Source organism: Schistocerca americana, chromosome 1 (assembly GCF_021461395.2).
Source record: "Schistocerca americana isolate TAMUIC-IGC-003095 chromosome 1, iqSchAmer2.1, whole genome shotgun sequence".
Classification (NCBI taxonomy): domain Eukaryota; kingdom Metazoa; phylum Arthropoda; class Insecta; order Orthoptera; family Acrididae; genus Schistocerca; species Schistocerca americana.
In genome coordinates, this window is record NC_060119.1 from 930643351 (window position 1) to 930787529 (window position 144179).

General features: G+C 42.8%; 2 protein-coding genes across 2 annotated transcripts in view; one reads left to right on the plus strand and one right to left on the minus strand.

The window, feature by feature from the left end:
* Positions 1-1247: 1247 nt before the first annotated feature.
* Positions 1248-67056, minus strand: LOC124615395 (3-hydroxyisobutyrate dehydrogenase, mitochondrial). The gene is made up of 7 exons (XM_047143230.1): positions 66883-67056; positions 57247-57329; positions 51185-51363; positions 37840-37961; positions 34741-34951; positions 5788-5914; positions 1248-1453 (listed from the first exon to the last, which is right to left on the minus strand). The coding sequence occupies exons 1-7, from the start codon at positions 66890-66892 to the stop codon at positions 1271-1273; spliced, it is 915 nt and encodes a 304-aa protein (XP_046999186.1). The 5' UTR covers positions 66893-67056; the 3' UTR covers positions 1248-1270.
* Positions 67057-87956: 20900 nt separating this feature from the next.
* Positions 87957-144179, plus strand: part of LOC124615388 — a 226368-nt gene continuing 170145 nt past the window's right edge. The window contains exon 1 of the mRNA XM_047143218.1: positions 87957-88080. Within this exon, the coding sequence (XP_046999174.1) occupies positions 88052-88080 (29 nt within the window). The 5' untranslated portion in view covers positions 87957-88051. The remainder of the gene's footprint in view (positions 88081-144179) is intronic.

A 144179-nucleotide genomic window follows, 5' to 3' on the forward strand; every position in this document is an offset into this window, starting at 1 on the left:
CCACCCTGATTGATATATTCTGACACGAGATATAGTAGTATATGAAATTACTGTTTTTATGATTGGATGTTGGACATCCACCTGGTACCTATTCACCACATTGCTGTAACGACTCTCAAGGTGGATAGCTGAAGGCATTCCTGACCACTAGCAGCCCAGTTCCACCACCCACCACAGACGCCATTCAACCCTGACCTCTACAATCAAATACTAAATCCATATTGCATAGTGAGGCGAACGACATTTTATTTCATGTAGTTAATCTACATCTAGATGAACGCCCTCCAAACAACTATGAAATGCATGGAAGGAAATAATTACAACTGCACCTGTATTAGGGCTCTTCCTGTGCCATTCACATGTGGATTACATTATTACCAATTACTGGTTAACAGATGGCAATGTAGCAGTACGCAGGCTTTTGTGGGAGAGCTGGCATCTTTCTTCAAGTGTCAGTTCATTCAGATTTTTCACAATTTTGCAACACTCATCCATTGGTCAGACAAATTATGTGACCATATGTGCTGCCCTTTCCTGTATACAATCGATATCAAATCAATTCCATGTAGGAATATCTACAACACGAGGAAAAGATAGATTGCTACTTACTGTAAAGATGACACATTAAGTTGCAGACAGGCACAATTAAAAGTTACTTTCACATTAGCTTTCGGCCGCAGCCTTTGTCAAAAAAAGAAACATACACACATTCATTCACACAAGCAAGAACAACTAATGCACACATGACCATCACCTCCAACAGCTCGGACCAGAATGACCGAGCTGCCGGAGATGATGGTCATGTGTGCGTAACGTGTGCTTGCTTGTGTGAGTTGCATTCAGTGTCCTTTATTAGTTTTAAATGTGTCTGATGTAAGACAGATAGGAGGTGAAGCCTCAGGATAGTATATGATCAGGTAGGCTGTTGGCTAGTTAATAGATGGGGACAGAAAGTATTGTATTTCAGAAAATGTTGAAAAAGGAACTGAAGCCTTAGTACACATTACAACTGCATGGGAGAAAGGTGCTAATTGCAGACATAATTCCAGGATACAAATTGTAAAACACATGGTCTCAAATAATATTTAAGGAAGTAGTCCTGGTGTATACAAAAGCGCTTTGCTACTAAAAACTGTGCTGATAACTGTGCTAACATAAATCACATACCTCCATCTTCAATACAAAGTCGATTTTGACATTTCTTAATGTAATACATTTATACAGCCATTTGCATAGGAAGCTATGAATGACATATCACACAATTGCAGATTTATTTCGCTTCACTCAGAAACTTATATATAACAGAAAAATCTTTCTTTCCATATCCTTGTGCAACTAAAATGCGATAAATCTGGTGTGCTAATGAACCTAAGGGAGTAGGAACTTGATTTTTTGTTGATGCTTCTTGTGCAATACCAAGATCCTTTGCCATAAGATGTGTGCCAAAACCACCCTGCAACAACAGGGAAAAAGTATAATTTAACACAATAATATCACAGCTTTAGTTACTACCACAAGCCTTATTACTCTATTTTTACAGTAATTGTGCATATGTTGCACGATGATAAATTGCACAGTGAACTAAAAGTTTACACAAAAGGAAGGAGAGAAGATTAGGGTTTAATAATGTTGATAATGAAGCTATTATTTTATATTTGAGAAACCTGTTTTTGTCTTTGCTATATTTTGTTGAACTAAAGCTGTCACTTTACTTCTTCCTGCTGCCTCTATAGTTACAGAACTGTGACTTACTCATTTCCTTGAATATGTTACTCACACATCTTTATGATTGGCTCTGTTTTTAATGTCTAATTATGAGAATTACAACCACAGCCAACATAGCACACATTTTAATTAAATTGTTACTTTGTATGCTCATAAGTTTACTTTTCACAACTGCAAGCATCAGCCCTGAAATCATTCCCTTATTTTTGCTCTCAACTGTATGATCCACTACAAATAGCATCTTATCCTTAGCATTCCCCCACCATCCCTACTCTAATCACTATATCAACACCACCTTCTTAGCCCAAATATCGTTTCTCTGTTCTCATATCTTTTTCCTTAAGGGATCATACATAAGAAAGTCATCAGGTGTGCAAGAATTATGACAACTGTATTTGGTGTGGGTCCCCACCCCTTGTCAGAGGCAAATACAGTATTTTTTTTTTTTTTTTTTTTTTTTTTGTGCGTGTGACAGTGAGGGAGGCACAAGCATTAGAAGCATGAACATGTCCTTATAGGCTTTCTGTATCTAATTTTAAAAATAAAGACACACACACACACACACACACACACACACACACACATTATATACACATATAAATGAAATTATATCTAAAAACAAAGATGATGTGACTTACCGAACGAAAGCGCTGGCAGGTCGATAGACACACAAACAAACACAAACATACACACAAAATTCTAGCTTTCGCAACAAACGGTTGCTTCGTCAGGAAAGAGGGAAGGAGAGGGAAAGACGAAAGGAAGTGGATTTTAAGGGAGAGGGTAAGGAGTCATTCCAATCCCGGGAGTGGAAAGACTTACCTTAGGGGGGGGAAAAAGGACGAGTATACACTCGCACACACACACATATCCATCCACACATATACAGACACAAGCAGACATCTTTAAATATGTCTGCTTGTGTCTGTATATGTGTGGATGGATATGCGTGTGTGTGCGCGAAAGGGAAGGGAGTGAGACAGGGTTGTAGCCTATCCCTGATGTTATTCAATCTGTATATTGAGCAAGCAGTAAAGGAAACAAAAGAAAAATTCGGAGTAGGCATTAAAGTCCATGGAAAAGAAATAAAAACATTGAGGTTCGCCGATGACATTGTAATTCTGTCAGAGACAGCAAAGGACTTGGAAGAGCAGTTGAATGGAATGGACAGTGTCTTGAAAGGTGGATATAAGTTGAACATCAACAAAAGCAAAACGAGGATAATGGAATGTAGTCAAATTAAGTCAGGTGATGGTGAGGGAATTAGAGACACTGAAAGTAGTAAAGGAGTTTCGCTATTTGGGGAGCAAAATAACTGATGATGGTTGAAGTAGAGAGGATATAAAATGTAGACTGGCAATGGCAAGGAAAGCGTTTCTGAAGAAGAAAAATTTGTTAACATTGAGTATAGATTTTAATGTCAGGAAGTTGTTTCTGAAAGTATTTGCACGGAGTGTAGCCATGTATGGAAGTGAAACGTGGATGATAAATAGTTTGGACAAGAAGAGAATAGAAGCTTTCGAAATGTGGTGCTACAGAAGAATGCTGAAGATTAGATGGGTAGATCACATAACTAATGAGGAGGTATTGAATAGAACTGTGGAGAAGAGGAGTTTGTGGCACAACTTGACAAGAAGAAGGGACCGGTTGGTAGGGGATGTTCTGAGGCATCAAGGGATCAAAAATTTAGCATTGGAAGGCAGCTTGGAGCGTAAAAATCATAGAGGGAGACCAAGAGATGAATACATTAAGCAGATTCAGAAGGATGTAGGTTGCAGTAAGTACTGGGAGATGATGAAGCTTGCACAGGATAGAGTAGCATGGAGAGCTGCATCAAACCAGTCTCAGGACTGAAGACCACAACAACAACAAGTCTTTGTATGCTATAGCATCACAGCACCAACTCCAATGCCTCAATTTCAATGCAGATTTTGAATTTATTTGAAGGTTAGTTCAATCAGAATTGTCATGACATATGTGAGATGAAATTTTGTTTAGCCATTTAAAGATAACCTGCTACATAAAGTAAAGTGTTTGGTAGCAGCAACACGCTGCCCATTCAATACGTGGTACATAATTTGATGTCGTACTATAATATAGAAGTCAGAAACCTCTACAGAAAATTTTGCAAGAATCCATGTCAGCTTTTACAGTTCACGCACAATCACCACTTTTCTGATGTCTGTTAGATTTGCTGCACCAAGTGCAATAAAAAGACAAAAATCATTATGAGTGAACCCTAAAAGCTAAGCATATGTTCTCATGGACTTTTGTGTACATCCTTTAAGATCTACAGTTTTGTATTTCCAAATTTGACATAACTCTTATTGCCTGAGCAACATATTGTAAAAGAGTGCACTGCCGACAAATATTTCGCTGCTTGATTCACTATTATTGACTTTTAGCACCTTTGCCTATTGATTTAACTTTTTTTTGTAAATAGCCTATGTTCTTTCTCAGGATTCAAGCTATCTCCATATCAAATTTCATAACATTTGATTCAGTGGTTCTCCTGTGAAAAGACGACATAAAGACAGACAGAGTTAGTTTCACATTTATAATATTAGTAACTATGTCAAACAGGACAGAAGATATTATTTGCCAACAGGAGAACTTTGGCGAAATGTCAAGGCACATAGAACAACAAATGTGCTGACTGTAGGAGCCTTGTCAGTTGATTGTTATCTGAAAAGAGTATTTCCGTCTCTCTCATTACGACGACTTATTCATATTGAGACCAAAGTAAGTATAATGATGACTGATGGAAAGCTGAAACTTGGTGGTACTATTTCTTACTAACCAATAAAATAATGCAAAGAGTTCAAATATTTACTAAAAAGTATCTGAACGTTTGAGCTTGAATGAAGCCATAGAAATTTACAAATTTTTCACAGAGTATGAGATTTAAATTTACTTGTATAGTGAGTAAAATCTACACAATAGCTCATTTATCTGCTACGCAATTGTGAAATGATAAATGACATAATGTTTTATTACACTTTTCTTGTAAATTCTGACAAAAAATAAATAAAAATAAATAAATAAATAAATAAAATAAAAATAGCACAAGTCACAGTTATTCATAGAGGTTCTGTCTATGCAACTAAATGAAAGGCAGTTTGTTTATTGCCAAATATGTTTTGCTTCTTTTGTTTGTGAAGCATCTTCAGTGGCCTGTAATAAATGTTTCTTTTTATATATGTAATAAATGTGTTATAATATGTTACTATGTTACATTTTGTCATTTTTTTCTCTTGTTTTTCAGATTCAAATCAACTTTAGTAGCAAAAATTTCTTGGGGTGAAATTACTGTTCGGTGTTACTTATGATTTCCAGTGCTGTTAGCACACTTATATCCCATTAAGTCCAAGCTTTCTGCATTTTTTAAACTCACAATTACTATAGTGGTGGACACACAAAACTGCCTACAGTAAGTCACCCACAAGCTATTACTTAGCACACTTTGTGATATTCAATCCACATCTGTGCATTAGAATGATCTGAGGCTTCTCTTAACTCACCTAAAGTCTCATGCAATTGCCCTGTCTGAAACATGGTCAACACTACATATACCCTCTGAATGACCTGCTGAGTTGCAGACAGGCACTACAGAAAGACTGTTACACATTATACCTTTTATTATCCCCAACAGACCATGACACTGACTTCCTTCCAGCCAGCATTGTACTTACTTTGGTCTCAATATGAATAAGTCATTGCAATGAGAGAGAGAGAGAGAGAGTTGGAAATACTCTTTTCAGATAACAATCAACAGACAATAAATCTCAGGTTATAAGTTCATTTGAATACAAATATTTGTCCACTACAACCTGCATTCATATGGTGTACAGTCACACCAACATAAATGTAATCTTGTAATTGCAACAAAAAAGGTTAACAAAGTAAAAATTATTACACACTGGCTTGTTGCCCTCTTAGTTAATCACATAATATTTGTGGTCTACCCTGTGAAATTACACTATATAACTTATCAGAACACTGAATATATGAATTTTACAATTCCAATAGCAGACTATCTTGAAATCACTTGACTATAAATACCTCATAGTTATTGGCACTTGGTACATTGCTGATTGTTCCTGGGACAGGATTATATTGTTCTGATGACCAGCAACGTCCAGAGCTTGTGTTGAAGATTTCCATAAGGACATTTGGTTTCAGGCCCAGCCTGCAAAAGAAATAAAGAAAAAGTGTATATGCTAAGATATATAAGTTAAAAACTAAATTTAGAAACACATTGTTGTTGTTGTGGTCTTCAGTCCAGAGACTGGTTTGATGCAGCTCTCCATGCTACTCTATCCTGTGCAAGCTTCTTCATCTCCCAGTACCTACTGCAACCTACTTCCTTCTGAATCTGCTTAGTGTATTCATCTCTTGGTCTCCCTCTATGATTTTTAACCTCCATGCTGCCCTCCAATACTAAGTTAGTGGTCCCTTGATGCCTCAGAACATGTCCTACCAACATATCCCTTCTTCTAGTCAAGGTGTGGCACAAATTTCTCTTCTCCCTAATTCTATTCAATACCTCCTTGATCTACCCATCTAATCTTCAGCATTCTTCTGTAGCACCACATTTCGAAAGCTTCTATTCTCTTCTTGTCCAAACTATTTATCATCCATGTTTCACTTCCATACATGGCCACACTCCATAAAAATACTTTCAGAAACAAATTCTTGACACTTAAATCTATACTCGATGTTAACAAATTTCTCTTCTCCAGAAACGCTTTCCTTGCCATTGCCAGTCTACATTTTATATCCTCTCTACTTCAACTGTCATCAGTTATTTTGCTCCCCAAATAGCAAAACTCATTTACTACTTTAAGCATCTCATTTCCGAATCTAATTCCCTCGGCATCACCCGATTTAATTCGACTACATTCCATTATCCCCATTTTGCTTGTGTTGATGTTCATATAACACTCCTTTCATGACACTGTCCATTCCGTTCAGCTGCTCTTCCAGGTCCTTTGCTGTCTCTGCAAAAATTACAATGTCATCGGCGAACCTCAAAGTTTTAATTTCTTCTCCATGGATTTTAATTCCTACTCCAAATTTTTCTTTTGTTTCCTTTACTGGTTGCTCAATATACAGATTGAATAACATTGGGGATAGGCTACAACCCCGTCTCACTCCCTTCCCAACCAGTGCTTCCCTTTCATGCCCCTTGACTCTTATGACTGCCATCTAGTTGCTGTACAAATTGTAAATAGCCTTTCGCACCCTGTATTATACCCCTGCCACCTTCAGAATTTGAAAGAGAGTATTCCAGTCAACATTGTCAAAAGCTTTCTCTAAGTCTACAAATGCTAGAAATGTAGGTTTGTCTTTCCTTAATCTATTTCCTAAGAGAAGTTGTAGGGTCAGTATTGCCTCATGTGTTCCAACATTTCTACAGAATCCAAACTGATCTTCCCCAAGGTCGGCTTCTACCAGTTTTTCCATTCGTCTGTAAAGAATTCGCGTTAATATTTTGCAACTGTGCCTTATTAAACTGATAGTTTGGTAATTTTCACATCTGTCAACACCTGGTTTCTTTGGTATTGGAATTATTATATTGTTCTTGAAGTCTGAGGGTATTTCCCCTGTTTCATACATCTTGCTCACGAGATGGTAAGTTTTGTCAGGACTGGCTCTCCCAAGGCTGTCAGTAGTTCTAATGGAATGTTGTCTACTCCCGGGGCCTTGTTTTGACTCAGGTTTTTCAGTGCTCTGTCACTCTCTTCACACAGTATCATATCTATTATTTTATCTTCATCTACATCCTCTTCCATTTCCATAATATTGTCCTCAAGTACATCACCATTGTACAGACCCTCTATATACTCCTTCCACCTTTCTGCTTTCCCTTCTTTGCTTAGAACTGGGTTTCCATCTGAGCTCTTTATATTCATACAAGTGGCTCTCTTTTCTCCAAAGGTCTCTTTAATTTTTCTGTAGGCAGTATCTATCATGTCCCTAGTGAGATACGCCTCTACATCCTTACATTTGTCCTCTAGCCACCCCTGCTTAGCCATTTTGCACTTCCTGTTGATCTCATTTTTGAGACATTTGTATTCCTTTTTGTCTGCTTCATTTACTGCATTTTTATATTTTCTCCTTTCATCAATTAATTTCAATATATCTTCCATTACCCCAGGATTTCTACTGGCCCTCGTCTTTTTACCTACTTGATCCTCTGCTGTCTGCACTACTTCATCCCTCACAGCTACCCATTCTTCTTCTACTGCATTTCTTTCCCCCGTTCCTGTCAATCATTCCCTAATATTCTGTACAACCTCTGGTTCTGTCAGTTTATCCAGATCCCATCTCCCTAAATTCCCACCCTTTTGCAGTTTCTTTAGTTTCAATCTACAGTTCATAATCAATAGATTGTGGTCAGAGTCCACATCTGCCCCTGGAAATGTCTTACAGTTTAAAACCTGGTTCCTAAATCTCTGTCTTACCATTGTATAGTCTATGTGAAACCTTCGAGCATCTCCAGGCCTCTTCCATGTATACGACCTCCTTTTATGATTCTTGAACCAAGTGTTAGCTATGATTAAGTTATGCTTGGTGAAAATTCTACCAGGCAGCTTCCTCTTTCATTTCTTACCCCCATTCCTTATTCACCTTCTATGTTTCCTTCTCTTCCTTTTCCTGCTATTGAATTCCAGTCACCCATGACTATTAAATTTTCGTCCCCCTTCACTACCTGAATAATTTCTTTTATCTCATCATACATTTCATCACTCTCATCATCATTTGTGGAGCTAGTTGGCATATAAACTTGTACTACTGTGGTAGGCATGGGCTTTGTGTCTATCTTGGCCACAATAATGCATTCACTATGGTGTTTGTAGTAGCTTACCAGCACTCCTATTTTTTATTCCTTATTACACCTACTCCTGCATTACAGCTATTTGATTTTGTGTTTATAACCCTGTATTCACCTGACCAGAAGTTGTGTTCCTCCTGCCACTGAACTTCACTAATTCCCACTATATCTAATTTTAACCTATCCATTTCCCTTTTTAAATTTTCTAACCTACCTGCCCGATTAAGGGATCTGACATTCCACGCTTCGATCCTTAGAACGCCAGTTTTCTTTCTCCTGATAATGATGTCCTCCTGAGTAGCCCCCACCCAGAGATCTGAATGGGGCACTGTTTTACGTCCGGAATATTTTACCCAAGGGACGCCATCGTTATTTAACCATAGAGTAAAGCTCCGTGCCCTCGGGAAAAAATATGGCTGTAGTTTCCCCTTGCTTTCAGCCGTTCACAGTACCAGCAGAGAAAGGCCGTTTTGGTTAGCGTTACAAGGCCAGATCAGTCAATCATCCAGACTGTTGCCCATACAACTACTGGAAAGTCTGCTGGCCCTCTTCAGGAACCACACATTTGTCCGGCCTCTCAACAGATACCCCACTGTTGTGGTTGCACCTACGGTACGGCTATCTGTATCACTGAGACACGCAAGCCTCCCCACCAATGGTAAGGTCCACGGTTCATGGGGGTGGGGGTTAGAAACACATATCTAATAGAATATGTCCAAGCGCCAGCATGCCGACCCCCCCCCCCCCCCCCCCCTCTCTCTCTCTCTCTCTCTCTCTCTCTCTCTCTCTCTCTCTCTCTCTCTCTCTCTCTCTCTCTCTCTCTCTCACACACACACACACACACACACACACACACACACACACATTCTGAAAATAAATGTTAACAGTTGCAAATTAACACACTGGATGAAATAGTCTACATCTACATCTACATTGATACTCCGCAAGCCACCCAACGGTGTGTGGCGGAGGGCACTTTACGTGCCACTGTCATTACCTCCCTTTCCTGTTCCAGTCGCGTATGGTTCGCGGGAAGAACGACTGTCTGAAAGCCTCCGTGCGCGCTCTAATCTCTCTAATTTTACATTCGTGGTCTCCTCGGGAAGTATAAGTAGGGGGAAGCAATATATTCGATACCTCATCCAGAAACGCACCCTCTCGAAACCTGGCGAGCAAGCTACACCGCGATGCAGAGCGCCTCTCTTGCAGAGTCTGCCACTTGAGTTTATTAAACATCTCCGTAACACTATCACGGTTACCAAATAACCCAGTGACGAAACGCGCCGCTCTTCTTTGGATCTTCTCTATCTCCTCCGTCAACCCGACCTGGTACGGATCCCACACTGATGAGCAATACTCAAGTATAGGTCGAACGAGTGTTTTGTAAGCCACCTCCTTTGTTGATGGACTACATTTTCTAAGCACTCTCCCAATGAATCTCAACCTGGTACCCGCCTTACCAACAATTAGTTTTATACGATCATTCCACTTCAAATCGTTCCATACGCATACTCCCAGATATTTTACAGAAGTAACTGCTACCAGTGTTTGTTCCGCTATCATATAATCATACAATAAAGGATCCTTCTTTCTATGTATTCGCAATACATTACATTTGTTGGCAGGTTGATGACTGGGGATATGTGATGGGTGCAGCTGTGGTGGTGGTGCTGGCAACGGTCAAGTCTCCAAGATGTACATGAAACTCAAATTCCTGATAGTAGAAGGGACAACCCCAAAAATTTTATAACATTTTCGTATTAAATTTAGTGCTACTGAAAACAGAAGACAGATCATTAGGAGATTCTAACATTGCTGCCATGTAATAGTAAAAAAGACTTCTTTTATTTGCTATTATATCTCTGATTAGCAACCTAGAAACAAAAATAAACCATGCAACTGCTATCTCAATCATAAATTAAGAGAAAAAATACATTAATTACGTAATAAAATACATTCCAACAATAAAAATTGATTATTTTGCTAGAGCTTCAAATTAATAACATTCTAAACAAAAACTATAATTTGACCCAGTTATGAGCTTGCAGTATGTTCATTTTACCAAAGCATTTTCTCATGCTCTGGTTCTACGTGACACTCACTGTTGGTTTCCAGACTGCCACCAAGTCATTATAAACCATATATCGTCTTTTCTATGTATAATTAGTTGTGGTGTGATACACATCACAATGGTTGCGTTGCATATTATTGGGACTAACACATCTTGGTATCACCTCACATGTTGTGTCGGCCATGAGGCGCCCTCAGAAGGCTCTCTGTTTCCCGTGACCCTTGCAGATTGCTTCCAGAAAGTGATATCACTCTCAGGTTTCCACTTATATCCAAATTCCTTTGAAACAGTGGCCTGCAATGGCTTCTCCATTTATCTGCATTCATATGTGCTGCAAATATCTTGCCACCTGCTGCACTTTATTATTTACAATTTATATACTACTTTGCGTTAATTACCAATATTTTTACATACTATGTGCTTCTTATTACCTATGGTTTATATTGTATAGCTGATTAAAACTGAGAAATTATATAGACAGTAACAAAAACTATGGCCTTCTGTGGAAAATACCCAGTACAAAGTAAGATCCGTTTGAAAAATAAAACTCTGGAAAGGGTGAACACATTCACACATTTAGCTATAAACTATTCTGTCTTGAAGGAACAGACCTAGATGAAGAATGTGTCAGTTATACAAAAACAATGGGAATTACTAATAATGTAATGATGCCTTCCCTGGTCCAGGGGAATACCAAGAGTATGCTTTATTAACACCTTACCAAGACCTGTGATGTGCTATGGCAGCAGAATCTGGATAATAAAGGCAACATATGCAAAAAGACTAACAGCCTACAGAAGCAAATTGTTGAGATGAACAGCTGGTCACACCAAACAGGATCACAAAGCAATGAAGATTTGTTGAAGGAACTTAAAATGGAGCCTGTCACACATTATATACAGAACAACTGGAGAAAACATACATGATATATGATGAATAAGTTCAAAGAGCATCCGAAAATCCATATTTCATTACCAACCCAACAGTGTAAGATCACTAGATTGACTGAAGAAAAGATAGCAAGAGGGCTTTTCAATGAGGCTATAAAATACCAACAGACCTAACACTTGGAAGGGAGACCACGAGGAAGAAGACAAATAGCATGTTTAAGCTTATAGCAACATCTGAAACTTTAGCCATTTAATCGTTGCAGCCCCTCTTGAGTGGTATCTAGGTCATTCCCAAGTATCACTGATGTTCTATTTCCTACCTTAGGGGTATCTTTATGCTATTTCACTTGTGCTAGCTGTGCTGCCTGGTATCTTCTTGTAGTTGGATCCTGTCTTGCCAGACACAATTCCAGTCCATGCGGTAACGTCTTTTCATATACTTTGTTTAATACCTCATATACTCCTCAGTCCCGAAGTATATTATAAACACAATTATTTCTCAATAGGTCTCTCTATCCATCTGTGATATTTGCATGTAGATTATACTCAATGACAATATGCTCAGGAGCTCTCATCAGCTGACAAATGCAGACGTCACTTTCCCTTCTTTTCAGGTAGATGGGGTATGTACCATGTCCAATATTGAAGAGAACCAAATCTCTTGATGGGTAAATATATTCCATTAACAACCTTTCCTCAACATTAGGAAATATTTTGTACACTCATCTAGCAGTATTAATGCTTTCTCAGGTTCCTTGCCACTCCGTTAATAGCTTATTCATGTGTCCCTGTTTTATGTTTGTATATTCTCTTGAAATGGCTTCAACTTTCCCTCATCCTTTTTTTATTAGCCAATACACTGCACTTCTGTAGTGTGTGATGTAATCCAGTGGCCAGAGCCCAAGAATAGTAAAATGAGCATCTGCTGCTGTTGTTCAATATGCTTCTTCTCTGTGCCCTTTGTATTACCTGGGCCAACATTGTCCTCAACCTGTGAGCCCATATACTTGCTCCATGTGGTATGATGCCTGATAAGATATATTCATGGCGTATCCATATTAATTACTAAGCCATTATAAATTTATTTTATTCTATACTAACAATCCTTTGCATAACTGCAGCTGCTGTAGTACTGGTTTGTTTTGCATGAGCTGGAAAATTTTGTCTTCTATCACGTTCAAATTCCAGACCCTACCAGAAACTTCACTATATAGTGGTTCATTATTTATTTTTATTCTAGGATTTCTTTTGAATGATAACATCCTTTTAACAACGTATTAACTATTTTCACATAGGCACTTTTAGTTTATATACTTGAAGCTGACACTATTCATACAAAATCTGCATTGTGTTTGTTCCTCTTCCTTCAATTGTGTTCTAGTTGCCCCACACATAATTAGTAGGAGTCTTCTGCATTTGCTACACTGTTCTCAACTTCTGCTGCAGTACACATTTTCTCCACTAGGGTTCTGACCTCATCCTAGAATATGGGCCCACAGGCTGAACTCTGACGACAATACTTCCTTATGCTTTCTGTTGGCCATGTACACTTTTTGCATACAGATTTCTATAAATAACCCCTTGGGCTCATAAAAAGGGGGTAGGATACTCCGTTTTATGCATCTGTGAGATAAGGTCAGCCACTTCAGGCTGTCAAAGGCACCTGTGATATTTAATATTATTCCCACAGCACAGACTTCAGACCTCATTTGAGTTCTGAACAAAGGTAATTGCCTGGTTTATGACATCTTTGATTGAATGTCCCTTTCTGAACATATTTATTTGGCAGGTTATGATGCACATCTATGGAGTAAGTCCAAGTACATATTTGCTTTGTCAGTTCTGCAATAAAATACATTACTTTTACCGACTCTAACTATAGTTTTGCTAAGATAACTAATAAATTTTAGCCACAACATTTCTGAAAATTAACATCATAGTTACAAAATTTTAGATACTGTAAACTGAACAGATTTTATGAGGATACATAATCTATTTACCTAAATTACAGAACACTTAATTGCAATAATTCCATGCTATGGGTCCATCATTTTACAAATATGGTATAATACAGTCACATAGCACATACATATTCTAGATCTTGTTTTGTTTACATTTACAAAAAAAATTTAACAGCAATAATACTGTAGAAAAACAATCTTTAGAAAAAACAATGCTGTTAAGAAGTTAACACATTTTACTTTTTCTTTTTCTCTATACCTTTCTACATTTTTCTTTTAGTGTACTGAGCCTGTTTGCTTCAGTTACTTTCGTTTGAAAGAAATTCTCTGATTGAATATGAAGGGGTTTCTAACTGTCTAATAGCAGTTGTTTGATTGACTGTTTAAACTTATCCTTCGATTTGGCATTAGTGATGTGTGGTGGAAAAGTGTTGTACAACTTTACTGCCATGTAAGCACTGCTTCTCTCATATTGAGGTGGGTTATGCTGCGGAATTCTTAATTTCTTTGTGTTTCTAGTGTGGTGTTGGTGTACATCTTCATTTTTGTTGAATTTATATTTATGATCCCAAGCAAGGAGCAGTATATATATATATATATATATATATATATATATATATATATATAATGTAACTTACCAAACAAAAGCATTGGTATGTTGATAGACACACAAATAAACACAAACACACACACACAAAATACAAGCTTTCGCTACCCACGGTTGCTTCATCAGGAAAGAGGGAAGGAGAAGGAAAGACGAAAGGATGTGGGTTTTAAGGGAGAGGGTAAGGAGTCATTCCAATCCCAGGAGCGGAAAGCCTTACCTTAGGGGGAAAAAAGGACAAGTATACACTCGCACACACGCACATATCCATCCGCACACAAACAGACACAAGCAGACATTTGTAAAGGCAAAGAGTTTGGGCAGAGATGTCAGTCGAGGCGGAAGTACAGAGGCAAAGATGTTGTTGAATGACAGGTGAGGTATGAGCGGCGGCAACTTGAAATAAGCAGAGGTTGAGGCCTGGTGGGTAATGGGAAGAGAGGATATACTGAAGGGCAAGTTCCCATCTCCGGAGTTCTGATAGGTTGGTGTTAGTGGGAAGTATTCAGATAACCCAGACGGTGTAACACTGTGCCAAGATGTGCTGGCCGTGCACCAAGGCATGTTTAGCTACAGGGTGATCCTCATTACCAACAAACACTGTCTGCCTGTGTCCATTCATGCAAATGGACAGTTTGTTGCTGGTCATGCCCACATAAAAAGCTTCACAGCGTAGGCAGGTCAGTTGGTAAATCACATGGGTGCTTTCACATGTGGCTCTGCCTTTGATCGTGTACACCTTCTGGGTTACAAGACTGGAGTAGGTGGTGGTGGGAGAGTGCATGGGACAGGTTTTACACCGGGGGCAGTTACAAGGATAGGAGCCAGGTGGCTTGGGGATTTCATAGGGATGAACCAAGAGGTTACAAAGGTTAGGTGGACGGCGGAAAGACACTGTTGGTGGAGTGGGAAGGATTTCATGAAGGATGGATCTCATTTCAGGGCAGGATTTGAGGAAGTCGTATCCCTGCTGGAGAGCCACATTCAGAGTCTGATCCAGTCCCGGAAAGTATCCTGTCACAAATGGGGCACTTCTGGGGTTCTTCTGTGGGAGGTTGTGGGTTTGAGGGGATGAGGAAGTGGCTCTGGTTATTTGCTTCTGTACCAGGTCAGGAGGGTAGTTGCGGGATGTGAAAGCTGTTTTCAGGTTGTTGGTGTAATGGTTCAGGGATTCTGGACTGGAGCAGATTTGTTTGCCACGAAGACCTAGGCTGTAGGGAAGGGGCCGTTTGATATGGAATGGAGGTACTGTTGCTTGTTGGTGGGTTTGATGTGGACAGATGTGTGAAGCTGGCCATTGGACAGATGGAGGTCAACGTCAAGGAAAGTGGCATGGGATCTGGAGTAGGACCAGGTGAATCTGATGGAACCAAAGGAGTTGAGGTTGGAGAGGAAGTTCTGGAGTTCTTCTTCACTGTGAGTCCAGATCATGAAGATTTCATCAATAAATCTGTACCAAACTTTGGGTTGGCAGGCCTGGGTAACTAGGAAGGCTTCCTCTAGGCGACCCATAAATAGGTTGGCGTACGAGGGGGCCATCAAGGTACCCATGGCTGTTCCCTTTAATTGTTGGTATGTCTGGCCTTCAAAAGTGAAGAAGTTGTGAGTCACGATGAAGCTGGCTAAGGTAACGAGGAAAGAGGTTTAGGTAGGGTGGCAGGTGATCAGTGTGAAAGGAAGTGCTCCATCGAAGCGAGGCCCTGGACGTGCAGAATATTTGTGTATAAGGAAGTGGCATCAATGGTTACAAGGATGGTTTCCAGGGGTAAGAGATTGGGTAAGGATTCCAGGCATTCGAGAAAGTGGTTGGTGTCTTTGATGAAGGATGGGAGAGTGCATGTAATGGGTTGAAGGTGTTGATCTACGTAGGCAGAGATACGTTCTGTGGGGGCTTGGTAACCAGCTACAATGGGGCGGCCGGGATGATTGAGTTTGTGAATTTTAGTAAGTAGGTAGAAGGTAGGGGTGCAGGGTGTCGGTGGGGACAGGAGGTTGATGGAGTCCGGTGAAAGGTTTTGTAGGGGGCGTAAGGTTCTCAGGATTCCTTGAAGCTCCGCCTGGACATCAGGAATGGGATTACCTTGGCAAACTTTGTATGTAGTGTTGTCTGAAAGCTGACGCAGTCCCTTAGCCACATACTCCTGACGATCAAGTACCACGGTCGTGGAACCCTTGTCCGCTGGAAGAATGACGATGGATCGGTCAGCCTTCAGATCATGAATAGCCTGGGCTTCAGCAGTGGTGATGTTGGGAGTAGGATTAAGGATTGAGAGGCAAGGCTGGAAGTGAGAAATTCCTGGAAGGTTTGGAGAGGATGATTTTGAGGAGAGGAGGTGGGATCGAGAGGCAAGGCTGGAAGTGAGAAATTCCTGGAAGGTTTGGAGAGGATGATTTTGAAGAAGAGGAGGTGGGTCCCGCTGTGACAGAGGACAGAACTGTTCCAGGCAGGGTTCAATTTGGATAGTGTCTTGGGGAGTTGGATCATTAGGAGTAGGATTAGGATAATTTTTCTTCGTGGCAAAGTGATATTTCCAGCAGAGAGTACGAGCGTAGGACAGTAAATCTTTGACGAGGGCTGTTTGGTTGAATCTGGGAGTGGGGGTGAAGGTGAGGCCTTTGGATAGGACAGAGGTTTCGGATTGGGAGAGAGGTTTGGAGGAAAGGTTAACTGCTGAATTAGGGTGTTGTGGTTCCAGATTGCGTTGATTGGAATTTTGAGGTTTTGGGGGGAGTGGAGCTGGAAGTGGGAGATTGAGTAGATGGGAGAGACTGGGTCTGTGTGCAACGAGAGGAGGTTGAGGTTTGCTGGAAAGGTTGTGAAGGGTGAGTGAGTTGCCTTTCCGGAGGTGGGAAACCAGGAGATTGGATAGTTTTTAAGGTGGAGGGTGGCATGCTGTTCTAATTTGCGGTTGGCCTGTAGGAGAATGCTCTGAACAGCCAGTGTGGATGTGGGAGAGGAAAGATTGAGGACTTTTATTAAGGATAGGAGTTGAAGGGTGTGTTCATTGGCTGAATTGATGTGTAGGTGAAGGATTAGGTGGGTGAGGGCAATGGATTGTTCAGTTTGGAACTGGTATAGGGACTGATGGAAAGAAGGGTTGCAGCCAGAGATGGAAACTTTAAGTGTGAGGCCTTTGGGGGTAATGCCAAATGTCAGACAAGCCTGAGAAAATAAAATGTGTGAGTGTAATCTGGCTAGGGCGAAGGCATGTTTGCGGAGGGAATGTAAATAAAACTTAATGAGGTCGTTGTGGGGGTGTTGTGAGGGTGACATGGTATTAGAAGGTGGAAAGTGTAACATGAAGCTGAAATGAAAATGAAAAAAAAATATATGGGGAGAGATATAGGTGAACTAGAAAGCAACTGGAGATCTGGTGTGAAAAAAAGGCGAAAAAGTGTTGGTTAGAGCTGGGCTATGTTGATCCTGTGGTAAACTTGTGTAGGTAGACAACGATGTGCATAAAGATTAGGTGGTTGTGCTGCCGCCAAAACACGTTAAAGGGTGGAGAAATTCGGGAAAATTTTGAAAAAACTACGTGTAAATGTATTAAAAGGAGTGGTTTTGTGGTGGCAGATTATGAAAATGAGGCTAACAATTGTCTGACGAAGAAATAATGACGTTAAAACCTGTGGGAAGCGGGTAAAAATGATCAGTGATGTGAGAAAAACGGAAGTGCAAATAAAGCAAAAGTTATTAGAACTAGCCGAAACGGTTGTTTAATAGGTGAAAGGAACTGTTTGTGAACTAGAAACGGTGGATTTTATAGCAGCGGTAGTGTTGAAAGCAGAAAAAAAAATTTTTTTTTGTTTGTTATGGTTTGGAAGTGGGTTACGTATTATTACGTATTATTGAGTATATATCGGCGGGATAAATCAAATTAATGATATGAATATAATAGAGGGAAACATTTCACGTGGGAAAAATATATCTAAAAACAAAGATGATGAGACTTACCAAACAAAAGCACTGGCAGGTCGATAGACACAAAAACAAACACAAACATACACACAAAATTCAAGCTTTCGCAACAAACGGTTGCTTCATCAGGAAAGAGGGAAGGAGAGGGAAAGACGAAAGGATGTGGGTTTTAAGGGAGGGGGTAAGGAGTCATTCCAATCCCGGGAGTGGAAAGACTTACCTTAGGGGGAAAAAAGGACAGATTTACACTCGCTGCGATGGAGCACTTCCTTTCACGCCGATCACCTGCCACCCTACCTAAAACCTCTTTCCTCATTACCTTAGCCAGCTTCATCCTGACCCACAACTTCTTCACTTTTGAAGGCCAGACATACCAACAATTAAAGGGAACAGCCATGGGTACCAGGATGGCCCCCTCGTACGCCAACCTATTCATGGGTCACTTAGAGGAAGCCTTCTTGGTTACCCAGGCCTGCAAACCCAAAGTTTGGTACAGATTTATTGATGACATCTTCATGATCTGGACTCACAATGAAGAAGAACTCCAGAATTTCCTCTCCAACTTAAACTCCTTTGGTTCCATCAGATTCACCTGGTCCTACTCCAAATCCCATGCCACTTTCCTTGACGTTAACCTCCATCTGTCCAATGGCCAGCTTCACACGTCCGTCCACATCAAACCCACCAACAAGCAACAGTACCTCCATTATGACAGCTGCCACCCATTCCATATCAAACGGTCCGTTCCCTACAGCCTAGGTCTTCGTGGCAAACGAATCTGCTCCAGTCCAGAATCCCTGAACCATTACACCAACAACCTGAAAACAGCTTTCACATCCCGCAACTACCCTCCTGACCTGGTACAGAAGCAAATAACCAGAGCCACTTCCTGATCCCCTCAAACCCACAACCTCCCACAGAAGAACCCCAAAAGTGCCCCACTTGTGACAGGATACTTTCCGGGACTGGATCAGACTCTGAATGTGGCCCTCCAGCAGGGATACGACTTCCTCAAATCCTGCCCTGAAATGAGATCCATCCTTCATGAAATCCTCCCCACTCCACCAACAGTGTCTTTCCGCCGTCCACCTAACCTTTGTAACCTCTTAGTTCATCTCCATGAAATCCCCAAACCACCTTCCCTACCCTCTGGCTCCTACCCTTGTAACTGCCCCTGGTGTAAAACCTGTCCCATGCACCCTCCCACCACCACCTACTCCAGTCCTGTAACCCGTAAGGTGTACACGATCAAAGGCAGAGCCACGTGTGAAAGCACCCATGTGATTTACCAACTGACCTGCCTATGCTGTGAAGCTTTCTATGTGGGAATGACCAGCAACAAACTGTCCAATCGCATGAATGGACACAGGCAGACAGTGTTTGTTGGTAATGAGGATCACCCTGTGGCTAAACATGCCTTGGTGCATGGCCAGCACATCTTGGCACAGTGTTACACCGTCCGGGTTATCTGGATACTTCCCACTAACACCAACCTGTCAGAACTCCGGAGATGGGAACTTGCCCTTCAGTACATCCTCTCTTCTCGTTATCCACCAGGCCTCAACCTCCGCTAATTTCAAGTTGCCGCCACTCATACCTCACCTGTCTTTCAACAACATCTTTGCCTATTTACTTCCGCCTCGACTGACATCTGTGCCCAAAATCTTTGCGTTTACAAATGTCTGCTTGTATCTGTGTATGTGCGGATGGATATGTGTGTGTGTGTGTGCGCGCGAGTGTATACCTGTCCTTTTTTCCCCCTAAGGTAGCCTTACTGCTCCTGGGGTTGGAATGACTCCTTACCCTCTCCCTTAAACCCCACATCCTTTCGTCTTTCCCTCTCCTTCCTTCTTTCCTGATGAAGCAACCGTTTGTTGTGAAAGCTAGAATTTTGTGTGTATGTTTGTGTGTCTATCGACCTGCCAGCACTTTTGTTTGGTAAGTCTCATAATCTTTGTTTTTAGATATATTTTTCCCACGAGTAATGTTTCCCTATATATATAAAATAGAAAAAATTGTCTATCTACCAGCGCTTTCCCGTTTGGTACGTCATGGAATCTTTATATAACAAAGATTCTGTAACTTACCAAATGAAAGCGTTGGTATGTTGATAGAGACAATAACAAACACACACACACAAATGTTTCAGACACACACACACACACACACACACACACACACACACACACACACACACACACAAGCTGTAGATGGTTAGAATCTTATATTTTTTCAAAAGAGGCTTGCAACTATCTCTTGTTCTTTTGTTTCCTATTATTCTAATTTTTTTTGTTTGTGTAATTTGAATATTTTAATTGCCTCAGTCGAGTGGCGTCAGATTTCTATACCATACCTCATTATAGAATTGAAGAATGAAAAATACACCATGCGCACATCATCATCAGTTATTAGTGGCTTAATTTGTCTCAGAGCAAAAACAGCACTGCTAAGCTTATTGCTTATATTGGAAATATGATTTTTCCATCGTAAACAACTGTCCACGGTGACCCCTAAAAATTTAGCACTTTCAACTATTATTACATCTAGCTCTTGCAAATTTGTTAGTTCACTTGTTTTTCTTTTGTTGTTCCTAAATAGGATTGCATTAGTTTTCTCATAATTGAGAATTAACCTATTCACTTCAATCCAGTGGGTGATCATTTCAACTGTTTGATTGCTTTCACTTATGGCCTCCTGTAAGCTCGGTCTCACAGTTATGATTGTTGTGTCATCTGCAAAGAGTATCAGTTCACTGTCTACATTACAAGTAAATCATTTATGTATATAAGGAAAAGGAGGGGTCCTAGAATATTACCCTGTGGCACCCCATGTTTTGTATCTTGTAGTTCTGATAGCTGTTTCCCTTGATTGTGTGACACTCCCACTGCTTGTTTTCTGTTCTGCAGAAATTACTTTATGATACCAAGAGCAGTTCCTCTAATTCCATAGTGGTGTAGCTTCATTATTAATATGTGATGATTCACAAGATCAAAAGCTTTAGATAAGTCACAAAAGACACCATCCGGGATTTGGCCTTGATCTAGGCCTGCAGAGATTATATTAATAAGTTCAAATGCAGCTGACACTGTAGATTCTTCCTTCTGGAAACCAAACTGTCTACCATTTATGATACAGTTTTTATCAAAAAATGCCATTAACCCAACAAATATTATTCGTTCTAGGATCTGTGACAAAATGAAAAGGGGGCTAACTGGTCTGTAATTATCTGGGCTCATGTGATCACCTTTTTTGAATAGTGGTAGTACTCTGGCAACCTTCATTCTATCTGGGATGATTCCTTTTTCGAGACATGAGTTAACGAAGTGACAGAGGTTTTTTTTACAATTTCCCTGGTAGTTAGCTTCAAAATTTTATTTGACAGGCCATTTATGTCTGTGGATGCTTTATTTTTTAGTTTCTCTGTTATTTTTCTTCTCTCTTGTTTAGCCACCACTACCTGTTGTACGCGGTGACTCTGCCCCGCAGTGCCCCTGTGGCCATCCATCGATGGTGTGCCATGTTTTATTGTCCTGTCCCCATTTTATTCACTCTCGTGTTGTCCTGTGTCTGCCGTCTACCTTACAGGAACTTTTAGCTGATGACGCTCGAGCAGCTGCTCGTGTCCTTCGTTTTATTACACTGACAGACTTGTCCAAAAAGATCTAACTCTTTTAGTTTGTTTCTCTGCGTCTTTGTAAGTACTTTCTGATGTTGCCCCCTTGCGTTTTTCTACGCTATTAGTGCACTAACGTTTGTGACTGGACACTAGTGACCTTAGTAGTTGAGTGCCATACAAAAAAAATTTTTCAGTTGCCAGATACAGGTTACTGGGTGACATTTGTTTATTCTCAACTAGTTTTTGGGCTTGCAGAGAATCACCATTGTTACCCTGTGTAAGTTGTTGGCAGATGCTGGTAAAATATTGGTTGAAAGTGTTGCTAATGATTATTGGATCTTCTGTTACAACATTATTGATTTTTAGGCTTAACCTTTTATTGTTATTTCCTGATGACTTTTCTGTTTCTCTGTTTATCATCTTCCAAGTGCTTCTGACTTTGTTGGGAGCTTGTGTAATAACATTTTCATTGTACAGTTTTTTTTGCAATTATTAAAGTTTTATTGTAAATCTTTTTATAGGCTCTATAATATTCAACAAAATGAATAGGCCTATCTGGAGCTTTCCAAATTGCATGAAGAAGTTTCAACTTTTTACAGGATACTATTAGACCCTTTGTTAGCCATAGTAGATTACCTCACTTTTTCTTTATTGGTTTAGTTTTGGTTGGCAAACACTCTTCAATGATTTTTAAATAGATATCTATATCTATATATCTATATCTATATCTATATATCTATATCTATATATAGAAAGATTAAGGAAAGGCAAACCTACGTTTCTAGCATTTGTAGACTTAGAGAAAGCTTTTGACAATGTTGACTGGAATACTCTCTTTCAAATTCTAAAGGTGGCAGGGGTAAAATACAGGGAGCGAAAGGCTATTTACAATTTGTACAGAAACCAGATGGCAGTTATAAGAGTCGAGGGACATGAAAGGGAAGCAGTGGTTGGGAAGGGAGTAAGACAGGGTTGTAGCCTCTCCCCGATGTTGTTCAATCTGTATATTGAGCAAGCAGTAAAGGAAACAAAAGAAAGATTTGGAGTAGGTATTAAAATTCATGGAGAAGAAATAAAAACTTTGAGGTTCGCCGATGACATTGTAATTCTGTCAGAGACAGCAAAGGACTTGGAAGAGCAGTTGAATGGAATGGACAGTGTCTTGAAAGGAGGATATAAGATGAACATCAACAAAAGCAAAACAAGGATAATGGAATGTAGTCTAATTAAGTCGGGTGATGCTGAGGGAATTAGATTAGGAAATGAGGCACTTAAAGTAGTAAAGGAGTTTTGCTATTTGGGGAGCAAAATAACTGATGATGGTCGAAGTAGAGAGGATATAAAATGTAGGCTGGCAATGGCAAGGAAAGCGTTTCTGAAGAAGAGAAATTTGTTAACATCGAGTATTGATTTAAGTGTCAGGAAGTCATTTCTGAAAGTATTCGTATGGAGTGTAGCCATGTATGGAAGTGAAACATGGACGATAAATAGTTTGGACAAGAAGAGAATAGAAGCTTTCGAAATGTGGTGCTACAGAAGAATGCTGAAGATTAGATGGGTAGATCACATAACTAATGAGGAAGTATTGAATAGGATTGGGGAGAAGAGAAGTTTGTGGCACAACTTGACCAGAAGAAGGGATCGGTTGGTAGGACATGTTCTGAGGCATCAAGGGATCACCAATTTAGTATTGGAGGGCAGCGTGGAGGGTAAAAATCGTAGAGGGAGACCAAGAGATGAATACACTAAGCAGATTCAGAAGGATGTAGGTTGCAGTAGGTACTGGGAGATGAAAAAGCTTGCACAGGATAGAGTAGCATGGAGAGCTGCATCAAACCAGTCTCAGGACTGAAGACAACAACAACAACATCTAGGAAACTGTTATATTTATAATTAACAGTATTAGATAAGTACATCTCTGGCAATTTTTCATTTTGTAGTTTTATCTTTAGGTCTGTTATGTTAGAACTTGTCATATCTCTGTAAGAGATAAAGCTGAATGAATCTAATTTCCCTACTTCTTTTATTATTACTTTCTGTGAGTTGTGATCTGATAAATTCATGTCTGCTATAAGGCAATTATCTCTGCCAGACTGAATATTTGTAATTACGTAATCAATGGCAGTTTGAGTGTTCATACCTATTCTTGTATAGTTTTGAATTGTGTTATGTAAACCATACATTATAAGTAAGCTCTCTAGTTCCGTTTTATATTTTGAACAATATTGATTACAGTCCAGACCCTTTTAAAATTACCCTGGTTCCATGTATCTTTGCCAAATTATTTGTATGGCAAATTGGCTGATATGACTGGGAAATTAGGATCTTTGTCTCCCCCCTTTTTTCAAAGATAACAACTTCAGCTATTTTCCATGACATTAGGATTCTTTCCTTCTGCATGATTTAGACTTGGCAAAAATAGTGTTATGTTAACTTCTTACCCCTCAGAGCACCTCAACGAATGTACTGTCAGGTCTCAGAGACTTTTCTTTTTTTCTCTAACTGTCTGATGGTTTCTTCCTGCAGTATGATTATCATCCAGGTTTGTACAAAGTTGTTTTTGATTCCATCTTCATTCTGTGCCGTATCATTTGGTAATAATATTTCCATCATCAGGTCAGCAGACTTTTGCCAGGCTTTGGCCATTTCTCCATTCACTCTTTTCGGAGTTAACAGCAATGTAGGTGGTCTTATTTGAGACTACTTCATTGATAATGTAGTTTTTCCTCCAATTATTTCTAATTTTAATAATTTTCTCACTATACTACTGCCTTTTTTTGCCAACAGGTCTCAAAATGACATTTCCTTCCTCCCTGCCCCAAAGCCATTGATACAAATGTCAACATGTTCAAAACTCCTTCTACATCTACATCCATACTCCGCAAGCCACCCGATGGTGTGTGGCGGAGGGTACCTTGAGTACCTCTATCGGTTCTCCCTTCTATTCCAGTCTCGTATTGTTCGTGGAAAGAAAGATTGTCGGTACGCCTATGTGCAGGTTCTAATCTCTCTGATTTTACCCTCATGGTCTCTTCACAAGATATACGTAGGAGGAAGCAATATACTGCTTGACTCCTCGGTGAAGGTATGCTCTCGAAACTTCAACAAAAGCCCGTACTAAGCTACTGAACGTCTCTCTTGCACAGTCTTCCACTGGAGTTTATCTGTCATCTCCGTAACACTTTTGCGATTACTAAATGATCCTGTAACGAAGCGCACTGCTCTCCGTTGGATCTTCTCTATCTCTTGTATCAACCCTATCTGGTACGGATCCCACAATGGTGAGCAGTATTCAAGCAGTGGGCGAACAAGTGCACTGTAGCCTACTTCCTTTGTTTTTGGATTGCATTTCCTCAGGATTCTTCCAACGAATCTCAGTCTGGCATCTGCTTTACCGACGATCAACTTTATATGATCATTCCATTTTAAATCACTCCTAATGCCTACTCCCAGATAATGTATGGAATTAACTGCTTCCAGTTGCTGACCTACTATATTGTAGCTAAATGATAAGGGATCTTTCTTTCTATGTATTCGCAGCACATTACACTTGTCTACATTGAGATGCAACTGCCATTCCCTGCACCATGTGTCAATTTGCTGCAGATCCTCCTGCATTTCAGTACAATTTTCCATTGTTACAACCTCTCGATATACCACAGCATCATCTGCAAAAAGCCTCAGTGAACTTCCAATGTTATCCACAAGGTCATTTATGTACATTGTGAATAGCAACAGTCCTACGACATTCCCCTGCAGCACACCTGAAATCACTCTTACTTCCGAAGACTTCTCTCCATTGAGAATGACATGCTGCGTTCTATTATCTAGGAACTCTTCAATCCAATCACACAATTGGTCTGATAGTCCATATGCTCTTACTTTGTTCATGAAACTGTGACGAACTGTATCGAACGCCTTGCGGAAGTCAAGAAACACGGCATCTACCTGGGAACCTGTGTCTATGGACCTCTGAGTCTTGTGGACGAATAGCGCGAGATGTGTTTCACACAACCATCTTTTTTGAAACCCATGCTGATTCCTACAGAGTAGATTTCTAGTCTCCAGAAAAGTCATTATACTCAAACATAAAACATGTTCTGCACATCTGTCCAACATCCCTTCTTGAAAACGGGGATGACCTGTGCCCTTTTCCAATCCTTTGGAATGCTACGCTCTTCTAGAGACCTACGGTACACCGCTGCAAGAAGGGGGGCAAGTTCCTTCGCGTACTCTGTGTAAAATCGAACTGGTATCCCATCAGGTCCAGCGGCCTGTCCTATTTTGAGCAATTTTAATTGTTTCTCTATCCCTCTGTCGTCTATTTCGATATCTACCATTTTGTCATCTGTGCGACAATCTAGAGATGGAACTACAGTGCAGTCTTCCTCTGTGAAACAGCTTTGGAAAAAGACATTTAGTACTTCGGCCTTTAGTCTGTCATCCTTTGTTTCAGTACCATTTTGGTCACAGAGTGTCTGGACATTTTGTTTTGATCCACCTACCGCTTTGACACAAGACCAAAATTTCTTAGGATTTTCTGCCAAGTCAGTACATAGAACTTTACTTTCGAATTCATTGAATGCCTCTCGAATAGCCCTCCTCACACTACATTTCGCTTCGCGTAAATTTTGTTTGTCTGCAAGGCTTTGGCTATATTTATGTTTGCTGTGAAGTTCCCTTTGCTTTGCAGCAGTTTTCTAACACGGTTGTTGTACCACGGTGGTTCTTTTCCATCTCTTACGATCTTGCTTGGCACATACTCATCTAATGCATATTGTACGAAGGTTTTTAACTTTGTCCACTAATCCTCAACACTATCTGTACTTGACACAAAAATTTTGTGTTGAGCCATCAAGTACTTTGAAATCTGCTTTTTGTCACTTTTGCTAAACAGAAAAATCTTTCTACCTTTTTTAATATTTCTATTTACGGCTGAAATCATTGATGCAATAACCGCTTTATGATCCTTTCTTAGTGTAATGCTATGTCTAATAATGTAGATGAAAATTAACTCAAAATTTTAGTCCAAAAATTAATTATTTGCAATGTCCACATCAAAATATCATGGTTCTTGCAAAATGACAAGAAAAAAAATTGTAAAAAGTTATCAAGCAGAAAATTTTATGTAAATAATACTAACCTATCTTGTGGAGTCAGAGGTGACAATGATTGTCGGTCATATTTACATACCATTCTTGTTCACTGTAGATAACCTTAGGTGATTTTTTGGATTATTCCATACACAAACTGAATTGACCCTCTACTAACACTGAACTGTGACTGACTGCCTGACTGACTTAACTGACAGACTGACTGACCCCTGTGGTAGCAGCCGCATTCATTTTTATAACTTCTTGACAGTCACTTACTCTAGCATCTAACTCATGTATATCTTATATGGGAAAATGAGGAGATGTTACATATATTAAGACAGAACACAGTCTCAAAAACACCGAGACAAATAGATTTTGTAGTGATCAGTACATAGAAATGTTTGCTTGTGAATTAATACTGAAAAATAGTCCACTTTTAACTGGAACTTTATGCAGATCCCCAATCGGAAATTTTGAACTGCTTATGAGGAATTCTGACACCTTACTATGTTATCTGTTACAGAGCAGAAAGCAGTTAATAGTCTGGGTGATTTCAATGTAGATTCTCTTAATGATTCTGATAGAAAGTATGATTTGGAAACTGTATTGAGATCCTAAAAATTAATCTCAATAATAAATTTTCCAACGTGGATGGATAAAGCCTGTAATTGATACTGTTTTCCTTGATTAAGCTTAAAGCAAGAAAATAACTGTTCATCCAGTAGCAAATGCTTTCTCTTATCATGATAAACAGTTGGTTAAGATAAGTAAGATAGTGCCTTCCAGTACTGGTACTCATTAGTATAAATTAGTTAGAATAATTAATGACTCCAGAACAAATGTTTTTGACAATAGCTTACAAGAGATGACCTGGGACAAAATTCACAATGAACCAAATGCTGGCATAAAATTTAATCTATCCCATGATAAATTCACATCATTATTTGAAAATAGCTTTCCATGTACGCTAATCAGAAAGGACATTAAAGAGCCTTGTAAAAAAGAAAAGTATCTTGTGAAAGGAAACAGGAAATGTCTCTGTTAGCGAGAACAAGTAAAGATCTCGTAGTAGTTGCACATTACACAAACTACTCACAATTACTAAGATAGCTTATTGAAAAAATCAAGGAACATGCACATTACATCAAAAATCAGTAATTCTGACAATAGATTTAAGAATACCTAGAATATAGTGAAACAAGACTGGTCAAAGAACAGAATAACATCACTACTGAATTGAATGGAAGGTCTATAAATTATGAGTCACAAGTAATAACCATTTCTTAAACATAGTAGAAAATATGGCAACAAACTGTTCAAGAGAAAAACCACAGACATATGTTGAAAAAGTAACTCTCATAAAACTCAGTCATATGAATGTATGAAATTAAGACAATTGCATATTCTCTCAAAAATAAAAACTCATCTACATTTGGTGGTGTTTCTAACAGAGTACTTAAGATTTGTTCCCATACAATAAGCCCAGTTTTATCTGAAATATGTAATGCAATGCATCACTTACTGGAGGCATTTTCCCAGAGAGACAAATGTGTCATTGCTAAACCCCTCTATAAGAAGGGTGAGATGAGAGATGTCAATAACTACTAACATGTTTCACTACTGACATCATTTACCAAAATTTTTGAGAAGTCCTGTATTCTAGATCAGTATCCCACCTGATCAACAACAATATCCTCAGTAAATCACAGTTTTGATTTCAAAAGAGTTTCTCAACTGAGAATGTCATTTACAAATTCATTCAGTAAAATTTCCAAGCATTTAATAAGAAAATAGCACTGGTTAATATATTCTGCGACCTGTTTAAGGCATTTCACTCTGTGAATTACACTATTCTCCTACTGCAGTTTTATGGTAATGATGGTGTAACCAACCAATGGATAATGCCATATCTAACCAAAAGAATGCAGAAAGTTGTACATAGTAATTCAACCAATGTAATCAGGAGCAATTCTTCTGGAAATCACATATGGGTTTGCTCAATGTTCAATCTTAGATCCATTATAGTTCCTCATGTAAGAGGCAGTCAAATGAAAATGAGACACATGGAAAAAAGTAAGTAAACTGTTTAGTATTTCAAAAGAAATCACTATAACTGTTAATATATTTGTCCAACTGTAAAACAATACTGTCAATGGCTTCACAGAAAAATGTTTGTGGTTGCTTTCAGAACCATGATTGTATCCAGATGTGTATCTCTGCAACTGAAGCAAATTGACAGCTATGGCTGTCTTACTTCAGGGCTCCAAAAATAGGAATAGCATAGGCAGCAATTGGCACTACTGCTGTGTGTTAATTGTGATGCCATGTTCCAGAAAATCGGTGAGCAGTGGATTGATGAACAGCATCATTCTGTTGCAGGATAATGACTGCTGACATGCTGCCAAGACTGTTTCAACTACGCTGCAGAAATTTCACTGGAGAGCCCTTATACGTCTTCCATACAGTCCCGACATCCCCTCATGCAATTTCCATAATTTTGGAGTCCTGAAGAAAGACATTCATGGCCTTTGATTTGCTTTGACTGAAGAGTTGCACACTTGGGTACAAACATGGGTTTGTGAGCAACCACAAACATTTTTCCATGAAGCACTAACCGTCTTGTCTCACAGTGGGATAAATGTATCAACAATTATGGTAACAATTTTTGAAATAATAAGCGGTTTTCAATTGTGTTAGTTTCCACCTTTCTTACCACTATGCATTATAATTAGATGTTTATCACTGTTAATGGATATTATTTTACTTGTTAGAAGTTAAATGAAAACAGGGTGACCCAGAAGTCCGTTAACATTAGAAAATTCAATGTTTCACACAGTAATGTAGGTAGTGAGACACAAGTTGAAACAAAACATGTTTGGAATGAAATAGGGTGTTATTAAAACAAAAAAGTGCACAAAATAACTAACAGATGGTGCTTTATATGACACAAAAGCAATCATTATTAGACTGGAGCATAACTTTGTAGCATTTTTTGTTTTGCATAATGTTATTCCAGTTGCTATGAGTTAATTTATTGATTATCATTTTTTATTCATAGTTCACTGTACTTATTTGAGTCTACATTTTGTCATTTGGAAATAGTGAGTGGAGATGCGGACACTAGAACATGGAGTGCTAAGTGTAGAAATTGGACCATTTGCAACACATATTCTTTTGTTTCAGTTCAATAGAGGAGTGACAGCAGTGGGAGCAGCCAAAACACTTGTGTCGTTAATGGGCCACTGGACAGAGCATGGCAAAAAAAATGTTTTGACATTAGTGACTCTGCAAGTTGTGGAAGACATTTAGGGTTTGATTAGGATTGTTTAAATGCATTAATCCACAATGATCCATGTCAGTGTACCTGAAAACTGGCAACTGTGATGAATTGTGATAATTCCACCACCATTTGACATTTGCATGCAATGGAGAAGGTTCAAAAATCAGGTGTATATATACTGCATACTCCAAGCCAAAATCATAAAAATCAGCAGATGGTTATATGTGCATCTCTGCTTGCTCACTGTCAACTGGCTCATGAACAACACTGACCATTTCTATCCTGTATTGTTACTGGTGAAGAAAAATGGTAACTTACAGAAAAGAAAGAAATGACTAAGCCCAAACAAAGAAGCAATTCCCCATACAAAGACAAGTGCACATCCACAAAAGATATGTTACGCATCTGGTGGAACAGCAACAGTGTGGTGCTCTATTAATTGCTTCCCTGAGGTGTAACCTCCATTGCTGAGATGTTTTGCAGACGAAATCCAAGAACAACAACCAGGAACATTGCATGAAGTGATACTATTCCATGATAATGCCCATTCCATGATAATGCCCACCCACATTCTGGTAGACAGCAAAAAATACAATAAAGGAGTTGAGTTGGGAAGTCATTCCACATCCAACTTATTCACCTGCTCTTGTGCCCTCCGCTTATCATCTTTTCCACTCTCTATTTAATAACCTTGAAGGGACTTCCTTTTTGGATGAAAATGTGTTCTGATCATGGCTTGACAAGTTCAACTTAAAACACCGTTATTTCTACAGTCACAGAATTGAAAAGTTACCCCAGCACTGGCAGACTGTCAGAAATAGTGAAGGAGAATATATTATTGATGACTAAAGTCTCTGTTATGTGTATCTGTTGTGTTTATTAAACTTATGGGAAAACACTATCCACCAACCCAATATCATAACAACAGATTTTTTAGCAAAGATGATGTTCTTTACAACAAATGCTCAAAATGCTGGTAGTCATTCATCAACAATACCTGTTTTATTTATTTATTTATTTTTTGTTCCGTAGATCCAGTTAGTGAGTCAATCACAAGGATATGGAACGTGTCAAATTGTACAGGTTTCAATTTAAACTTACAATAAATACAAGGGCAATTCAATGGCAAATTGTACATAGTTTAAGTAAGACATACTATAAATACAGTAACAAATACAATCTCAGCTAGATAACATAACAACCATTTGACAGAAAAAGGAGTTTCAAATAAAGGTTAAAGATAAGAGCACAAAGTTAAATCAGATATTAGGCCTACAAGAGTAAATACATGTACAGCCAATCTGTTGTTACAAAAAGTGTGCTAATGCCCAAATGCACAATAAAATCAATTGAACTACTTCTAGACACAATAAGTTTAGTGATGGTATACATTTTCTTTCAGGTATTCATCCACAGTATAATAAGATTTCTCTGTCAGGTAATCTTTGAGAACTCGTTTAAATTTTGGCAGTTCTGTATGAACACATTTGATATGTAGTGGTAGAGCATTGAACAGCTTAATGCTGGAGTAGTAAACTCCTTTTTGTACCAGAGTGAGACGTTTCATTTCTAAATGTAGATTGTTTTTGTTTCTGGTGTTATAACCATGGAATTTACTGTTGTCTTGGTAGATGGAATAATTTTTGCACACAAAGATCAGCAAGGAAAAAATATACTGTGAGGCAGTTGTTAGGATACCTATCTTCCAAAACAAGTGCCTGCAAGAGTGTCTTTGATGGACCCCACACATTATTCTGATTGCTTTTTTTTGGATGGTGAAAACTTTTTTTGCAAGTGGCTGGTTCCCCCAGAATGTTATAGCATATGACATCAATGAGTGGAAGTAGCCAAAGTAGGCAACCTTAATAGTGTCAAATTCAGCCACTGAAGAAATTACTCGTAGTGCAAATGTTGCCGAGCTAAGTTTTTTACATAGATGAAGAATGTGAACTGACCAATTACATTTACTGTCTATGTAAGCACCCAGGAATTTTGTGTCTTCAACTTTCTGTATTGGTTGATCTCTACATTTTATGTCAATTTCATCGGGATTACTTTGTGATGTATGGAACCTCATATAATGAGTTTTATCTGCATTGAGTGAGAGACCATTCGAGGAGAACCAATTTAAGATGTCATTAAAAACAGTATTTGTAGTTTTTTCAAGATCATGATCAATCAAATCGTCAATTAGAATTGTGGTATCATCGGCAAACAGGGTAAATTTGCTGTTTGTCTCAGAACAAAGAGGAAGATCATTAATAAAGATGAGGAAAAGCAGTGGGCCCAAAACGGAGCCTTGAGGCACACCACACGTTATCGTGCCCCAGTCAGACGAGGCAGGTTCTCCAGAAGAGCCATTTAGCGTTACAGTCTGCTTCTGATCCTGTAGATATGATTGTAGCCACAAGCCAACAGTACCACCTAAACCATAGTATTCTGCCTTTTTCCAAAGAATTTGCTGGTTTACACAGTCAAAGGCTTTCGTAAGATCACAAAAAATACCCACTGGAGACTTTTTTTTGTTAATGGCTTCCAAAACTTGGTTGCTGAAAGAGAATATTGCTTGTTCAGTACAAAGACCGGAACGAAAACCAAACTGATTTTTGCTTAAGATACTGTGGAAGTTGAGATGGTCTACAATCCTCCTGTGCATGAGTTTTTCTAGAATTTTCGAGAAGGTAGTTAATAGGGATATTGGGCGATAGTTTGTAACAATGCTTTTATCCCCTTTTTTAAAGAGAGGAATCACTACAGCCAACTTAAGTCTGTCAGGGGCAATCCCATCTTGTAGGGATGCATTGTATATGTTGCATAAGACGGGACTAACAAATTTATAACAGTGTTTCAGTATTTTACTAGAAATATTGTCCACACCAGCAGAATTCTTATTTTTTAATGATCTAATTACTCTTATGACCTCGCTTACAGTAACTGGAGATAAGGATAACTGTGGGATTCTGTTGCTAATAGCTTTCTGTAGGAGGGACAATGATTCTTCCATGGAACCATTACAGCCTGTCTTCTCTCCTGCTCTCAAAAAGGGGTTATTAAATATTTCTGCAACCAACTCAGGTTTCTTTATGATACTGTCCCCTGTTTTAATCTCTACCTGAGACATGTTCCCTGTTGTCCTGCCAGTTTCCCTCTTTATTACATTCCATATAGTTTTAATTTTATTTTCTGAGCTTTCAATTTCTGATTTTATGCACATACTTTTAGATTTATTTATAACCTTCTTGAGAATGCTACAGTAAAGTTTGTAGTGTTGTCGTTTCTTTGGATTATTACAAGTCCTGAGAAAACTGTATAACATCCTCTTTGTTCTACAAGATGTTATTATCCCTGTAGTGATCCAAGACTTCTTGGCATTGCCTATATGACTATTTCTAACTACTTTTTTGGGAAAGATGGACTCAAATACAGACATGAATTCATTTAAAAATGAATTGTACTTTTTGTTTACATCTGTTTCCCTATAAACTCGGCTCCAGTCTATCTCTTTTAGGCAAGGGACAATGATGTTACCAGCATGTTACAGCATATCAGTAGGTATGGTGAGAAATTGCTGTCAGATGATGTTTTCCAGCATTCTTAATGAGGTTGGACAATTGTGGTACACTTAAGACATCAGATAAACCCCAGAACCATTAATCACATGGATTGAGGTCCAAAGGCCTGGGAGACCAAGCATGACAGAAGTGGCATCTAAGTGCATGATCCTCACCAAGCGATGTGCACAACAGATCTTTCTCACGTGTAGCAATATGGGATGGAGCACCATCCTGCATAAAAGTCGTACCTTCCAGCAAGTGTTGATCAGACAGGCTGTGGATGGTGTGATTCTGTAGCATATTGGTTATCTCACACCTGTCACTCTGACAGTTTGAAAAGCAGCTTCCTGCCATCCAGTGTCATCTGTTGGCGAGTTTTTGCAGCCTTTTTGGTTTCAATATACACCATGTCATTTCAGTTGCAAGTGTCAAGTTTTATCTCTCTACCAACATTATTCAGTGAATTAGTTCATTTTGAAAGGTTAACGGACTTTTGGGTCATCCTATACAGTCTTTCTTGCTGAAGCCATTTGGAAATCAGATTTGAAAAATATTAGTTTATCAGATAATTTTTTTCTTTCATTTCACTTCCTTTATCTCACACAATATTCATATATTGAAAATATAATGTAACTGGATGGATAAAAGATATACTCACCAAACAGCAGAAGGAGAAAGCGTATATAAAAGGTAAGTAGATGTGCAAGCTTTCAGAGCTGGTGGCCCCTCCTTCTGGCAGAAGCACTGAAGGGAAAGGAAGAGAGATGATGGAAAAGGACTGGCGAGGTTTAGGAAATGGGAGAGAGTTTGGAAAAGTCATCCAGAATCCCAGGTCAGGGGATACTTTAATAAATAAATAATTTGCAACATAATTTGTTTACTTTTTATACTCTGTTTTCCTCATGTTTCTCAATGTGTGACAGTCAAAAGTACTTTCTTACTTATGAAGGTGACATGTTTCATATGTAATTCACTCAGAAGATACACAATGCTTATGCTTTTAAGTCTTTCTCCAACAACAATGCAGAATAAGTCCAGTTGGAAATGGAGATACATCGAGTTCGTAAAACAGAATAAAATCTATTTTTTATTTAACTGATAATCTGAGATTAGATGATGATTAATAGTGCTGCAGTAGATTACAGTTAAGAAAACAAAGTTTAAAGAAAATAGTGAAACCACTGACCTTATGCCAAGTTTCATTGCTTCTGCAGTGCCAATCATACTTATTGCCAGCAACATATTATTACACATTTTAACTGTTTGTCCTGAACCTGCAGGACCACAATGGACAGCACGTGAACCCATGTGCAACAGAAGATCTTTAACAGTTTCAAAATATTTGTCTGGGCCACCAACCATGAAAGTTAACTTTCCTTCTTTTGCTGCAACCACACCTATAATGAAGGATGTTTGATACTGTATGAAATAAATTGGATGATTTCACTAACAGGTAAGTTATATCTTACACACACATTAGGCACTGAAGGTAGTAGCAATTTCTTACAGTTACAGCCTGTAGATGAATAAAAACAGAGGAATCAGAATTAACACTGATGAAATATGCTTGCTTGAGAAACCCTTGAGTATTAGCAACAAGTTGATTTGTAGTGAATTGCAGACAAAGTGTGGTACAAAGTAATTTAGGAAAAATAATTGCAGAAAAATATTTCCTACAGAATCAAGGGACAAGAGGAGATTTGGCGTGTCACAAATACAACAGTAGAAAACACAGCCATGAATGTTGGAGAAAAGAGTCACAGATCCATGTTTGCTGATAGATTTCAGAGTAGTTTGTCAGCCACTCCTCATAAAGTCATCAAAAAAAGAGAAAAAGACACAACAAAGATACATATTTAAAAAAGACCACTTCAATTAGCAATTATGATAGCTCAAATATTAAATATGTATGAACCAGTAGTTTTCAAATACAGAGGTTCTGTACACTGAAAAAGATAACACAAGTTTAGATAAAATGAGGCTATTGAGAAATGAAATAGCAAAGCCCTACTGAACCCAGGGTCAAAGAAGAGATGCAGGTAATGAAGAAATGCACAATTTTAGCCGAACTGTCCTAGTTGATTACATGCATGCATTTATTCACAACTGCTTATGCAGCCAACATGTCTACTTCCATCTTCATACTACACCATGGTTGTAACAGTTTGAGCTATCTTACAAACTTGCTTTCATTAATTCACGCATTACATTTCGTATATCCTAACAGGAAGAGAATACACATGGATGAGGAATGAGATAATATTATAATAAGAAACTATTATTATACTTGTGTACTTCTTGTATTAATGGTCTTCAGCCCAAAGACTTTTTTGACATTGCTCTGCAGAAGTCTGTGCAAGTCTTTCATCTCTGCATAACTACTGCAACCAACAATCATTTGAATCTGCTTGTAGTCTTCAAGCCATGATCTCTGTCTGACAGATGTGAATATGACAATTTCATTAATTTAATAACTCACTGTTGCAAAATACTGACAAAATTTTTTATGTATGAATGAAAAAACTTGTAGAAATTGAACTTGGGTGAGATTAGTTGAAGATAGGTTACAGAAAGGTATATCTCTGTTTATAGCATTTGTAGTACAGAGAAAGCTTTTGACAATGTCAATTGGACTGCACTCTTTGAAATTTTTATGGTAGCAGGGGTAAAGTACATGGAGCGAAATATTATTTACATCTACTAAGGGAAACAGACTGCAGTTATGAGTATAATTACATGAAAAGGAAGCAGTAGTTAAAAAAAAGGAATAAGGCAGGGTTGTAGCCTATCCTCAGGCTTATTTAATCTTCACGCTGAGCAAGCGGTAAAGAAAATCAAGGAGAAATTTGGAAAGGAAATTGAAGTTCACAGAGAATAAATAAACACTTTGCATTTTGCTGATGACACTGTAATTCTAGTAGAGACAGAAAAGAAAAGTTGAATAGAATGGACAGTGTCTTGAAAAGAGATTATAAGATGAACATCAATAAATGTAAAATGAGGGTAATAGAATATAGTTGAATTAATCAGATGATGCTGAGGGAAATAGATAGGAAATGAGACACTAATGGTAGTAGAGACTTTTGCTATTTGGAGATCAAAATAACTTATGATGGCTAATGTAGAGAGGATATAAAATGCACATTGGCAGTGGTATGAAAAACATTTATGAAAAATAAAACTCTCTTAACATGGAATATAAAATTGAGTATCAGGAAATCTTTCCTGAAGATATTTGCCTGGAATGTAATCCTGTAAAGAAAAGAAATGTGGACCATATATAATTTGGAGAAGAAAAGCATATAAGCTTTCCAAATGTTATGCAACAGAATAATGCTAAAGACTAGGTGGGTATATCAAAAAACTAATGAGGAGGTAGAGAAAAGAAATTTATAAGGCAATTTGACTAAAGAAGGATTTGGTTGACAGGTAACATCCTGAGGCATTAAGGAATTGTCAATTTGGTGAGGGATGGAAGAGTGTATGTACTATCTCTCTCTCCCCCTCTGTGTGTGTATGTGTGTGTGTGTGTGTGTGTGTGTGTGTGAAAGGGGGGCAGCAAAAGGGGAGGGGGGGGGGGGGGGTTAAAACTGCAAATGAAGACCAAGGCTTGAATATAGTTAGAAGGCTCAAATTGATATAGGTTATAATAGTTTTGCAGAGATGAAATGATTTGCACAAGAGAGATCAGTATTGACTGTTACATCAAAATGGTCTTTGGACTGAAGGTAGCAATAACAACAGATACATATCAGACCTTAGAAGATACAGTAAACAGGGGCGTAAATTAAAAAGATGTTTCTGGATAGTAGAACATTGGTTGTGTTAAACATATCTCTGAGTGAAAATTGTTTCTATTGCATATTTGGTTAAAATATTTAATGGACTCTTCAGTGTAATTCAGGCAAGAATTCACTTCCATGGATGCTCAAAGCACTTTATTAAGAACAGATATACGAGGTGAATCTTGTACAAACAGGATCAAGGACAAAACATAGACAAGTCAATAACGGGGGTACTTCTGCTGTTAGTTTAGTGTGTCTCTTGCTCTGCATGTTGAGCATATCCATAATACATTCACACACGCACTGTAGCAAATATCCACTAATTTAGGAGAGTTACAAAAGTAATTAATAGGATTTGATCTCTTTGTGTGTGTTCTGCACTGCCACTGTTATCTATTAAACAACTATAGCTTTACAAGTATCAAATTACGTGTCAAATTTGTAAAACAGGAAGAAACAGAGAAATGTGAAGTTTGTACATGACACACAAAGCTGCTTACCTCCAGATACTGGGGCATCAAACTGCAAACAGCCTCTTTTTGTAGCTTCCTCAGACAGCTCTACAGATAAATCTCTGTCAATGGTGCTGCAGTCTATCAGAAATGTGTCTCTGCTGACAGATCTGAATAAGATGTTAAAAAATACAAGCATTAGTAAGAAGTTAATTATCATCATGAACTGAAGAAAATGTGTCTTCCATTGCTAGCCTATGCTTTTGTAGTCCTTTGTTCAATCCTACATGATGGCTGTTTCCCTTCATCCTATTGCCAGTAGGTTATTTTATTCATGCCCATGAATCAATGAGACTAAGTTATAGAACAAGACAATACAGATACAGGCTACAGAATGTTGATTAGGAGATAAAAGCAACTGATTTGCAATACTGTATACATATGATTGCTACAGTATAGTGAAAGGCTCTAAATTATTGTGAAGAACTCTCATGCAGAATAAAACAACTGTGCTACAAGGAAGTCTTTCAATTAGTATTTACAAATCTGAACCTTATAAATTTTTAATTTTGATGATAACCTATTGGAACAAAATTTACAGAATACTGTGATAGTTTTTGTAGACTAATTAGAAAAATTTTATCCATATGCCAATGTTTTGTTCATCTGATTTTTCATCAAGCAACAGCTGCAATTCCTTTTGAAATCTATATTAACAACCAAAGATCTCATGAGGGAATGTATAACAAACTGAAATGGCACAATTACAATCCGATGACACTTTAACAGCAATTTCCAGAATGTGCACAAACTGATGCAACAGATTGTTCTGATATTTCTTATGTGTGCTATAAATATCTTTTTTTATGCAGGAGTTGTCCCAGTGTATGATACAATAGACCAAAAATATACAAAAGAAACGAGCTTTCATACTTGACTGTTAGTAACAACCCTCCATCTACCTTCAGTTCTATAAATTTGGAATATTTAAATTAACTTATTATTTTACAATCTTCATATACTTAAGTTGTTAAGGTCTTTCACCTCAACATCATAATTTCTGTTGTGCAGTGCCATCTTGTGAGTTGTTCCTTCACCATAACTTTACAAACATACTTCAATAGTGCCCCAAATGCAAAAAAGCATTAATGGTATTACAGCTCTGCAGCGGCTCAGGACCATATTTACAAAAGCCTAGTGACAAAATCTGAAACAAACTTGTAAACTAACATGTTGTAGTGGAACAACTCTCTACCCAAATACACCATAACAGTTTAGTGATCACTGTTGTGTAATGGGCTCCGAGGCAGGCTGATCTGAGAAAGTCATAGCCTTTCCTTTCTCAAGTTGAATCTTAAAATGAGAGCTTTTCTCTCTGATATCTCCTCCACACCACCCATTGTCATCTTCTGACATCCTCTTAATCTCCATAGCTTCCTTTCAAAACATATGGCATTCCCATACCATTATCTCTATCCCGAGGTCCCCTGCTGTAAAATTCACCCTTTGTACTCACCATCCATCACTTGTTCCACCTACATCACTGATAAGCCTTACAATATCATCAGTAGATCAGCTTACAAAACCTTGCACACTGTTTACATTTGACCCATGTCCACTGCCCACTGCCAATTCTGTAGCATCCAAGTAATTTTTTTTTTTTAATTTTATAATTTTATTTAAAAACCAAAGCAGAAATTTTGTTAACTTGTTTTTTGATGTGGTGACATTTTAAAACAATCTTATTATAATCAAAAATGTTTTCATAAATCGATTGTGTTAACGATAAATATTTACTGTTTTTAATATAACTGATCTGTAACATCTCTGTTCGTCAATCCATATCTGACAAATGCACAGTTTTGTACAGTGTTGTGTTTTGTATCTAGAAGTCAGTTGGAAGACAGAATTGTGAAATGATTTTGATGGAGTTTAGTTGCAAGTATTGTTGAAAATTTTAATGAAGACTAAGCTTGTTATCTGAGTCTGGAATATCCGACTAACATGATATATGAAAAGGATAGATTGCTATTCACCATAATGATGACTCATTGAGTTGCAGACAGGTATAATGAAAATACTGTTACAAACTGAGCTTTCGGCCAAAGCCTTCTTCAGAAATGAAAGGAGAACACATACATATTCACACAAGCAGGCACACACCACACTGACCCTCCCACAACCTGTACCCTGTTATTCCTCCCCCTTCCCTGCCCCACTCAGGATCGGTGCTTTTATTCAGTGCAATAGTTGCAGTCTGGCCCGAGCAGCTGGAGATAGCAGTCATGTGTGCACGAGGTGTGCCTGCTTGTGCAAATGTGGTCTGTTTTCCTTTCTTTTCCGAAGAACAGGTTCACCAGAAACTCAGTGTGTAACATGGCCAAAAGCTCAGCGTGTAACAGTCTTTTCATTGTGCCTGTCTGCAACTCAACATGCTGTCTTTACAGTGACTGGCAACCTATCCTTCTCATAATTGTTGATATTCCAACCTGAACTTTCCATTGTTTAATATGATAAATGAAAATATAACACTGAACTCAAAAAACGTGAAGAAGCTGTTTAGCAATAGGCTATAAAAATTGAATGACTGCAACAACATTAATCAGATAAGTATTAAAAAAGATTATAATGTGCTGAACATTTGCATTATTGGAATATAACACACTTCAAACTGTTAATATTTCATACTTATGAAAGAATTAATAAGCTACACTTTCTAACATATTCTTGCATTATCAAACCCTCCTGGATATAACCCCCATTAACATACAATGCCCCCCCCCCCCCCCTCCCAACTCTCTTTCTTTGTTTGTTCCCCATCCCCTACTCCATCCCTACCAAAAAAAAAAGCCCTTTCTCCTTCTAATTCTACATCCATCATTACTTATTCTGTCATCACATCTGTACTGAAATGCACTACTCTCTCTCTCTCACTCTCTCTCTCTCTCTCTCTCTCTCTCTCTCTCTCTCTCTCTCTCTCTCTCTCTCTCTGACACCTTTTAATCATACGCATCCTATCCCTCTTTCCTCCCCAATGTATAGTTCTAAAAGCTAGGACAGTTTCTTAAGGTTTCATATCTGTCTATCAGCAGTACTGACTTTTGCCTCCTGAAGGTTAAGTACAGGCATGCTAGTCTGTTACATAATTTAATACTATTTTTACTTTCCTAAAGAAATGCCATTAGTCTCTATTGAAGTGAGATTTCAATTAAAAATGTTAAGGAAATGAGCACTGATTACCACTGTTCCATGATTAGACTGAAACACTTGCCTGTGAAGTCTCACATCAAAGAAAAACAGAAAAATTATTGTTAAAGTTGTTATTTAATAAGCTTTCATGCATTATTTCATTTATTATCAGCATGACATTAAATTTTGTGATTAGGTCTAAATAGCTCTTCTATTATTATTATTATTATTATTATTATTATTAAGGAGAATGATATGAAGACACAAATAGTACATTCAAAGCTGAGAATTAAAGGTTTAGCATTGTATGAATAGTTTCTCAAGGTACACATGCATGCATCTCACATCTGCAAACTATGTGGAATGGAGAACAGACTGTAAGAGGAGTCAAACATTTCTAGCTGTACACAACTGTTACTGTATGGACTGGTTAGAGCAGCTTAAGATAGATTCGACAAATCTGAGAACATAATTTCAATAAAATTAGCAGAAATATCTACACTAGTTCAAGCTTTTTTTTTTGCTACAGCTGCAAGTTACAATTTCAAGCAAAAGCAAAGGCTGTTTAAAGATCCTTACCACTGAAAATGCTTCTGAAATATATTTCTGTCGAGCAATCTGAAATAAGCACACAAAAATTTGTAGTTATTGGAGCACAACTTCAAGATCAAAATTATCATGTTTCTCTCTTTAGAAAACAAGGTTTCAGAGCTTCTTTTTTTTTTTTTTTTTTTTTTTTTTTTTTTTTTTTTTTTTTTTTTTTTTTTTTTTTTTTTTACACAAATTTGGTTTGAGTGTACATGTCTTGACCCATTGCATTTGAGATTATTCCCCTTGCATGCCATATTCTTTGGTTGGTTCAGGTCAGGTAACAAGGAAATTCTCTTGAAGATGTAAGTCAATTACAGTGTTTAGTTGGTACTGGAGAAAAAGTGTCTTTAGATAATGATTTAATAGTGTCTTTGTTGCATCTACCAGCACATTCAGTGCACTTTTGGGCAACCATCTCTGAGTCGTTACTCTGAATCCTCAAATCAGGAAATTTGCAATTTATACATACTGTATTACCTAAAACATCACCAGAAGGCTGAATTTTCAGAAATCTGCCAAGAGATGCTTACTTGCTGTTATTTTCTAAGCTAAAAATCAGTATATGCCAGTTTAATTGAGGACAAGACGGGACTGTAACATCATGAGTACAAGATAAATAAATATTCTATGGATATCTGCCTGGTGCAAACCCTTGTGATTTTATACTTCTTCAATGGTTTGTATATCAATTTTGCTGCCTATTTAATCAAATAACTTCTCAATTGGCTTCATGGGACTGAGTGGAACTGTTACAGATCTTTACATATAAAGAAATCCAAGGTGGTAACTAGGAATAAGACTGGGACCTCTGTCTCTGTAGTGAGACTCACTAAATCATGGAGGTGATTCTCACAGATCAAACATCACTCACGTATGTGAATATTCCACAGTGAAAGTTACTGAACAGAACTGGAGAAAGTAAGAAATGCAGGCAAAAGAACAAAGTAAGACCAACACCACAGAATAGCAAGTCACTATATGTCATCTTAAACTTCTCAAAAGAATCCCACAGCAGTGGTCAAAGGTTGGCACCTATGAGATCTGCCTCACCACAACAGTGTGCCTGTTCATCCAATGATCAAATCAGACTTGCAAAACAAGTTACAACAATCTTCACCATCAGCTGAAACCTACCATAATATCCCTTTTATCCCACTCAGAAATTAAAGAAGACTCACAGATGAACATAGTTTTAATTTCTTCAAAGAGTCTATGTCAATTACGAAATGTTGTTGACCAACCTTCGCATTACACTGAGGTGACAAAAGTCACTGGATACCTCATAATATCGTGTCGTACTTCCTTTTGCCAAGCATAGTACAAAAACTCAATGTGGATGGACTCAGCAAGTCATTGAAAATGCAGGCCTTACCAACTAAAAGTGGGACTCATCTGACAGGTCAAAAATTACCAGTCATCTAGGGTCCAACTGATATGATATTGAGCCGAGGGAGGCACTGCAGGTTATGTCATGCTTTTATCAAAGGCACTCATGTCAGCCATCAGCTGCCATAGCCCATTAATGCCAAATTTCACCACACTGCCCTAATGGATGCATTCGTCACATGTCCCACATTGATTTCTATGGTTATTTCACACAGGGTTGCTTATCTGTTAGCACTGACAACTCTACACAAACACCACTGCTCTCAGTCATTAAGTGCAGGCTGTTGGACGCTGTGTTGTCTGTGGTGAGAGACAATGCCTGAAGTGCAGTATTCTCCTTGGCACACTGTGGATCTCAGAATATTGAAATCCCTAATGATTTCCAAAATGGAATGTCTCATGTGTTAGTTCCAACTACCATTCTGTATTCAAATCTGTCAATTCCCTTTATGTGACCATAACAATGTCAGAAATCTTTTCACATGAATCACCTGATTACAAACGACAGCTCCACCAATGCAGTGCCCTTTTATACCTTGTACATGTAATACTACTAACATCTGTACATGTGGATATTACTATCCACAAACTTTTGTCAGTGTAAGTCTTCATTTAGAATGTTTTGCAAACTCAACTGTGCATCAAACTTTCAAGATGTGTAGTACTCTAATAACATATAACAGTAAGTTTTTGTAATAAAGGAAATTCGTTTACATTTTCTCAAAACTTTCAGCATGGACCTGAAGAATTTAAGTCAGTAAGAGGCTCTTAATGAAATTTATTAGCAGTAATTTCTTAGAAACAGAGAACTGTTTAAACTGAAATATTGTCCACAACTTTTTATTAATATTTAAGTTATTATTATGCCATTAGTTCTTATCATGTGACTGAGGGTAGAACATGGGTAACGGCCAGAAGTAATGTTAGATATGGTGCTTCACACTTTCTTTTGGAAGATGAAAGTTACCTTTCCTACAGTTATCCCCAGGTATATTTCCTCATAGTTTAACCAACAAATGTAGACTCTAAATCAGCTGGTAACAATTATAGCAACATATTTCCAAAATCCTGAAATAGCTTGCTTCAAGCCAACTAGAGGATCCCAAATAGACTAGTGTCACCAAGGTAAAGGCATCATAAATAAAAATGTCTTGTAAGTGCGTACCACCTCCCTTTGCAGATGCATTAAACTTTCCCAAAATTCTCCCAGTTAAAGAACTATTTGACTCACCCAGACTAGATCTGGTTTCATATGTTCATTCCACTTAATGATATTATTCCTTTATGTTCAATGCATGTGATTTATGACCAAACAGACAATTTACATCTTTCTAAGAATATTACTGAAACATTCAATTGCTCCCCCCCCCCCCTCCCCCCCCCCCCCCCCCCGCCCAACATTAAGATTTATGATAAAATTGCAATGAGGATTATACAGACAGTTGAGATACAACACACAGAAAATATTTTTGAAGTATTATATTTCCACTTTTTTAATAAACAATCGCATCTGATGTCCATACATTGCATGTGTATGGATGCATCTATATGGTTTTTTGTTTCAGTAATATAGGCATGTTTGTCTAACTGTTGTTGGAGCCAATTGTTATCTGCAAATGTCTTTACAGACATGTGATGCTTCAGTTTAAGAAAAAACTAAAAGCCACGTGGATACAGAGCTTCTCTTTACAGTGGATGCATCAGAATAGTTTATCTTCGGTGATCTATTCACAGTCTGTGGAAAAGTATGTACTACAATACATAAAATATCCATAACAGCTGAGCCATGCCGGACTGGCGCCAGCATGGGGTATGCTCATTAGATCGTTGCGATTGATTTTGGAGGGAATATGAGATCTTTGCATATTGTACGGCTTTCTTCTGGGTTGGCAGGCTTCAAGAGTCGGTCGTTAGCTTTCAAAAAGGAAAACATAGAGAGATGTGGGATGTCTCCAGACAAAGGAGTGTCAACTGCAACCGGGTGTGCCCTATCAGCATGATATACCGCACAATTGTATTGGTCAGCAAGTCTGTGTTTTGGGGCAGCTCGGAGATCCAAGTTTTGTGATTTATATAAAGGGAAAGGTCCATGAAGGAATTTGGTTAAGCTGTTTGAGCCGCTGAGTTGTGTTGTGTGCAAACACCAAGTAAGTTGGCTGTTAGTGTATGTGGCTGTGCGACGTGATGAGAGGAGTTTCACTCCCTAGATGATTGTGGAACTTACACAGCTGTTAATTGAAAAGTATGTGGATGAGCTCTATGTGAGCTGGTTAAATGTTGGCTTTGCAGTGAAGTCTTAGTTACAACTGTATTAAGTGACTGAAAACTGCACCTAAGTGATATTATTATTATTATTATTATTGGTGAACCATCCTTGGGTGGTTTCAATTTAAAGGGTAGTGGTTTCTGTGGACAGAACATTTTGTACACTGATGCACATATGTCTGATGCAAGGATTCTGCCCTGTATTTTGTGTGTGTTTCAGAGAGTTGCAATTGTCCTGTGTTTGTCAAAAGCTGCTGTAAGCACCAACGCGGGGAGTGAGGTGTGACCTGCAGCCTAGGTCCTGCTGTGTTTACATAACCCTGCCACGGCCAGGTTGCTTTTGGTGAAGACCCCATACAAAAGGATTAGTATATCTTTTCCTTCCGCCAAGGCAGGTAAAATGTGTTTTGTAATTTGTGATTTTCTGATGTTTAAACAAATAGACCTGCAACTAAGTGTAATTTTGGTTTGTTTTATGGAAATCTTTCTTGCTTCTGTTACATATCTCTGTTCTAGTGAATTGTGGTTAGCCACATTGAGATTTAAGTGTTGTTTGGGATGTGTAGTATTTAAATGCAATTAAGTGGCTGGCCCACTCTGATAGGAGCTGTACTGTTAGTTGCATGCTTCTGTTAAGTGTGGCAAAGCCACGGCAATACTATGTTTGCTAGTTGTTTCTGAACTGTTTTACATGCATTTTATGGTTCGTCAGCTCATCTTGGAAAGAAGGGTGTTGGCATGTATGCATGTTGAGTTGGAACGAGAATATTACTGGAGAGTGCAGGCTCATAACGAAACCCTAGATCACTATTTCAAGAGGGTTCCTATGGCGGTACTGGCATTAGATATGCAGGTGTCAGATTGCTGGAGGGCATGCGTGCTCAGGATCACTCTAGGTCAACTTTTGTAACACGTCCTCAGTCCTTGGAGCAGCTTCAGGGCTTAATTGATTCCATTAAATTGATGTCATGGGGCAATGAACAGTGGGCCACCATGCAAGACAGAGATATCCCTAGCGTGCAAGCATGTGGTAGACCTAATGATAGCAGTCCTAATACTATTAAAGGGGCCACATACCAACAGCATTTCTTGCTCATTATTTGTAACACCCTTTTCAAGTTTAACAAGATCTCACAGTAGATAAACCAGTGACACTTTGTTCATTACATGGGCTTCTCCTATATGAAAAATAACTAACATGGAGCCAAAAAGTTGTACATTTTTATAGTTTTTGAGTGCATTTGCACATATATATGTTACATAGATCATGTCATTTGCTTTCAGGTGTTCATTGCTTGCTATCAAGCAATTAAGAAAAAAATTTATTTACTTGTTCTTCAAAATATACAGAAACTGGATGTGTTAGAGGCAGTTAACTACACTTGCAGTATTAAATCAAGATTTTTCAGTACCGATTAGGCACATATCTTTTAATAATCCAGGTTGTCCCTTCCAGGAATTGTCCATAAAGCCCATGGATCCTTACACGTGCATATACTATGAACACAATTTCTTCCCTCTGAAAATCATGACAGTATTTTATCATGTTTTGTTTACTCCTAACTTTTTCATCATAAAAAGAAATAAGTAACTGGTTGTTTTTTCGTGAGCCTAAAATGAAACATAGCATGAAACTCTTGATGGGATTTAGAAATTGTACAGTCATTCTGAACTTACATTTCCACGACAATAGTGTTAATGTGGAGTCTAGTATCATACAAAAAACAGAAGACATGGCTGTGCTACCAATGGTGAAGACTACACATCCCTACCTATGTTTTCAAAAGAAGTTCTACATTCTGCTGGAAAAGTCTTAAATAGCTGCTCAGCAGACACCAGTAAGGGAATTGGAAATCCCTAATATTCAAAAGTAAAGTAAGCATTCCTTACTCTCCAGTACTACAATATAGAAGAATACTTGATTGGGGATGTAAATTCCAGTTAACATTAATGTTCACATGAAACAAGCTTTAACTTCACCAGTATACTGATAGCTTATAGTGTTCTGTGAAAGTTACACAAATGCTTAGTTTAAATAAACAGTGGAAAACCTAGGATGAAGTAACAACAAAATGGAAAGGATAGATTCCTACCCACCAGCTAGAGGATGTGTTGAGTCATAGCCAGACACAGTGATACAGAATGCTAGAAATAATCAAGTTTCAAACAGAGTCCTTCTTCAAAAGTAAAAACACACACACACACACACACACACACACACACACACACACACACACATTCGTATACAACAACAACTCTCTCTCTCTCTCTCTCTCTCTCTCTCTCTCTCTCTCTGTGTGTGTGTGTGTGTGTGTGTGTGTGTGTGTGTGTGTGTGTGTGTGTGTTCCAACTGTTTCTAGGCACTAAGGCCCCACTTAGTCTGCAACTCAACAGTTTCTCCAACTGCTGAGTGGCAATCTATTCTTTTCATATAAATGCTTCAAAGTATTTATGTCAGGTCTCCAGCCAGAACATATCGGACACAATATTTTGGCAGCCCACCTGACCACCATCTTCAGGTGCGTAAGCCGCTACACTATCTCACTGGAACTGAAATCAAACACACCGCAGTGGCTTCTTTGTACACCAACTGTGGTCCAACATGCATGCGCAAACATAACTACATAACTGCCCTCTAGCAACAAGCACAACAGCACAAAGGTGATGCAAGCTTGCGGAAACTATAAATCAGTACCAAATGCTACTGACAGTTTTTGATGACCGAAACAAGGACTGTTGTTTCTTAATGTCAAATAGTTAAGGCTTTTGTGGGCACTTGTTGAGAAACTGCCTATTGGCTTCTGTCTCGGGTTCTTTGGCCGACATTCATCTAATGACTTTACTGACATTTCGCCAGCACAAGTGGCTGGCATTGTCAAAGCTTCACCCCTGCAGCCCAGCTCGGCTGCAGACCATATGTACATGGCACTCCATCTCTCACTTAAAGGATACCCCTTATCTCCATTTATGATATTGTAAGATACCTGGAGTTCAATGGCTTCTTTCACTACACAGTCCCAAAACCGCAACACAGGGCATCTACTCATGTCTAATCGTACAACATTTTATGTCCTTCAGTAAGACAATGTTCCACCACTGCAGATTTTTCTGGCTGAAATGAATGCAGTGGTGATGATGCTCCATGCAATGATTCTAGACTGTACAAATCGCTTGTCTGATGTAGGATTTTCCACAATGGCACAGAACCTTTTAGGCTGCGGACTTTCTCAAACCCAAATCATCCTTCAATGAGCCCAGCAGAGCTCAGGTCTTAGCTGACGGACAGAATACACTATTAATATCAAATTTCTTTAAAATTCTTCCTATTTTTGAAGATATGCTCCCTGCAAAAGATAGGAATGCCACCATTGTATCTTCTGGTGGTTCCTGGGAAGGTCTAATCTGTAGGGTATGATGGATCTGACTGTCAGTATTACCATTCTACTTGAACACAGCTTTTAGATGATCCAGTTCTTGAGTCAATCTATCTGCATCTGAGATGGTTTAAGCTCTTTTTACCAATGTACGTAGGACCATGTTGTGTTGCTACAATGGATGACAACTTGATGCAGGAAGATATCAGTCTGTATGAATAGGCTTATGATAAACACCATGTCCTAATGTCCCATCATCCCTCCTGCAGACCAAGACAACTAAAAACAGAAATTTTCCATCCTTGTCAACTTCCATTGTGAACTTAATACTGTGATGCAGACAATTAAAATGATCTAGGAAATGATCCAGAGCATCCCTTCTGTGCAGCCGTGCCATAAAGGTATCATCGATGTCTCTCCAGAAACAAGTTGGTTTTAAGAATGCTGTCTTCAGTGTGATGTTCTCAAAATCTTCCATAAACAAATTAACGACTATGGCTGATAATGGACTCTCCATAGCCACTCTGTCAGTTTGTTCAAAGTATTTGTCATTAAATAAAAAATACATCTGTGTCAATACATGGTGTCAAAGCTTAGTTATTTCTTCGTCCAATTTTTCACCAATTAACTGCAAAGAATCTTCAGGAGAAACTCTGGTAAATGGAGACACAACATGAAAACAAATGACCAAATCCACTGGACGGAGGCACAAAGACTTCAAACACTGAATAAAAGCCAGAGAATTGGAAATATGGTGTTTAAATTTTCTGGCATGGGGACTGAGGATGGATGCTAAGTACTTGGCTAAATTGTGAGTAGGAGCGCCCAAATTGCTAACAATAGGTCAAAGAGGAACTCCTTGCCTGTGTTCCTTAGGCAAACTGTATAATCTCGGCAGGACTGCAGCACCAGGTCAAAGTTTTTTAAGATCATCATCAAAAAAAGTGTTCTTCAAAAGTGAAAGTGTATTGCATTTTATACATTCAATTGGATCATTCTGCAATCTTCGGTATGCTGAGTCTGCAAGTAAAAGATCCATTTTACCCACATAATTGTCCCATGAGAGAAGAATCATTGCATTGCCCTTTACCACTGGAAGAATTACTATCCTTGTCTTCTCTGATGGACTGGATCATGGCTCATTGAAGCAAGACATTACGTCACGGGGGTGACACCTGACACATCGTATAAAAGATCTTGCCTAACCTCATCAGTTAGATTGTCGGGAAATCTGGACACTGCTTGTTCAATGGTGCATCCTGGGATTGGGTTGACAGTTCGTCCTGGGCAATATTAGACTTGGCCCATGCAAACGCCATCAGTAGCAATATTTGAAGTTTCAATGGCTTTTTTCTTAGTCTACAAAAACGGATGATGACACCTATCAACATGCTGTGGTCAATCTCACGACCAAACAACTGGACGATGCTAAGCTGGCAGCATTGGAAAAGGGATTGAATTTTGCCCCTACACCCAGGAATGTTCCCATTACTGAATTCATTTCCACTGTTGAACAAGTGTCGGGTGCCACCCTGCAACGTAACATATCCTCACTTGAAAGAGTCGTGATCTGGTTCATCAGAGAAGGGCTGGATTTAGCAATTCTTCCAGCGGACGAGGGCAATGCAATGGTTCTTCTTTCGTGGGATGATTATGTGGGTAAAATGCATCTTTTGCTTGCAGACTTAGCATACCGAAGATTGCAGAACAATCCAACTGAACATGCAAAAAGCAAGATGCTTTCACTTTTGAAGATGACTTACTTTGACGATGTTCTTAAAAAACTTTGACCTGGTGCTGCAGTCCCACTAAGATTATACGGTTTGCCTAAGGTACACAAGCAAGGAGTTCCTCTTTGGCCTATTTTTAGCAATTTCAGTGCTCCTACTTACAATTTAGGCAAGTACATAGTGTCCATTCTCAGTCCCCATGCTGGAATATGCGAACACCATATTTCCAATTCTCTGGTTTTTATTCGGCGTATGAAGTCTTTGTGTCTCAGTGCCATGGATTTGGTCATTTGTTTTGATGTTGTGTCTCAGTTTACCAGAGTTCTTCTTGAAGATTCTTTGCTGTTAATTGGTGAAAATTGGATGAAGAAACAGCTAAGCTTTGTCACCATGTGTTGGCATCAATGAATTTTTTATTTAATAACAAATGTCGTGAACATGTGGTGCTGCCGCTGCAGTGTATTTGATTTCAGTTCCAGAGAGATAGTGCGGTCGCTTACTCACCTGAAAATGGCGGCCAGGTGGACTGCCAAAATATTTTATCCAGATGACTGTACGTTCTGGCTGGAGACTAGACATGAGTACAACCAATTATTATGCTGGGAAAGTTTACAGAGTTATATGCTTAGTATGTTAGTATACATTATACAAGTAAGCTGTAGGGCCTATATCTGTCAGTCAATGCATAATTTGACTTGTTCTACATCCCTGAAAGCTCTCCTTAATAATGAAAAGTAATTATGCTTCTATTTTTATTGGATTTTCATCTTTTATGACCCTCATATTCGTAATTTCTAGTGAGTATATTGTCCATGCACATATGCATCTTACAATTCTCGTACATATGGACCATCTTACTTAAAGATTCCTCTCTCTCCAGTATACGTATCTCGCACACTAGCACCGTGGGGCAGCATAGTGACGATGCAGTCCGACTGTGCTGCTACTTCCTCAGGGCAGCTGCAGGCTGTGGCACCTTCTTGTGCAATGGTATTTACAACTTCTGGTTGTACATCAAAGACTGACAATTTTTTCCCCTGTGTTGAATAAAGTTGTTTGTTAGATAACCAAATACACAAGAATGCAGCTACAGTTGTTTTTGACAAGACTTTGGTCATTTGCAGTACCTTATTCACCACGAGTAATTGTAAATACAACATAATACTGATGGGGAAAGAAAGGAAACTGGTAACTATGAAATAAATTAATGCTGATCGTTATGATGGAACAAATGAACTACTAAAAAGAGATACACTGTTACACTTGGGAGAACATTATTTTAAAGTTAATTGCAGTAAAATGTTTACTGTCAGTTACACACTGCGTAAATTGTTAAATGACTGAAATTGTGTACAAGCACATAGGCAAAATATAAGTTACCAACCTGTGGTAACAAGAAGTTTCAGCCTTTCAGTGAATAGATGTTTTGGCAGCCCATTTTATTTAAGCATCAAAACAATAGTTAAAGTCTCATTACCTTCAAGAACACATCCATAGTTAAACATAATTGTATTCATAACATCCTTCAGCCTGGTGCTTAATGTGTAACAATGTCATAGAAAACTTTTGAAGAGCACACAATTACTGTACTTCTTACATAATACAAATTGATAATGTGCAAATGTTATTCAGTAAGCAAAGGCAATTTTGCAAGGGGGGGGGGGGGGGGGGGGGAAGAAAAAAGAAAACAGGCTGTAAGATATAATAATTGTGCTTATAGGTAGTGAACAGTAATGACATCCTCAAGTTTATTAGAGCCTCATTCCGTTTCCTGTGCACTTGTAAAATGAGTGAGGGAAAAATTACTATCTGTTTGCATGTGTATGAGTCTCATTTTCTTTTATCTTGTCTTTGCGGTTCTTATACAATATGTATATTAGTGGCAATGGGGTAATTCTGCAGACATTAATCATTAATCTTCTAAGAATTGCATTGGCTACATTGGCCTGGTGCTCACTTTTGTCAGTTCTGCCATGCTCGGAGCGGGCAGCCATGCCCAACTACACACAAGGTTCACCTGTCACTAATTCAGACTGGACACCATTACATGACATCTCACTGGGATGCTTTGAAATGGCATATCACCGTATTCTATATAAAAATATTGACCTCCCTCTGACATCTGGTTATTTTTACACCTGTTTTGTCCCTACAGGTGGCATTGTGGCAAATTTTTTTTAATTATATAGCTGGAGTTTGCCTAAACAAATCCTGCTCATCACATCTTTCATTTGACACCCAACGTCACCAGAAAGTGTCGGTTCATTTCCCATTAATTAGTCTAGCGCATTATTCATTTTATCAAAATATGTTAATAGGAACAGTAAAACACAAAGAATAATCAGTGCTCGGGGAGCAACTGAGTAGTGCTTCTGCATGGCAGCAGCAATCAGTGTGGGCCAGGACAGTGCTCTTGCTGCTGGAGTACTTGTTAATCTTCATGTTTTACTGTTCCTGTCAATACATACAGATAAAATGAATATCACACTAGACTAAACTGGGACCAATCCATCAAATGCACACCTAAGATTCCACTTTAAAAATTATTTTGTTTGTAATGGGAAACAGTTTGCAGCTTTCCACTGACACTGGGCGTCACATAAAAGACAAATCCAGCAGTATTTGTTTGGGCTGAGTCCAGCTATATGTTGTAATAACAAAACTGCAAATATCTGCTGAAACTGCAGGGAAAATGCACCTGACAACTTTTAGAAGAGAGACCACGTGTAGTATCACAACCTTACACTGCGGATGCTGGCCAAAAAGGTTTTTTATATTCTGTAAATCAATAACCTACTCTCGCCCTTTAACCTTCCCAAAGTAATCCCTCTCACTTCCCTTAGAAAGAAACTGCTGATTCCAAAATCTAGGGTAATGTGTTTTTTGTAATTATATGCCTATCGGCAGTACTGGTATTTTGCCTCCTGCAAATAAATACTGGCTGGCAGTTCTCATAATTTTGTACATTAAACAATGCATTCTGCCAAAGGCTCAAATGTTTATATATACAACTATATACAAGGGGGGGAGAGGGTGGAGGGTGAGGGAGAGGGGTGAGGGGTGAGGGGGTGGAGGGTGCAGGAGAGGTGGAGGGTGGTGGAGAGGGGGGAGGGTGGTGGAGAGGGGGGAAGGTGGGGGAGGTGGGGGAGAGGGTGGAGGGGGAGGTGGGGGAGAGGGTGGAGGGGGAGGTGGGGGAGAGGGTGGAGGGGGAGGTGGGGGAGAGGGGGGAGAGGGGGGAGGGGGAGGTGGGGGAGAGGGTGAGAGGGGCAGAGGGGGAGAGTTGGGTGAGGGGTAGAGAGGGAGAGGGGAGAGGGGAGACAGAGTTCCAACATAGAGTGGCATGCTTCATTTTTATGGGCCATTTAGTAAGTGCGAGAGTGTTATCGAGATGCTCAACAAAATAGAGAGGGGGCCACTACAAGAGAGGCGTTATGTATCGTGGAGAGGTGTGCTACTGAAATTCTGAGAGAGTACATTCCAATAATAATTGAGGAAGATATTATTTCCTCCCACATGTCTCACAAAATAGCAAAAATGTGAAAATCAGAGAAATCAGAGCTCATAAGAAGGTTTATTGAATATCATTGTTCCCATACATCGTCCTTGAATGAAACAGGGAAGGGGTGAAATGATGATGGTACCAGAAGTACACTTTGCCACACACCACAAAGGTGCTTGCAAACTATATATGCAGACAACAGCAAAACTATGTGAAATATTATCAAACAACAAATGCAGAAACGTGGGTACACACACACACACACACACACACACACACACACACACACACATCCATGTAGCATGAGGTGGGATCCAATTGTCATGAGTGAATGCACTCTGGAATAGCCAGCTCATCAATGCTGCGCCATACATGGATAAATTCATCACTCGCTTACAGACAAACACTACTCTGATCACCGAAGACAAGAGAGTGGTATGAGACTCACCAGTCACCTCTTTCATGACATCAGAGTAACCATGCATGGTCCATGCCATAGTGTCAATGGTATGGTAGCCTAGCCAGCTGCACATTGGACATTAATCATGCTGCAAGCAGATGACTCTCAATGGTCCCTGACGACACAGCAACATTTGCCTGAATTTTGTCTGTGGATTATGTTGGGTCAGCCACCATTGTGTCAATCTTGATCTGTGCCTGTACTGTGTGAGCATTCGGGATCTGGACTACAGGTGTGGGAATGTTCTTCAAAACACTGCTGAAAGTAGCAACACACCAAGAATATGTTGTGTTCGACATGTGCAGCAACCGATTGTTCCGTCCATCCAGCTTCCCAAAGGCCCATAGTGAGGCCCCATTCAAATGGCTGAAGCTTTCAGCAGGAGTGTGTACTCATTAGTGGGACATTTTTGTACCCTAGAATGAATGTTGCAAACACTGTTCACCTCTAAACTCAACATAGGTACTGCCTGCAAAATCAAAACAGAGGGAGCACAGACAGGCCTTCTGATTGCCATTTTATCATTGATGATCCCAACAAATATGTCACTAACTGTATAGCCCCACAGTACACTAAAATTATACCCTGCTACCATGTAATGCAATCCTTGAGAGTAATGTATTTTTTTCCAACAGTGCATGTGAGTATTATTGTCCCTCAAGATGACAAAATCTACGGCACGAAAGTTTTGCCATGACTGCATACCTTCGCTGTATTTGACAACTGAAAGTGAACAACACTGTTAAGTGCATGTCTCTGGGGGAGGGTATTACATACAGGGTTGTCAGAAATGGTCTGAAAGATTGTAACAGTGTTGCAAGGTAGGTTGGGCTGTAAAATAATTGTTAAGAAAAAACTTCAATATGTTGCATCATTTCTGAGTTTTTTAGCATTGAAGTTAGCTGGCCAGGCCATTGTTCTTGCAAATTCAAGTGTCTTTTCAGAGACAGTGTCACCAAACATGTTGTTTCTTTGGTTTCCTAAAATTGAACAAGAGAGTGACGCAAAAGTTCGGCATGGGATGGTAGTAAGGATTCAACCTGAGCCAAAGGCCGAGCAGGCTAGAATGCTACCATCTATGCTAAGAGAACAATTGACACTAATTGTGTCTGGTGGACAACTTGAATCTGAATGTGCAATGGCCTGACTGGCTAATTTCAATGCCAATTAATTTGGAAACAGTGCAACATATCGAATTATTTTCAGCAAAACCTACCATGCAACACCCTTAAAAGCTTTTCAAACCGGTTCTGATCACTAGTATGTTAACTTTCTGGGGATATCCTTAATGCCTTACATTTGTTAAAACAAAATACCTCTTTTCCACAATGTTATAGAGCCATGTCAACACTGAATCCATATGGTTACTAACTCCATAGTTGACAGTTTCACATACTATCAAATACAGCCTACTTGAGGCAATCAGTATATTGAATGGTGGAGCACAATAACTGACATCCTTTCCATTATGTACGTGGTTTAGTTAGTGGCTTTGTAACACTGCATTGTGGTTTCACTGGGTTACCAGGAACAGAAAAGGATGTTAAGGGTGGAGAAGCAGAGGCAGAGATCATAATAGAAATGGAGACAGGTGGAAGTACACAACCAACAGGAGGTTCACACCAGGGGAGACTACAATTTAGTCTCGAAGGACTGCTTACACCAATGCAACTCTGAGATACCTTCGTTTAGGAAGAGGAGCTCGGATACTGTAGGATCCCTATGGTATGTACATCTTATATATTCGCTCAGCAGCATGGTTTAATTAGCTATTTAGATTGTACAATTTGCACTCACACACACTTATCTGACGGCATGAAAAGAAAGGCTTTTCTTCTCATCCCATCCAGTAAGTCTCCCCTGACCCATGATTCAGGGCAACTTTTCTGAACTCTCCCCATTTCCTACACCCCATCAGTCATTTCCTTCATCCCTTCTTCTTCCACTTCAACGCTTCTACCAGAAGGAGGAGCCACTGGCTCCAAAAGCTTGCAAATTTTAATATCTTTATATGTGTGTTCGCCTGCTGCCACTTGATGTGTACATTTTTTATTTATTTTATTTCTTAAGGAGACATACTTCATAAGGCAAGGACAGTTCCCTGAGTAGATTTTCTCTTCTCTCATTCTTTAGTTGTCACAATGTGTTGCATATGAAAATAGTTTATTCACACTATGTCTTTGGTGGGGACCGGCTCATGAAGATAAAGTAATTCAACTCCTCTTCACTAACTCCACTCAAGGGTAAGTAGGGCAGGAAGCAACAATAATGTCAAGTACTACTTCTCTCCCAAATGAAATGAAGTAGATTTTCTATGTGCATGTGACTATGCAGTTCTGGCAGACCAGAAAAATGGTACTCAAATCTCTATGAGACAGCAGGGTATGGAGGCTTCAATGTTTCCAAGATGTCCAGCATATCACTTTTGCAAGAGTTTAATGATTTCCTTTGCTGTTCTTATACAGACACCCCTCCAAACCTCATACATAGAAAAATGGGTTTTGCCTTCTTAAAAGTGCTGTTTTTCTTATGGGGCAGCTTATAAAGCATACTATCCTCTATAAACCTCTCAGCTATTCAGTACAATACAGATATCACAACACAGAGAAAATAGTATGTTTTATAATATTCCTGTATACGAGAAATTTTTTTCTTTTTTATTTCCTAATTACTGCAAGCAAATTGATGGAAGCCACTTACCACTGAACATATTGCAAAACATGATGAAAGAAGACAGACAGTTGTTCTGTTATAAGAAATCATGAGAAAATGTACGGCAGAAATAATTAACAATAGCTTCAACACAAAGTAATGATTCAAAAAGGTGCACAATAATTTACAATTCTATAAGGAGATCAAGCATTATACTTATTAATAGATGGTATCAGTACTTTAATCTAAATAAGTAACTAATGGTCAGTCATTAGTAAATGTTAAATACAATATTATGAAATGAAATACCTTTTTCAGAAGATTTCGTGCCATTGGTCCACCCATGTTCCCAAGTCCAATAAAGCCAATTTTGTTTATGCATTTCAGTGTGTCTGTAATACAATAAATAGATGTATATTAAAGTGTTTAGGATTTTTACAAAAGTTTTCTTAGTGCTCATATTCAAACACAAGAGATAATATTTCTCATCATTACCACTAATCAATTTGAATGAATTTAATTAACCAAGGAACAAGGAAGTGACCTAGCTGTTGTCAGTGGTTTAATTTGAATCATCAGCCATCACTGACACATTAAGTACTGACAGTTTTCTCAGGTTCTCGATGTCATTGATACAGGTTACATTGGACGAATTAAAAGCAAATGAGAGTATTTGTAGGGAGAGTGTTGGAGTTGTGCAGGACAAGCAGTGCCTTAGATGAAAGTGAACAAACAGCTTATTTATTGAAATCATTTTAGGTTTCCAGCTGTGCCAAGTAGTTCAGACCCCCACAGACATAAGCCCTTAAAGAGAAAGAGATTTTTTGACACTATGTATTCTTACTTGCAATTTTTTGGCATTGACACCTGTAAAACAGAGATCAAATCTTCAGAAAATTCTGTTGTTGCAATTTTCAGTCCTAAGACTATGTTGTGGCACCTCTCCACACTTGTCTATATCAATAATAAAACTGGAGGAACATGAAATTTCTATGCTTGCAAATAACAGGAGAAAATTAGCTATAGAATATCCAACACAGTGAACTCTCATTAATTTTCTATTGAAATACGGTGTTGATCACATTCCCATATCGCAAATGTCGTAATGCAGAAATTATGCCAACTCAAGTGGGAGATGGTCAAGCACCTGCCCTACTATTCTGATCTCTCCCCAGGTGATTATCACACCTTCAGTCCCTCAAAAAGGGCCTTCAAGGGTCAATGACTCCTGTCAGACAAGGATGTGCAGCAGGCATTTAGGGACTGCTTCACACAGTAGGACAGAATGTTTTACCAAACGGCTATCTCCAACCTGGTGCTATGGTCAGATTATTCCTAAATGCTCATGGCAATTTTCCCTGATTGGCATAACATTTCTGGTTGTATGACTATCAAACAAACTTTTTGACTGCCACTTATACCCCTTATAATTGCTGCCAGTTACCTTTCGGAGTCAAAATTCCAGTACAGGTAACAGACACTTTTGAAAGTGAAGAAGACTATTCCTAGCTTTTGGAAGTGTTAGTTCCTTCCTCAGGGACGAAGAGGGATACACTGGGGTGTGTAAAAAGGAGGGGCAGATCACTAACACCCTTGGATGAGGGAGAGAGAGAGACAGAATTGCAATGAGGCTGAAGGGAAACAGAGATATTTTTTCCCTCTCACCCTGAAGTCTGGAATAGCTACCCCTTTTTCTAATCTTAACCCACACTTGCCTGTATTTCCTTCCTAAGGAACAACCTAACAGTTCCAAAAGCTGCAAACAGTTTCTTTATTTCTGAATATGTATAATTGTATTCATCACAGGAAAACAAGCCCACGACACAACCTAGATCTTAGAATATGAACTAAACAGAGTGAGAGGGTGGCTATCACCAAGGGGGCAAACTCATGAAAATTTCGACTGGAAAGCCTGCATCCATTATTTCACTAAAAAGCTAAGTTCTGCTTGCTTTTTGTTACTTGTCATTAGTATCATTTGTAGTAGATAGAAACAGAATTGTCCTACTTGGCTTACATCTAGTCTCCCATCCTCATTTTTGGATTAATAATAAGACAAACAAGAAAACTATTTTTACAATATAAAAATGATCAGTCAGGATAATTACCAACAGTTCAAGGCTAATGCTCTCAAAACAATGATTTCAACACCTAAATTTTCTACTGTTGCCATGTCCCTATACATAAAAAACTGGATTAACATAAAAATGTACATTGAAAGTTTCAAAACTAATTCAGATCTTAATTCCTACAATACAAAAACATGCAGTGAAATTCATATAGTTCATCAGATTTGTATGTGGAGTTCTGGATGTGATATTATGTAGAGTTATATACACTTTAAAATCTTTTATGCTATGTTATTTCCCACAAAATCCATGCAATGTATAATGTCTCTGGATGAAACTGCTGCTGCTGCAACAACATCAACAATACTGGAATTTGGCCTCCAGAAAGTAAGTAATGGTATTGCTCAGCCATTCTGTCTCTCTGTAATTTTATAATTTTCTGAAGTGAATTTTCCTTTTATTTTTGTTGTTGTTGTTGTTGTAATTGTTGTGGTTTTCAGTCCGAATACTGATTTGATGAAGCTCTCCATGCTACTCTATCTTGTGCAAGCTGCTTCATCTCCCAGTATGTACTGCAGCCTACATCCTTCTAAATCTGCTTAGTGTATTCATCACTACGTCTCCCTCTGCGATTTTTACCCTTTACGCTGCCCTCCAATGCTAAATTGGTGATCCCTTGATGCCTCAAAACATGTCCTACCAACCGATCCCTTCTTCTAGTCAAGTTGTACCACAAGCTCCTCTTTTCCCCAATCCTATTCAATACCTCCTCATTAGTTATGTGATCTACCCATCTAATCTTCAGCATTCTTCTGTAGCACCAAATTTCGAAAGCTTCTATTCCCTTCTTGTCCAAACAATTTGTCATCCATGTTTCACTTCCATACATGGCTACACTCCATACAAATACTTTCTAAAACGACTTCATGACACTTAAATCTATACTTGATGTTAACAAATTTCTCTTCTTCAGAAACGCTTTCCTTGCCATTGCCAGTCTACATTTTATATCCTCTCTACTTCGACCATAATCAGTTATTTTGTTCCCCAAATAGCAAAACTCCTTTGCTACTTTAAGTGTCTCATTTCCTAATCTAATCCCCTCCGCATCACCTGATTTAATTCGACTACATTCCATTAGCCTCGTTTTGCTTTTGTTGATGTTCATCTTATACCCTCCTTTCAAGCCACTGTACATTCCGTTCAACTGCTCTTCCAAATCCTTTGGTGTCTCTGAGAATTACAACGTCATCGGTGAACCTCAAAGTTTTTATTTCTTCTCCATGGATTTTAATTCCTACTCCGAACTTTTGTTTCCTTTATTGCTTGCTCAATATACAGATTGAATAACATTGGGGATAGGCTACAACCCTGTCTCACTCCCTTCCCAACCACTGCTTCCCTTTCGTGCCCCTCGACTCATATAACTGCCATCTGGTTTCTGTACAAATTGTAAATAGCCTTTCACTCCCTGTATTCCAGTCAACACTGTCAAAATCTTTCTCTAAGTCTACAAATGCTAGAAATGTAGGTTTGCCTTTTCTTAATCTAGCTTCTAAGATAAGTCATAGGGTCAGCATTGCCTCACACGTTCCAACATTTCTACGGAATCCAAACTGATCTTCCCAGAGGTCGGCTTCTACCAGTTTTTCCATTCGTCTGTAAAGAATTCACATTAGTATTTTGCAGCCGGGACTTATTAAACTGTTAGTTCGGTAATTTTCACATCTGTCAACCCCTGCTTTCTTTGGGATTGGAATTATTATATTCTTCTTGAAGTCTGAGGCTATTTCGCCTGTCTCATACATCTTGCTCACCAGATGGTAGAGTTTTGTCAGGACTGGCTCTCCCAAGGCTGTCAGTAGTTCTAATGGAATGTTATCTACTCCCAGGGCCTTGTTTGACTCAGGTCTCTCAGTGCTCTGTCAAACTCTTCACGCAGTATCATATCTCCCATTTCATCTTCATCTACATCCTCTTGCATTTCCATAATATTGTCCTCAAGTACATCGCTCTTGTATAGGCCCTCTATATACTCCTTCCACCTTTCTGGTTTCCCTTCTTTGCTTAGAACTGGGTTTCCATCTGAGCTCTTGATATTCATACAAGAGGCTCTCTTTTCTCCAAGGGTCTCTTTAATTTTCCTGTAGGCAGATTCTATCTTGCCCCTAGTGAGATAAGCCTCTACATCCTTACATTTATCCTGTAGCCATCCCTGCTTAGCCATTTTGCACGTCCTGTTGATCTCATTTTTGAGACATTTGTATTCCTTTTTGCCTGCTTCATTTACTGCATTTTTATATTTTCTCCTTTCATCAATTAAATTCAATACCTCTTCTGTTACCCAAGGATTTCTACTAGCCCTCGTCTTTTTACCTATTTGATCCTCTGCTGCCTTCACTATTTCATCCCTCAAAGCTACCCATTCTGATTCTACTGTATTTCTTTTCCCCATTCCTGTCAATTGTTCCCTTATGCTCCCCCTGAAACTCTGTACAACCTCTGGTTCTTTCAGTTTATCCAGGTTCCATCTCCTTAAATTCCCATCTTTTTGCAGTTTCTTCAGTTTTAATCTACAGTTCATAACCAATAGATTGTGGTCAGAGTCCACATCTGCCCCTGGAAATATCTTGCAATTTAAAACCTGGTTCCTAAATCTCTGTCTTACCACTATAAAATCTATCTGAAACCTGTCAGTATCTCCAGGCTTCTTCCATGTATACAACCTTCTTTAATGATTCTTGAACCAAGTGTTAGCTATGATTAAATTGTGCTCTGTGCAAAATTCTACCAGGCGGCTTCCTCTTTCATTTCTTAGCCCCAATCCATATTCACCTACTATGTTTCCTTCTCTTCCTTTTCCTACTACCGAATTCCAGTCACCTGTGACTATGAAATTTTCATCTCCCTTCGCTATCTGAACAATTTCTTTTATTTCATCATACATTTCTTCAATTTCTTCATCATCTGCAGAACTAGTTGGTATATAAACTTGTACTACAGTAGTAGTGGGCTATGTGTCTATCCTGGCCACAATAATGCGTTCACTATGCTGTTTGTATTAGCTTATCCGCACTCCTATTATTCTATTCATTATTAGACCTACTCCTGCATTACCCCTATTTGATTTTATATTTATAAGCCTGTATTCACCTGACCAAAAGTCTTGTTACTTCTTCCACCGAACTTCACTAATTCCCATTATATCTAACTTTAACTTATCTATCTGCCCTTTTAAATTTTCTAACCTACCTGCCGGATTAAGGGATCTGACATTCCACACCCCCATTCGTAGAATGCCAGTTTTGTTTCTCCTGATAATGACGTCCTCTTGAGTAGTCCCCGCCCGGAGATCCGAATGGGGGACTAATTTACCTTTGGAATATTTTACCCAAGAGGACGCCATCATCATTTAACCATACAGTAAAGCTGCAATAGATCCATCACATATACACAAAATTATTTGATAGATATAATAAACTGTGTGGAGGTCAGTTATCCAGGTCAGTAACGTATTTCTTCTGCATTAGTAACAAAACTGGATAGAACTTTCACTACATACAAACAAATATGAATTGAATACACATAAAAAGTATTGGCTCAACTCTTCTTAGTGAAGAGACCACAGAGAAGCTCATATCCTGGAATACTATTCTCACTGTAGTGATTGAGAAAGTGTCAGTGTGTTGCGGCGTAATATATCCAACTCTCTAAAGGAAGATCGCTGCCCTCGAGGTAGTGGGAGTTAGCATGCTGTGTGTATTAGTAACACTTACACCTGTTATGTATATATGCTTACTAATAAATAGTGTGGAAATAGTATCTCTATACTGTGTCACTAATCTGCTGTTACACTGCTGGAGCCCCATTCCCCACAAATGTAACCAATATTTTCAAATTATTTCCAGTGAGTTCAAATGTTCAACCTAGATTGCTGGCTTTATTGGCTGTAAGTAACATTTCATAATATTCAAGGTTGTTCATCTCCAGATATTTGCAGCTGTGTAATTGTCTTCATTTATTGGTCTGGGTTGAGAAATGGCAAAGGAAGATGTGGGAAATACATCAATTAAGGGGAGAACAATATTTCCCAATTTACTAATATGAATAATATCCATTATGTCATACTTGGAGTGACAATGTTCGCCCTACAATGTAGAACACCAATACATTACATAAGAGATAGATATGCAATTGATAGGTCTAATATCAGGCTAGCAAAAGCCCACAACAGTTTTAAACAGATTTTGATCATGTGCCTTTTGACAAACAACTTAAGGTCCCAATGAGCTCAATTGAATGAATTCAAGAGTATACTGACGAAACTTAGATGATACTTAACCCTCTAACCGGAACATCTTTTACTCGGCGGTAAGATGGAACATCGGTCTGCTAGACCGCTAGGACATTTAAAGTGTATTTTTCTCTATTTTTATGACTTTTCCGCACTTCTACGTTGCTTCTCTCTCTCTTTAAGGTGTAATTAAACATAATAATAGGTTTTTGAACCATAATATTTGTTAAAATACCAGTAAATTCAAGTTTATTACTAGGAAAAACTTTAATTTGCAGTGTTTTGTTGTTTACACATTACTCCTTTAGAAATACTTTTTTTTTACATTATTATAGTTACAACACAAAGAAAATGAATACTAAAATGTAATGCAAAGAAAAAATTTAACTTTTATTTTTAATTGCACAAGTCTTGCACACTTTTCGTGAACACTCCAAGCACGTTGGTTCTTCGCAAGAAATACACTTGTAGGCAGTTTTCCTCTTTTTTTGATATGGACAAAATCGACAGGTTTTTCTTTTACCAAGTGTGTCCGTCGGACACTCATCAACTCGAACAACAAATTTATTCCGTTGGCTAACGATTTGCTTTTCTTTTGCTGCCTCTTCTTCTAAAGATGAAATAATACTTTGTAGCTCTTGAGGCAGATTGGAGATTGCCAGTCGGGATTTTACGAAATCGTAGACCAAATATAGAGAAACTCTTTTCAGGAAATCAAAACGTGATACGGTTTTCTTCTCTCCAAAAAGTCCATAAAGTATACTTGCGTTTGATCCAGCCATGGCCACCATGTGGTAAAAAATAGCCAACGGCCACCTTCTTGTTTTGCGATTAGTAGAATAAACACTGCACTTCATATCTAGCGTGTCTATTCCACTTTTTGTGGCGTTAGAAAAAGATATGATTTCAGGTTTATCATTTGAAACGTCAGTGTAATTGGAATGATGCATTGACGAAAGAAGTAGGACTGCCTTATTCCTTTTTGGGACATAAGAAAGCAGAGTCATTTCTTTCGTAAAGCCATAAAGGCTGGACCCAATTTCACGATCGCTTCTTGCTTGAAATTCTGCTGGTATCTGGGGTCTGTTTCTTTTTAGTGTCCCAACTAATGTCAAATTGTGAGCTAGTAGCTCCTGGGCAAGTTCCACAGAACAAAACCAATTGTCGCAACTAATATTTCTGTTTGTGCCATACAGCCCTTTAGATAGGCGGATTACAGACTGCGTGGGAATGCTCTTTTTCTTTTCTGCTGTAGAAAGTGTGGCTCCATCACAGCCTTTGCCGGAGTAGATGTAGGCATTGTAAATATATGCATTGTGTGCATCTGCCAGACCCATGACCTTAATGCCATATTTAGCCGGTTTATTCGGCATATATATACGAAATTTAACCCTCCCTCTGAAAGGCACCAAAGTTTCATCAACTGTCAAATGCGCTCCAGGGCTATAAATTTGTTGGCAGTTCCAAATAAACTTATTAAATATGTCTGTAATGGCAGCAGCTGGGTCATATTTTTCCCTCTGTTCCCTCGTGCTCGAGTCATCGAATCTAAATGCCCTAAGCAATATTCCTAATCGCTTTTCTGTTATTATTGATCGAAAAATTGGCCTCCCCAAGACCGAAGTGGAAAACAGCGAGGTCATAGGCTCCCTCGCAGATTTGAATATGCTGCAAAGAACTGTGACTCCAATCACAGCGTTCACTTCCTGCACAGTAGTGTCTCTGTAAGCTACACTTTCTTTTAGTTCAATAACAGAACGAATTTTGGCCAACTTTTCATTAGTATGCTTTACAATCGTCTCAATCATGTCGTCAGTAAACAAAAGGCGCCACACTTCACCTGGGAGTGGGTTTTTCCCCACGGTAAGAGCAGGCCCTTGTATCTTTGATAGCCGTACCTTTATTATATTGGATGCTGCTGTTCGCGTCTTAGAGCGAACAGGAGTTGATGACCATGTGAAACACTTGTTTCTTCCGTAGTAAGAAACTGGAAGACGACTCTCATCTAGAGTGTCATCAGAACGCGTAGATGAGCTAGCAACATCAGCAGGCTTCTGTGGAGTGATTAGTCTGCTTCCACCAGAAGTTATGTCAGACTGTGGTTGCTCTCCAGTTTCTTCGCGAACTGCGGTATTTTCGACTTCAAATATTTCTCGAATAGTTTCATCATCGCGATCATCATCATTGGGAGAGTCATCGTCATTATCTGTTTCATTGCGAGGATCTTGGATAGTAAGGTCCTCATCTGGAATGCATGATTCATCTGAATCCACTTCCGAGTCTGATTCTTCAAGGTAATTTTGAGAGCGTGCAAGGGCTACAATTCTTTTCGACCGATTTGAAACATATTTCGGACCTTCCATTGTAAACCTGCAAGGAAAAAGGGAAAAATGAGTTTTAACGAAATTTAATGGGGATAATTCTATCGCTGTAATAAGTTTGCGCGGTAAATTGGAGAATGTGTGTGAAAAACGGAAAGAGGAAAAATTAAAACGTTAAATACGAGTTGTTACACTTTTTTCTCGTTCTTCTATGAACACAAAAGTATTAAGCATCGTGTGGTGGCAAAAATTTCAATCAAATAGATGAAATGTTGCTACACAGAAAACAGAAGAGTTCAAAGAGTGGAACATCGGTCATACAGACCGACAAATGCGTGATACTTTTAGGAACACCGGTCTGGGAGACCGGCAAAAATTTGACACTTTTAGGAACACCCGGTCTGTCAGACCGGGAGGGGAATGCATTTTTTCGGAACACGGTCTCACAGACCGACAATACGTAACAAAAATTCTACTTACTTGAAAACAATGCATGCGCCGACAATACGTTGTTGGCCAGCTGCGGTTCGGGACCCGACTGAAGATTACTGGGCTTCTCCCCACCCTCACGAACAATGCAGCGCCGTTAGCATTGTTAATGTCAACTATGGCGGTATCTCAGACCGATGTTCCGTTCAAAGGGTTAAAGCATTTTATACAATGCGAGAATCACAACAGTGTAGTTAAACAATCTAAAAGTTCTGCTGTTTAACTACAAAAAATTGAAGCACCAGTAAATAGTAATAATCTGATCCAAATAGTGTGCCACACTGTATCATAACAGTACATACAAGGCAAAATGTAATTACACAATAATATTTAGAGTATGTTCATCAGTAGACCACAAGAAAGTTTACTAAGATGATGATTAGTCTAATTGCTGTCTAGCTACAAAATTTTAATGTTAGTTTGATTTGGAGCCATGACAGTTTCATTTGATATTGTAATTATAGTCGTACACAATTTTTTTATTACAATACCAAGTGCAGACACAATAGCTTGCCACTGAGTACACACAGTCTATTCTAGTTTCAACGCGAAAAACGTACTTCTTACGAGTAACTCATTTTTATGACATTGCATAATCTATGACTATGAAATAAGGTGTTACGGGCCCAAAAGATGCCAAAATCTATGTTAGGAAACATCGTATAAAGTCGTTTATTATTCTTCACAGCAGTAATTCTGTAAAGGTTTTGCAACGTCATTCACTGCAGTGCTATAGCGCGCAAAAGTGGGTACACTGTGAGGACATACGTACTTGAAATCATTTTCGAGCTTCAAAGCACAATTCAAAGTTTGTACCGTAGCAACTTAGAAGAATACTTAAAATTTATTTTGGTATCAAGGCAAAAATCTGGCAGCTAGAGGACGCTACAGTTCACGCACTCCAAATGCTTTCCCACACGTGAAAGCTACGGAAATTACGTAAACAAAGTTACGGAAGGTTAGTAAGCGTTCTTATCTGGTCGCTAAATGGTTGTGTATCTGATAACTGCATTTTTTTTTCGTGTGCATACTGACTCCAATACATATTTTAAATAGTTTACAACTTTACATTAAGATGTTTTCATTCAACATTACAATGACTGGAAAACACCTGAGTATTAGTTATAATATAAACTGTTACTATAGTAATAAAATATAAGTGAAAGTCTCGTTTGATACAGAAAGTCAAGTCTGGTTTTATCACTAACAAAAGCATATTTGCATAAGCTTGTTTGGAAACACATCTAACAAACAAATCCACATTTACATGTGTCATCGATCAAAATCATTTATTTATTGATTAGCGATTACTGCCACGTGCGTCCACACACTGCCCTTTTTGTGTTCAAATTGGGGCAAAAACTTCGAACAGCATTCGTGTATGCGTAATTTCCAGGAAATTGCGGCCGTGCGTGAAGCGCACTGCTTCCCGGCTTCGGTGGGAATCTTGGCGCTTTTAGCAGACGACAGGTAGCTTGGGACCATGTGTGTTTGTACTGTTGTACAGGTTAGGCTGTGAAGCGATTTACATGCGTTGATGTCTGTTGAATCTACAGGAGGCACGCTTAAATTTAAAGACGATTACAGCACAGACAAAGAAGAGTCGTATGTAATGCCGCATCTAAAGATTATTTGAAAAAAATTTTTAGATGTGGTGCCCTGAGCGTCAAGTACTATGTAAAGTTCCCGAACATATTACCGTAAAGAATAAGGTGCCATAAGTTTCGAAGCAGGGAAACAGAGAACAATAAGCCAAAAATTTATAAAAAGTATATAAGAAAACTGTGGACGAATATTCATGCTATGCACGGAGTGATGCTACGGCGACTCCTGAACAAAATAATGTTTGGGTGCGTGTAGCTCCTCAACAAACTACTAGAAATAAAAATATAGGACACTGACGACGCAAAAAGTACAAAATTGGATAACACAATTTCCGTTCTAGTCTGCGAAATTCCCAAATTTGTCGAGTGTGAAGATGTCAATATACATACAATCTTTCACGATTAAAGTTGTGTAAACAACTATTTTCCTTAAAAAAATAGAAATCACTCGTTAACAGTTAATTAACCTTCACATAACAACTAAAAAACTTCCTTATGTATTTTTCAGGAATAATCACTGAAATGCTTTGTATTCAAATACGAAATAAATAGTTCTGGTATTTTTATTTAGTATAAGTGGCCGGTTTGTATAGCCAACGAAATGTTATTGCCAGACTTATCGCTGCAGTTTCCTATGCAGAAAATGGAAAATCTCGCTGTGAGCTTATGAAATTTGCAATCAAAACGTTATTTAGATGCTTCTTTACCTACAGTCGCTTTCGCTTTTTCATTTTCTGCCGCCTTTTCATCACACTAAACGCAACACAAACTTCCAAGTGGATTGACAACAGACTGCTTGCGCAATGAGGCAACGTGTGGACACGAAAATGCCTATGTGTTCCTTCCACACTTTTTTGTGCATGTCAGCATTACTCTTCATTACTTCCCTCTTCCCCACACGTTCTAACGGTGCTTCCTACTAAAACGGACGAGACTTCCGGATCGTGTGATTTTCGGCGGAGGAGTACGAGATTCTGCCAAGTCTGTCAAACATTCATCAGTCGTTTTGTTCTGCGTCTACTGTGATTTGTCTGGTTTGTACGTACCAGTGCCTACCCCCATGAACCATGGACCTTGCCGTTGGTGGGGAGGCTTGCGTGCCTCAGTGATACAGATGGCAGTAGCGTAGGTGCAACCACAACGGAGGGGTATCTGTTGAGAGGCCAGACAAACGTGTGGTTCCTGAAGAGGGGCAGCAGCCTTTTCAGTAGTTGCAGGGGCAACAGTCTGGATGATTGACTGGTCTGACCTTGCAACGCTAACCAAAACGGCCTTGCTGTGCTGGTACTGCGAACGGCTGAAAGCAAGGGGAAACTACAGCCGTAATTTTTACCGAGGGCATACAGCTTTACTGTATGGTTAAATGATGATGGCGTCCTCTTGGGTAAAATATTCTGGAGGTAAAATAGTCCCCCATTCGGGTCTCCGGGCGGGGACTACACAAGAGGATGTCGTTATCAGGAGAAAGAAAACTGGCGTTCTACGGATCGGAGCGTGGAATGTCAGATCCCTTAACCGGGCAGGTAGGTTAGAAAATTTAAAAAGGGAAATGGATAGGTTGAAGTTAGATATAGTGGGAATTAGTGAAGTTCGGTGGCAGGAGGAACAAGACTTTTGGTCAGGTGAATACAGGATTATAAATACAAAATCAAATAGGGGTAATGCAGAAGTAGGTTTAATAATGAATAAAAAAATAGGAGTGCGGGTAAGCTACTACCAACAGCGTAGTGAACACATTATTGTGGCCAAGATAGACACGAAGCCCATGCCTACTACAGTAGTACAAGTTTATATGCCAACTAGCTCTGCAGATGATGGAGGAATTGATGAAATATATGATGAGATAAAAGAAATTATTCAGGTAGTGAAGGGAGACGAAAATTTAATAGTCATGGGTGACTGGAATTCAATAGCAGGAAAAGGAAGAGAAGGAAACATAGAAGGTGAATAAGGAATGGGGGTAAGAAATGAAAGAGGAAGCCGTCTGGTAGAATTTTGCACAGAGCATAACTTAATCATAGCTAACACTTGGTTCAAGAATCATAAAAGAAGATTGTATACATGGAAGAATCCGGGAGATACTAGAAGGTATTATATAATGGTAAGACAGAGATTTAGGAAGCAGGTTTTAAATTGTAAGACATTTCCAGGAGCAGATGTGGGCTAATCACACCACAATCTATTGCTTATGAACTGTAGATTAAAACTGAAGAAACTGCAAAAAGGTGGGACTTTAGGGAGATGGGACCTGGATAAACTGACTAAACCAGCGGTTGTACAGAGTTTCAGGGAGAGCATAATGGAACAATTGACAGGAATGGGGGAAAGAAATACAGTAGAAGAAGAATGGGTAGCTCTGAGGGATGAAGTAGTGAAGGCAGCAGAGGATCAAGTAGGTAAAAAGACGAGGACTAGTAGAAATCCTTGGGTATCACAGGAAATACTGAATTTAATTGATGAAAGAAGAAAATATAAAAACACAGTAAATGAAGCAGGCAAAAGGGAATACAAACGTCTCAAAAATGAGATGCAAAATTTCTAAGCAGGGATGGCTAGAGGACAAATGCAAGGATGTGGAGGCTTATCTCACTAGGGGCAATATAGATACTGCCTACAGGAAAATTAAAGAGACCCTTGGAGAAAAGAGAGCCTCTTGTATGAATATCAAGAGCTCAGATGGAAACCCAGTTCTAAGCAAAGAAGGGAAAGCAGAAAGGTGGAAGGAGAATATAGAGGGTCTATACAAGGGCGATGTACTTGAGGACAATATTATGGAAATGGAAGAATACGTAGATGAAGATGAAATGGGAGATACGTTACTGTGTGAAGAGTTTGACCTGAGTCAAAACAAGGCCCCGGGAGTAGACAACATGCCATTGGAACTACTAACGGAACTGTAGGAGACAGGCGAAATACCCCCAGACTTCAAGAAGAATATAATAATTCCAATCCCAAAGAAAGCAGGTGTTGACAGATGTGAAAATTACCGAACTATCAGTTTAATAAGTCACGTCTGCAAAATACTAACGCGAATTCTTTACAGATGAATGGAAAAACTGGCAGAAGCCGACCTCGGCGAAGATCAGTTCGGATTCCGCAGAAATGTTGGAACACGTGAGGCAATACTGACCCTACGACTTATCTTAGAAAATAGATTAAGGAAAGGCAAACCTACATTTCTAGCATTCGTAGATTTAGAGAAAGCTTTTGACAGTGTTGACTGGAATACTCACTTTCAAATTCTGGAGGTGGCAGGGGTAAAATACAGGGAGCAAAAGGCTATTTACAATTTGTACAGAAACCAGATGGCAGTTATATGAGTCGAGGGGCACGAAAGGGAACCAGTGGTTGGGAAGGGAGTGAGACAGGTTGTAGCCTCTCCCCAATGTTATTCAATCTGTATATTGAGCAAGCAGTAATGGAAACAAAAGAAAAATTCGGAGTAGGTATTAAAGTCCATGGAGAAGAAATAAAAACTTTGAGGTTCCCCGATGACATTGTAATTCTGTCAGAGACAGCAAAGGATTTGGAAGAGCAGTTGAACGGATGGACAGTGTCTTGAAAGGAGGATATAAGATGAACATCAACAAAAGCAAAACGAGGCTAACGGAATGTAGTCGAATTAAGTCAGGCGATGCTGAGAGAATTAGATTAGGAAATGAGACACTTAAAGTAGCAAAGGAGTTTTGCTGTTTGGGGAGCAAAATAACTGATGATGGTCGAAGTAGAGAGGATATAAAATGCAAACTGGCAATGGCAAGGTAAGCGTTTCTGAAGAAGAGAAATTTGTTAACATAGAGTATAGATTTAAGTGTCAGGAAGTCGTTTCTGAAAGTGTTTGTATGGAGTGTAGCCATGTATGGAAGTGAAAGATGGCCGATAAATAGTTTGGACAAGAAGAGAATAGAAGCTATCGAAATGTGTTGCTACAGAAGAATGCTGAAGATTAGATGGGTAGATCACATAACAAATGGGGGCATTGAATAGATTTGGGGAGAAGTTCGTGGCACAACTTGACAAGAAGAAGGGACTGGTTGGTAGGACATGTTCTGAGGCATCAAGGGATCACAAATTTAGCATTGGAGGGCAGCGTGGAGCGTAAAAATCATAGAGGGTGACCAAGAGATGAATACACTAAGCAGATTCAGAAGAATGTAGGTTGCAGTAAGTACTGGGAGATGAAGAAGCTTGCACAGGATAGAGTAGCATGGAGAGCTGCATCAAACCAGTCTCAGGAATGAAGACGACAACAACAACAACATACCAGTGTGAGAAATGCAACAAGCAGGTTTAAGGCGATTGATGGAAGTCTATAGCAGGCATCATGATACCCTGCCCAGCGTGTTTCTGAAGGTCGTTTCACGGAGAGTGTACAATTTAATTTGGATTGTAAAATATCCCGACGGTTCGTCGAAACAGAGAAGAAAGAGTAATTTTGCTGCGAGAAACGGAAAAATGAAGTTGCTTGTGTACAATACTGCTGCACACGATCCTACTAAGTTGAGGAAGTGGGCTGCACACAGAATGTACACACCGAGAGGATTGATTCGTTTAATTCTAGCTTGGAGACCAGAGTAAGTAGCAGCCATATTGCTTGCATTGTCGCATGATTGACCCCTGTGCAAGTGAATGTCCAAATCACATTTACTTAGGAAATTTATTAATGTATCAGCTAATTAAACTGATTAGTTTCCTTAATTTGGCACATAACTTATAAATCTTTCAACAGGAAATTCATCACTAGTTAAATACCTTACAACAAAAGACAGCTGATCGACATGTGTAATATTGTGGTGGAGTCTAATATGGTGGAAAAATATTTAGTTTCCTTCACTACATCTATAATATTCTTCACCACCCTTTATGCCAGAATTGATATAAAGTTTTCACACATTTGGAAAGGAAGACGAGATGTGCTCGCTTTTCCTTTGTGTCCCTAAAGGTCTTTATGGTTAGCTAGAAAAGGTTCGAATTCTGCTATTAGCTGTAGTGTCAACTCTAAATTTCCGCATGTGTGCACTCAAACCCATGGTTGTGACCCCTGAAAAACAGGCCTTGTGTGAAACAGTTTTTGACCACACCAACGGCTCGTTTTACCATGTACCTCCAATATATTTTTATTTTAAACATTAGTCCCGTAGGACCAAATTGACGAGCAAATCTCCAGTGTCATGGAACGTGTTAGTACATGCAATTACAACATAAAAGTAATAAACAGGTAAAATAAAACGTTTATGAACCCAAAAAAGACAAACCATAAGTTTATGTATACGCAATCAACGATATAATACAGGAACCAGCTAAATTTTTCAAGGAACTCCAAGACAGAATAGAAGGAGTGACCAGTGAGGAAACACTTCAGTTTAGATTTAAAAGGGTGTGGATAACTGCTAAGATAGTTGAATTCTTGTAGTAGCTTATTGAAAATTGATGCAGCAATATACTGCACAACTGTCTGCCAAAGAGTCAAGGTAGCACAATCCAAATGCAGATTGGATTTCTGCCTAGTATTAACCGAGTGAAAGCTTCTAATGTTAACAAGAAACGACAACAGAGAATATATGTACTGAGAGGCCAATTTCAGAATACCTGGACTAATGAATAGGGGTCGAGAAGAGTTTCGCGAACTTGCACCACTTATTGCCCGAACCGCCCGTTTCTGAGCCAAAAATATCCTTTTAGAATGGGAAGAGTTATTCAAAAATATATTACCATACGTCATAAGCGAATGAAAGTAAGCAAAGTAGTCTACTTTTTGTGTTGAACTGCCACTTACTTCAGATACCGTTCGAATAGTAAAAATGGCAGCATTAAGTCTTTGAACAAGGTCCTGAACGTGAGATTTCCACGATAGTTTACTATCTATCTCAACACCCAGAAATTTGAACTGTTCAGTTTCACTAATCATATGCCCATTTTGTGAAATTAAATGTCGGGTTTTGTTGAATTGTGTGTTAGAAAACGTAAAAACTGAGTCTTACTGTGATATAGCGTTAGTTTACTTTCTACAAGCCATGAACTTATGTCATGAACTATATACTATTCGAAACAGAGCCAGTTTTGTGCACAACATCCTTTACTACAAAGCTAGCGTCATCATCAAACAAAAGTATTGTAGAATTACCTGTTATACTAAAAGGCATATCATGAGGAAAAGGAGTGGCCCCAGCACTGATCCCTGGGGCACCATGTCTCAAGCAGAGATATTAGTTTCTTGTCTATTCTCCCAGTGATTTGTCTCCTAACATTTGAAGTGAACATGTTCAGATAAATTTTCATAGGCAGTTAATCATGACTGATCGTTTTTCCAATCATTTACTCCCTCATTAGGTTTTGCAGACTGTGTTGTTCCATTACACTATAAACATGGGAAATAAAATATAATACTCTTGAGTCGACAGTATTATGAAATAATTATATTCTTCTTCGTCGTTTGTCGCCATTCTTCATGGACCTAGAAAACAAATCTTTTGGAATGTCAGTATACTGCCTGCATTCTTTATTGAAATTACAATCCATATTCTGTGTCACCTGATCTTGTTTAGCAATATGATCGTGAAGGAGTTCATTCATTATCCAGTTCGAAGTATTGTGAGAAACTGAATCACTATCATCGTTCACTTTATAATTGTCATTTGGGTCAACTCAATTGTTTCCACACCATTATTATTGGTGGTAATATCGGATATGCCTGACTCAGATAAAACACACGCTGTTTTTTCGATAGTATTCATCAAATTATTGTACACCACACTATTAAACTCTGACGTTTCTAGGCTCGAGCTCGAGTTGGAACTATGGTTGCTAGATTACATTGACAAAATTATTGAACATGCCTTTGTGAAAAAATTTAGCGAGGTGAGGGTAAAAACACAAAAACACATACCTGCAGCAACATTAAAAATTATGAAACTTCCTGGAAGATTAAAACTGTGTGCCAGACTGAGACTCGAACTCGGGACCTTTGCCTTTCGTGAGCAAGTGCTCTACTCTCTACTGCTCTACTCTCTACTGTGTGCCGGACCGAGACTCGAACTTGGGACCTTTGCCTTGTCTGTGAAAGGCAAAGGACCCGAGTTCGGGTCTCAGTCAGGCACACAGTTTTAATCTGCCAGGAAGTTTCATATCAGCGCACACTCCGCTGCAGAGTGAAAATCTCATTCTGGACTAAAAATTATATTTATTATTCTTAGTTACAACTGTCAATAAATTTTTGTTACCTTTAAATTTTTGGTAAAAGCCATTGCATGTTGCAGACTTCAAATTACGACGAATTAATAATTACGTTTTTGTCATATCAATACTCAGTTTGATTCGAGCTCCACACACGAAATGCTGCATGGAACTGCCATTACCCTTTTGATAATTTTTTAGTGTTAGGCGTTTCTTCTCGAATTAAAAACGTTTTCCGCCAAAATGGAATTTCCTTTGCCTGGGAGAAATTTGGCGGTGGAGGGGGGGGGGGGGGGGGTAGGGGGGGATACTTCCTCCCTCCCCCCTTTGACCCTGGGTATGGGCATCCCTGTCTGTAGGTACGAACTCTTTTTGTTCTTTTTTATGTTCTAACTACCAAAAAAAAGCAGCTATGTGCTCGGCGTTGCCCGAGTATTTATTTATTCTAGTCTTCCATTTGCCCAGCTCCTCTTTCTCCCCCCGTCTGTCCGCCTTCTTTTTCTCCAGTCTGCAAAATGTGTTGCGAATAGAGTGAGTAGTAGAGAAGTAATGAATTAAAATGTCATGCATGATGCGGTAGTTTTTCATGCATTTCTTTATGACCTCATATCTTGACAATGATGTAATTTTGCTGGTGCACTTAGTGGTATATGTGACTGGTGAGTACAAAGTGTGTTACGAATACAGTTATTAGTAATTAAGATAAAACGGCATGTCTGATACGATATTTTTACCTCATGAACAGCTAAAATGTAGTAAGCGGCAAACTCTTTTCGTTTCATGATTTTGTGGGGGTTGTCAGTGAGAAAAAGTTTCGCAAAGGTTTGAAATTATGCTTAAAGTTTGTTCAAATCATTCTCAAATGCTACATGAATATAGTCTGCCTATAAGAAGACCCCACGGGAAAAAAAACTACTTTCAAATAAAGTAGCGAGGCACCGAGATACAAAGCGTTTTAGTTTTAGTGGTAACGGGGACAACGTTCTAAGTCGGCGTTCTCACGGAAAGAATAGAACAAGTCCAAGGTTTGCTTCGTCTGTTTGCAATACGCCTGTTAGGTCAGCTGGACTGCGGCTGCAAACATGGTCGATTGTGTTTCTTATGGTAATAGTGTTTAATTTGAAGTGTGATAGTAGTGTGGTCCTCTTTGGATGTTTGAAATGTGTGGATCATCACAAGATGAAGGTGAGAAGCCATCGGTTAATCAATCAGTTGAAAAGAAAGAAAGTTGTGACAGAATCAGTAATGTCTGTAGGGATCTTAGGGCATTGTCTTATGAGTGATTGCAAATGCTCACTGTTGGCGTGCTTTAAAGAAATCTACCCGAAGGAAGAGCGCAGCTTATCAATTTATTAGCTGATTGAAATGACAAATCTGCCTATTTAACCATCTTAATTTCGGTGATATTCATTGCTCGTAGAAGGCTTAGGCATGACGATCCCAATACCAGAGATTACCCTTTACGATACACTGTAAGAATGAAACGAAATGACAGCATGAGTGAAATCCTTGCTTACCAATAGGTTCTATGCTTTGCATGGAATTATCAGTTTGCTGTTTCAGCATTCACCAAATGTCCAACAGTGAAGCAATATTTTATACTTACACTGAAGATCTTGGGAATGAGGGAGCGAATGAAGTTATTATGCACTATTATGTGAGTGAAATCCTTGATCCGAAAATACGAGTTCTTGTAATATTCTGTGACTCGTACTGAGGGCAGAATAAGACCTATGCAGTGTTCATATACCGTCAGCATCCCGTTCACACCATTACGCGATTAGGTAGTGTCAAAATAGTATTCCCAATTAGAGGACAGTATAATGTGGAATGTGATAAACACTTAGGTTTGGTACAAAAGAAAGTTATTGCAGAGTTACCAAACTGGTTTTGAAACCGCAAGAGTGAGTCCAATGCCTTAGAAAGTCATTCCTGTTCAATAAGAAAGTATACGAGACTGAATGACCTTTTTAAAAGCATGTTACAAACCGAAGTGTTCTTCCTAGACACTATCGCTCAGTGTTGCTCTAGTTGTGAAGTAAGATAAGCTGTTCAAATACAGGTTTACTTACGATGAAGCCTGGACACCAATAGATTTGGAGCATTCTGTGGTCTACAAGTAGACGTTGAGCCTGAGTATCAACTGCAGGGGCCTGACAAATGCTTACTGTCTCATCGCGCATATACTGGTGTTCTGTAATGTACTTTTTGAAAGGTAAATCATGATTGTTTTGCAGATAACTAATTCTGAGATTCTATTTTCAGCGCTGATGCCAGTACCTTATGAAAAATGTAGACTTTCAAGAACTTAAACGATTTTGTCGTCAAGGCGCAAGAAATTTCTATTCCAGTCTACCACAAAACGAACCAAAATCCAAGACCAGCAAACAGAAACTTCGAATGCTAAGCAACACAAAGCAGGGGCGAAACTTACGAGTAAGTGGTGTATTTACCTCTTCTTTTCGTGCTGAGGATGTGCATCTTATGCATGTAATTTGAATCGTCATTCTTTTCTAATGTACATCCTCTACAACCATTAAATTTGACATCATAAATAATTGGTTAAAGGCGACTGGAGTGTTTTATGTACTTTTTTGTAATCTTGAAGGCTTAAATCTCCTCTCCTGAGAAATGTCCAAAATGTGACTTACCCTGTTTCCCTTGGCCTCTTCATATGTAAACAGACATAGAACCATTTTATAAAATGTATGGATTACTTATCTTAATAGTATATACAGCGTCGCCACAAGTTTCCCCAAGTGAAATTCCCTGATATTTCCCTGATTTCCAGTCAAGTTTTAGCATTTTCCCCTGACAAATTTTGAGATTAAAAAAAAAAAAAGTGACAGATAAAATGCGCGAATACTCTTAGAATCAATACTTACGAGAATAGGTTGCAACTGGCCATAAAGATGGTCACTGAGCCGCAAACAGGCACGTAGGAAAGACAATCACACTCTCACAACTAAATTTCCGGCCATAGCCTTTATCAGCATAGCCTTTATCAGAAAACGAGAGAACACAGGCATTCACACAATCACTCAGACACGACTCTTGCACACATGATGGCCATCTCCAGCCACTGTGTCTACAGCCTTTGAGGATCAGATTCAAACCAACCTCTCCCCACGCGACCCAGCCTCTTGTTGGCAGCTGCTAAGCAATGTTGCCAGTGTGTGGTTAATTTTCCTGTCAAACCAACACCCAAAAATCCATAAAAATGAAATATCTCCTTCTTGCAAAAATAAAGAAAAAATACAACTTATTTTAAAATATGACACTAATTACTTTGTTTTCGCATCGAGCAAACATTTAAAAATCCGCCAAAATCAGATATCTCTGTATTTTCTTGAAAATAAAAAGACGAAATTAAAATTAATTTAACCATTACACTCACATCTAGTTTGCGAGACGGACAAATATTAAAAAATCCGTCGAACTCGTTCAAAATATAAGATATATATTATTATATAATTACAACACATTTTAATGGAACAGTAACAAGCAATTTTAAATACGCTCTATTAAATTTCGGGCGTACAGTCGCACACATTCAGCCTCTACTTCTAATATTTCGGCTGTGTAACGTCTAGTCATCTTCAGAATGAGCCGACAGACAGATGGCTGGACAGTATACAGCCGAAATATGAGAAGATGAAGCCGAAATTATGTGCAGCACGCCCAAAATTTAATGGAGCAGACATTGCTCCACAAAAACATGAAAATGCACAAATTTAAAGATATTTACTCACCTGTGTTTATTAAAATAATAACAGTTCATCAACATTGTCCTCTGACTCTTCTTCAGTTGACGTGCTGGATTGTTAGTCTCCTTGGTAAGCAGCCATTGAGCAAATTTGCTTCAAAACATGCTCTGGTAAGACGTAATTATGGCAGCCCTTGTTCACATGTGTAAGTCCGGCCCGAACAGGGAGAACTGCATTTGCCATATTGGTTTTAAGTCTATTCTTGAGGGAGGTTTTTCCATTGGTGAGCATGCTAAATGCTCTTTAGACCTCAGCATTTGACCAACGTAACACCAAAAGCATCATTTCAAAATCTAAGAGCTCCTGAAACGAATTTTGGGAACTAGCGTCTTTATATGATGCGATCTCTTGCCAAAGTTATTCTGAATTTGCGACGTTTCTCCATTGAACAGTAGTGACCACTGAAAGTCAGTTTTTGTTATTTCAGTGTCAGGTAATTAAAATTCCGGAGTCAGCAGGATTGTACTTTCTGTCATCACCCTCAAACATTATTCTGGAGCAATTAGGCACACTTTTTGTAAAACCTTGACATTATTGGGCAGTCGCCTCTGGAGCTCCTTTGCAATTCGCATCTACTGCGACAAACGTTTTCGCTTTCTGCGTTAATTTTATTTTCTTTCATCTTATTTACAAATGAAACCTCTACTTCATGCCCAAGATAAATATTAGGGGATCTGTATTTTCTAACGTCTACCGCTACTAAATCCCCCCTTATAACTGGGAACAACAATCCACCGCCTAAGACCTACAATAGGAAGAACTAAGTCTTGCAGAAGCTTTGAACGGTCTGCTGTACTTGATTGGAGTGATTTATTGACCTTTTGGCATTCTTGTAGAGTTGGTCTAAGAAACAGAAGATAAAGCTTATTGATGGCACCAGAGTAGATACTATATAATACGTCAGCTGTATAGCACTTTGTCTTATGTCTGGAGATTTCAAAATGTGTCTGTAGTTCAAGCCACTGACTTAACATTCGATTAACAGCAACTTAGATCGATAGCCACCTTGCGTCTAAATGGTGTATAATTTCAAGGGGTTCGGTTCCATCATTTAGCGCTTTAAACAAGTCTCTATACATGGCTTGTCGAGAAGATTTAGAAAACCAAGAATAAGTTTCACAAATTAAGAACTCAATATTCCTTGATAGCATCAGGGCAGCAGAGGACACTGCTAACTGAACTGAATGGGAAAAACAGGGAATCAATACGAGATTAGGGACCTCACATTTCAGTTTCTGGTAAACCCCATTGTTAATACCCACCATTACTGAGGCATTATCCGTACCAATTCCTCTCATTTGTTTAATGTCTAGACCATAATCTGAAAGTAAAGACTTTGGTGCAGTAACAATACATTCAACATTCCCCTGTTCTCGTTCAACAATTCCTAAGAAGGTGGAAATATCTCTGCTTTGTTGTTTTGAAAAATATAGAATGCAAACAGCCAACAATTTGGTGGCACAAACATCTGTAGACTCATCTATAAGAAGACTGAAATGTCCATTACCAACATCATTGTGTACTTCTGATTTAAAGTGCTGGAAGAGAATGTTCCTGATCAAAGCACTGTTCTTCGTGAACGATATGGCCGGAAAAGAGATGCCTGGTCAGCTCTTCGAAAAAATTTCTTGGTTAGATCTGAAGGATATCGACGGTTCTACTTGCACAGTAATTAAGTGCAAACAAGGTAAGAACACCTTTTGCAGCTTCACGTTCGTCCATATGTTTGACAGACTGAAATGGCAATATTGACTGTCATCAAGATGTAAAAGGTTCAGCTGCTTTTAAATGTTTCTTACTTTTTCCATGCAGAAGTAAACCTGACAATCTTACATTCAGGTAGCATTGGCAACATTTACACCGCGCACTACTAGGTTCCCTGAGCACTTCTAACAACCGATCTTTTAATTGTTTATCACTTAACCACTCTTTTCTAAAACGTAGTACATACCGCTTGACATTCTTTTCAGACATTTTCAGTCAGTCGTAAAAACAAAACGAGCACTAGACACTAGTTGTTAAACACACAGTAACTCACTGCAACACTGTAGTCAGTAACCTGATACGCAACTCACCAGTTATGATCGGTAGCAGTTGGCAGCAGCCGGGAGGATTCGTGCCCTAGTGATTTGCAGATGATCGTTGCCAACAGCGCAGCGTACCGTTAGCCAGTATTGACTGCATTGTCGTCTTCTTTGTAACTGAGCTGAGCTGTCTTGTTGCGCTGTATACATTATGTTTTTTACTAAAATGAGTGATGATGCGTTTGCTGGCTCATCACGGGGGCTATCTTCTACTCCATTTCGGAAAAGAAACCCGGTTATCAGGAGCTTATGGAAGCTCAATACACAGGTTTGTGTTGCCTGCACTGGGTGCTTACAATACATGGAGATTGCATTTGTTTCCCCCCATCCCCTCCACCCCTCGCAACCCTTCACTCCACGCAGCTTGTCCGCTCCCCCTCTGCCTGCAAATCCCGCTCGACTGATGCCAAGTTGCAATTCGCAAGAAGTACCGTACACTAATGCATTCTGCTCACGCTTAGTTTCTAAACTTTTAGGTGCCGGAACGCGCCCCTTTCTACCACTTCACCATCCCCGCCCCTCCCCCCGCTAGCCACAGAGAGAGACTTGTGATAAGACTTACAATAAGAAATCATTTTTTAGAAAATACTGTTTTGAAATTCAGGTTTTTAAACCATAATATCTTATAATCAAACACATAACACCACAAGGTTGATAACTTATCTTGGGTATACTGTACGTGCGTACACACACACACACACACACACACACATAAACACACATATACCTCCTGCCCGTCACATCTCGTTGGCGACCCATTGTCACGCTCACTTGTGCTGGCGCAGCGGCAAATTATAGTTACGTTGTGATTTAATACACGTGTACTGTTTCAAATCTCCGGTGCTGAACTGTTAAAGAAAAAGGTGTCTGGGAGGTGCCGGAACGCGTTCCTGGCTCACTGTCCAGAATTTGCGGCATTAGCTCATCGAGCAAAGCATATTTTTGTTAGTGTGTTGCTGGTGCTAGAGGCACGTATTACATATGTAAAGCCAGTTCAAATCCTGGCGGTAGATGATACTTTCACTGCCAGTATTTGGCCGGCCAGGGGAGGAGAGAGCGCTATTGACAAAGGATTTCAGATCGATTCCGTATTTCTGGATTTCCGGAAGGCTTTTGACGCTGTACCACACAAGCGGCTCGTGGTGAAATTGCGTGCTTATTGAATATCGTCTCAGTTATGCGACTGGATTTGTGATTTCCTGTCAGAGAGGTCACAGTTCGTAGTAATTGACGGGAAGTCACCGAGTAAAACAGAAGTGATTTCTGGCGTTCCCCAAGGTAGTGTTGTAGGCCCTTTGCTGTTCCTTATCTATGTAAACGATTTTGGAGACAATCTGAGCAACCGTCTTCCGGTGTTTGCAGATGACGCTGTCGTTTATCGACTAATAAAGTCATCAGATGATCAAAACAAACTGCAAAACGATTCAGAAAAGATATCTGAATGGTGCGAAAAGTGACAGTTGACCCTAAATAACGAAAAGTGTGAGGTCATCCACATGAGTGCTAAATGGAACTCGTTAAACTTCGGTTACACGATAAATCAGTCTAACCTAAAAGCCGTAAATTCAACTAAATACCTAGGTATTACAATTACGAACAGCTTAAATTGGAAGGAACACAGAAAATGTTGTGGGGAAGGCTAACCAAAGACTGCGTTTTATTGGCAGGACACCTAGAAAATGTAACAGACCTACTAAGGAGACTGCCTGCACTACGCTTGTCCGTCCTCTTTTAGAATACCGCTGCGCAGTGTGGGATCCTTACCAGATAGGACTGACGAAGTACATCGAAAAAGTTCAAAGAAAGGCAGCACGTTTTGTTTTATCGCCAAATATGGGAGAGAGTGTCACAGAAATGATACAGGATTTGGGCTGGAAATCATTAAAAGAAAGCAGTTTTTCGTTGCGATGGAACCTCCTCACGAAATTCCAATCACCAGCTTTCTCCTCCGAATGCGAAAATATTTTGTTGACACCGAGTTACATAGGGAGGAACGATCACCACGATAAAATAAGGGAAATCAGAGCTCGTACGGAAAGATATAGGTGTTCATTCTTTCCGCGCGCTATACGAGATTGGAATAATAGAGAATTGTGATGGTTGTTCGATGAACCCTCTGCCAGACACTTGAATGTGATTTCCAGAGTATCTATGTAGATGTAGATGATAAACTTCCTGATCGCCAGTTTTTGCGCCAATGTCCTGGATTGAATTTCAAACCTCTCCACAATCTCTCTTTAAGAGAGGACATGTGACACTGTGGAATGGTGATTCATCCGTAGAATGGGGATGTTAAGCTTTTCGAGAGAATTATGTTACGTGCCAGCAACGAGTTTCAACCTCTCCCTCCTCAACCATGAAAACACAAACACGACTCTACACTGTACCAGCACACATCACAGTCATCCCCTGTGTGCAAAAACACGCTCGACATTTCGTAACAGGTCGGAGGAGGGCGGTGGCAAACCACCTCCACTCGGACCCTTCCCAGGATGGCGTTTCAGGATACCTGCTTCTAATCCCTACGCTCAGTTCGTGAGTATGGGCCTCTTACTTGCTATTCTATCTTCGTTTACAATAGAAATTAGAGCCATTTGCCACCACATTATGTTTACTTTGCTGAGTTTGCCATTCATCAAAGATATTTGATACTGTTAGCTGAAAAATTGCCATGTACATTGCTCAATAGGAAGGAAATCTAAGGAGTTAATTTCAATCCCGTTTTCAGTTATATCCTACATGTATTTAATTTGAATAAACAGATCAGAAATACAGCCCGTTTGTGCAACACACTGAGTGGAACTTAGGGTTTCACTGCAAAACATCCATGGCACTGTCTTGCTGGTGCACAAAAATCATAGTTTTATCGAAGGAAATATTTTTTTTTCAAAATTAAATAAGCCAGAAAAACAGGTCAAAAAAGACCCAGGTTTAATAATATCTGTCAAAAAATCCGTCAACTGTCAAAACTAAATTTTACCCGTGAAACAACATGAAATTCCGTCAAATCTGACGGGAAATCCATAAAGTTGGCAACGCTGCTGCTAAGCTAGCAGCAAGACTGCAAGCTGGGCGAGGGGTAGGATGGGGAGAAGAAATGGGAATGAGGGAGAAGGGAAGCAGCGCACGTACTCTGCTGCACCCAGCCAGTAAACACAAACAAGGTTTATCCAATCTTTTTTTTCAGATTTCCCTGATTTTCCTGACACGTTTGAAATTCCCTGATTTCCAGAACTTGTGGCAACCTTGACGTAAGAACTCCTGTTCAGTTATATAGCTCAGGAGCATTTTACTGAATGCGTGCTGAGGAATTAGAAATGAACTCATCAAGTACAGTGACGGGTATAGCCATCATAACAGCTCCCCGTATTGCCGTACAATATCTGTCAGAGTGCAGTAGACGAAACATGCGACTGTTCGGGTAGCTCGCTGCTTTCTGTAATAGTTCCGCAGCCGTTATTTTAGATGGCACGATTTCCACGTTTGTGAAATTGAGGCATGAGTCCAAACTATATGCGTTTTGTCTGTGTTTCGTGAGCACAGTGAGTGACGACATGCCTGGCGCCTACGAAGCAGAAGCCGAGAAAGCTCAGCATTTTTTGGAAGAAAGTGATCTCAGTGTTTCCAGTAACGGTGCAGACTGGAGGTACACAAACAAGAGTGCGCAAGAAACGTATGCCGATGTGACAACAAAGTACTCTGTGGATTGTTCTAAGGCGATTTATTAGGACTAAGACAATGTATCTAATCATCCTAAAACTATTATTTGCGCTGTAACATCTGAAACTGGCTCTACGGTTCTACGACGCCTGGAACAAAAACGTAAAGAACTTCACATCGTAAATGACTTTCTAATAACGCAATTTTTTTCGAGTCCACCGCAAGAGAAATTAACATTTGTGCAACAAAAAGTCAGAAGATGGGGAAATTTTTCAGTGAACAAAATAAGGTCGACTCAGAAAAATACTGGTCTCTCGGGACGATGTAAAGTTTGCTCAAGATCGAAAGCATTGTAGTGAAACTTGTTTTGAATGTAAGGCAATTAGGTAAAATTCCCTTTTATGTGGTCAAATGTTTCACGGTATACCATAGCGACACAAATGAACTATGTGTGAATATTTTTAACAAAAGAAAACGATTTATGATGCACCGTAAACAATGGAACTGTGTGTGAATGATTATAGTGTTATTAGTCCTTAGCCAAGTATATTACTTCTTGTTTAGTGAAAAATCATGAATATGTGAGCAACTAAAATATATGGTAATAATAATCATACTACTATGACAAATCTGCTCTCAAAAAATCATGTTGTAATTGTTGTGGTCTTCAGTCCTGAGACTGGTTTGATGCAGCTCTCCATGCTACTCTATCCTGTGCAAACTCCTTCATCTCCCAGGACCTACTGCAACCTACATCCTTCTGAATCTGTTTAGTGTATTCATCTCTTGATCTCCCTTTACAGTTTTTACCCTCCACACTGCCCTCCAATACTAAATTGGTGATCCCTTGATGCCTCAGAATATGTCCTACCAACCGATCCCCTCTGCTAGTCAAGGAGTGCCACAAATTTCTCTTCTCCTTAATTCTATTCAATACCTCCTCATTAGTTATGTCATCTACCCATCTAATCTTCAGCATTCATCTGTAGCACCTGCCGGCCGGTGTGGCCGAGCGGTTCTAGGCGCGTCAGTCTGGAACCGCGCGACCGCTACGGTCGCAGGTTCGACTCCTGCCTCGGGAATGGATGTGTGTGATGTCCTTAGGTTAGTTAGGTTTAAGTAGTTCTAAGTTCTAGGGGACTGATGACCTCAGATGTTAAGTCCCATAGTGCTCAGAGCCATTTGTCCCATTTTTTTGTAGCACCTCATTTCGAAAGCTTCTATTCTCTTCTTGTCCAAACTATTTACTATCCACGTTTCACTTCCATACATGGCCATACAAATACTTTCAGAAACGGCTTCCTGACACTTAAATCCATACTCAATGTTTACAAATTTCTCTTCTTCAGAAACGCTTTCCTTTCCATTGCCAGTCTACATTTTATATCCTCTCTACTTCGACCATCATCAGTCATTATGCTCCCCAAATAGCAAAACTCTCATTTCCTAATCTAATTCCTGCAGCATCACCCGATTTAATTCGACTACATTTCATTATCCTCATTTTGCTTTTGTTGATGTTCATCTTATATCCTCCTTCCAAGACATTGTACATTCTGTTCAACTGCACTTCCAAGTCATTTGCTGTCTCTGAGAATTACAATGTCATCAGCGAACCTCAAAGTTTTTATTTCTTCTCCATGGATTTTAATACCTACTCTCAATTTTTCTTTTGTTTCCTTTACTGCTTGCTCAATATACGGATTGAATAACATTGGGGAGAGGCTACAAACCTGTCTCACTCCCTTCCCAACCAGTGCTTCCCTTTCATGCCCCTCGACTCTTATAATGGCCATCTGGTTTCTGTACAAATTGTAAATATCCTTTCGCTCCCTGTATTTTACCTCTGCCACCTTCAGAATTTGAAAGAGAGTATTCCAGACAACACTCTCAAAAGCTTTCTCTAAGTCTACATATGCTAGAAACGTAGGTTTGCCTTTTCTTAATCTAGCTTCTAAGATAAATCGTAGGGTCAGTATTGCCTCACGTGTTCCAACATTTCTACGGAATCCAAACTGATCTTCCCCGAGGTCGACTTCTACCAGTTTTACCATTCGTCTGTAAAGAATTCGTGTTAGTATTTTGCAGCCATGGTTTATTAAACTGATGATTCAGTAATTTTCACATCTGTCAACACCTGCTTTCTTTGGGATTTGAATCATATTCTTCTTGAAGTCTGAGGGTATTTCGCCTGTCTCATACATCTTGCTCATCAGACGGTAGAGTATTGTCAGGGCTGGCTCTCCCAAGGCTATCAGTAGTTCTAATGGAGTCTTGTCCACTCCCAGGGCCTTGTTTCGGCTTAGGTCTTTCAGTGCTCTGTCAAACTCTTCAAGCAGTATCATATCTCCCATTTCATCTTCATCTACATCTTCTTCCATTTCCATAATATTGCCCTGAAGTACATCGCCCTTGTATAGACACTCTATATACTCCTTCCACCTTTCTGCTTTCGCTTCTTTGCTTAGAACTGGGTTTCCATCTGAGCTCTTGATATTCATACAAGTGGTTCTCTTTTCTCCAAAAGTCTCTTTCATTTTCCTATAGGCAATATTTATCTTACCCCTAATGAGATATGCCTCTACATCCTTTCATTTGTCCTCTAGCCATCCCTGCTTAGCCATTTTGCACTTCCTGTCGATCTCATTTTTGAGACGTTTGTATTCCTTTTTGCCTGATTCATTTTCTGCATTTTTATATTTTCTCCTTTCATCAATTAAATTCAATATATCTTCTGTTACCCAAGGGTTTCTACGAGCCCTCGTCTTTTTACCTACTTGATCCCCTGCTGCTTTCACTATTTCATCCCTCTAAGCTACCCATTCTTCTTCTACTGTATTTCTTTCCCCCATTCCTGTCAATCGTTACCTAATGCTGTCCTTAAAACTCTGTACAACCTCTGGTTTAGTCAGTTTATCCAGATCCCATCTTCTTAAATTCCCACCTTTTTGCAGTTTCTTCAGGTTTAATCTAGAGTTCATAACCAATATATTGTGGTCAGAGTCTATATCTGCCCCCGGAAATGTCTTACAATTTAAAACCTGGTTCCTAAATCTCTGTCTAACCGTTATATAAACTATCTGAAACCATAAGGGAGGAAAAGATCTTATCTTTTCTTCAGTTGCAGAATTAACAATCTACCAGAATTAATGAACATACACAAGTGGTCAATATGCATACTGCAAGTGTAGCATTCCTCTCTTTTCTATCGTCTCTTACAATCTCGGTCCCGACCTAAATCTAAAAATAACAGAAAAAATAGATTCGTTTTACTGGCGCACAGGTAGTTCAGTAGTCAACAGTAAAGGAAGAAAACAAGAAACAGTCTTCGAATTTCAGCCGTTTAAACAGTATTTCCCGTGGCTGTAGTGAATGACATTTCCTGTGAAGAAATCCATAAATAGAAGTATCCCGTGACTAAACAACTTGCGGACGGCTAGCATTAGTGTCCAAAGACGATGCCCTGACTGGGTTGCTTAGCGCGCCTCACGAGTTCCAGTGTGGCGCTGCTCACGCGGTCCGCTGCCTCAGTTGCGTGTTTACGTTGAAAGCCGAGCGAGCTAGCGACCCATCGGCACGTTGGAAGATCAGTGAACGGTTCTTTTCGAGGATGCGCTACGTTTTAGTAACACTCATAGTAATCTGTTTTTCACATGATGAAAGTGCTGGGTACTACGGACAGGTGAGATATTTTCTATAATTAAGCTTTCGGTGCTGATATTTGCTCTGTCATCGCAAAAAAATTTGTATGTGCGGCAGAAGCGCCTCGCAAAGATTTGTTAATAGACAAGATTTCGGAACAAATAAGTTACTTTGTACAACATATAAATGGAAAAGCAGGGAGTGTCATGTCCCAAATTAGCCACTAATACGTAATTCCTGTCGATTTTATAGGCGTATGGACTTAAGCTAAGCGTATTGTATGTTTAAAGGAATCCCCAGAAAATACCTTTTTTTTTTCTTTAACATACTCCATGGATACTACTATGTCAGTGATGGGTTGGTCAATTTCGACGGGGAAAAATCAGGATAAACTATCGTTTTGTCGTTTGCCACGTGTTATGTGCCCAATTTCAGTGGAACAATGTCCCCCAACTTTAATTTGTTCCGTCGTAATATCAATGTTTTCAAACATTTATTAAACTCATACACTTCTACGTAAAAATTTAAGTGTAAAAAGTTCTAACAGGAAAATGACGCGGACGAGTCAGTTATGCTGCTAATATTTGAAAGAAATAAAAGCTCACTCGTAGTAAAAATCAGCGCCTTGGAGAAATGCTGACTTTTGCAATGTTTAATTATGTAATGTTTTCTTTATGTAATGTTTTCTTTGTTGACCAACTTTGGACAGCAACTAGTCAAATTTGTAAGAAAAGTATCAGGAAAGAATGCTTCGTACTCAGATCTGAAGGATTATGTGACATGGGACAGAAGACCACAGTGAAATAAGCAGCTAAATTACTGCAGGAGATATAGTATTGAAGGGAAGTAGTTCAAACGATCCACTTTGATAACTCAGAGTTAAATCGTAAATTTTACCACTCCATATTTTGACGAAATTATTTCAAGTTTATGAACTTGATCATTACAATGTCTCCGGCTGTCACAAGATAAGTACAAAATGTTTTAGTGTACATCCTATTCTGACAATACCAAACTGGCAGGAACCCCGAATTCGTAACACTTAAGATCGTATATTTTACGAGGGTTTGGTAATCTAGGGTTAAGCGCCAGGTACTTCCAATTTGGTTTTAGGCGAATACTGCATCGTCGCATTTTTCAGGCGAATTATTGTAGACACTGCAGTGAAAGCGTGATAGTTGGCAATATTTAGATTGCCTTCTGGGGTCAGACTTAGTGAGTTTTTGCTCGTAAAGGCAATGCCCTCATATTCTGCAGAAGGGAACTTCAAATTGCCCATCCGATAATACTTATATTTTTTTCCAACAATTAGTCTAAGTGAATGGCGTGATGTTTCTCTTGCAAGGGGGTTTCAATCTTGCGCATACTGATCCACAGTGTCAATTCTAAACGGCTTCTATCTTGGGCACCTAGCTTCTCCATAGTGTATTCTCATCTACGGACGTCAATCTAATCATCACTTTTATTTATGCCCTCGTCGATTATAAGTAAAATACCAGTCTGATAGGGTTTTTCTGAAACTTGTCAAATCATACTGCTTCCAATTCTATTTTGCTCCGCAGACTTTCTATACGGTATGTTCTGTTGGGAACTAAATTTGTGAAATCGATAGATTTCTCCACTTCTATAGTAGGCTGAATTACTTTAAATCATTTTTTCATTCTTCTGACTGGTTGATGCGGCCCGCCACCAGTTCATCTCCTGTGCAAAGCTTTCCACCTGAGTTGCAATTGCACCCTGCACCTTCAATTATTTGCTGGACGTATTCAAATCCCTTCCTCTACAGTTTATATCCTCTACCGCTCCCCCTAGAACCATGGAAGTTAGCCCCCGATACATTAACGGATGTCTTATTCTGTCCCTTTTAGTCAGTGTCTTCCATACGTTCCTTTCTTCGCCGATGTCGTGGAGAACCTCATTCTTGCGTTATTCACGGAGCGAGCGAGGTGGCGCAGTGGTTAGCACGCTGGACTTGCAGTCAGGACGGTTCAAACCCGCGTCCGGCCACGCTGATTCAGGTTTTCCGTGATTTTCCTAAGTCGTTTCAGGCAAATGTCGGAATGGTTCCTTTAAAAGGGCACTCCCGATTTCCTTTCCCATCCTTCCCTAATCAGATCTTGTGCTCGAACTCTAATGACCTCGTTGTCGACGGGACGTTAAACACTAATCTCCTCCTCGAAACCAATCAACCTTATCACCCCACCTAATAAAAATTTCTGTACCACCACATCTCAAAGGCTACTGATTTTCTCTAGTCTCACTACCATACAATGCTGTGCTCCAAATGTACATTCTCAGAAATTTCTTAAAGTTAAAACCTATGTTTGAGAGTAGCAGATTTCTCTTGGCGAGGAATGCCTTTGTCGCCAGTTATAGTATACTTTTTAATTTCTCCTTGCTCCGCCCTTCATAAGTTATTTTGCTGCCAAAGTACCAGAATTCGTTAACTTCGTTTTTGTGATCCCCAGTTATAAGTTTTTCGCTGTTCTCGGTTCTGCTACTTATTACTTTAGTCTTTCTTCGATTTACCCTGTTCATATTCTGTACTCATTACTGTTCATTCCATTCAACATACCCTGCAGTCGTTCTTACAATGAGGAAGCACTGTCGCCAGCGAATCATTATTTCACCCTGAATTTTTAATCCCACTCGTGAACCTTTATTTCCCTCATTGCTGCTTCGATGTATTGAACAGTAGGGATGGACTACATCCGTCGCACACCCTTCTTGGCCGGAGCACTTCACTTCATTCTTGGTCTTTCAGTCTTACTGTCCCCTCTCGGTTCTTGTATATATTGCATATTACCCGCCTTTTCCTATAGCTTACCCCCATTTTTCTCAGAATTTCGAACATTTTGCACCATTTTACATTGTCGAGCGCTTTTTCAAGGTCGACAAATACTATGAACGTCTTGATTTTTCTTCAGTCTCGCTTACAGGCCCCAAATCTATTTTAGACACTGTTAAAACGACATTCCGTATGAGCCACAGCTGCAGCGGGTGCAAAGAAGCTGAAGTATTAGCATTATTATTATTACAATGCTAATTAGCCCAGGCTCATTGTATGGCGCCAGCTAACGTGATACAGTAGCTAGCTGGTGAGAGGACCCTGCTAGAAGAGCAGTGGTGTTGCCTGTAGCGGTGTAGTGTGGCACTTGACTATGGGTAACAGTTACGATGAAACGCCAATTGGACTAATTGCTTGTCCCGTAATTCGTGGTGGCTAGGCTGACTCAGAGGCAGTGCAGCACCGCTTGTGTATATATTTCGAACGATAAATCACCAAGTTTATTCGAAATATTAAGATGCTTTAAGTTTCTTGTAATCTTTCGGACCCCCTACACACGCACCAATTTATCGACTGGCAGACCAATTTCCTGGCGGGCTACACACATCCCGACTGACTGCACTCAGCGATTACAGCGCATCCGGATGTTTGATCTCAAATTCATTGTGTCTGTTCTAAGGGACCCCACTTGCTTTTACACAGAAATTAAAACGGGGTTTTTCCTTGGCTATTTTCGAGGTAGCAAGGCCAAAAAAAAAAAAAAATGCAGAGAGAAAGCTGTGGGAAAGTGGTTAACGCAAGGAAAGAAATTCACTCACGCTGTTACTTAAGCAGCTGGAATCCGATGATTTTTCGTAATTATCTAAGAATGGATGAAGCATGTGTTCCGGAGCTGCTGAAGATCAAACTATTCTTAATGAACAAGACTAATAATGAGGTTGTAAGCTGCGAGGAGAGGCTGTTAGTTACCTTGATTTCTAGGGACTGACAGTTTAGAGGGCCTCAAATTAAGTGCTGTTGTATACCCACAATTACTAACTACAGTGATTCCTGAAACGTGATGTATAGTTGACTAGAGAATATAATAAAACAAGACATTCATGTAAACGTTAATAATTTGTGTATATAGCATAAAAGATGACACGTAAGTTTAAGAAATTCATCGAATTCGAAGAAGACTCCATCATAAATACAACAGATGCGTAAGAAATGAAGTACTTAGCAAAAGTAAGACCACGCTTCGTTCATAGCAGAGGGGTTTGGATACATGGACTTTAACAATGAATCAAATTTAAGATTCAACGCCCAGTGAATGTAGATATTTCGGTTTTTAGATTTCATCAGAAATAAAACCTAGAAACTGAAACACAGGTCGGCGGACTGTTCTATGTGCCATGCGAAACCATTACGGATTCGTTAAAAAGTGAAGTGTTTCATTTCTTGCATCTATATTACTATACCTCTCGCACGACGCGTCGCATAAACAGTCTTTTAGTTTTGTCTGCCTCGTACACTCTTACAACCACATCAAAAGTTTTGCATCACCCCGGTTCCCAGAACTCCCGATGATAGACGTTGACTGTGAATATTGTATCACAGACAGTCCCTTTGACTGTTCGGAGATGTCACTAAATCCGTCCACAGATGTAAACAACCATGCACGAACAGCGCCTATTAGACGGAGAGGGTCCGACAGCCGATCATTCGTCATTCCACCAGGAAGGAGGTACTCGGCTCGTATTTAGTTCAACCATCCCTAGACGATCAATGCCGCAGTTCGATCGCGTCCGCATTGTTACTTTGTGCCAGGAAGGGCTCTCAACAAGGGAAGTGTCTAGGCGACTCGGTGTGAACCAAAGCGATATTGTTCAGACATGGAGATACAGAGACAGGAACTGTCGATGACATGCCTCGCTCAGGCCGCCCAAGGGCTACTACTGCAGTGGATGACCGCTACGTGCGGATTATGGCTCGGAGGAACCCTGACACCAACCCCACCATGTTGAATAATGCTTTTCGTGCAGCCATAGGACATAGTGTTACGACTCAAACTGTGCGCAATAGGCTGCGTGATGCGTAACTTCACTCGCGACGTCCATGGCGAGGTCCATCTTTGCAACCACGACACGATGCAGCGCGGCACAGATGCCCCAACATGCCGAATGAACCGCTTAGGATTGGCGTAACGTTCTCTTCACTGATAAGTGTCGCATATGCCATCGACCAGACAATCGTCGGAGACGTGTTTGGAGGCAACCCGGTCAGGCTGAACGTCTTAGACACATTGTCCAGTGAGTGTACCAAGGTGGGTCCCTGATGTTTTGAGGTAACATTATGGGGGGCCGACGTATGCCGCTGGTGGTCATGGAAGGCGCCGTAAAGTCTGTATGATACGTGAATCCCATCCTCCGACCGATAGTGCAACCGTATCAGCAGCATATTGGCGAGGTATTAGCCTTCATGGACGACAAATCGCGTCCCCATCGTGCACATCTTGTGAATGACTTCCTTGAGGATAACGGCATCGCTCGACTAGTGGCCAGCATGTTCTCCAGACATGAAACCTATCGAACATGCTTGGAATAGATTGAAAAAGACTGTTTATGGACTACGTGACCCACCAACTGCTCTGAGGTATCTACGCCGAATCGCTGTTGAGGAGTGGGTCAATCTGGACCAACAGTGCCTTGATGAACTTGTGGATAGTATGCCACGACGAATACAGGCATGCATCAATTCAAGAGGACGTGCTACTGGGTATCACAGGTACCGATGTGTACAGCAATCTGGACCACCACCTCTGAAGGTCTCGCTGTATCGCGGTACAACATGCAATGTGTGGTTTTCATGAACAAAGGGCGGAAATGTTTGTTGATCACTATTCGAATTTTCTGTAGAGGTTCCGGAATTCTCGGAACCGAGGTTATGCAAAACTTTTTTGATGTGTGTATATTAGAACAGCATTTAATCCCGCGCGCATTGGCAGGACTAACTTATCGGAAGGTTGGCATGACCCTATTGTCTTTTTCATACCTTGGTGCACGACACCGCTACGCGAGGCACAATTTGTTGGGTGGAGTGGTGGGGGTCGGCAGTCGGTTGGTCCTATCTACCCGACATTACAAGAAATGTTCGTCGAACAGCCAAAACGCCTACACGTGATACTGGTCGGCGAGTAGGTCGGTTAGTTGGTGTTGGACCCTTTAACATGTTCTGTACGGAGTGTTTCTTTAAGAGTATATTAACACCAGACATTTTTCAAGTAAGTTACAGACGTGGATGAAATTCCTTAAAATTTTTTTAACAGGAATAATGTCGGAGTATTAAAGCCACCATGGAAGCGAGTGATATTGTAAATTATAACTGCAGTGTCTAGAACAGAGCCTTAGCATCATGTTGTGGACGCGAGTTCAAATGCCAAGGAAGTTTAAGACTGCTTAAATTTACACTTCGCACTTTCTAGTAGCGACTCAAATTCACGAATCTTGCAGCGAAATTGAATCAGATGTTTTCCGTGAGCTAATATGGGTACAGGTCATGCTAGATAAATGGAATAAATAATGGGTTACTTTTACTGACCCCTGACTCAGTTGCTTAAAGGTTGAAAGAAACCTTGAGTACCATCTCAAATAGGAACTCTAATTATGTAATTGTAATTGGTGGTGACTTTAGTGTGTCCTTGACATGTTGGATGATGAAAGCCAGTGGTAGGCATAGAATATCGTCACTAAAAGGAATCTGTTAAACTTCGGTTACACGATAAATCGCACAAATATAAAGGCTGCCAGCTCAATTCCAATGGTTACCCACACAAAGAACTTAAATTGTAGCTATCACATAGAACACGTGGCACCCCCAAGGGGTCCACAACTCTTTTGTGGATACGTGTGTGGCGAGCACGGGACCCCGAGCTAATGGGGCCCTCCTTCCTTTCCGGGCTGCATACCTTCCTTTTCCACATCCTTCCCTATCCCCCATCTTGGCGCCCCCCCTCCCCTTTCCTCTGGCTCTTTCCTCCCCTTTCTCCCCCTCTGGGAGTATGGTTTGTGCCTACATCTGGAGACGGACGCTCGTAAATTTAACGCATTCTTCGCCTTCTCTGCTTGTATGTCTTCATCCTTCCTTTGTCCTTCTCTTTCCTTACCTCTTCTCTTTACCCTTTTCTCCGCTGCGGCGTTTGAGACATCTCTTCTTTCCTTTCCCTTTCTTTTCTTTCCCTTTCTTTGTTTTTCCCGTCTCTATCTTCCTCCCTGTGCATGTCTGAAGGCCGACCCACGTAGCCGGTGACGGGGTAACGCGTAATTCCCAGCCCCGGGTAGACAGGTAGGACACATACATACCCCCTGGTAACGGCCAAGCCCAGGAGGAGTGATTACCCGAGCTGATACTCCGAAAGTGCCGGTTGGTCCCTCCGTCCGTTTGCTGGGAGGTGTGACCTGAGGTGTGAACAATCACCTAAGGCGGGTGTGCCCTCGGTGAGGGCCCCCACAAGGGAGGAGCGCGCCATCGGAGACGCCGGTAATCATGGGGATTCTTCCGCAATGGTTTCCTCACCTTCCACTATGTCTGCTCACAAACGTAAGTTCACTGAGTCTCAGCCACAGACGGTTCTTCCATCGTTGCCACAGTTCCTTGTTGTTTCTCGGTCTGACGAAGGTCACGACTTTTCCACGGTCAACCCTTTCATTATTCAGAAAGGTGTCGGCGCAATTGCAGGTCCTGTAAAGTCTTGTTCCAGATTACTGAATGGCACCTTGTTGTTAGATACAGTCAGTGTCCTCCAGGCACAAAAATTGCTGCGTACTTAACTGCTCCACACTTTACCCATCCAGGTTGAAGCGCACCACACTTTACCCCCTGCGGGTTCGGGGGTAAGAATAGGCCCGCGGTATTCCTGCCTGTCGTAAGAGGCGACTAAAAGGAGTCTCAAACGTTTCGGCCTTATGTGATGGTCCCCTGTCGGGTTTGACCTCCATATCTCAAAATTTTTCCGAAGAGCGAGCCGATTGGGGAAGGGCGCCTTACTTGGTGCATTGTGTCCGTGTTGTGTTGAGAACTTTCGCCATCTTATTCGTCGTTGCCTTGCAGTCTTGCCCGCTCTCCATCTCTTGGGCATCGATGCGCCCCTGCGTGCACTTTCTGCCAAGCACTGTGCAGGGCCATTTTCTGCACTGACGACGCCCATGGACCACATGTCACCTAACATCCAGCACGGTAGCCAGTCCGTTGTGGTGGGGCCGCCATGTACCCTCTTGGTTGTAGCCCCCTGACAACACAGGGATCTCTCTACTGATGCCTGCGCCGTTCACTCCCCACGTATGCCAAGGAGTAGATGCCCATCTCCCTGGGGCATCAGGACTCCCGGCAATGGCCATCCTGCCAGGTGGCTATTGCTGTGGCTGGGTGGCGCCCGTGGGGAGGGCCCTTGGTCGGAGTAGGTGGCATCAGGGCGGATGACCCGCAATGAAGCGTGGTACATCATCTCTCGCTGGCGGCCAGCCGCCAGCAGTCTCTAAGCGTTCTCGGGCTCAATTTAATGCTCAGAAGTACGATCCGAAAACGTTCCCTTCCCTGGCCACGCCGTGGGAAGAGCGTAAGTCTCAGGATGGAGTTAACAGTTATTCGCCCCGATTCTTAGTTTGCACGCGAGCTGATGGGGAGTCTTTTCTATCCACAAAGCCTCAGTTCTTCGTCGAGCATTTAGAGGACAAGTTTGGGGGGGCGGAGGGCTTGTCTAAAATGCGCTCTGGGTCAGTACTGATACAAACGGCATCCTCCGCCCAGTCCCGCAGGTTACTTGCTTGTGACAAGTTGGGGGATGTTAACGTTTCTATTACACCACATAAGAGTTTAAATATGGTCCAGGGTGTTATTTTCCATAGGGATCTCCTTTTGCAGTCTGATGACGAGCTGCGCGCCAACTTAGAACGTAGAGGTGTTCATTTCGTCCGGCGCGTTCATCGGGGTCCGAGGGACAATCAGGTTGCTACCGGTGCCTTCATCTTGGCCTTCGAGGGTGATACGTTACCGGAAAAGGTCAAGGTGATGGTCTACCGATGTGACGTCAAGCCCTATATCCCTCCCCCGATGCGGTGCTTCAAGTGCTGGAAGTTCGGCCATATGTCTTCCCGCTGCACTTCCAGCCTCACATGTCGAGATTGCGGACGCCCGTCTCATCCCGATACTCCATGTGCCCCGCCTCCCATCTGCGTCAACTGCGGGGAGCACCATTCACCTTGCTCGCCTGACTGCAAAGTCTTTCAGAAAGAGCGCAAAATCATGGAATATAAGACCCTGGACCGGCTGACCTATACTGAGGCCAAACGGAAATATGACAGACTCCATCCTGTGAGAATGACATCTTCGTATGCAGCTGCTACAACAACTGTGCTAGCTCCATCAGTTTCGAGACTTCCAGCCAGCTCGATAAGCAGTACGACTCCTTCTGCCCCATTGCCCGTGGGGGGCTCTCCCCAACCTGTTGCTCCTGCACCACCTACCTCAGGAGCAACCTCCTCCCACCTGTCGGGGACGTCCGTCCCCGCTTCTCAGCCGGAGAAGCGTCTAACTTCTTCGGCTACTCTCGCCCGTAAGAGTTCCCTTGGGACCCTCCCTTCCCAGGGTTCCACCAGCGGGAAGGATGACGGCCGCCAGTGGCATAAGTCCTCACCAGCGGCCGGGCGTAGGGCTTCACGATCCTCCTCTGTCCCGGAGACTGAATCGGTGAAGCCTTCCCAGCCGGTGAAACCCAAGGTTCAGCGAGAGAAGTCCAAGAGAAAGACCTCTAAGGCTAAAGAACTTGCGGTGGCACCAACCCCACCGCAGCTTTCGCGCTCTGCGTCTGAGGATGAAGTCGAGATTCTAGCGTCCGCTGAGGACCTTGATCTCGCTGGTCCCTTAGACGCCATGGATGCCTCTCGTACGGGTACTGAATCGGTGGCAGTGAGTGAACAAGCGGTGTAAATTGCCTTCCCAGTCCTTTCACGCCTTTCTCAGCCATGGACAATACCATCCTCCAGTGGAACTGCGGCGGTTTTTTTCCACCATTTAGCTGAGCTCCGCCAACTTCTCAGCCTTCGCCCATTCTTCTGCGTTGCTCTCCAGGAAACTTGGTTTCCAGTGATGCGAACCCCCGCCCTCCGTGGCTATCGGGGTTATTACAAGAACCGAGCAGCTTATGAAAGGGTGTCTGGTGGCGTCTGCATATATGTCCTTCACACTCTGCACAGCGAGTCTGTCCCTCTCCAGACGCCTTTAGAGGCTGTCGCTGTACGCGTGTGGACGCCACAGGCTGCTACCGTCTGCAGTCTTTACATTCCACCGGATGGTGATGTCTCGCAGCATGTCCTGGCTGCACTGGTCGCCCAATTGCCGCCACCTTTCTTGCTATTGGGCGACTTCAACGCTCATAACCCTCTGTGGGGTGGGTCAGTGGCAACAGGTCGAGGCGCCATCGTTGAGCATTTATTGTCTCAGCTCGATCTCTCGCTGTTAAATGATGGTGCCTTCACACACTTCAGTGTGGCGCATGGCACCTACTCCGCCATTGACCTTTCAATCTGTAGCCATAGCCTCTTACCGTCTGTCCAGTGGAGTGTGCATGACGACCTGTGTGGTAGTGACCATTTTCCGATCTTTTTGTCACTACCACAGCGCCACTCTTCTGGGCGCCCTAGCAGATGGGCTATGAATAAGGCTGACTGGGACTTGTTCTCCTCCACTGCCGCTTTTGAGCCTCTCTCTACCGATGACATTGATGCGGTGGTTCAATCGGTCACCACCGGCATCGTTACTGCCGCCGAATCTGCCATTCCCCATTCCTGTGGGTCCCCTCGGCGGAAGGCTGTGCCTTGGTGGTCGCCTGAGATCGCTGAAGCGATTAAAGATCGCCGGCGGGCGCTCCAGCGTCACAAGCGACACCCCTCCCTCGACCACCTTATCGCCTTCAAACGGCTGCGTGCCCGGGCCCGCCTCCTTATCCGCCAAGGCAAGAAGGAGTGCTGGGAGCGGTATGTGTCCACCATTGGCCTCCATGTCACTCCCTCGCAGGTCTGGGCCAAGATTCGACGCGTCTACGGCTATCGGCCACCTGCCAGCGTCCCTGCGCTCTCACTGAATGGAGCAGTTTGTACTGACTCCGACGTCATTGCCAATCGCTTAGCAGAGCATTTTGCTATGAGTTCCGCTTCTGCGAATTACCCCCAGGCCTTCCGCTCCATTAAAGAGCGGATGGAACGTCGGAACCTTTCGTTTCGCACCAACCACCCAGAATCTTACAATGCTCCATTTAGTGAGTGGGAATTTCGCAGTGCCCTCGCTGCTTGCCCTGATACCGCTCCTGGGCCAGATGGCATCCAATGTCAGATGCTGAAACACCTTTCAGTGGACTGCCAGCGGCGCCTTCTCGATCTTTACAACCGTCTTTGGGTCGAGGGGAGTTTCCGTCGCAATGGCGGGAAGGCATTGTCATCCCCGTTTTGAAACCTGGAAAGAACCCTCTGGAGGTGGACAGCTACCGTCCCATTACCCTCACCAACGTTCTTCGCAAGTTGCTTGAACGGATGGTGAGCCGGCGCTTGCATTGGGTACTGGAGTCTCGGGGCCTTCTGGCTCCATCTCAGGGTGGGTTCCGTAAAGGCCGCTCCGCCGCCGACAATCTGGTGAGCCTGGAGTCGGCCATCCGTACTGCCTTTTCCCGCCGTCAGCACCTGGTCGCTGTCTTTTTCGACATGCGGAAGGCGTACGATACGACGTGGCGTCATCACATTCTTTCTACGCTCCATGGATGGGGTCTTCGGGGTCCTCTGCCGATTTTTATCCGCAATTTTCTGTCGTGTCGTACCTTCCGCGTGCAAGTCGCGGCCTCGTATAGTTCCTCCCACGTCCAGGAGAACGGTGTGCCACGGCTCTGTTTTAAGTGTCTGTCTGTTTTTAATAGCCATTAACGGGCTTGCTGCGGCCGTGGGAAATTCTGTCTCCGCTTCCCTGTATGCTGACGACTTCTGCCTTTATTACAGCTCTACTGGCATTGCAGCTGTTGATCGTCAGCTACAGGGCGCTATCCGTAAGGCGCAGTCTTGGGCTGTAGCGCATGGGTTTCAGTTTTCGGCAGCCAAGACCTGCGTTATGCATTTCTGCCGGTGCCGAACAGTCCATCCTGAGCCGCGGCTTTATCTTGCCGACGAACTCCTTGCTGTGGTGGAGACCCACAGGTTTTTGGGGGTGGTTTTCGATGCCCGGTTGACTTGGCTGCCTCATATCCAGCAGCTGAAACAGACGTGTTGGCGGCATCTAAACGCTCTGAGATGATTGAGCAACACCCACTGGGGCGCCGACCGCTCTACACTGTTGCGGCTCTACCAGGCGTTAATCCAGTCCCGTCTGGATTATGGGAGCCTGGCTTATGGCTCAGCATCCCCATCTGCGTTACGGGTGCTGGACCCGATTCTCCACAGCGGGATACGCCTTGCCACTGGTGCTTTCCGCACCAGCCCTGTGGACAGCGTACTAGTGGAGGCAGGTGTACCTCCACTGCGGTTCCGACGCCAACGTTTGCTGGCCGCTTATGCTGCCCATGTTCTAAGCTCGCCCGGGCATCCAAACTATCGTCTCCTGTTCCCGCGGTCGGTCGTCCGTATGCCAGAACGTCGGCCCCGGTCTGGTTGTACAATAGCGGTCCGCGTCAAGGAGCTTCTCTCTGGGCTCCAGGGTTTCACTGTTCCACCTCCTTTCCGGGCTACTTTGCATACACCCCCATGGTGTGTTCGTCGCCCTAGCCTTCAGCTCGACTTGGCACAGGGCCCTAAGGACTCAGTCCCTCCAGAGGCCTTCCGCCGCCGCTTTTATTCCATCCTGGCCACGTATCAGGGCTCTGATGTTGTTTACACTGACGGTTCGATGGTTGCTGGTCGTGTCGGATATGTGCTCACTCTAGGGGACCTTTCCGAACAACGTTCCTTGCCGGATGGCTGCAGCGTTTACACTGCTGAACTGGTCGCCATCTTTCGTGCCCTAGAGTATATCCGCTCCTGCTCAGGTGAGTCCTTCGTTATCTGTAGCGATTCCCTGAGCGGTTTACGAGCTCTCGACCAGTGTTTCCCTCGTTCTCGTTTGGTGATGGCTATCCACGAGTCTCTGCATACTCTCGCCTGTTGCGGCCGCTCTGTGGTCTTTGTGTGGACCCCCGGTCATGTCGGTATCCCGGGTAACGAACATGTTGACCGCCTGGCGAAAGAGGCCACCAGTAAGCCATCTCTGGACGTTGGCCTCCCAGAGACTGATTTGCGGGCAGTCTTCCGCCGCAAAATCTTGGCGCTATGGGACGATGAATGGCGCGAACTGCCAATGCGCAATAAACTCCGTGCTGTCAAGGAGACGACGGCTGTGTGGCGGTCATCCCTGCGAGCCACTCGCAGGGACTCAGTAGTTCTTTGCCGGCTCCGCATTGGCCACTCCCGGCTGACACACAGTTATTTACTGCGCCGGGAGGACCCTCCTCTATGTCGCTGTGGGGCAGCTTTGACAGTGGCCCACCTTTTGCTGGCCTGCCCCCTTTTAGCAGTGGTCAGGCAGACATTTGCGCTGCCTGCTACGCTCCCTGCCCTTTTAACAGACGACTCCACTATGGCTGACTTAGTTTTACGTTTTATTCGGGCAGGGGGATTTTATCATTTACTCTGAGTGTTTCTGTTTTATTTTATTGTTTTGTGTTGACTCTGGCCTTTGGCCTATGATTTTCCACTGGTTTTTTAATGTGTTTCTAAGTGGTTGGCTTTTCCTTATTTATTTCGATGGTCGGCCAACCACTGTCACACTCTGTGTGGCTTTAGTTCGTTTTGTCTTGTCCTTGTCTCCGTTTCTCTTGTTCTGTATCGTCTGTGATCTCTTCTGTTCCTTGTTTTTATTCTCTGTGGGTGTTCTTTGTCTTTGGAAAAAGGGACCGATGACCGTTGCAGTCTGGTCCCTTTAATCCCTCCAAACCAACCAACCAACCGCACCGCACTTTAAATTCCTCACGTGGAGTCGTTTATACACACTCCCTCGATGGATTGTCTGACGAAGAAATTCAGCACTACCTGTCTGACCAGGGCGTAACGGCTGTTCATAGAGTTATGAAAAGGGTTGACAGGAACATCATTTCAACCCGCACTGTCTTCTTGACATCTGACAAAGTTCACCTCCCATCGAAAATCAAAGCAGGCTATGAGAATTTCCATTCGCCCTTACGTCCCAAACCCTACGTGTTGCTATCGATGTCAGCGGTTCAATCACACCAGCCAGTCCTGTTCCAATCCGGCCAAAATGTGTTACGTGTGGCAAGGATGCCCATGAGGGTGCTTGTCCACCTCCATCCCCTCGCTGCATCAACTGTATGGGTGACCACGCTGCTTCCTCAAGATTTCCCCATTTTTAAAGACGAAAAGCTCATCCAGGAAATCAGAGTGGAGGAAAAGGTGTCTACCTTGGCTGCTCGAAAATTATTCGCCAGTCAACAGCCTCTCCTCGGCCAACAAAGGAGGCGGCAATGCAGACTTGCGACCTCACCTTCAGTGCCACGGTCGTCAGATCGGCCAGCGCAAAGATCGCCCGTTCAACCTCACCACTTTTGCCTGCCCACTCTCTGGCTCACCCTTCGTAGAGTTCTGCTAAATCTCGAGCCCAAAAGTCAGACACCAAGACTTCGAAAAAAGAGCATACTCCTGAAGAGTTTTTACGTACCCCAACCTCACAACCATCGGTTCCTCATTCCTCTAAACATCACACTTCCAAGAAGGCTACAAAGAAACACAGTTCCTCTCCTTCTCCGCCAAGGCGTGTCCCATCTACAGCACCACCTGGCGGAAATCGCCCTCGGCCGTCCTCTGTGTTGCCGAGGCGCACTGCTGGCGGACGATCAACCGGCCGATCGCTGGTGGCAGGAGCTGCTCCTGACCAACCCATGGATCAGGATCTTTTGCCTTCGGCTGAATGCCATTCCATGCTGTCGGTCGCAAGCTCTGAGCAGTCGTTGAGTTGACGGCAACCTTGGTGACATTCCTCCATTTTCTATTCACCCTATGTCCATTATCCACTGGAATCTCCGCGGCATTCGAGCCAATCGGGATGAATTGTCGATCCTCTTACGATCCTACTCGCCGGTCATCTTTTGTCTTCAGGAAACAAAGCTGCGTCCCCACGACTGCTTTGTTCTCCCCCATTTTCAGTCTGTCCGATTTGATCTCCCCTCTGTTGAAGGCACTCCAGCCCACGGAGGACTCGTGATTCTGCTCCATGATACTCTCCATTATCACCCAATCCCCTTAAACACTTCCTTCCAAGCTGTCGCTGTCAGTCTTTCCCTTTCTGGATATACATTTTCTCTTTGTACTGTATACATTCCATCGTCCACACCAATGGCACCAGCTGATCTCCTTCATCTTCTTGGTCAGCTTCCACCCCCCTATTTGCTGGTTGGGGACTTCAATGCCCACCACCCACTTTGGGGTTCTCCACATCCTTGTCCACGTGGCTCACTATTACTAGACGTGTTCAACCAAGCGGATCTTGTTTGCCTCAACACTGGGGTCCCTACATTTTTGTCTGCCTCCACGACAAATTTCTCTCATTTGGACCTTTCGGTCGGTACTGTTCCGCTAGCTCGGCGCTTCGAATGGTCCGCCCTTGATCATTTACACTCGAGTGACCACTTTCCATGTGTCCTTAGATTGCAGCCTCAACTGCCATATATGTGCCCACGACGCTGGAAGTTTGCCCAAGCCGATTGGACATTTTTTTCGTCTCTAACGACATTCGATGACGGTCACTTTCCTAGCGTCGACGATGAGGTCACATATATTACCGACGTTATTCTTACAGCTGCGGAACGTTCAATACCACGCACCTCCGAATTGCCCCGGCGCCCCCCAGTTCCTTGGTGGAACGAGGCATGCCGTGACGCAATACGTGAGCGGCGACGTGCTCTTCGCGTTTTCCGCCACCAACCTACTTTGGCCAACTGTATCCGCTATAAGCAGTGCGCGATGCTGTCGCGTCATCCGCAATAGCAAGAAGGCAAGCTGGAAATTCTTTATTAGCTCATTTAACACCTTCACTCCCTCCTCGGAAGTTTGGAGTCCGCTTCGACGGTTATGAGGCGCGCCTAGTTTCTCCCCGGTCTCTGAGCTCACTGTCGCGCGTGATACGTTAGTGGACCCCGTCGCAATTTCTAACTCCTTGGGTAAACACTTCGCTGAGATTTCGAGCTCTTCAAACTACTCGCCAGCGTTTCTCCCGAAGAAACGTGCAGCGGAAGTGCAACCTCTTGCATTCTTCTCTCAAAATCGCGAAAGCTATAATACTGTTTTCTCCATGTGGGAACTCCAACATGCACTCTCTTCTTCTCGCTTCTCCGCCCCAGGACCGGATGGTATCCACATCCAAATGTTGCTGCATTTATCAACCCATAGTCTGCGTTACCTCCTTCGCCTTCATAATTGAATTTGGACCGACAGTACTTCTCCCAGACGATGGCAGGAAGCTATCGTCGTTCCTGTTCCAAAACCTGGAAAGGACAAACATCTCCCCTCTAGCTATCGCCCCATTTCTCTCACGAGTAGTGTTTGTAAGGTTTTGGAGCGTATGGTGAATTGCCGTTTAGCTTGGTGGCTGGAGTCCGGCAGTCTAACACCTGCCCAATGCGATTTCCGCAAGCATCGTTCTGCAGTTGACCATCTTGTTGCTCTCTCCACTTATATCATGAACAATTTTCTCCGGAAACACCAAACAGTAGCAATATTTTTTGATCTGGAGAGAGCATACGATACCTGTTGGACAGGCATCCTCTGCACACTGTTCTCTTGGGGCTTTCGAGGTCGGCTGCCACTTTTTCTTCGCGAATTTATGGCGGGGCGCACATTTAGGGTGCGGGTGAACACTCTCTCCCGTATTTTCTCCCAAGAAAACGGGGTACCCCAGGGCTCTGTGCTGAGTGTTGTACTGTTTGCCATTGCCATCAATCCAATTACGGATTGTCTCCTTCCTGATGTCTCGTGCTCCCTCTTTGTGGACGATTTTGCGATCTATTACAGCTCTCAATGGACCAGCCTTCTTGAACGACGTCTTCAAGGATGTCTCGATCGCCTCTACTCTTGGAGCATCGAAACCGGCTTCCTCCGTTTTTCTCCGAGTAAGACCGTTTGTGTTAATTTTTGGCGACGTAAGGAATTTCTTCCACCCTCCTTACATCTAGGTCCTGTCAACCTTCCGTTTTCGGACGTCGCTAAATTCTTGGGTCTTATGTTTGACAGAAAACTGTGCTGGTCCTCCCACGTTTCCTATCTTTCGGCTCGCTGTCTGGAATCCCTCAACATCCTACGTGTCCTGAATGGTACCTCCTGAGGAGCGGACCGAGGGGTCCTTTTCCGCCTCTATCGCGCCTTAGTGCGCTCGAAATTGGACTATGGAAGCATAGTTTACTCCTCTGCTCGGCCGTCTATTCTTCATTGTCTCGACTCTATCCACCACCGTGGATTATGTTTGTCTGGCGCTTTTTACAACAGCCCTGTGGAAAGCCTTTATGCTGAGACTGCTGAACCTCCGCTGTCCAATCGGCGAGCAGGCCTTCTGAGTCGTTATGCTAGCCATCTGTCTTCCATGCTTGCTAATCCAGCCCATGACATTTTTTTCGACGACTCCTTTGATGTAGGGTATGCAGGCCGCCCCTCTTCCCTACTACCACCGGGAGTCCGCTTCCGTCAACTGCTCCATTCTCTTTCCTTCCGCTTTCCTAAAACTTTCTTCACAACTTGGGGTATAGCACCACCTTGGCTCCATCCCCGGATCTGCCTGCTCCGTGACCTTTGTCAATTTCCCAAGGATGGTTCCCCTTCACTTGTTTATCGTCAGGCATTTGCTGCTCTGTGCACAAATGAAGGAAGCCACGTTTATTTACACTGATGGCTCGAAAACATCGTTAGGTGTAGGGAGTGCCTATATCGTTGGCGACACCCCAAATCAATTTCGGCTTCTGACCAGTGTTCGGTTTATACTGCGGAGCTTTACGCTGTTCTCCAGGCTGTCCACTACATCCGCCGCCATCAGCGGATGCAGTAAGTTATCTGCTCAGATTCTCTCAGTTCTCTCCTCAGTCTCCAAGCTCTTTACCCTGTCCACCCTCTGGTCCACAGGATTCAGGACTGTCTGCGCTTGCTCCACCTGGGGGCGTCTCGGTGGCGTTCCTCTGGCTCCCGGGACACGTTGATATCTGTGGAAATGAGGCGGCCGATATAGCGGCCAAGGCTGCAGTCTCTCTTCTTCGGCCAGCTATTCACTCGATTCCCTTCGCCGATCTACGGAGCGTTTTATGTCGTCGTGTTCTTTTATGGCACTCACATTGGTCGACACTTCCCCATAATAAATTGCAGGACGCGAAAGCTCTTCCTTGTGCTTGGACCTCTTCCTCCCGAGCGCGTCGTCAGGAGGAGGTAATTTTAACTAGATTCCGGATAGGGCACTGTCTTTTTAGCCATCGACATCTTTTAAGCCGCGATCCTCCCCCATTCTGTCCCCACTGCTATGTTGTGTGCGGTAAGAAACCTTTTGAGTGCCCCTATTTTACTCCGTTACGCGCCCGTCTACACATGTCGCCTGATATATCGTCCATTTTAGCAGATGACACGCGCTCGGCCGATCGCGTTCTCGAGTATATTAGTGCCAGTGAAATGATGTCAGTCATTTGAAGCTTTTTTTTGGGGGACAACCAACCCCTTTCTGTAGTGGATTTTTAAGCCTCCCTTCTGTTTTTAGTTTCTCCAATTTTTTGAGTTTCGTTCCCATTGCTGCTGGTTTCCATTTTCGGTTTTTACTGTTTCCTAAGTCACGGACCGGGCGCTAATGACCATAGCAGTTTTGCGCCCCAAAACCAAAACAAAAAAAGAACACGTGGCTGGGAAGGCGAACCGAAGAATTCATTTCATTGGTGAACCCACAAAAGATGCAACAGATATACTAAACAGACTCCCTACACTCTTCTCCATCCTCTGCTAGAGTATCCTATGCAGTATGAGATGTTTACCAGATGGGATTGACGGAGGGGTTGAAAAAGTTTAAAAAATGGTAGCTAGTTTTGTATTACCAAGAAGTCAGTGTGTCACAGATATGATGCCCCCTCCAGGGAGCATACCGCTCTTTGGTGGGTTTGTGCTTCGCCACCACGGGGACACAGCCTTCGCAGCATCTATTCCCTTCCGTGCTACGTCTCCCCGCTTGCTATTGTCCCCTCTTCCTTGGGGAACATGTCTGTGGTGTTATTGGGAATGTTCCGCATTGTCTCACTGACATAAGAACGGTATCACTACGGTTTTCCGTCCCTTTTCCTTTCCTTGCCTCCTTTCTCCTCTTGTTCTTCCACTTCGGCATTTGAGGTTTCTCTTTTTCTTCTTCCTCCCTGTGCACTCCTGAAGGCTGGCCCTAACATCTGACGCATAACTGGTGACTGGGAACGCGTAATTTCCAGCCCTGGGTCAACAAGTATGGCGCTCATGTAGCCCCAGTACAGGCCAGGCCCAGGGAGGGGTGACTGCCTGAGCTGCTACCTTCCCAAATTGTCGATTGGTCTGTCAGGTGTTCGGGAGGTGTGGAGGTGTGACATGAGATGTGACCTAAGGCAGGTGCATCCCTTTGTGAAGGGCGGCCCCCCGCCCCCCCCCCCTCCCCCCCCCCCCCCCCCCCAGTAGAAGGAGCGCACCATTGGAGATGTTGGCAGTCATGGGGATTTTCCTGCAGTGAGTAAATTATCTTCACACTAAACGTCTATGAAACGTAAACATAATGTCTAATGATTCAAAGACCTTTCCTGCTGCACCACAGTTCCTCATGGTCTCACGTATGGAAGACGGTCAGTCCCTTGCCACTGTAAATCCGTTTCTTGTTCAGAAAGATGTTGACGCACTTGCCGACCCTGTTAAATCCTGCTCTAGTTGGCGGAATGGCACTTTGGTTTTGGAGACTACTTCTGATTCTCAAGCACAACTGCTTGCCGCCTCCCATCTCCATGGATACCCTGTTCATGTCGTGGCCCATAGAGCTTAGAATTCTTCCCATGGTGTTATTTACACTATGCTGCTCGACAGTCTGATGCCGAAATACTATCTTACCCCTCTGATCAGGGTGTCATTACCGTCCATCGTGTAATGAGAAAGGTAGATTTCTGGTTAGTGCCCATGTGCACCCTTCCTCTCACCTTTGATAGGATGGTGCTTTCGTCCAAGATCAAAGCTGGCCGTACATTCCAAACCTGATGCGCTGCTACAGTGTCATCGTTTCAATCACACTAGAACGTCTTGTCGACACCCAGCCAAATGTGTAACGTGTGGTAGGATGTGCACGAGAGCAATTCTTTGCCTCCTTTCCTCAGCCATATCAACTGCAATGGCGGCCTTGCTGCCTTCTCTCAGGGTTGTCCCACGTATCTTGATGAGTGGGCTGTCCAGGAGATCTGGGTAAAGGAAAAAGTGCCTTACCCAGTCGCTCGCAAGTAATTGGCTAGTCGCCGACCCTATATTTTCCCGTCTGGCACCTATAGTTCTGTTCTTGTTACACCTTGTTCCATGAAGGACATGTCCACGCAGACATACGACCTCCAATTCAGTTCTGAGGTTGTGAAATCGCCCAGTGTCAAGGTAGCATCGCCATCCCCCCATCCAGCTGTGCAACAAGCTATCAAACTCTCGCCTCAAGGACGAAGCCACCATGTACACAACTAGTAGGCTGGAAAGGGCAGAAGTTCTCCCATGGACACTTCCTATGTCCTTCCAGCCAACCAACGCCCGAGTCTTCCTCTAGCCAGAAAAGTTCGAAGTCCACCAAAGACAGTCTTCTCCTTCACTGACTCGAAGATCCTCTTTGACAGTGTCGCCAGGTGATACTGTAGCTCAACCGCTCTGTGTCGCCAGCGCACACCACCAACCTTTTCTCAGCATTGGACTCTACAGACCGACCGCAAAAGAAAGCCTATGCTTCTGTGGACACCATGGAGCAGGATCCTCCTGCTTCTGTGCCCCATAGCGCTGACTGTTTCACAGGCTGTCACTCAGCAGTCGCCGAGGTGACACCCATACATGACTTCATGACTCTCCTTCAATGGAACTTTCAGGGCCATTGGTCCCACGGAGGATTTACAGCTGCTTTTCGAATCACAGCATTCCCTTTTACTCTGCCTTCAGGAAACGAAATTGCGCCCTCACAACTGCTTTCGGGTTTCACATTTCTGGGAAATGTGCCCTCTGCCCAGAAGAAGTTGTATTTGTTAAGCAGAAAGTGCTTGCACGAAAGGTGGTGCAACACCTTCCCCCTGAGGTCGGTATTCCATCTTGTGGGGGGCATCATGCTGCTCATACAGGATAACATTTATAGTCAACCCATCACCCTACCTACCCATCTTCAAGCGGTTGCAGTTTGCCTTTTCCTTCCCCATCTGACTTCTTCCCTCTGTACCATTTAGGTCCATCTGTCATTTGATGTCAACAGGGAAGACTAACTTGAGCTTTTTGGGCAACTACCTCCCCCATTTTTGCTACTTGGTTACTTTAATGTACATCATCCCCTTTGGGGTTCTCCCAGGACCTGTCAGAGGTGCTCTCTTGGCTGACCACCTTAACCTCTTCTGCCTTAACACTGCAGCACCATCTTTCCTTTGACTCCTCACACACCTATTCCCATTTGCACCTATCCTTCTTCACTGCCCAGCTTGCCCATTGTCTTGTGTGGACCGTTCTGATACCTGCTCGAACCAGCATTTGCTGTGTGCTATCCATTTGCTGACTCCTACCCCATCTGTGTGCACACTCAAATGGCAGCTTACTAAGGCTGATTGGCAGCTTTACTCCTCCCTGGCGACCTTAGAGGAACAAGATTTCCCCAATTATTATGAACAGGTGGAACATCTCAAAAACGTTATCCTTGCTGCTGCAGAACGTTCTATTCCTCTTCACCTCATTGTCCCAGTCCCTTGGTGGACTGAGGCATGCTGTGACACATCGAGATGTGCTCTCCGCATTTTTAACTGTCATCCTACGAAGGCCCCCCCAGGGGGTCCACAACTCTTTTGTGGACACGTGCGTAGCGAGCACAGGACCCCGAGCTAATGTGGCCCACCTTCCTTTCTGGGCTGCATACCTTCCCTTCCCTTTCCGCATCCCTCCCCGTCCCCCATCTTCGCCCCCCCCCCCTCACCTCTGGCTCTTTCCTTCCCTTTCTCCCCCTCTGGGAGTATGGTTTGTGCCTACGGCCGGAGACGGACGCTCGAAACTGTTTCTAATTCCTTGCTTTCTACACTTACAAGTCCTCATCCTTCCTCTGTCCTTCTCTTTTCCTTCCCTCTTCTCCTTGCCCTTTTCTCCGCTGCGGCGTCTGAGACCCCCTCTTCTTTCCTTTCCCTTTCTCTTTTTTCCTCCCTGTGCGTGTCTGAAGGCCGGCCCACGCACTTCCATGTGTAGCCGGTGACGGGGTAACGCGTAATTCCCCGCCCCGGGTAGACAGGTAGGACACGTACGTACCCCCTGGTAACGGCCAGGCCCAGGGAGGGGTGATTACCCGAGCTGATACCTTCCGAAAGTGCCGATTGGTCCCTCCGTCCGTTTGTCGGGAGGTGTGACCTGAGGTGTGAACAATCACCTAAGGCGGGTGTGCCCTCGGTGAGGGCCCCCACAAGGGAGGAGCGCGCCATCGGAGACGCCGGTAATCATGGGGGATACTTCCGCATTTCCGTTCGCCCTTATGTCCCAAACCCTACGCGTTGCTATCGATGTCAGCGGTTCAATCACACCAGCCGGTCCTGTTCCAATCCGGCCAAATGTGTTACGTGTGGCAAGGATGCCCATGAGGGTGCTTGTCCACCTCCATCCCCTCGCTGCATCAACTGTATGGGTGACCACGCTGCTTCCTCTCGAGATTGCCCCGTTTATAAGGACGAAAAGCTCATCCAGGAAATAAGAGTGAAGGAAAAGGTGTCGACCTTTGCTGCTCGAAAATTATTCGCCAGTCGACAGCCCACCGTGCCTCAGAAAGGAAAATACAGCGCTGTCCTTGCTTCTCCTCGGCCAACAAAGGAGGCGGCCACGCAGACTTGCGACCTCACATTTAGTACCACGGTCGTCAGATCGGCCAGCGCAAAAATCGCCCGTTCAACCTCACCACTTTCGCCTGCCCACTCAATGGCTCACCCTTCATCGGGTTCTGCTAAATCTCGAGCCCAAAAGTCAGACGCCAAGTCTTCCAAAAAAGAGCATTCTCGTGAAGAGTTTTTACGTACCGCAACTTCACAACCATCGGTTCCTCCTTCATCTAAACATCATACTTCCAAGAAGGCTACGAAGAAACACAGTTCCTCTCCTTCTCCGCCAAGGTGTGTCCCATCTACAGCACCACCTGGCGGAAATCGCCCTCGGCCGTCTTCTGTGTCGCCGAGGCGCACTGCTGGTGGCCGGTCAACCGGCCGATCGCTGGTGGCAGGAGCTGCTCCTGACCAACCTATGGATCAGGATCTTCTGCCTTCGACTGAATGCCATTCCATGCTGTTGGTCGCAAGCTCTGAGCAGTCGTTCAGTTGACAGCACCCTTGGTCACGTTCCTCCATTTTCTGTTCCCCCTATGTCCATTATCCACTCGAATATCCGCGGTATTCGAGCCAATCGGGATGAATTGTCGATCCTCTTACGATCCTACTCGCCGGTCATCTTCTGTCTTCAGGAAACAAAGCTGCGTCCCCATGACCGCTTTGTTCTCCCTTATTTTCAGTCCATCCGATATGACCTCCCCTCTGTTGAAGGCACTCCAGCCCATGGAGGACTCATGATTCTGCTCCATGATACTCTCCATTATCACCCAATCCCCTTAAACACTTCCTTCCAAGCTGTCGCCGTCCATCTTTCCCTTTCTGGATACACGTTCTCTCTATGTACGGTATACATTCCATCGTCCACACCAATGGCACGAGCTGATCTCCTTCATTTTCTTGATCAGCTTCCACCCCCCTATTTGCTGGTTGGGGACTTCAATGCCCACCACCCGCTTTGGGGATCTCCGCGTCCTTGTCCACGTGGCTCCCTATTGCCAGACGTCTTCCACCAAGCGGATCTAGTCTGCCTCAACACTGGGGTCCCCACATTTTTGTCTGCCTCCACGACAAATTTATCTCATTTGGACCTTGCGGTCGGTACTGTTCCGCTAGCTCAGCGCTTCGAATGGTTCGCCCTTGATGATACACACTCGAGTGACCACTTTCCATGTGTTCTTAGACTGCAGCCTCACCTGCCATATATGCGCTCGCGACGCTGGAAGTTTGCCCAAGCCGATTGGACACGTTTTTCGTCTCTAGCGACATTCGATGACCATCGCTTTCCCAGCGTCGACGATGAGGTCACACATGTTACCGACGTTATTCTCACAGCTGCGGAACATTCAATACCACGCACCTCCGAATTGCCCGGCGCCCCCCAGTTCCTTGGTGGAACAAGGCATGCCGTGACGCAATACGTGAGCGGCGACGTGCTCTTCGCATTTTCCGTCACCATCCAACTTTGGCCAACTGTATCCGATATAAGCAGCTCTGTGCGCGATGCCGTCGCGTCATCCGCGATAGCAAGAAGGCAAGCTGGAAATTCTTTACTAGCTCATTTAACAACTTCACTCCCTCCTCGGAAGTTTGGAGTCGGCTTCGACGGTTCTCAGGCGCGCCTAGTTTCTCCCCAGTCTCTGGGCTCACTGTCGCGCATGATACCTTAGTGGACCCCGTCGCAATTTCTAACTCACTGGGTCAGCACTTTGCTGAGATTTCGAGCTCTTCAAATTACCCGCCAGCGTTTCTCCCGAAGAAACGTGCAGCGGAAGTGCGACATCTTGCTTTCTCCTCTCAAAATCACGAAAGCTACAATACTGTTTCCCCCCAGGGGGTCCACAACTCTTTCGTGGATACGTGCGTGGCGAGCACGGTGCCCCGAGCCATTGCAGCCTTCTTTCTCTCCCGGGCTGCATTTCCTTTCCCTTCCCCTCCTTTCCCCTCCATACCCCTTTCCCCTCGCCCTCTCCTCTCCCTCTATTGGTGTCCTTGCTTATGTTGGCCCCCGCTATCCTCCTGGTTCTGTTGGTTTTACACTCTGGCTTTGTTGCGTAATCATCTCCTCCTTTTGGCATTCCTTGGTCCCCCTCTGGGGTTTGACCTCCATTCCAAAATTTCTCTTTCCGTAGTGTGAGCCATTTGGGGAAGAGCACCTTACCTAGTGTCTCCGACGTGTGCCCTCCTAGTATATTCCACCTTTTCTTCTACGTCGTTGTCTGATGCTAGGGTGCATAGCCAGCACGGTAGCCAGCCCGTGTGGTGGGGTCGCTATGTACCCTTTTGGTTGAGCCCCCTGAACACACAGGGATCACACTTCTGATACCTGAGCTGTGACCTCATGCATGCCTAGGAGTGGTTGCTCGTCATCCTGGAGCATCGGAACTCCCGGCAATGGCCGCCGTGCCAGACGGCCCTTGCTGTGGCTGGGTGGCGCCCGTGAGGAGAGCCCCTGATTGGAGTGGGTGGTATCAGGGCGGACGCTATGCAGATGAAACGCATAAGGGTCCAAACCTCTGGCCGCTCTTCTGCGGCCGTCTCTCTGCGTGGTACTGATTCCTCAAGTGCTGCTTCTCTTGCCCCTTCGGCCTTCCCTTCCGTGGCTACCCCCTGGGAGGAGGGTCAGGCCCGTCGTCTAGGGGCAAAACCTTTCCCCCGTTATCTAGTTTGCACCAGGACTGATGGAGATACTTTCACCAGTGTCAAACCTTTATTCTTTGTGGAACACATTGAAGACAAGTTCGGCGAAGTGGACTCCCTGAGCAAGATGCGGTCGGGTTCATTACTGATAAAAACTGCTTCGGCTGCCCAATCTGCGGCCCTTCGTGCCTGTACCCATCTTGGCACAATTCCCGTGTCCATTACCCCTCACCAGTCTCTAAATATGGTACAAGGTGTAATTTTTCACAGAGACCTCATCCTTCAAACTGATGAGGAACTTCGGGACAATCTCGGACGGCGGGGTGTTCACTTTGTTCGGCGTGTTCAGAAGGGTCCTAAAGATAATCGTATTGATACTGGTGCCTTTATCCTGGCCTTTGAAGGGGATACCCTTCCTGAGAAAGTTAAGATTATGGTCTATCGCTGTGATGTGAAGCCGTACATCCCACCTCCTATGCGGTGTTTTAAGTGCTTGCGTTTTGGCCACATGTCTTCTCGCTGTACCCAGGACCCTCTCTGTGGTGACTGTGGACGTCCACTCCATGAGGGGAGTCCCTGTGTTCCCCCTCCTGTATGTGTAAATTGTCATGGTAGTCATTCTCCACGTTCAGCAGATTGCCCAGTCTATAAGAAAGAAAAAAAGATACAGGAGTATAAGTCTCTTGATCGTTTAAGCTACACAGAGGCCCGTAAGAAATATGCACGATTGCACCCTGTGTCCATGACATCTAGTTACGCCTTGGTTACCTCTTCATCCCTTCCTCCCCCTTCCTTACCCCCATCCCGGACCCCTCTCCTTCCCCCCTCCCCTGCGGCTCCCACACCTTCTCCTCTGGGCGCCGCTCCCCCTCCCCAGCCGGAGAAGTGTCCCACTCCTTCGGCGTCTGCCGGTCAAGGGCGCCTCTCCCGGGATGCCCCTTCCCGGCACCTTCAAGGTCAAAGGTCTGCCGCAGCGCGGCGACCGCGAGAGCCGCGGTCTATCGGCCCCCAGGTCGCCCGGTCTCTTTCTGTTCCTGATCTTGCTGCAGCTGGCTCCATTATGCCACACAGCCCTCCTCGATCTCAGCCTGAAAAGAAGAAGAAACATAAGTCCCGGGACAAAGAGCCTCTGGTGTCACCGGAGGTCCCTTCCCCGGCTTCACAACCGGATTCTGACCTGTCGTTTATGGATGTCGCCCCCTCCTTGTCGGTGACAGGTGGGGACCCGGCGGTATGACTGGATTTAGCGTGTTCAGCCCTCATTTAAACCATCGTTCTGTGGTTCTCCAATGGAATTGTAATGGCTACTATCGTCACCTTCCGGAACTGAAATCCCTTCTTTCGTCCTACTCAGCAGCTTGTGTGGTTCTCCAGGAATCTCATTTTACTGATGCTCACTCACCGACCCTCCGTGGGTTCCGTGTTTTCTGTCGAAATCGGGTCGGACCCTTGCGGGCTTCTGGTGGCGTTTGTACGTTGGTCCGTACAGACATTGCTAGCACGTGGATTCCTCTCCAAACTACATTGGAAGCAGTTGCTGTTAGGGTCCACTTAGACTCTGTAGTCACAGTATGCAATCTTTATCTCCCTCCTGACAGGACTCTTACACCTGCTGCCTTAACCACCCTTCTTCAGCAACTTCCTCCTCCCTTCCTCCTCCTTGGGGATTTTAATGCTCATCATCCTTTGTGGGGCAGTGCCTTTCCATCTAGACGAGGTCTTCTTATCGACCAATTTATTGCAGACCACGACCTGTGCCTTCTTAATGATGGCTCCCCTACTCATTTCAGTGCTGGTCATGGTACCTTTTCTGCCATTGATCTTTCTCTTTCTTCTCCCTCTCTCCTCCCTTCATTACACTGGTCGCCACACGACGACCTTTGTGATAGTGACCATTTCCCGTTGATTATCACGCTCCCTTCCCGCTCCCCGATGGAGAGGTTACCTCGTTGGTCTTTCCACCGCGCCGACTGGCCTCTATATACTGCACAGGTCGAGTTTTCTCCCTCTTTGTCGGGTTGTATTGATGACGTCCTACGTGACGTGTCTGACGCGATTGTTCGCGCTGCTAACCTTGCTGTCCCGCGCTCATCTGGACAATTTCGTCGTCGGCAAGTCCCGTGGTGGAGTACGGCCATTGCCATTGCCATCCGTGATCGCCGTCGAGCTTTGCAACACTTTAAGAGGCACCCATCTGTAGCCAGCCTTTCTACCTTTAAGCGCCTTCGCGCTAAAGCCCGTTATTTAATCAAACAGAGCAAGCGGATATGTTGGGAACGATTCGTTTCTTCCCTTGGTTCCACTGTCCCTCTGTCACGGGTATGGGCTACACTTCGCTCTCTCCAAGGTTGCCATCGGCAGTCCACCCTCCCAGGCCTTCACCTCCCAGATGGCATTTGTACGGACCCATTAGTTCTCGCAGAACATCTTGCGACCCATTTTGCAGTGGCATCAGCGTCGGCCTCCTATCCAGCTGCTTTCCTTCATCAAAAACAGCAGGCTGAAGCTGTCACCTTATGTTTCACCACTTGTGAGTCAGAATCTTACAACGAACCTTTCACTGAATGGGAATTTCTTTCTGCTCTATCTGCTTCCCATGATACGGCTCCTGGCCCAGATTCCATTCATAACCAGCTGCTTCAACATCTCAGTGCTCCACAACGGCACCATCTTCTTCGGGTGTTCAACCGTATCTGGCTCCAGGGTGACTTCCCTTCTCAGTGGAGGGATAGCATTGTGGTTCCTGTCCTTAAGCCTGGTCAGAACCCCCTATCTGTTGACAGCTATCGGCCAATTAGTTTGACCAATGTTGGTTGTAAGTTACTTGAACGGCTGGTAGCCCGTCGGCTCACTTGGGTCCTCGAATCTCGGGATCTATTGTCCCCTTACCAGTGTGGCTTTCGAGAGGGACGATCTCCAATCGATCATTTGCTTCGCTTGGAATCCGCAGTTCGGCAGGCTTTTTCCCAGCGCCGCCATTTGGTTGCAGTGTTTTTTGACCTTCGCAAGGCCTATGACACGGCCTGGCGCCATCACATCTTACTAACCCTTCATCAGTGGGGTCTTCGGGGCCCACTCCCGATTTTTATCCGCCAGTTCCTGATCCATCGGTCATTCAGAGTTCGAGTTGGTACTGCTTTTAGTTCTCCACGGACCCAGGAGACGGGCATCCCACAGGGTTCTGTCTTGAGTGTCCTTCTTTTCCTCATTGCTATCGATGGACTTGTGGCCTCTGTCGGTCCCTTGGTCGCCCCTGCCCTGTATGTGGATGATTTCTGCATTTGGGTTAGTTCCTCCTCGATGCCATCTGCAGAACGGCAGCTCCAGGTGGCTATACGGCGTGCCTCTGCATGGACCCTCTCCCACGGGTTTCAATTCTCTCCTTTAAAATCGCGGGTGGTCCACTTCTGTCGCCGTACTACGGTCCACCCTGATCCAGAGCTCTATCTCGCTGCACAAAGATTGCCTGTGGTTCCACAGTTTCGTTTCCTAGGTCTTCTTTTCGACAACAAGCTCACTTGGCTGCCCCATATCAGACTCCTGAAGGTAGGATGTTTCCGTAAACTCAATGTCCTTCGCTTCCTTGCCCACTCCTCCTGGGGTGCGGACCGTTCCCTCCTCCTCCGTCTTTATCGTGCTCTAGTTCTGTCACGTTTGGACTATGGTTGTCAAGTTTATGGTTCAGCTGCTCCTTCCACGCTGCACGTGCTGGATCCAGTCCACCATCGTGGTATCCGTTTGGCCACCGGTGCCTTCCCTACTAGCCCTGTTGATAGTCTCCTGGTTGAAGCTGGGATCCCCCCCCTTTCTGTTCGGCGGTCCCAGCTTCTCGTGTCTTATGCCCTTACTATCCGTTCTTCTCCCGCTCATCCTTCCTATTCTATCCTATTCCCAGACCATGGACGTCGCCCGCCTGACTCCCGCCCTCGGGCGGGTTTACCGGTTGGGCTGCGCCTTGCGTCTCTTACCCGTGATTTTCGGCTTCCTTCTTTGTCCTGTCTTCCTCGCTCCCTCCCCTCCGCCCCTCCTTGGTTAGTTCCTCGGCCTCGAATTCGGATGGATCTCCGCCGCGGTCCGAAAGATTCCATCCCCCCGGTGGTGTTCCGTTCCTTTTTCCGCCAAATTTTATGAGAGTTTCGGGATGCTGTTGTATTTTACACTGATGGCTCTAAATCTGCTGATCATGTTGGGTATGCCTTCACGTCCTTCGTTGGAACGGAAAATCATCTACTGCCACCCTCATGTGGGGTGTTTACTGCGGAATTGATGGCAATTTCCCGGGCCCTTACCTTTATTAAACAATCCCAACACAACCGAGTTTTGTTATGTACGGACTCGATGAGTGGCCTTCTTGCTATTGACCGGTGTTTTTCGCGCCATCCCTTGGTCTCTGCCATCCATGACCATCTCGCTGATCTTCACCGTGCTGCTTGTTCCATTGACTTCTTATGGGTCCCGGGCCATGTGGGTATCCCGGGTAATGAGCTCGCTGATCGTTTGGCTGGGGGAGCAGTTACTTACCCCCCGTTTTCTGTAACCCCTCCTGCAGCGGATTTACGGCTTCACATCAAATCCCACTTTGCACAGTCATGGGCCAATTCTTGGGAGGCTACTCCACTGTCTAATAAACTTCGTGCCATTAAGGTGAATACAGGCCCATGGCGTTCTTCCTTTAGCCTCTCCCGCAAGGACTCGACCACACTGTGTCGTCTCCGCATTGGCCATACCAGGCTGACCCATGGTTTCCTTTTGCGTGATGCGCCACCCCCGCTATGTGGTTGTGGAGCCTTCCAGTCAGTGGCCCACATTTTGGTTGAATGCCCCCTTCTTTTGGCTCTGCGTGCTAAGTACAGACTCCCCCACACTTTACCTTTGATGTTGGCTGACGATTCCCGGATGGTCTCTCTGGTTCTAGGTTTCCTCCGGGAGAGTGGTTTTTATTCTCAGTTTTAAAGTTTTTAATCTCCCTCTGGTGTTGGGGCAGGGTGGTGAGTGTTCTGGTGTCTCCCACTGTAGGCAGTGTTCAGAGATTCCCGATTCACCTCCCTGACCGGAATCCTCTTTTCTTTCCCTTTTACTCTGTTTTTACCCCTTCTTTTTAAGGCTTGGTTAGTTTTTCTATTCCCTTACGTACTTTCTGCATTATAGCAGTTGTACCTTTTAAGTCACAGGTGGTCTTGCCTATGCTGTTTCAGCATAGTGTTGGGTTCGTTCTCTTGCCAACTTCCCTCATTTGTTTTTACTAATGACAACGTGACTGCCCTTTTACGTTTCCCCTTTATCCGTTTTATTTTTCTGACTATACTGAGATGTCCCGTTAGCAGAATGGAGTCTATTTGAAACAAGGGACTGATGACCTTGCTGTTTGGTCCCTTTAACCTCAAACAACCAACCAACCAACCAACAATACTGTTTTCTCCATGCGGGAACTCCAACATGCCCTCTCTTCTTCTCGCTCCTCCGCCCCAGGACCGGATGGTATCCATATCCAAATGTTGCTGCATTTATCAACCCATAGTCTGCGTTACCTCCTTCGCCTTTATAATCGCATTTGGACCGACAGTACCTTTCCCAGGCGATGGCGGGAAGCCATTGTCGTTCCCGTTCCGAAACCTGGAAAGGACAAACATCTCCCCTCTAGTTATCGCCCCATTTCTCTCACGAGTAGTGTCTGTAAGGTTTTGGAGCGTATGGTGAATTACCATTTAGCTTGGTGGCTGGAATCCCGCAGTCTTTTAACACCAGCCCAATGCGGATTCCGAAAGCATCGTTCTGCAGTTGACCATCTTGTTGCTCTCTCCACTTATATCATGAACAATTTTCTCCGGAAACGCCAAACGGTAGCAATATTTTTTGATCTGGAGAGAGCATACGATACGTGTTGGAGGACAGGCATCCTCCGCACACTGTTCTCTTGGGGCTTTCGGGGCCGGCTGCCCCTTTTTCTTCGCGAATTTATGGCATAGTGCACATTTAGGGTGCGGGTGAACACTACTCTCTCCCGTACTTTCTCCCAAGAAAACGGGGTACCCCATGGCTCCATGCTGAGTGTTGTACTGTTTGCCATCGCCATTAATCCAATTATGGATTGTCTCCTTCCTGATGTCTCGGGCTCCCACTTTGTGGACGATTTTGCGATCTACTACAGCTCTCAACGGACCAGCCTTCTTGAAAGACGTCTTCAAGGATGTCTCGATCGCCTCCACTCGTGGAGCATCGAAACCGGCTTCCATTTCTCACCCAGTAAGACCGTTTGTGTTAATTTTTGGCGACGTAAGGCGTTTCTTCCGCCCTCCTTACATCTAGGTCCTGTCAACCTTCCGTTTTCCGACGTCGCTAAATTCTTGGGTCTTATGTTTGACAGAAAACTGTGCTGGTCCTCCCACGTTTCCTATCTTTCGGCTCGCTGTCTGCGTTCCCTTAACACCCTCCGTGTCCTGAATGGTACCTTCTGGGGAGCGGATCGAGTGGTCCTTCTCCGCCTCTATCGCGCCTTAGTGCGCTCGAAATTGGATTATGGAAGCATAGTCTACTCCTCTGCTCGGCCGTCTATTCTTTGGCGTCTCGACTCTATCCACCACCGTGGATTACGGTTAGTGTCTGGAGCTTTTTACACCAGCCCTGTGGAAAGCCTTTATGCTGAGACTGCTGAACCTTCGCTGTCCAATCGGCGGGCAGTCCTTCTGAGTCGTTATGCTAGCCATCTGTCTTCCATGCCTGCTAATCCAGCCCATGACCTTTTTTTTTCGACGCCTCCTTTGATGTAGGGTAAGCAGGCCGCTCCTCCTCCCTACTACCCCCGGGAGTCCGCTTCTGTCAACTGCTCCATTCTCTTTCCTTCCGCTTTCCTAAAACCTTCTTGACAACTTGGGGTACAGCACCGCCTTGGCTCCGTCCCCGGATCGACTTGCTCCGAGACCTATGTCAATTTCCCAAGGATGGTTCCCCTACACTTGTTTACCGTCAGGCATTTGCTGCTCTATGTGCACAAATGACGGACGCCACATTTATTTACACCGACGGCTCGAAAACATCGTTAGGTGTAGGGAGTGCCTATATTGTTGGCGACACCCCAAATCACTTTCGGCTTCCCGACCAGTGTTCTGTTTATACTGCAGAGCTTTACGCTGTTCTCCAGGCTGTCCACTACATCCGCCGCCATCAGCGGATACAGTACGTAATCTGCTCAGATTCTCTCAGCTCTCTCCTAAGTCTCCAAGCTCTTTACCCTGTGCACCCTCTGGTCCACCGGATTCAGGACTGTCTGCGCTTGCTCCACCTGGGGGGCGTCTCGGTGGCGTTCCTCTGGCTCCCGGGACACGCTGGTATCTGTGGGAATGAGGCGGGCGATATAGCGGCCAAGGCTGGAGTCTCTCTTCCTCGGCCAGCTATTCAGTCGCTTCCCATTACCGATCTACGGAGCGGTTTATGTCGCCAAGTTGCTCATTTATGGCATGCGCATTGGTCAACACTTCCCCATAATAAATTGCGGGAAGTGAAAGCCCTTCCTTGCGCTTGGACCTCTTCCTCCCGAACGCGTCGTCGGGAGGAGGTAATTTTAGCTAGCCATCGACATCTTTTAAGCGGTGATCCTCCCCCACTCTGTCCCCACTGCTCTCAGCTGTGGACGGTCAGACACCTTTTAATTGAATGCCCCTATTTTAATCCGTTACGCTCCCGTCTACAGCTATCGCCTGATCTATCGTCGATTTTAGCAGATGACACGCGCTCAGCCGACCGCGTTCTCCAGTTTATTAGTGACAGTGAAATGACGTCAGTCATTTGAAGCTTTTTTGGGGACAACCAACCCCTTTCTATAGTGGATTTTTAAGCATTCCTTCTGCCTTTAGTTTCTCAAATTTTATGACTTTGTTCCCATTGCTGCTGGTTTTAAATTTCGTTTTTTTTCCTGTTTCCTACGTCACGGGCTGGGCGCTAATGACCATAGACGTTTTGCGCCCTAAAACCACAAACAAACAAAAAATCCTACGAAGGCAAACTGCATTAATTAGAAACAGACGGTCAGTGTCGTCACGGTCTTCGGAATAGCAAAAGAGCTAGCTTAATTTCATTCACTAGTTCTTTCAATAGTTCCACCCCTTCCTCTGCCGTGTGGGCAACCTCCGACGGCTCTGTGGGACCAATATCCATTCCTCAATTTCCGGCCGGACACTAGCAGACGATGTCATTTTGGGCCCTATTGCTGTCTCCAACACCTTGGGCCGCCATTTTGCGGACATTTCGAGCTCTTCCCGCTATCACCCTGCCTTTCTCCATCGGAAACGAGCAGAGGTGGCTCGTGCGATATGCTTCTCTTCTCCGAATCGTGCTACAATGCCACCTTTTCTATGAAGGAGCCAGATCATATTCTCAGTTCATCCCGATTCTCTCTGTCCCAGGGCCAGACGCCATCCACATTTAGATGTTGCAGCACCTTTCGTGCAAGCACTTTCTGCTTAACACATTCAACTGCTTCTAGGCAGGACACATTTCCCGGAAATTAGCGTGAACCCACCATCATGCCCATACCTAAACCCAATAAGGACAAAAACCACCTTTCTAGCTACCGTCCCACATCTCACCAGCTGCGTTTGCCAGGTGATGGAACATATGGTTGATGGCTGGCGGTATGGTGGCTAGAGTCTTGAAATTTACTGACGAATACACAGTGTGGATTTCGAGCGTGGTGTTCTCCTCTATACAATCCTGTTACTTTGTCCACCCATATCATGACTCCCAGACTGTGGTCGTGTTTTTCGAATTGTAAAAGGCCTAAGACACCTACTGGAGAACCTGTGTCCTCCGTACTTTCTACATGTGGGGCTTCCATGGCTACTTGCTGTGTTTCCTTCAGGAATTTTTAAGACAGTTTTCAAAGTGCGTGTGCGTTCTGTCTTGTCGGACGCCTTTATCCAGGAAAGTGGTGTGTCTCAGGGTTCTGTCCTGAGCGTCGTCTTTGCTATCGCTATTAACCCTATAATGGCCTGTCTACCGCCTGTCTACCGCCGGGCATCGCTGGCTTCCTTTTTGATGACGATTTTGCCATCTATTGCAGTTCTCCATGGGTCTGTCTCACTGAGCGGCGTCTTCAGCGATGTCTTGGTCTATACTCCTGGACAATAGCTTTCGCTGTTCCACTGACAAATCCGTCTGTGTGAATTTCTGGCAAGGCAGGTGGTTTCTTCCACCATCTTTACATCTTGGGCCTGTTGCCCTTCCATTCGTTGAAACTACAAAATTCCTGGGACTCATGCTCGATAGGGAACTCTCTTGGTCCTCCCATGTGTTTTACGTGGAAACCCACTGTACGTGGTTCCTCAATGCCCTACATGTCGTCAATGGTACTTTCTGGGGTACCGATCGAACCACCCTCCTCAGTTTGTACCGGTCCCTTGTCCGTTCTTAATACGACTAGGGGTGCCTAGTTTGTTTTTGCACGTCCCTCTCTTATGCTGCCACACCATTATCCATCATTGTGGTATCCATTTGGCCACTGGCGCCTTTTACACTAGCCTGGTTGAGAGTTTTTATGCTGTAGCTGCAGAAGTACCGCTGTGCTACCACCGTGACTTTCTCCTCAGTTGGTATACATGCCGTCTGTCTGCCATGTGTGGTCTCCCAGCCTATGCCTCCTTCAATGACTCCTTTGATCGCCAGTATGGGGAGTGTACCTCTTCTGTTACCTTCTAGAGTCCACTTTTGGCACTTGCTATGGTGGCTTGACTTCACACTACCTGCAACATTCCCGGTGGATACGAACTCACCACCACCTTGGCATCATGAATCGGCCCATGTTAGCCTTGTCCTTCATTCGCTTCCTAAGGACAATACTCCATCCTCGCTCTATCGCCTTCAGATTCACGATCTACGCATGGAACTTCATGATAGTACCTTTGTGTACTCCAATGGCTCTCGGACTGTGTAGGCGGGGATTGTCATTGGCGCCCGCGTCTTTCGATATCGGCTTCCGGCAAGCTGCTCAGTCTTTACAGCCAATCTCTTCACCCTGTATCGGGCCACGGAGTACATTCAGCGAGACACTTTTCAACTGTGTCCTGCTCACTTTCACTCACTCAGCGTCCATCAAAATCTTTGTGCGCTGTACAGCGCCCATCCGTTAGCGCAGCGGGGGCAGGAAACCTCTCACTTGCTGACTCTTGGTGGAGTCAGTGTGATGATTCTGTGGGCTCCTGGTTATGTTGGTCTGCCAGGAAACGAGGCTGCTGGCGCTGCTGGCAAGGCTGCAGTTCTCGTACCTCAGCCCGCTAGTTCTTATATTCCCTCCGATGACCTCGGTGTTGCCGTCTATCAGGTCGTGGTGCCCCTTTGCCATCGCTAATGGTCTTTCCTTCACGGGAATAAGCTTTGGCTTATTAAGCCTCTCCCAGCGGCTTGGACAGCCTCCTCTCGTCCTTCGCGTCGTGAGGTCATTTTAGCTCGGCTGCGTATTGGTCACTGCCTTTTTAGTGGGATGGGGCGAGGAGGGAAGGGGACAGTGAGAAGCTGGAAGTCGAAGACTTCGTTTTTGCACATAATTAGAACCACACATCAATCACTGTTAGTCGATTGTGTATTTTTATCCTTACAGTAAGATAAGTAATAATTAGTTGATAACGTAACTTCCGCGCTTTTATGTAACCAAAGCAATTACTTTTGATGCAAGTACAGTTTACATGTGCATACATAAAAATGTGATAATTATATTGTACTCAATATAACATTCATCATGATCAAGGGCAACAGTTTCCTGTTCATAGATGTGATAGTTGTTTTGAATAACAAACATATTTTATGTAAGTTCGACGAAGTATTGAAGCGAATGTTTGATAAATTTGTTTTGCGGTTTTTATTTTACCTTGTTGTGGAAATTTTCTGGTGCTATGAGAAATTTTTTACTTTTACAACAATCATCTGTTTCACGCTGCAAATAGTTTTCGAATAAAACCCGAATAAACATTCACAATTTCAATTTTGCTATAAGCAGTTTATTTTTGAGTAACAGACGATAAATAAGTCGAACAAAAATGTTCTGTAGATACATCCTGTCAGTTTCTAGAGTGTTCAATGCTTCTGGCTTTTAGGTGAAACTAGGTCACTGATCGTACGTGTAAAGAAAGTGTTCCTTATGATGCAACGCCAGATTGGTATGCAATACACCTAACATGCAGGTAAAGTATGTTCGACCTTAAATGACCAAAGATATTAGGAAAACTGCGCGTAGTCTATGCTTGCTTATGATTGCATAGGATAACCTATGGCAGCGTTAGAACTCTATTGCTAATGAACGCGTCACCAACAAGACGTTATACATTAATCTTCCATGCTTTAGTTTGAAAAATTTAGAGCGTTGCAAGTAAACCCTCAAAACCATATGAACGAGGTAAATTTAAAGATATTGGTACTCAGTGACAGCTTTCTAAGCTCAACATGTGTAACAAGTGAAAACTGTGTGCCACATCAGTTCAAACCCCCAACGGCCTTCCTTTCGAGCGGGACTGCGAATGAACCAAATCAGATAATCTCGTTGCAGGCTTGTCTGTTCCCTTCGAATTAAGATGCAGCTCCTGCAGTAGTCGGCGTAAGTGGATCCCTTCGAACTACCACGGGCTGGGAGTGGCAGCTTTACGTGCCTGTCTCAGCCAATAACGTAACGTGATTTTATAAACGTCTCTATGGCAATGCCTCTGTGTTGTCGCAGTTATATAGATTGCTATTGTTTCCACCTGCAGCCATTTGTGCTTCACTGCTGAGAGCTGGCAAGTGCTCCAAGCTGTCAGGGATCGTCTGTATCGACTACAGCTGGTAGCATTATGTGGTTTTTTCGATCTCAGTATAATGAGCACTGCGACTAATATAGAAAATAGGATCCTAAGGCGAGAGATTGAGAAAATATTGACAACTTACTCTTGTCTCAAATACATTGAAGCATCTACCTTCATACTCAGCAAACCACTGAAGTGTATGGTAGCAGGTGTTTCCCCTTTGTACAACGGTATTAGTTTATTCCTGTTCCGTTTGTGTGGAATGCAGAAGAGTGTGCTTGAATGTGTGGCTATTAGTCTAATATAGTCACTGCAGTTGCTGTGGGAGCAATATGCAGGGGCTGTGGAATATTCTAGATTTCGGTCTCAATGCTAGTTCGAGACTTTGAGGGTTTCACAGGAGGTCTGAAATCTCTCAAGCGCCTGGCAGCTCATGTTTTTCATTATCTGTGATGCTCTCCAGTCGGCCAAATAAGTACCTCCGAACATTTGTGCCAGCCTTCCTTGTAAATGCTCATATTTCCTGTTAATTCTGTTATGTATCAGAATGGGTTATACATAATAGAGCATATTTTAAGATGGTCCACAAGAGTATTTTATAAGCAATCTCCTTTTTAGACTGATGGCATTCACACAGTAGCCTTCAAATAAGACTACCTCTAGCTATCCGTTTAGGTTCTGTCATTTCATATTCCCTCTAGTTTTTACACCAAAGTAATTTGTAAGAGTTGACCGTCAGTCGACTCGTAGTAGTCTAGGGCACTAATTTTCCTACATTGTTTCGTGAAATGCGCACGTCTGCGCACGTCTGCGCACGTCTGCGCACGTCTGCGCACGTCTGCGCACGTCTGCGCACGTCTGCGCACGTCTGCGCACGTCTGCGCACGTCTGCGCACGTCTGCGCACGTCTGCGCACGTCTGCGCACGTCTGCGCACGTCTGCGCACGTCTGCGCACGATCTTAGCTGGTGGGATTACACACACACACACACACACACACACACACACACACACACACACACACACACACACACACACACACACACACTAGTGTTCTATATGACATCTCCATCATAGGCGAGCTACAGGTTGACAAAATTCTCCCAATAAACTGAAATTGACCATTTGCCTTCCCTATTAGCAATCTGACCTATTCGATCCATTTCATATCGCTTTTCAACATTATGCAAATATATTTAATCGATGTGATTCTGTCAAACACCATACTGCTAGTACAGCATTGTCATACCCGTTTGAAATAAATATGCTAATGACTATGGATCCAGACCAATTCTAAATGTATCTTTCTGTATGTAAATAGTGTGAATTAAAGTGCAAAGGATTGTTGATATTGTGTAGTAGGGAGTACTTCCCTGTGAAAGGTGATCGTCGAAAATATCTAAAATCCCACTTCTCACCTTAAAGCAATCAGGCTTGACATGAACCTATTACACAGGCACAAAAATGGATAATCTAATTACCTTAAAATGAGCAGACATGTAGTGTATTTAGCTGTAAATTACTCATTAATAAGATGCATAATATTTAAATAACAATTTTCATTGTGATAGGGTCTACAGCTGTGATGAATTTTTTTGAAAGATTTCGTGATGCCTTCAGCTGCTGTTCTTTTTATTTCAAGTACGATTATACAATTTCGGTCTTCGACCATTTTCAAGTATTATATGGATTATTTTTTATGCCTTGTATGATGTTGTTCCTATGACTCCATGTTATGCTCATAAATCAGATGTTTTACGCTATTTTAGGACCACGTCACGAATATCCCAGACTTATTTTATGAGCGTAACATGGAGTCCTAGGAGCAATGACATACATGGCGTAAAAAATAATTTATAAAATACTTGAAAATGGCCTAAGGCCGAAATTGTACAATCGTACTTGAAATAAAAACAGCAGCTGAAGGCATCATGAAATCTTAAGAGTTTGAATTAAATATGTAGAAAGTGGGATGTTACAGCTAATAGTAGCAATGCAAAACTTGGCTGAAAATATCAAATATTTGTATTCAAAAGAAATGCGCGTGCAATCTAAAATATTTGATCTACCCATTAAAAAGTTTGTGCTTGCCCTAGTTCATAAGTCGCGGCTATCTGGCGACTAGTCAGTCATATGTTGAGTCGTGCAGAGCATGCTAGAACAGAATTCTATGCAGCATGCAGCTGTGAGAGGATAATTGCGTTAAGATTTGAATTGCAAAGAAATTGAAAGGTAGTGGACATCGAAATAGTTAAGAATAAACTTAACCCTTTGCAGGTAACATACAGCATGCAGTGGTAGTGGGTGACTTATCACTCCATTGTTTTATTTTGTAATTGCAACATTATGAAACGTAGACATTGATAAATTCAGGTATTAACATATTTCTTTTACATATAATCTCTTGAGTACTTTAATAGTGACATTGCACTTGAGATAAGATATGCGAATTTCTTTAGTGCTCACTGGGTAAAATATGGTAAGCCTACATGCATTCTGTTATCACTGTTCTATCTCTAGAGCAAAAAGACGTATTGCTTGCTCCTGCGGTTTTTGTGGGTTCTTAAATTTGGGGAGCTCTTACACTACTGGCCATTAAAATTGCTACACCAAGAAGAAATACAGATGATAAACGGGTATTCATTGGACAAATATATTATACTAGAACTGACATGTGATTACATTTTCACGCAATTTGGGTGCATAGATACTGAGAAATCAGTACCCAGAACACCACCTCTGGCCATAATAACAGCCTTGATACGCCTGGGCATTGAGTCAAACAGCTTGGATGGCGTGTACATGTACAGCTGCCCATGCAGCTCCAACACGATACCACGGTTCATCAACAGTAGTGACTGGCGCATTGTGACGAGCCAATTGCTAGGCCACCATTAAGCAGATGTTTTCAAATGGTGAGAGATGTGGAGAATGCTGGCCAGGACAGCAGTTGAACATTTTCTGTATCCAGAAAGGTCTGTACAGGACCTGCAACATGCGGTCGTGCATTATACTGCTGAAATGTAGGGTTTCGCAGGGATCGAATGAAGGGTAGAGCCACGGGTCGTAACACATCTGGAATGTAACGTCCACTGTTCAAAGTGCCGTCAATGCGAAAAAGAGGTGACAGAGACGTGTAACCAATGGCACCCCATACCATCACGCCGAGTGATACGCCAATATGGCGATGACGAATACACGCTTCCAGTGTGCGTTCACCGCGATGTCGCCAAACACGGATGCGACCATCATGATGCTGTAAACAGGACCTGGATTCATCCGAAAAAGTGACGTTTTGCCATTCGTGCACCCAGGTTCGTCGTTTACACCATCGCAGGTGCTCCTGTCTGTGATGCAGCGTCAAGGGTAACCGCAGCCATGGTCTCCGAGCTGATAGTCCATGCTGCTGCAAACGTCATCGAACTGTTCGTGCAGATGGTTGTTGTCTTGCAAACGTCCCCATCTGTTGACTCAGGGATCGAGACGTGGCTGTATGATCCGTTACATGCGGATAAGATGCCTGTAATCTCGACTGCTAGTGATACGAGGCCGTTGGGATCCAGCACCACGTTCCTTATTACTCTCCTGAACCCACCGATTCCATATTCTTCTAACAGTCATTGGATCTCGACCAACGCGAGCGGCAATGTCGCGATAAGATAAACCGCAATCGCGATAGGCTACAATCCGACCTTTATCAAAGTCGGAAACGTGATGGTACTCATTTCTCCTCCTTACACGAGGCATCACAACGTTTCACCAGGCAACGCCGGTCAACTGCTGTTTGTGTATGAGGAATCGGTTGGACACTTTCCTTATTTAGCACGTTGGTGTCGCCACCAGCGCCAACCTTCTGTGAATGCTCTGAAAAGCCAATCATTTGCATATCACAGCACCTTCTTCCTGTCGGTTGAATTTCGCGTCTACAGCACATCTTCGTGGTGTAATAATTTTAATGGCCGGTAGTGTATTTCCCTTGGTTGCCAGAAGTGGTTATACTGGATTTGTCGCAGCTCCTGTGGGAAAATTTTCAAATTTCTTGTAAATTTGAAACAATGATGAGCTCGACATTTCATGAATGTTGAAGTGATCTTTCCTGCTACATGATGTATGAAGTAATGTCATTAATGTGCGTATTCTTTTAAGAAATCTCTCTCTCTCTCTGTGTGTGTGTGTGTGTGTGTGTGTGTGTGTGTGTGTGTGTGTGTGTGTGTGTGTGTGTGTTGAACCTAATAATATTTTAAAGCATCTATCTCCAAATTAATGTTTCGAGCAAAGTTAGCAGCTTTAGGAATTTTTCGCAATATTTCGTCTTTGGGTTTACTTTTTAGGCTGTACTTTAGACTACAAAAACCCATTCTTACCTCAGATTGTGTTCGTTGATGCCGCCGCCTCTTCGTTGTCACCATCTTCTGAATTGTAGCTCCAATATCAGTGTTTACGTTGTACTTCTTTATTCGTTCTCGTTTGAAATCGTGTTGACTGCTGTTGCTGTAACCTCCCACCAAAACATTTCTCACAGTCCTCAAACCTTGAATCATTCACATTTACAGATTCCATATTTCAAAAATGTTTTTTTAATAGTAATACGTGGTGCAATGTGTGCACACCAGGCAATTCTCATATTAGGAAAACATGTGGATGTAGAACTTGCTCTATAGTAATGTATAATTAGTTGGCTTGCAGTTAAAGCAAAAGAAGTCATCTTTTCTGTGTCATTTTAATGCTTTTTTAAATTGTGTGCTCACTTGCTTCCATACCAGTAACTAAAATTTTTTCTATCAATCTGATTCGCAATAATAAAAATTTTACGATGGAGCAGTATCCAGTGACATAATTTAGTATTTCGCCCTTTTTACCATCAGTTTTAATACTGGTGTCACAACCTGATGCTTATGATCCATATGTTGATGTTACGAAGAGGAACGTTGGCGGAAGTTACAGATCATCGATGCTAATGCCATGCGCGTGAGCGCATGTACACTCGGCCACGAGACCGGCACAGCGGCGTGAGAGCTTGTTCGCACTCACGTGGGTTTCACACGGCTACACTGACTTGCACATAGGCTGCGAATCTACAGCGTGCGCATGCGCAATGCGCTTTGATTGGCACCAGACTTGAGCGAAATTTGTGCGAATGATAAACAACGAATATAGATAGCCATTATTATTCGTTAGTCGTGAATAACAAATATTGTTATAAACATTATACACTTACACGAATAAAAACACGTATTCATCATCTGTGAATAAATGATGAATAATAAATTTGAAATTCAGTGCTGTTTATTGCTACAATTCTTTCATTCATTGAACGAATGGACTTTGTTTTAAATTTGTTTTCAGAACAACCTTCTTTTTGAAACGTCTCATCAGGATCTAATTTTTCGGAGATTTACCGTTGTGACACGAAAGAAAATGCGTTTCACACATGCGATGCACTCATGAATTCATCTTTATCATGACTACGATATGACTTTCAGCTCACAATCTTCAGCAAAAAATTGAGAAATCAAGAATTCTGCTGTAGTTTCTGGCAGATAATTCGTTATTTCACTTTAACTTCACTTCTCAAATCACATTCCAAAAAAAATCTTTGTCCTGTTATTCGAAACTCATGACCCGATTTCTTTGACATTTCTTTAGTTACTTACGTGTGTGAAGTTTATTGCAAGCCTCCCTCGATCACAGACAGCAACACGTGTGAACTACGTCGTGGGTAAGACGCTGCTGTAGAAATTGAAGTTGGTGTATGAAGCTGAGAAAAGTCTTCCAGTCGTTTCTTGATAATTTCGCCAGTGTACTACAATATTATGAGTTTTTGTAATGCTACGTCCCAGTCTCTTCAGAAATTTATGAATCGCAAAGCTCTAGGTAACTGAGTTTATGCATGTCGGATCGAAAAACTTTTCCATATTCTGACAGCAAGTTTACTCAGAGTTAATACGTTGGATGTCAAGCAGCATTCCATACACGTTGGCGACTTCCATAAGGACGCATTAAAATTCCAGACATACCAAATGCCTCGTCTCAAAGAAGCACGCATCGGACTTCCATGTTTGATATGGGACTTTTCTGCTATATTTGTACATTTTTATTAACGAGTTCATCATCAAGACTGATTATGCCTTTCAGCCTTCTGTCTGGAGCATAGTCCCCCTTATAAAATTCCTCCATGATCCCCTATTCACTGCTAACATTGGTGCCTCTTCTGATGTTAAGCCTATTACTTCAAAATCGTTCTTAACCGAATCCAGGTGCCTTCTCCTTGGTCTACCCCGACTCCTCCTACCCTCTACTGCTGAACCCATGAGTCTCTTGGGTAACCTTGCTTCTCCCATGTGTGTAACATGACCCCACCATCTAGGCCTGTTCGCCCTGACTGCTACATCTATAGAGTTCATTACCAGTTTTTCTTTGATTTCCTCATTGTGGACACCCTCCTGCCATTGTTCCCATCTACTAGTACCTGCAATCATCCTAGATAATTTCATATCCGTAACCTCAACCTTATTGATAAGGTAACCTGAATCCACCCAGCTTTCACTCCCATACAACAAAGTTGGTCGAAAGATTGAACGGTGCACAGATAACTTAGTATTGGTACTCACTTCCTTCTTGCAGAAGATTGTAGATCGTAACTGAGCGCTAACTGCGTTAGCTTTGCTACACCTCGCTTCCAGTTCTAGAACTATTGCCATCCTGTGAGAATATGCATCCTAAGTACTTGAAACCGTCCACCTGTTCTTTGTTCCTCCTATTTGGCACTAAATCCGTTTGTCTTTCCCTCTGACATTACTTTCGTTTTGGAGATGCTAATCTTCGTACCATAGTCCTTACATTTCCAATCTAGCTCTGAAATATTACTTTGCAAACTTTCAATCGAATCTGCCATCACAACTAAATCAGAGTTTTCATGTAAAATTTATTGCTCAAGAATAGATGAGTCACTATATTTTCCGTATGTTCCAATATTTATGTAAGTGAACTTATAATCAACAGCGCATAAAACAAATAAAATCATGGGAAAATAATTTATAATTATAGTAAAGTATATTATGAGAAAAAGGGGTAATGAGGTTTATTCAAATGAAACCTGGCCAGTGCGTCTACTTTGCCTTACACGTCATGTGGCACCACGTAACTGCAGGTATGGTGGCGCCATCTATTGGTAGAGAGATTGACGCGTGCACACCGTTTGATGTTGGATAGCGCCAGTGTGGTTTCACGCCGAAGAGAAAGTGGTCATACAAGTTATCGTCCACTACCGAACATCCAGGAGAATAAGCAGGAACGACGAGGAGTGATCAGATTTTTGGCGGAGGAGGGAGTTAGAGGCCGTGAAATATATCGACGGATGAAGGCTGTGTTCCGTGAGTACAGTCTGTTGTCCAGTGGTGTTATCCTCCATGATAATGCCCGCCCACACACGGCCAATGCGGTGAAGAAGACATTGTAGCAGTTTCGGAGGGAAACGCTGGAACATCCACCGTACAGTCCCAACCTTTAACCGTTTGACTTTCATGTGTTTGGACCTCTAAAACAAGCTATTAGAGGACATCGATTCGCAACGGACGACGAAGTGTGTGAATGGGTGTAGGCCTGGATCCCACAGCAGCCTACTAGCTTCAGGAATGGAATCAACCGGCTAATGTCGCAATGAAATAAATGCGCCAACAGTTTTGGCGACTATTTTTTGAGTTCGTCCACTGGTACTAAATTCTTGAGTTAATAAAATCGTTACCGGGTTTCATTTGAATGCGCCTTATATATTAAACACTTATCTTGCTCGGTTGGTAGGTACGATTGACAGTCAGCTCGTTGCTCAAAATTTCGGCCTCCTAGCGCGTTATAGTCCAAACAGCTGCGGCCGCCCGTCTGGTTTTTTTTTCATTTGTAACGCTATAAATAAAGTAAAGATACGCTGAACTTTTGAGTTTGGTTTCAACACTGCAGTGATTTACTAGGCATGGGGGTGTGTCATTGACTTCCTCCTTCCTCTGAACAGACTTAAACAGCCAGTTAGAGGGGGATCTACACTTCAACACGTACTCGAATATAGGGGGCAACTTGACTTGGCATAATTGTCATTGTTAAAGATGAAGGAAGCTGCAAGGAACAGAAGATCGTAGCACCAATTGGAGATCGAACCCTAAGCCTTTAGTTTCGTAGTATGGAACAGGCCAGTGAAAAACAAAGGCACATTCCTGGATAAACCATTAAAAAGTTATTTATGAAACAGGAACTGCACTGAGCGAAGAGAGTGGATACTAATTTTGTACAGGAAGTAAACAAAGAAAATACGGTGGTATTAGGCTATTCGTTAATTTTGCAAATAATTCATTGCGAATAAATTTATCTGAATGATCTACTTACTCGAATAATTATCCAGACGGAAATTTCTCACCACTGCACTTCACACTTCCTTTCCCTTTCTATTCATATTATCAACTATAATGCATCCTAGTAGTTAGTTTGCTGGAGTTACTCATGAAAGCCTATGGTATAGCTGGATCGAAGTTTTTTTGTTCATTACAAAATTGACAATTATAGTCTGTTGTCACTCTCTTAAAGACAAAACTTTTTGTTTCGTTCGAAATAATTGTAAATGCCAGCATGATTTTTAGCAGATGACTGAAAGTGAGAATTACTCGATCCATTATTTCACAGAAATATAGTTCCACCGCTGAAACAATGGCCTTCAATATCATTCATCTTAGAAAATATGGAAAATCGGCAGCTAAAAAGAAATTCTATTTCCAAATGTTCCGGACACTTGCTGGGCTCATTAGTGCCACTACATTGTCGAAGCTGTACAGACAGTAGTTTTTGTCACGACGGCTTTTGCCCAACACTGAGTGCCGCGTGATACCGAGTGAGTGAACTGCCAGCTGTGTGCTTCAACCTAAGCGTGCATGGTGGTGCTTCCCCACCACTTTGTGCTCATTGCACTCAATTTTTGACGGGTCCCCATTTCTTGACGGGATGCCATTTGTTAATCACTTAGGTTCTCATTCCTGTTTACCGTTTTAGCGAAAGACGCGCGGACTGTAAACTGCGTTTTTTTATCCGTCGTAGCAATATGGCGAAGGACATTTAATCTTTAGTTTGGGACATCAGTTTCTCTATGGCGAATTTTATGTACCCTTCTCAGTCTGTTTTTAGCTGTCTTTATTTCCATCAATTGGGCTTAACTTCTAGTAGTTTTAACTCCTTTTTTGTCTTCGTACTCTGTGGTTCTGACATGGGCGTGTATGACCCTAGTTGTTTTTGTTCCCTAAAACAAAACGAAACAGCGTAAGGCGTCCGACATTTGTAATGAGGAGTGGCTGCCGAACCCCGTGACATCTGGACGAGATCTCACCACGTGTTGAAGACACCACAGCATTCTCCCTCCCCCTCCCCCCGGCTGCTCGACGCTCTTAGGTGGGTTCATGCTTGGCCACCATGGGGCCCCAGCCTTTGCAGCATGCTGGATGTCTCTTCTCTTGCTATTCCTTTTCCCCTTCGTTGGGGAACATGTCTGGGGTGTTGTTGGGAACTTTCTGCATTGTTTGTCGCTGACATAAAACAGTCTCGCCACTCTTTTCTGTTCCCTTTTTCCTTTGCTTGTCTCCTTTCTCCTCGTTCCTCCGCTTTGGCGTTTGAGGTTTCTCTTTTCCTTCTCCCTCCCTGTGTGCTCCTGGAGGGCATCCAACACGCAACAGGTGACTAGGTAACGCATAATTCCCAGCCCCAGGTCGACAGGTAGGGTTCGCACGTACACACTGGTACAGGCCAGATCCAGTAAGGGGTGATCGGCTGAGCTACAACCTTCTCAAATTGCCGATCAGTCCTTCTGTCAGGAGTTGGGAGATGTGACCTAAGGCAGGTGAACCCCCCCCCCCCCCCCCCACGTCCCCCAGTTGGAAGAAGCATGCAATTGGAGACGTTGGCAATCGTGGGGGATTTTGCCGCAGTGAGTCAATCATCTTCACAATCAGCGTCTATGAAACGTAAACATAATGAGGCTATTGATTCAAAGACCCTTCTCGCTGCACCATGGTTCCTCATGGTCTCATGTACTGAATATGGTCAGTCCTTCACTACGGTAAATCCGTATATTATTCAGAAAGTTGTTGCTGCAGTTGCCAGACCTGTGAAATTCTGCTCTCGTTTATGGAATGGCACTTTGCTTTTGGAGACTACTTCTGAGTCTCGAGCACAACTACTGCTTGCCACCTCGCTTCTCCACAGATATCCTGTTCATGTCGAGGCACATAGAACTTTGAATTTTTCCCATGGTTTTATTTACACTATGCTGCTCGATGGTGTAACAGAGGCCGAAATCCAATCTTACCTCTCTGATCAGGGTATCACTGACGTCCATTGTGTAATGAGAAAGATATATTCCTCCTTCATGCCCACCTGCACTCTTTTTCTCGTCCAAGATCAAAGTATGCTATCAAATTATTAGTCTGGCTGTACTTTCCGAACCTGATGCGCTGCTACCAGTGTCATCATTTCAATCACACTAAAACGTCTTGTCGACACCCAGCCAAATGTGTAACTTGTGGTAGGTGTGTGCATTAGGAAGATTGTCCACCTCCTTCTCCCTGCTGATCAACTGCAACTCTTCTCTGGATTGTCCCATGTATCTTGAGGAGAGATCTGGGTAAAGGAAAAAGTGCCTTACCCAGTCACTCACAAGCAATTGGCTAGTCACAAACCCTGCATTCTCCTGTGTGGCACCTATAGTTCTGTTCTTGTTATCCCTTGCTCCATGAAGGAAATGGCCAGGCAGACATGCGACCTTCGCCATCCCCCCCCCCCCCCCCCCCCAGCTGTGCAATAGGCCATCAAACTTGCGCCTCAAGGGGAGAAGCCACCATTTACACAACTGGTTGGCTGGAAAGGACAGGAGTGCTCTTGTGAAGACTTCCTACATCCCTCCAGCCAACCAACACCCGAGTCTTCCTCTAACTGGAAGGGCTTGAAGTCCACCAAAGGCAAAAAGTCTTCTCGTTCGCTGACACAAAGGTCCTCTTACAGTGTCGCCATATGATACCTTAGCCTGGCTGGCCTCCATGTTGCCAGTGCACACGACCAGCCATTTTACATTATTTGACTCCACAGACTGACTGCACAAGCAAGCTGATGCTTCTGTGGATTCCATGGGGCAGGATCATCCTGCTTCTGTGCCCTGTAGTAGCGACTCTTCACAGGCTGCCACTCAACAGCTACCAAGGTGATATCCCTACATCTCCTCATGACTCTCCTCCAGTGGAATATTCAGATCCTTCATTCACACAAAGAGGATTTATGGCTGCTTTTAGCATCGCAGTATCACCTTATACCCTGCCTTCAGGAAACGAAATTGCGTCCTCATGACCGCTTTGAGCTTTCAAATTTCTTCTCTGTTTGCTTTGACCTTCCCTGAAGTCGGCATTCCATCTCACAGGGGTGTCATGCTGCTCATACAGGATGAAATTCTTAGGCAACCCATCTCCCTGATTACTAATCTTGAAGCTGTTGCAGTTCGCCTTTTCCTTCCCCATAGGACCTCTTCCCTACATTCCGTTTGCATTCGATGTCACCAGGCCAGAATTCCTTCAGCTTATCGGGCAGCTACCTCCCCATTTTTGCTACTTGGTGACTTCAATTCGCATCATCCCCTTTGGGGTTCTCCCAGGACCTGTCAGAGGTGTCCTTTTGGCTGACCTTCTTAATTAACTTAACCTCTACTGCCTTAACACTGGAGCACCTCCTTTTTCTGATTCCTCTCACACATATTCCCATTTTGACCTATCTTTCTGCACTGCCCAACTTCCCCATCGTCTTGACTGGACCGTTCTTCGTTCTGACACCTACTCGAGTGACCATTTCCCATGTGCTGTCCGTTTGCTGACTCCTAACCCATCTGCTTGCACACCTAAACTGCAGGTTACTAAGGGTGACTGGCAGCTTTACTCCTCCCTGGCGATCTTCGATGAACAGGATTTCCCCAATTGTGATGACCAGGTGAACATCTCAAAACGTTATCCTCACTGCTGCAGAATGTTCCATACCTCTCACTTCCTCTTCACCACGTTGTGTCCCAGTTACTTGGTGGACTGAGGCATGCTGTGACGCATGGAAATGTGCTCTCCGCATTTTTAACTGTCATCCTACGAAGGCAAACTACATTCATCAGAAAAAGATGCGTTCAGTGTCGTAGAGTTCTTCAGTGTCGTGGAAAATGCTTCAGGGTAGCAAAAGAGCTAGCTGGATTTCATTCACTAGTTCTTTCAACAGTTCCACCCCTTCCTCTGCCGTGTGGGCCAACGTCCAAAGGCTCTATGGAACCAAGATCCATTCCTCAATTTCCGGTCTCACAGTAGCAGACGATGTCACTGTGGGCCCTATTGCTATATCAAACACCTTGGGCCGCCATTTTGCGGACATTTCGAGCTCTTCCCACTATCACCCTGCCTTCCTCCATCGGAAATGAGTGGAGGGGGCTCGGGTGATACCCTTCTCTTCTCCGAATCATGAGTGCTACAATGCCGCCTTTACTATGAAGGAACTAGATCATGCTCTCAGTTCATTCCGATCCTCCACCCTAGGGCCAGACACTGTCAACATTCAGATGTTGCAGCACCTTTCTCTTGCGTGCAAGCACTTTCTGCTTAACACATATAACTGCATCTGGGCAGAGGGCACATTTCCTGAGCGTTGGTGTGAAGCCACCATCATACCCATGTACCTAAGCCTGGTAAGGACAAGAAACTTCGTTCTAGCTACCACACCATCTCTCTCTGCAGCTGCGTTTGCAAGGCGATGAAACGTATGATTCATACCCAGCTGGTATGGTGGCTCGAGTCTTGAAATTTATTGACGAATACACAGTGTGGATTTCGAGTGTGGTGTTCTCCAGTTGACCATCCTGTTACTTTGTCCACCCATGTTATGGTTTTCTGCGAAAATCCAGGACTTTGGCAGTGTTTTCCGATTTGTAGAAGGCCTAAGGCACCTGCTGGAGAAGTGGTATCTTCCATACTTTTTACATGTGGGACTTCCATGGCCACCTTCCCCGTTTCCTTTGGGAATTCTTAAGACAGAGTTCTCAAGGTGTGTGTGTGTGTGTGTGTGTGTGTGTGTGTGTGTGTGTGTGTGTGTGTGTGCGTGTGTGTGTCCTCTCTGGCTCCCTTTTTGTTGACTATTTTGCTATCTATTGTAGTTCTCGAAGGGCTTTCCTCACTGAGCGGCGTCTTCAGCGATGTCTTGATCGTCTATACTCCTGGAGCATCGACTATGGCTTTAGCTTTTCCACTGAAAAAACCGTCTGTGTCAATTTCTGGCGACGCAAGTGATTTCTCCCACAATCTTTGCCCCTTGCAGGTATGAGGGTTAGATTAGGCCTGAGGTATTCCTGCCTGTCGTAAGAGGCGGCTAAAAGGAGTCTCACACATTTCGGCCTTTGTGATGGTCCCCTGTAGGGTTTGACCTACATTTTTCGAAATTTTCCCAAAGAGTGAGCCAGTTTGGGAAAGGCACCTTACATGGTGCATAGTGTCAATCAGGCACTAGACCTCTCTCATCCCTCGATGTGGATCTGCACTTCCGCTCATTCTTCAGCTGTTGGGCGAGGTCACTCTCCTGTGTGAGTTCTCCTCCATCCTTTGTGCAGTATCACTTTCTGTGCTGTTGACAATAATAGACTGACCATGCTTACTGGGTGAGGGAGGGAGGTCGAAAATGTACTGTCACAACTCGACCTCTGCTTCTTAAATACAGGTGCCCCCATACATTTCAGTGTTGCACATGGCACATATTCGGCCATTGATGTCTCGGTTTGCAGTCTGGCCTTCTCCCATCTATCCACTGGAGAGCACATGATTACCTGTGTATTAGTGACTATCTTCCTGTCACTCCCTCGGCGTCATGCCCACGGACGCCTGTCCAGATGGGCTTTAAACAAGGCAGACTGGGTCCCTCAGGGGTCCACAACTCTTTTGTGGGTACGTCCGTGGCGAGCACGGGGCCCCGAGCTATTGCAGCCTTCTTTCTCTCCAGGGCTGCATTTCCTTCCCCTTCCCCTCCTTGCTCCTTTCCCGTCCCCCTCTCGTCTCCCTCTTGGTGTCCTTGCTTATGTTGGCCCCCGCTATCCTCCTGGTTCTGTTGGTTTTACAATTCGGCTTTAATGTGTAATCATCTCCTCCTTTTGGCATTCCTTGGTCCCCCTCTGGAGTTTGACCTCCATTACAAAATTTCTCCTCTTTAGTGTGAGCCATTTGGGGAAGAGCACCTTACCTAGTGTCTCCGACGTGCGCCCTCCTAGTACATTCCACCTCTTCTTTCACGTCATTGTCTGATGCTAGGGTGCATAGCCAGCACGGTAGCCAGCCCGTGTGGTGGGGTCGCTATGTACCCTTTTGGCTGAGCCCCTGAACACAGGGATCACACTTCTGATACCTGAGCTGTGACCACATGCATGCCTTGGAGTGGTTGCTCGTCATCCTGGAGCATCGGAACTCCCGGCAATGGCCGCCGTGCCAGATGGCCCTTGTTGTGGCTGGGTGGCACCCGTGAGGAGAGCCCCTGATCGGAGTGGGTGGTATCAGGGCGGACACTATGCACATGAAACGCATACGGGTCCAGAACTCTGGCCGTTCTTCTGCGGCAGTCTCTCTGCGTGGAACTGATTCTTCAAGTGCTGCTTCTCTTGCCCCTTCGGCCTTCCCTTCCATGGCTACCCCCTGGGAAGAGGGTCAGGCCCGTCGGCTAGGGGCAAAACCTTTCCCCCGTTATCTAGTTTGCACCAGGACTGATGGAGATACTTTCACCAATACCAAACCTTTGTTCTTTGTGGAACACATTGAAGAAAAGTTTGGCGAAGTGGACTCCCTGAGCAAGATGCGGTCTGATTCGTTGCTGATCAAAACTGCTTAAGCTGCCCAATCTGCGGCCCTTCGTGCCTGTACCCATCTTGGCAAAATTCATGTCCATTACCCCCCCACCAGTCTCTAAATATGGTACAAGGTGATTTTTCACAGGGACCTCATCCTTCAAACTGATGAGGAACTTCGGGACAATCTCAGATGGCGGGATGTTCACTTTGTTCGGCGTGTTCAGGAGGGTCCTAAAGACAATTGCATTGATACTGGTGCCTTTATCCTGGCCTTTGAAGGGGATACCCTCCCTGAGAAAGTTAAGATTATGGTTTATCAATGTGATGTGAAGCCGTACATCCCATCTCCTATGAGGTGTTTTAAGTGCTTGCGTTTTGGACACGTCTTCCTGCTGTTCACAGGCCCCTCTCTGTGGTGACTGGATGTCCACTCCATGAGGGGAGTCCCTGTGTTCCCCCTCCTGTGTGTGTAAATTGTCATGGTAGTCATTCTCCACATTCACCAGATTGCCCAGTATATAAGAAGGAAAAGAAGATACAGGAGTATAAGTCCCTCGATCGTTTAACCTACACAGAGGCCCATAAAAAATATACACGTCTTCACCCTGTGTCCATGACATCTAGTTACGCCTTGGTTACATCTTCACCCCTTCCTCCCCCCCCCCTCCCCTGCAGCTCCCGCACCTTCTCCTCCGGGCGCTGCTCCCCCTCCCCAGCCGGAGAAGTGTCCCACTCCTTTGGCGTCTGCCGGTCAAGGGCGCCTCTCCCGGGATGCCCCTTCCCGGCACCTTCCAGGCCAAAGGTCTGCTGCCGCGCGACGACCGCTAGAGCCGCGATCTGTCGGCCCCCAGGTCGCCCGGTCTCTTTCTGTTCCTGATCTTGCTGCAGCTGGCTCCTTTATGCCACACAGCCCTCCTCGATCTCAGCCTGAAAAGAAGAAACATAAGTCCCGGGACAAAGAGCCCTGGTGTCACCGGAGGTCCCTTCCCCGACTTCACAACCGGATTCTGACCTGTCGTTCATGGATGTCGCCCCTTCCTTGTCGGTGACGGGTGGGGACCCGGCGGTATGACTGGCTTTAGCGTGTTCAGCCCCCATTTAAATAATCGTTCTGTGGTTCTACAATGGAATTGCAATGGGTACTATCGTCACCTTTCGGAATTGAAATCCCTTCTTTCGTCCTACTCTGCAGCTTGTGTGGTTCTCCAGGAATCTCATTTTACTGATGCTCACTCACCGACCCTCCGTTGGGTCTGTGTTTTCTGTCGAAATTGGGTCGGACCCCTGCGGGCTTATGGTGGCGTTTGTACGTTGGTTCGTACAGACATTGCTAGCACATGGATTCCTCTTCAAACTACATTGGAAGTGGTTGCTGTTAGGGTCCACCTAGACTCTGCGGTCACAGTTTGCAATCTTTATCTCCCTCCTGACAGGACTCTTAACCTGCTGCCTTAACTGCCCTTCTTCAGCAACTTCCTCCTCCCTTACTCCTCCTTGGCGATTTTAATGCTCATCATCCCTTGTGGGGCAGTGCCTTTCCATGTAGACGAGGTCTTCTTATAGACCAATTTATTGCAGACCACGACCTGTGCCTTCTTAATGATGGCTCCCCTACTCATTTCAGTGCCGGTCATGGTACCTTTTCTGCCATTGATCTTTCTCTTTCTTCTCCCTCTCTCCTCCCTTCATTACACTGGTCGTCACACGACGACCTTTGTGATAGTGACCATGTCCCGTTGATTATCTCGCTCCCTTCCCGCTCCCTGGTGGACAGGTTACCTCGTTGGTCTGTCCAACGTGCCGACTGGCCTCTATATACTGCACAGGTCGTGTTTTCTCCCTCTTTGTCGGGTTGTATTGATGACGTCCTACGTGACGTGTCTGATGCGATTGTTCGCGCTGCTAGCCTTGGTGTCCCGCGCTCATCTGGGCCATTTCGTCGCCGGTAAGTCCCATGGTGGAGTACGGCCATTGCCATCCGTGATCGCTGTCGAGCTTTGCAACACTTTAAGAGGCACCCATCTGTAGCCAGCCTTACTACCTTTAAACGCCTCCGCGCTAAAGCCCGTTATTTAATCAGAGCAAGCGGATATGTTGGGAATGATTCGTTTCTTCCCTTGGTTCTACTGTCCCTCTGTCACGGGTATGGGCTACACTTCGCTCTCTCCAAGGTTGCCATCGGCAGTCCACCCTCCCAGGCCTTCACCTCCCAGATGGCATTTGTACGGACCCATTAGTTCTTGCAGAACATCTTGCGACCCGTTTTGCAGTGGCATCAGTATCAGACTCCTATCCAGCTGCTTTCCTTGACCAGAAACAGCGGGCTGAAGCTTTCACCTTATGTTTCACCCCTTGTGAGTCAGAATCTTACAACGAACCTTTTACTGAATGGGAATTTCTTTCTGCTCTATCTTCTCATGATACGGCCCCTGGCCCAAATTCCATTCATAACCAACTGCATCAACATCTCAGTGCTCCACAATGGCAACATCTTCTTTGGGTGTTTAACCGTATCTGGCTCCAGGGTGACTTCCCTTCTCAGTGGAGGGATAGCATCGTGGTTCCTGTCCTTAAGCCTGGTAAGAACCCCCTCTCTGTTGACAGCTATCGGCCAATTATTTTGACCAATGTTGTTTGTAAGTTACTTGAACAGATGGTAGCCCGTCGGCTCAATTGGGTCCTCGAATCTCTGGATCTATTGTCCCCTTACCAGTGTGGCTTTCGAGAGGGACGGTCTCCAATCGATCATTTACTTCGCTTGGAATCAGCAGTTATGCAGGCTTTTTCCCAGCGCCGCCATTTGGTTGCAGTGTTTTTTGACCTTCGCAAGGCCTATGACACGGCCTGGCGCCATTACATCACTTAACCTTCATCAGTGTGGTCTTCGGGCCCACTCTCGATTTTTATTCGCCAGTTCCTGTTCCATCGGTCATTCAGAGTTCGTGTTGGTACTGTTTTTAGTTCTCCACAGACCCAGGAGACGGGCATTCCACAGGGTTCTGTCTTGAGTGTCCTTTTCCTCATTGCTATCGATGGACTTGTGGCCTCTGTCGGTCCTTTGGTCGCCCCTGCCCTGTATGTGGATGATTTCTGCATTTGGGTTAGTTCCTCTTCGATGGCATCTGCAGAGCGGCAGCTCCAGGGAGCTATACGGCGTGGCTCTACATGGACCCTCTCACATGGGTTTCAGTTCTCTCCTCTAAAATCGCGGGTGGTCCACTTCTGTCGCCGTACTACGATCCACCCTGATCCAGAGCTCTATCTCGATGCCCAACGATTGCCTGTGGTCCCACAGTTTCGTTTCCTGGGTCTTCTTTCTGACAACAAGCTCACTTGGCTGCCCCATATCAGACTCCTGAAGGTAGGATGTTTCCGTAAACTCAATGTCCTTCGCTTCCTTGCCCACTCCTCTTGGGGTGCAGACCGTTCCCCCCCTCCTCCATCTTTATCATGCTCTAGTTCTGTCTCGCTTGGACTATGGTTGTCAAGTTTATGGTTCGGCTGCTCCTTCCACACTGCACGTGCTGGATCCAGTCCACCATCGTGGTATCTTTTTGGCCACCGGTGCCTTCCCTACTAGCCCTGTTGATAGTCTCCTGGTTGAAGCTGGGACACCCCCCCCCCTCTTTCCGTTCGGCGGTCCCAGCTTCTGGTGTCTTATGCACTCGCTATCCGGTCCTCTCCCACTCATCCTTCCTATTCTATCCTGTTCCCAGACCATGGACGTCGCCCACCCGACTCTCGCCCACGGGCGGGTTTACCGGTTGGGATCCGCATTGCGTCTCTTTGCCGTGATTTTCAGCTTCCTTCTTTGTCCTGTCTTCCTCGTTCCCTCCCCTCCACCCCCCCCTTGGTTAGTTCCTCGGCCTCGAATTCGGATGGATCTCCACCGAGGTCCGAAAGATTCCATCCTCCCGGTGGGGTTCCGTTCCTTTTTCCGCCAAATTTTATGGAAGTTTCGGGATGCTGTTGTTTTTTACACTGATGGCTCT

Coding starts and splice junctions, on each gene's coding strand:
- LOC124615395 (XM_047143230.1), bottom strand. Junction 51,364..57,246: donor CACGAAATCTTCTGAAAAAG/GTATTTCATTTC, acceptor TATTCAACACAG/GGGAAAAAATTGTCAGTCTT. Junction 37,962..51,184: donor GGAGAGAGAGGAATCTTTAA/GTAAGATGGTCC, acceptor CATCTTATTCAG/ATCTGTCAGCAGAGACACAT.